This window comes from Pyxicephalus adspersus, chromosome Z, assembly GCF_032062135.1.
Source record: "Pyxicephalus adspersus chromosome Z, UCB_Pads_2.0, whole genome shotgun sequence".
NCBI lineage: Eukaryota > Metazoa > Chordata > Amphibia > Anura > Pyxicephalidae > Pyxicephalus > Pyxicephalus adspersus.
Genome location: NC_092871.1, coordinates 14,334,670 through 14,438,735, shown reverse-complemented (window position 1 = coordinate 14,438,735; position 104,066 = coordinate 14,334,670). Strand labels below are relative to the sequence as shown.

At 40.0% G+C, this 104,066-nt stretch overlaps 2 protein-coding genes and 1 pseudogene across 3 annotated transcripts; all 3 read left to right on the top strand.

Annotated features, from left to right (window-relative positions):
- The first annotated feature begins 10,542 nt into the window (after window positions 1-10,542).
- LOC140343377 (cytochrome P450 2G1-like) lies at window positions 10,543-26,197 on the top strand. The gene is made up of 9 exons (XM_072430034.1): window positions 10,543-10,722; window positions 12,907-13,066; window positions 13,461-13,610; window positions 15,103-15,263; window positions 17,504-17,680; window positions 18,414-18,555; window positions 19,168-19,355; window positions 25,336-25,477; window positions 26,002-26,197. Exons 1-9 carry the CDS (start codon window positions 10,543-10,545, stop codon window positions 26,181-26,183), a joined length of 1,482 nt encoding a protein of 493 aa, XP_072286135.1. The 3' UTR covers window positions 26,184-26,197.
- A 3,089-nt stretch (window positions 26,198-29,286) lies between these two features.
- LOC140343528 (cytochrome P450 2G1-like) lies at window positions 29,287-43,430 on the top strand (annotated as a pseudogene).
- Window positions 43,431-46,088: 2,658 nt separating this feature from the next.
- On the top strand, window positions 46,089-85,709 carry LOC140343387 (cytochrome P450 2F2-like). Of its 2 annotated transcripts, XM_072430044.1 has the most exons (9): window positions 75,906-76,077; window positions 77,338-77,497; window positions 78,785-78,934; window positions 79,712-79,872; window positions 82,050-82,226; window positions 82,567-82,708; window positions 83,788-83,975; window positions 84,677-84,818; window positions 85,258-85,709. In XM_072430044.1, the coding sequence occupies exons 3-9, from the start codon at window positions 78,874-78,876 to the stop codon at window positions 85,437-85,439; spliced, it is 1,053 nt and encodes a 350-aa protein (XP_072286145.1). In that variant the 5' UTR covers window positions 75,906-76,077; window positions 77,338-77,497; window positions 78,785-78,873; the 3' UTR covers window positions 85,440-85,709. The 2 variants fall into 2 exon arrangements, with proteins under 2 accessions (XP_072286144.1, XP_072286145.1); XM_072430043.1 differs by lacking the exons at window positions 75,906-76,077; window positions 77,338-77,497 and adding an exon at window positions 46,089-46,263.
- The last annotated feature ends 18,357 nt before the right edge of the window (window positions 85,710-104,066 follow it).

Below are 104,066 nucleotides of genomic sequence, written 5' to 3'. Positions count from 1 at the left end.
AACGCTCAAAAACGTGCCTGAAGGAAACGTCCTGGTGTAGATTAGCCCATGGGAATGCATGGGGACTTCAAACATGGGCTTTAAAAAGTCGTTATCGTTATCGTTAGTTATCGTTAGAAACGACCGACGAATGACCGATGAACAACCGATTGGCCAAAAAAAGTGACCAAGGAAGCCGACGAACGAGGATTGTCATTGGAAATGAACGACCGCCACAGTCGATCTGATTGACCGACGATCTTTCACTATCTATCGTGTACGGTTGTTCAGTGATCGTGCATGTTTCTGGGGTACACTTTCTCCTTTACATGTCCCTCCCTGCATCATTCAAACGATTGTATCTAGCGTGTGGACACTGTTGGTGGATTATATATGAACGATCAAATTGTTACAGCATGTACAAAATTGTGCACAATATGATTGTTCAAGTATAATTGTGTATATTCGTTGATCGGTCGTAATCGTTCATTTTCTAACAAATTATTTTTGGAAGTGTGTACCTAGCTTTAGCCTAATATTGATGTGACAGGTGCTCTTTAATCTTCACGTGAAGTACAGGGGTATGTAATAGGGTTATGTATCTTTTTATAATATTTTTTTTATGTATCCTTTTACAATGCATCTTTTTATGTATCCTTTTATAATGTATCTTTTTACATCTGTTTGGAGGCTGTAGAAGCTCTACACAGTGCTGAAAAAAACCCGAATTTTTCCTCCCATTGACTTTAATGGTGTTTGACTTTGACATTGGACCACCCAAATAATTTTGCTCTATTTGAGCAAATAGCTGCCGAATCAAATAGTGAGCTATTCGACCAACACTACTCAAGACTATTGAACTAACACGCCGCAAGTTCTGGTTGCCTACTTTAAACAAAGACTATACCGAGTGAAGTGAAGGTCAAACAGCGCTACCCATGGGACTTCTGAGACCTGTACCAATACCCGACCAACCGTGGGATAAAATCTCTATGGACTTCATAATAAAACTTCCCCCATCCAAGGGATGTACCACCATCTTAGTGGTGGTTGTTTCACAAAACAGAGTCATTTCATTCCCCTCAAGGGATTGCCCTCAGCTCCTGACCTCGCCAGGATTTTCATCAAGGAGATTTTTCATCTTCATGGCTCCACAGCAGATCGTGTTGGATCGAGGGTCACAATTTACGGCTAAATTCTGGGTTCAACTGTGCAAGAGTCTCCAGATCAATGTGGCATTCTCCTCTGACTTTCATCCTCAATCCAATGGCCAAACAGGGTGCATTATTCAGGTACTGGAGCAGTACCTTCTAACTACTGCTCATCTCTTGAAGATGATTGAGTGAATCTGCTACCTTTAGCTGAATTTGCTCTTAACAATGCAATGCACACATCTACCAAGATGTCTCCCTTCTTCGCCAATTTTGGGTATCACTCAAACATGTTTCTTGACCTAACGCCTAGTCTATCTGTTTCAGCAGTACAAGAGGTAATTTCAGAACTGAAGCATGTTCATCAGGAACTTGAGCAGAACTTAAAACTGGCACAAGAAGGGCACAAGAAGAATGCATACAGACATCGGTGACCTCACCCTAATTTCAAGATCGGGGATAAAGTCTGGCATTCTAGTGCCCACCTTCGGTTACATTGCCCCTCCAAGAAGTCCCAAGTTTGTGGGTCCATTTTCTATCACGAAGCAGATCAACCTAGTGGCCTATCAATTACTCCTTTCACGCACCATGAAAGTGTACCCCATTTTTCATGTCTTTATGTTAAAGCGGGTGATCCCAAGTCCAAACGGCAGAACCTCTACCCATTTTCATGAATGCAGAAGTGGAATTTGAGGTGGGGAGAATACTGGACTCTCGAAGAAGAGGTAAAGGCATACAAAACCTTATCAAATGGAAAGGGTTTACACTAGAGGAAAGCTCATGGGAACCTGTGACATCAGTACATGCCACTCGGACAGCTAATGACTTTCACCGGCAGCATCCAGAGAAACCAAGTCCAGGGGGAGCACTGTCACAAACTTATGTCTTAATGAACCTTATTGTACATGCTCAGTTTGCACTGCACTTCGCACAGGCTTGGTGCATATCCTTACTCTGCACATGCCCAGTGCGAGCGCCAATCAGAGACTGGGACAGCACTATATGAAGGCTCCATGATTTTCTTCCAGGGTGGATTGACTGTGACAACTTCCTGGTTCCTGTTCCTGGTTCCTACTGTTGATTCTTGGTTCTTGGTTCTTGCTCCTGGTTCCTGCTCCTGATTCTTGGTTCCTGCTCCTCGCTACTCATGCATCCTCCTCCGCTCCAAGGTTTGTCTGCAATCTATTATCACCAATGTTATCTGCAAAGTCATTGGACATTTACCAGCACTGTTATCTGCCCAGTCATTGGACATTTGCCTCTACTGTTTATACGCAAGTTCATTGGACATTTACCACTATCTTTTCTGCAAATAAACTAAAAGGGAAATTACCTGTTAACCGATATATGTGTATGTGATCTCCCGGTTAATCATCATCAAGATTCCCTCAAACAGAAATTCTCCTTTCTGAAGGCTGACATGATTCCACTTGCTATCTATCAAAAAAGGCAGAAAAAATTATGTCTTTCTCTGAAAAAACAGAGATCTTTAATTCTGATACCTCTTCCAATATCTCTCCAAAAAATACAGATATTTATTTATGCCTCTTGCAATCTATCAGAAAAGCCAGAAAAATGTATGTATTTATGTATCAAAATATAGATATTTCATTCTGATCCCACTTGCTTTCTATCAAAAAAGGCATACAAATTTTTGTATTTTTGTATTTCTCTCAAAAAAATACAGATCTTTAATTCTGATACCTCTTCTAATATATCACAAAAGCCAGAAAAAGTTCTGTATTTCTCTAAAAAAAATACAAATATTTAATTAGGAATCACAGCTCCGTTACAAGTGATATAGGCCTCAAACTAGAAAGGGGCAGAGGGCCCTGAGGGAGGTACATTGCAAGGTATAGGCCTCAGAGACAGAGCATTGGTAGAGGGCCACGAGGGGGAGGAGTGGAAGGAGATGCTGAAGTCTGTGAACGTGCTCTTCCCATCAAGGTGTCAGCAGGCCGTGCAGCAGTTGCCTGACTAATCAGTTCACTCTGCAGAGGGAGTGTTGAAGTCATTGCCGATCCAAGCCTTATTCATTCTAATAAAAGTGATTCGGTCAACATTTTCTGCAGAGAGGCGAATGCGCTTGTCACTCACTACTCCCCCAGCTGCACTGAGCGCTCTTTCAGATAACACACTTGTGGCTGGGCAGGCAAGGATCTGACTGGCATGTTTTGCCAGCTCCAGCCATTGCTCAAGCTGGTTTTTCAGGTTGCAGTAGTCCCAAGTAGAGCTCAGGTATTGCTGCACCATGACTGAGTAGCGCTGCTGACTGTCATTGGCAATTGATGCATGACTGGCAGCTTGCTTCCCCTGAAAAAAAGCCTGCAAAGTTTGGCTTAGACAACCTCTACTGCTGCTGCAACCCATGCCCCTAAAGGGAGTTGTTTGGCTGCCATGGCTGGTGAAACTGCCATAGGGATCCCTGCTGCTGCTGGCAGACAGAAAGGCTGAGCACAAGTCCCCTACAATCACTTCTTGGTGGTGCTGCATTTTAGGTCCCCTGTATTGGGGCAAGATGAGTTTTTGTATCTCAGGCTTGTAACGTGGATCCAGTAATGTAGCAATCCAATAGTCGTCAGTCTTTGTTTTTATGTGTTGTGTGCACGGATCTATGGCTATGCACTCCGGCATGAAGGCTGTCATGTGGCTCAAACTACCCACAGCTGTACCCACAGGTATTTCTAGACCCACACTTCTGTGAGACAAACAGCAGCACAGGGTTGTCGTCCTCCTCCTCCTGGTCTTGCCATCCATGGAACATGCTGCCTTGTGTTTGGGTGGATGAATGCCATGTACCCTCAGTATCCTCCTCTGCCCCTTTATAATGGACGCCCACCACCAACAGCAGCGCTTCTTGTATTCGGGTCTGCAGTTACAGTGAAACACTCTACCTATCTGAGTACAGTAGATTTCAGGACTGCACCAATACAGTACAATCCAACAATCTATCTGACAAAGCAAGCCAATCAGCACAGAAAGGTTGTGATGCTAGAAAATCTCTGTCAGGAGTGGTAAATGCAGGCACGCCCTGACCCTATATAGGCCAATAACTGCCTGTGTGGCATGCAGTGGCAGACAGCCAATCAGCTGCCTGCCTCAACAAACATGGAGGAAAGCATCCCTGCTGTTTTTAGAGGGCCCTAGGCAATAAGCACTACTTAATTGCACAAGAGAAAGTTTAAGTCTTTTGCCTTGCCAGATTCTGCTGTGTAAATTCCACGATCAGATGAATAGAAGTTTAGCTTGGCGGGTAAGACTTTTCATCTCTATATGTTTCAACTGTTTATTTAGTAATTTTCCTGTGCTTCAGTGCTTAAACAGTTATTTATTATCTCTTTTAACATCATATACATTATATACAAGTAAACAGTTTATACATCAAAGAGAATTGCCAGAAGGTTGTGGCTTAGCCAAAGAAACATTAAATGAATTTAATGTGAAATTTTGTTGAAATAAAAGTCAATTCCATACAATATAGTACATGTTACTCATCTGACTTCTTTAGTTCTTGGTGTAAACTTAAGTTTGAGCTACTGGCTTTCAATAAAACCTCACTGTTTACCTTATTTTACCTTAAACTTATTTTCATTTATAATAAAGAACAGAAAAGATGGGGTTTTCGGCAAAAATATAAGAATTATATTTGGTGATACAAATTGCACACAATAATGCAATTATAAAGAAAATTATAACCTTTTACTTGTATGTCACAATAGTTTCTTGTTATACATACAAGATTTGGTTGTGGCCCATATTTTAGATTCAGTAATATTAGATCAATAATGTTATCACTGAATTTTTCACCATGCTGTCACGCAAATGATTGTTGTTCGGAGGGGCTGGGTATAATAAATAGGGACAAAAAATTGCCAGTAACTAAAGTTCAGTAATTAAAGTTCTTAAGCGGTTAGGGAACACCGTCATCATAAAAATGATAGTAATTCAATTAGGTTCCATTGGAAGTTGTACATATTTTGCTCCACCCTTTTCCATGAAATAAGAGACTTTGCTGTTTTAAACATTTCAGTATTTGTACAACATGGAAGTGAATAGATTGATGGTTGCAGTGCCGATATTTCTCCCTAGCTGCTACTTCATCTTCAACACATGGATGAAAATATACAGGAAACAGGCGTTCCCACCAGGCCCATCTCCTTTGCCCTTCATTGGAAACTTGCTGAACAGAAAGATAGGATCATTACTTAATTCCCACATAAAAGTGAGATGTTCCAAAAATGTCTTAGAAGAAAGGATTAAGAGTTTGATGTTAATCTAGTGCTGAATTTACTGGCTATTTTTTAAATTAATAATGAATCAGTTGACCTGATACTTATATGAGGGGGTGCTGAGAAGTTCCTGGCTTTGCCCCCTTCCAGATGAAATAGAAAAATGAGTATGGGGGCATATGACAGACTAATTTCTTAGTATGTAACTGTGCAAATATCAGGTCTTTGCAATTGTTTCTTTTAGTGAGAAGCTGTGACGGCAGAGGCACAAGCAAGTTTCACGTCATTGGAGTTACAGGCCCTCGTTAAGTTTTCGTTTCTCCAGGGAAAGTCAGTAAAGGACATTCACACTGAGATGTCACAAACACTGGGGGAGAAATGTCCTTCCTACAGCACTGTCAAAACAGTGGAACAAAGACGGTATTCTGTGGACTACCTACCTCAGGGCTCTAGAATCTCCGGACAGTATTATGCTAACCTCCTGGACCAGCTCAATGAGGCAATTAAAATGAAATGCCGTGGAAAGTTGACCAAAGGGATCCTTTTATGTAAGACAGTGCACCTGCGCACACATCCAAGGTTATGGCTGCCAAATTGAACACCCTGGTTTGAACACCCTCCCCTAACCTGGCCCCTTCCGACAATTATCTGTTCCTGAATTTGAAGAAACACTTGAAGGGGCAACGTTTTGAGGAAATTTCTGACATCAAAGATGCTGAGACCTGGTTTGCGGACCAACCAAAGGAATTTTATTTGAACAGTCTAGAAAAGCTGCAAGTACGCTGTACCAAGTGCATCAGTCTCAGGGGGGAATGTGTTAAATAAATGTGTCTTTTCATAACTCTGGCTCTCTTCTTTCTTGGCAAAGCCAGGAACTTCTCAGCACCCCCTCGTAAAGCTGATGTTTTGTTTTCAGTAGTTTCAGTCAAACGCATGTATCAAGTTTGCAGATTGGAACTTGTACAAGATCAATCAAAACCCAGCATGGGCTTGCTCAACCCACATCAAACAGTTCTCAATACAGTCAATAGAAGCTACTTGTTTGGCATGAGATTGCACAAAGAGGCAGAGAGATAAAGGAGGAAAATGAATCAGCAGTGGGAGAGGGAAATGGGCCAGCATACTGCTCTGTTCTCTGAAACAAGCGTGGTAAACTTGCATATAGTGCCCAAGTTGCAAATATCCCATTTCATTTGCTGTTGGTAAATCCTGGTGGAACATTCAGAAGGCAGAAGGTCCTTTGAATAGGTTGAGTGGGGGCTGTATGATTTTTTACACCCAAGCTGATTTATTATTATTATTATTAAACAGGATTTATATAGCGCCAACATATTACGCAGCGTTGTACATTAAATAGGGATTGCAAATGACAGACTAATACAGACAGTGATACAGGAGGAGAGGACCCTGCCCCGAAGAGCTTACAATCTAGTAGGTGGGGGAATTTCACACACAAAGGATGTGAGATATGTAGTGTGGGAAGTAGTGATGGTTTCAAATGACAGAAGAAGCCGGGTAGGCAAGTTTGAAAAAATAGGTTTTGAGTGCTCTTTTAAATGAGCAGAAAGTAGGAGCAAGCCGAATAGGATGAGGAAGACCATTCCAGAGAGTTGGAGCAGCTCTAGAAAAGTCTTGTATTCGTGCGTGTGATGAGATTATGAGTGAAGAAGTCATTAGTAGGTCATTGGAGGAGCGGAGAGAGCGGCAGGGGGAGTATTTTTTAACCATGTCAGAGATGTAAGTGGGACAATAACTGTATAGGGATTTGAAGGCAAAGCACAGGAGCTTAAATTTGATTCTAAGGTGAAAAGGAAGCCAATGGAGAGAACTACAAAGAGATGCAGCGGAAGAGGAGCGGAGCGAAGGATGGATGAGTCTGGCTGCAGCATTCATAATAGATTGTAGAGGAGAGAGTCGGGTTAGTGGAATACCAGCGAGAAGGATGTTACAGTAGTCCAGACGAGAAATGATAATGATTCATACATAATATGAATGAGAAATGATTCATACATAATATCATTTACCACCGCCTTTCCTCTTGGCTGGCCTGGATGTCACAGCTTCTTTCTGCTAACATTTAGACTATTTTTTTAGCCATGGTCTAAACAGGACTACCTGCACACACTGACATATTCTGCTTTACCTCCCTTCAAAAGTCAACCTCCTCTGCATCCTCAGATTAAATTAAGGTTTTGGCATTAGTGCATAAAAAGTCTTTATCCTGTCCTCCAGCAACAGCCCCAAGATGGAATGGTAAAAAAAATTATTCAGTGCTAGTTGTGGATTGTTTTAGTGAGTAGACTGGATGGGGCATGGAAAGAAGTTTATGGAGCCTGTTCATGTTTCAATGAAAATTGACTGATACGTTTTTGGGAGGAAGTGACTTGAGTAGACTAGTGCTGGTTCATCCACTCTGTGACATCAGTGTGCTTTAGTTAAAAGCATTGGCAGCACCACTATAGGGAATGGTCCTTTCCAACCATATACTTCTGCAATTTTTTAAGCCCTTTTACAGCTTGGTAGTGCTAGAGCTAATCAATGAGGCAATTCTACCCATCCTTTAGCACCTCCAAAGTGCACCACTGCCCTGTCCTTTTACTTTGCCATTATCACATTTAGTTGTGGAATCCAAAATATAGGATGTCCAAAACATAGATTGGGCTCCAACAGTCAGCATTGATAATAGTAATGGTACTGTACATATTTTGCTGCTAACCCCAACACTTCCTGAATTTTCCCACCATGCATTGGTCCACATCCTCTAAGGTCTATTGTGAAAATATGCATTACTCTCTAGCATTTGCCATAAACACTAATACCTGGGGGAAAAAAACATCTTTCAAGTTTTTGGCTAAAGCCACCTCCAAATCAGTAAAGCATAATATGTATTACCAAAATTAGATTAATGCTGGAGTATAAGAAGCAGGGAATTTCAGTGGTGACATTTGTAGATGAAATCAGAAATACTTTATTATTACAAAAACATTTTTTAAAAAAAGATTTGTACACTCTTATTCTAACAACTTCATCAAAAAAATACATGTGGTACATACCGTCACGGTCCCTCCCGTGACTGAGGTTAGAAGATCTGAGAGACTGGCTGCACGTGAGGTTATCTGACTGTCTCCTTGCTTTCGCTTGTTACAGTGTTGTTGTTGGTAATGACCACACCTCTGGTCTCACCTGCAGCTTGTTATCATTACTCTTCCTCTATTTAGCCTGGCCTTACTATTCAGGCCATGTGGTTGATATTCTCTGCTTCGAGGAGGAAGGGCTGGTGTGTGGTCCTCTCATGAGGTCCTGTCCATCCATTTTCTAATGAAGATAAGTTTACTGCTCTTTGTATTTTGTTGTTACCCTTTGCTCGTTGTTTACTAGGCCTCAGGGAGACGCTGGTTCGTTCATCTGGGAAATAACCAGTAGTCTCATACCCTGTCACTACTCCTAGGGCATTTCAGGGCTCCTAGGGTCTAGCTTCCGGTGTATGAATCCTCACACCTTCAGGGTCTATTCACACTGACAGGAGTCAGGGCTAGATTTAGGGTTGCAGTAGGTGGTGACCATTTCCCTCTCCCTAGCTTGGAGGTCTAGCCCCTTGTCATTATCTTATTGTTTTGATTCTGGTGTTCCTCCATTTCCCCCTTACCACGTGACACATACATATTATTTAAAAAGAAAACCCATATCAAGGGCCAAACAACATGATGGTTCAGTCAGATATTCATTTGGTCCTGACACGTTTTGCGGAAGAGCCGCTTCTTCAGAGGTGGAGGATTTCATAGACTGATTTTCTATGCCTTGATTGAAGCACAAATATACACTGAGAATCCCGAAGGATAGGTAAAACATTTCAACCTCAAAGGGGTTTGTACGAAACGTGTTAGGACAAAATAAATATCTGACTGAAACATCATGTTGTTTGTCCCTAGATATGGGTTTTCTTTTAAATAATATGCATGTACCACGTGTACTTTTTTTGATGAAGTGGTTGGAAAAGGAGTGTACAAATCTTTTTTTTTTTTAAACTTTTTAACTACAATTGTTATCACTGAAACTTACTGCTTCTGTTTACTCCAACACATGAGGTGCTTAAATGTCCCTTTTTGATGTTATTATCTGTGGGAAGTGGTAAAATCTGGCATTATTATCTTTTAAGGGGGCACTGACCATGCCAACCTTATAATACTATGCTGCCATCAACATTAGAATACTAATATAATTATTTTTGGGATCCTCATCATATTGCAGGAAAGGTTTTTTTTTTCAGCCACCCTAAAAAATACTGAAGTGGATTTCATTGACAGAACCTTTTAGCTAGGCTTCAGATGATTTGAGTCTGCCATTTCTTGGTACAGAACAAATCCTACAAATCTCTAAACACACTCTCCCTAGAGCTAAAGATCCAGCTGACTTATATTACTAGTCCAGTTTGGAAAAAAGTGGTTGGGGATTTAAAGGGTTTGGGAATCCACTTAACCCTGCTTATGTGGATTCCTAGTGAGCCAGACCCAATACCTTGTTTATACAAAACCCTGATAAGATTTTATGTATTTTTTGCCAAGGATGCTAGCCTAACCTTAAGATCCAAACTTGGGAAATTGTGGAGCTACATATCTTTCATCCAATATTTTTTAATGTTACTTTTCCACTATTACTTTTTATTACTAAAACAGACAGTTTTACCAATAACATTATGCCTTGCATTATATACATACCATATCTCCACAACCATGGATCCTTCAATATTCGTTAAACATGAATATTTAGTGAAAAAAAACAGTTTAATTCTTCATGTTCATTGTCCATATGGGGCAAACTCTAAATCTTAATACATATTTTTTTATTGTAATTCATCCACAGAACACATTCATATCCAAAATATGCAATACTTGCATTGCACAATAGGTAGGTTATATAATATTTGTGTTCGTTAGATGTACTCACTTGTTATATCAATGATTATGCATATATAGTTTTATCTACAAAAAAATCAGGACAATGAAGTTCTAATAACCAGTGATGTGCTTTAGGGGGTAGGTGCGCCCTCATCATTAAAGTATTACATTTGAAAAAAAGTACAAGTAAAATCAAGTTCCACTGGATGTTGTCCATCATTTTCTCCACCTTTTTGCACATATAAAGAGACTTTATTGCTCTTTTACAATTGAGTGGTGTGTACTGCCATGGAACTGACAGGATTGTTGGTTGCAGTGCTGATACTTCTCTGCAGCTTTTACTTCATTTTCTGCACATGGAAGACAATGTACAGAAAACAGAGGCTACCACCAGGTTCAACTCCTTTGCCCCTGATAGGAAACTTGCTGAATATAAAGATAGGATCATTAGTGAGTTCACTCATAAAGGTGAGATATTCTAAACATTTTTTATGGAAGGATTCTGAGCTAAATGTTAGATCTAGTGCTGTACCTGTAAATAATTTACTATTTATTATTTTTAATAAAGAAAGAATCTGTTTACTGCATAATAATAATTTAGTTATTATAATAATAATAATAAGTAATTCCATTAACACTGGGGTATATTGGGCATTACATGAGAAATAGAAGATATAGACCTGTGCACACTCTAAGCATACCATCAAGGCAAGACAATACGTGAGATTACAATGTTACTATGTTCCATCTGGAATGATTTCCAATCAGAGAGACTTTTAAATAAAGGATACACTAAAACTAGATTAAAAAAAGCTTTTATTAATGTGGCAAACTCAGAAAGACAACAAATATTATTTAATATAATGGGAGAACCTCTTTGGATCAGGTAAAAGTACACCTAATTAAAACATTTTTAAAATAATTGTCTCAACTCCAAAAAATTCTTATGGAGTATTGGCACATACTAAGGTCAAGATTCCTCACAAATATGTTGATCAAAATCCAGTTATCACGTATGAATAAGCCTCCTCTTTACAAAATAAATGAACTCATAGTCATTTTAAAAGCCACACCAATATAAGGGTTGGAATCAAGAAGAGGTAGATGTGGAAAATGCAAACAATGCCAATAAATTATTTTAGAAATGCCAAATATTTTGAATTTTTCATCCTAAACACAATGATAATTGCAACACAAAGGGGATAATTTACCTCTTGTTGTGTATTTGTGGTGCTTTCTATTTTGGAAAAACATTTTGTCCCTTAAAATGTAATGAAACATTAGAAACTCTAATTTATTGTCTCCAGTAGGAAGACATTTTATAAAATGCCAAAAAACATGCCCTGACAATGTACAGTTTTTAGCCTTAAATCATCCTGATCCACATGGGGGTGATTATGACAAACTTGTAATACAATGTGAATTCAAATTGATCTACTAATTAATAGCCAACGTGTTTCCAAGTTTAAATGAACACATTAGTTTGAAATGCTCTTTGGAATGATTTGATTTCTACAATATAGAAGTGCTGATACATGTTGATATATTTATGACACACTTTGTGGATATATATTAGTTATTTTGGTTCTTGTGTTTGTCTATTTTGTAACATTAAATTCACATTGTTAAGACCCTGCGAGTCTAAACAAAAGGGTGGCATTGCGCATATACATAAAGAACATTTAGTATATCTTTTTAGATGGAAACGCACTTTCATGCCTATTCGCTTCTCAAAATGAACCAGTTATTCTGCTTCAAAAGGTCCTAAATGCAAACTAATCCTAATATAGCCATATGTAAGTTTTCTTTAAGTTCTTTATGGTAATAACCCATTGTTTCTTTAATATGGACCTTTCACTTTGTCTCAAACAGGTTCCAATTGCAAATTAAGTTCAAAATAATCTCATATAAGCCTAATACCGTTTTGTGTGTGTGATTATTTTATTATGTGGTGGGTCAAACACCAGGGATCTAGGAAAAAGACTCCATTGACACAGGGGCCACTGCAGACACAGGGAACACAAGAGACACTGAAAGCAACAGGAGACACACAGACAGAGATGAACACTGAATTACCCAATATGGGTACAGGAACTAGCTCACAGAACTAGGGGCTTGGCAGTAGTATAGACCCGTTGCACAACAACTGAGTGCTGTCTCTGAGCTAGCTGATTGGTCAGCGGATTGGGCGAAACTGATAAAACCTGGAAGAGGCATCACAGGGTCAGAACTGCCAGCCCGCACAGGAGAGAGACGCCTGCGCTTTAGTGAGGAAGAGGTAAGTGTGAAAAGGTGTGTAACACAAGGTGTTTTCTATATCAAATATTTGCATAACTGTAAATTTTCGTTAATAGATCCAAATTAGATCAAAAAATATTGTAACAGCTAATGGGATGTTTTATTGATAATAACAAAATTAAATTTTAATATCTTGGATGAAGACATGGTTTTGAAAATTGTCCTTGTTGTAGGCTATGTCTACATCAACAAGTTCATAACATCCTATTGGCACTCTTTGCTTTGTTTGTTTTGTCTGTAAGAGAAATACTGAAAATGTATGAGTATCCTGGCCCTCAAGGACTGGATGATGTAACCCAAATTTGGATCCATGGCTGATTATATAAAAATGTATTTATTTCCTTTGTACTATAGTTACGTGAGCAGTATGGCTCAGTGTACACCCTGTACTTTGGTTTGGAACCCATCATTGTGATATGTGGTTATGAAGCAGTAAAGGAAGCACTCATTGATCAAAATGATGACTTTGGTGGACGAGGAAAACTACCAACACTTGAATTTACTAAAGGTTATGGTAAGAAATATTTTAAAAAATTTTACTAACACCTGAAATTTTACATTTTGTTAAGTGAATAGGTGTTGAATGTCAAGTGAATAGTGATGATGTGTTAATAATTAACAACATTTGGTGTTTTATGCTCATTTTGTTGTAGAAAGCTTGATATTTACAGAGCTCAATAGCTCAAACTGAAAGTTGCAACCATAAGTAAATGAATCAGAGCATTGAAACACAGTTCCCTGAAAATGGGGTGTTTGATACAAGCCCCATTTTATATTTGTTGTAAGGATTCAACATATATTGCACATATATAATACAATCATATTACAATTTATATTAGATATTTTTTGTTTCAAAAGCTTGGAGTTGGCATTAGTCAAGAACCTAAAAGGTATTTTTTTCTGCCAAGGTATTAGTTTTTCTAATGGTGAATGCTGGAGAATAATACGTAATTTCTCAGTAAAGACCTTAAGGGATTTTGGATTTGGAAAAAGAAGTATGGAGTGGAAAATTCAAGAAGAGTCCCGATGTGTGGTGGAAGAATTTAGAAAGTTGCAAGGTTGGTAGCAATGCATGTACATTGTCCCTACTAACCAATGTAGATGTTATTTTATCAGTTTAAATTAAAGGGTAAATTTTTTATTACACACTCTCTTGTGTGGTCCAATTGGAGAGATTTATAAAGAAGGCCCAGTCTGAAAATTTGTTAAAGTGTCGCTGTTTGGATTCAGACCAATCAAGAAATTAGCCTAAACATTGCAGTCAGTTTTGTTCAGCTACACTTGAGCTACACTGATATTCAGCTACAACATTTGTTTTACAAACAGCTCTGTTATCTCATAACACATCAGGGAAACCAATATTCAGGTTAGTAGAAGCGAGCAATTAAAGAAACTTTGGTTCTGGAAGCCTCTCCCTTTGGTTACCTAAATGTCATGGTGTATGACCCTATAAAAATACATACCATTTTACATACATACATTTTGAATACATTTACATACATGTTAAATACATACCAGCCATTTTAGTTTGATAATTTGCCCTGTTGGGCAGGGCTCTCCACTGCCAGGAGAAGTATAAAGACCAATTGGATTGCTTAAAATATGGGTGTCAAGCAGTCTGTAGATTCTTAGGTGGCTGAGATTCACCCATTCCAGAAGCCTGTAACACCTCCTCCTCCTACACCTCTGCCTTTTCCTCATCCTTCCTCTCTTCCAGGAACAATGCTTCTATATTGTCATCCAAAGAGCTGATAACTGCTTGGCCATAATAAATAATTGCATGCCAGTCCCGGCTTGTAAACCTTCACCCTCAAAAATGAAGATTAAATTGACTACTGGGTGTTCAAGATGGAGACATGACTTAAGCCTGTGAAACATGCCCTAAAGATCTATTCCCTTACCTTTCAGGATGCTGCCCACCTTTGATAGGCTGATTGAAATGATATACCCCACTCACCTAAGCATTGAAATGTTTTTGGCAAAGAAAGATAACCTCTTTTATATAAAGCAAATAAGTGTTTGTTTGCTTTTTTTCCTAAAAAACTTTTTTTCTCTTTGAAAAGGGGGGCGCTCCCCTTCTGTCTTTACCACCACCTTGGTAAAGACTAAATAGGAGCGCAGAGCCTTCTGGGATCCCTACGTCAAATATCCCAGAAGGCTTCAGGCTGCTTCTTCTGTGCATGCTTGATCTTGAGGATGTGCAGGAAGAGCTTTCCTCTGCCAAAAAATGTTCTGATCCTATGCATATGCATTGGTTTTTTTTTACATTTAGATTAGGAAACGTCACCTGATCTTGCACCTGTGCAGTGCGAGAATGGGTGATGTAGGCATAAGAAGGAAGAAGACAGAAGAAGATGGTGGCACTTGCTGCTTCCTCGACAGGACGAAGGAAGAGTCCATGATGGTGCGGGACCTAATCAAGGCCAGCTGTGGAAGGATGAAGGGCTCTGTGGAAGTAAAGGTAAGTGGTATTTTTTATTTTAATGAAAGTCCCATTTTAAATCAATGCAGATAGAGCTGATAATTTAACAAGAAAATTGTTTCTTTCAGGACGCCCAATAAATCCCTTAAAAAAATTTATGCAAGCATTTTCCAATATTATCTGTTCCATCTTGTTTGGAGATCGTTATGACTATAAAGATAAAAAGTTCACAAAACTTCTTTCTATGGTGGAAGAGATATTTCGGCTTACCAGCTCTCCCTGGGGTCAGGTAAAAAGTCAATTACATGGACTATTAAGTAACTTTACATATCTTAATTAATACATCCCTGTCATAATATACAGAAAAAGTAAGGCTTCAAAATAAAACAGTAATAATTGCTATCTCCTATTACTATAAAACAGATATTAATCAATGTTGCCAATATTAAGACAATGTCATCAGTCTGCTTCAGGCATGCAGATGCAGACAGGTGAAAGATAGAAGTGAATGCATTGCAGAAGAAAGTAGACATGGTGTCTGTGAGTGGGCTGAGCCAGGGAAAAAAATAATATATCCTCCACACTCATAAAAAAGATCCCATGAGTTGATAAAAAGTTAGGCCTGTAATGTGCGAGGAAAGGAGCATCGGGAAAGACCGATATGACTAGGCAGACAGGGAGCAGGAAGCATAGGGTTACGTTTTTTGGTCCGAAGTGTTCCAAATAGGGAGGGGGGGAGTAGGGAGGAGGAGACATAGAAGGGGGCAGAAGGTGTTAAAAAGGTCAGGAAGAGGAAGTAAGGGTCTTTTCAAAGAGAGACAGCTTACAGGGAAAGTTTTTCCCACCCTCTTTCCCTTTTTTGTTGTTGGTGGCAGTGTTAGGTGGCAGTGTGGGGGGTTGAGGTCCTCAAGGGTGCCGTGCTGGTTGGTAATAATTATGGTTTAAGGAACCCATCTATGGTATGGAGTCCCTGGTTTTGGTAATGGTTGGTAAAATGCTTGGGGGGTCTGCAAAGGAAAGAAAGTATATATTCATTCCAAGGAGTAAGGGCGGCTGGTGCATTGGCTTTTTAAGGTTCAGATGCCAATAAAGTTAATGTGGTGACCTTCAAAGACCAGCAACCAATGAGCAAATAATTCAAGGGAATAAGCATTGTTATGGTATGGTTATTGTTTAATTGGTATTTAATGTTATAATTATAACGTGTATACTAATTTGTTGATATTTGATTGTATTTATGTTATATTTATATTGGTTATTTATAAGCATCATTTATTTGTTGTATTGTTATTTATATTGTTGTTTTGATAACAAAGTTAGTTAATATTTTGTTATTAAAAGGCCTACAGGCCATTTAACCAATACATGGTGTGGTCCTAATTTTGGGGTAGGGGTTAAGAATCAAAGATGTAGATTGGGGTAATAAAGGGGGGGGGGGATTATGGGTTTTTTTTTAGGTGGGGAGGGAATGCAAGTCTGGGTAACTATGTTTTGCCACAGTCATGTTGGATGCCTGCTAAGGCATTGGAGAGGCAAGGGAATCACAAGATGGTCATAGTTCCAGCATATGATACTAAATGCAGCCCCCCCCCCTATATTATTTGTTATTATAAATTAGGCTGTAAGAACCTTGAAGGTCTATTTTAGAGAAGTTTTAAGCTCAAATGGTCAAAAAGTTCTGCAAGTAGGGTAGCAGACAGCAATCAGTTTGCAGCATTGTAAACAGATCTCTAAAGTTCCTCCTTTCTTTTTAACAAAAAGGAATCCTGCAGGGGAAGAGGATTTGCAAATAAAAAGTCTATGCTATGACTTGTAGCAGTCTAAGTGTATAGAAAAGAATGATGCAGTCTGGGACCACATAAAATTTACTAGGAGGACTATTTAGCAGGCACAGTTCTTGATAAGGAAAGTGGTAACATTGAGCTAGTTGTGATACATCTGCACCAGTATTGTAGAACAAAGGAAAAAGGGGAGAATGGGAAGGAATAGCATGGTCTCCTTATTCATTGTTTGAGCAAACTTTAATGCACATGGATCTTAATCTTGAGCAAGCAGGCTCATCCAAGTAGCTAACTGTAGGTTACAGGTACAGAGTGTACAAAAACAAGCAGTGTGCACCAGAGCAACCCAGATAAGATTATGGACTTTTCAGCAGACAGCTCTTATGTTGTGGTCCCTGAAAACACCAGTGTTGTTGGCCATAAAGTAATGTACTGCAGAAACAAACTCAGAAATAATCCTAAGGTCAGGGAGGTAAGCAAACAGATGTAGTCAGAAATAATCAAGAAATGGTAAGCAGATAATCAGGAAATTGAATAAATTGGTTTAGACATAATATTCAAATGTCAAGCAACCCACTGTTAAGCCTTTAGGTGCTTGGGCCAATCAGGAGAGGTGGAAGTGCCAGCAGCAAACAGCAAAGGAAGGATCTGAGGCTACCACATTCATGCACACTTTAGAAATACTCTTATTAACCTATGCATTTGAGGTAGGGACCCTTCTGAAATACATTTTTTCATTATCATGCAGGCCCATAGCATGCTACCAGTGCTAATGAACTGCATTCCTGGACCTCACCACAAGACAGTCAAAATTTCAGAAGAATTGATTGAATTTGTTGCTGAAATAGTGAAATCCTTTCAGAAGACTTTGGATCCCAGTAAGCCAAGACATTTTGTAGACTGCTTCCTAATCAAGATGGAAAAGGTATATCTACATGTCTAATATTTAGCATGTTACTATAATGGCTAATAGATACTTACTTTGTTTTAAACAGAATTAGTATTGGATTTGATCTTTTTCTTAAAGTAAAAAAAAAATTGAAAAATAAAAGGGTATCTGGATATATAATTTAGCAAACCATCCCCAGCCTTGTAGTAAACTAAACTTGATCTTTATACTCCAAACCTCAAATGCAGACATACCATATGGCAAAGTGACATTGTCTCCTCAAACCTTTCTAAAAAAGAATAGTTACTGATCCACACTCCTTTACTGCCTTCCTACTCCATCATGTAATATAGCAGAACGTCTGCTCAGACTGGCTAGGGGGGAATGTTGTTTAGTTCAAGCTGCTGTGGAGAAAAACAGAGCAACTAAAAAAACTTCCTATATCCTGACAGGGATTTAACAACCCTTCCTGCGCTTTCCTCTTGGTTTATCCTATACAGAGCGACATCCTGAGTTACTTTCATATGGTGCAGCTGGGTGCACAGTCTACCTCCAACCACTGCCCCCAACAAATATACCTCCATCTGGACTATTATACTGTATCCATTCTAGAGTATGGATTAACCATTTAATTTATTTGGTTAATTCCTTATGAAGATATTATTTCTATGGTCTCTCCATTACCCCTGAAGAAGCCCTAGGAGGCGAAACGTGTCAGGTGGTTACCTGATACATAGGTTGATTTGTATCAACACTTTTGTCTTTATAGGAGAAGGATGACCCTAATACTGAGTTTACTATGAAAAATCTCCTATGTACAATCCACAATCTGTTAATAGCAGCAATTGAGTCTATGAGTGGCACCCTGCGGCATGCACTGCTCATCTTCTTAAAGTATCCAGAAGTAGAAGGTAAGTAATGTAGTGAAAAGATTTAAAGGTTAAAAACATAAAATACAGCTGTATCCGTCCACTTCATATGAGAATTCAGTTTTGTGCAAATGCTGAATGGTAAACCACCTGACAGTTTCTTAATTCTCTCAGAGTTTGCACAGAGTCTCATCGCTTTGGTCAATTTGAGAGGTTACCATCTTCCCATAAAATGAATGACAATTCCCATTGTGGGTTGTGATTTTAATTTTTGGTTTAAATATACTTTACCTTACTTTTAAATATACTTTACCTTATATTCTTTGTTTGCTCCGCGATACTTATTTCATCTGTTAGTAGCAAGGAAAGAAGGCCTTGGATCAGCTCCAAGTTGGTTCATTGGATAAGTACTGTCTCCTCGTCTTCTAATGGCAGTGATGGGCTCGGGCCTCATCACAGTTACATGGGAGAAGAACAATGATTCACATGCTCTTTTGTTGTCAGATGTGCTAAGTATTTTTCTTTTTCCCAGGAACACTTCCAAGACGAATCCGATTCTGCTTCTGTGTGTAAATATTTATAGCTGTCTAAAATAATAACAATAATATTTATATTTTTATTTTCTTTTTATTTTGTGTGTATTTTTTCTACCAGCTAAACTTCATGAAGAAATTGATCGAGTGATTGGACGAGACAGAATGCCAAACATGGATGATATGCCAAATATGCCATACACACAGGCTGTAATCCAAGAGGTACATAGGTTTAGTGACATCGCTCCATTCAGTGTGCCACATATGGTGACAAAAGACACAGAATTTAGGGGATATCATATCCCCAAGGTAAGAAACATATTACTATGTTCTCATAATAGAATAGGCCTGTTGTTAGAGCTTGCTTTAGTTAACTTGTGTTTAGTAGGCAGTAAGAGATGAAAGATTTGAATGTGTGTGCAATACCAACAGGCTTGTGAGGCTTGCAACCACTTTAAATAAGCTATATGCCTGTCCTCAAGGTATTTTTATTGACAAGTCACAGAACGCTGCCACCGCCAGTAGGAATGGTCATCACTGTATATCTTGACAATGGACTTATAGCCCACTGTTTAATATGCTGATCATTCTTTATGGATGGTTGTATCAGCCGTTGTCCAGATATGATGACCATTAGCGAATAAATATGCTTATTGCTCATAATTTCCATTCCCATATTTTGCAATGGTTACAAGCAGTTGTGAGCTAATTTACAGAGCAGACAGTAGTTGCGTGAGCTACTGTGAGCTACAGCTAATGAAATCTCTTTGGGAGGTGTAAAAGTAATTAAAGATACAAGCCTGATTATTCTGCATCAAGTACCTCCATCCATATTCCTTCACATTTGTCCCAGGAGTAGATAGTGGCCATCTACATAGTTACATAGTAGGTAGAGATTAGTGTTGGTCGAATAGCTCACTATTCGGCAGCTATTCGCTCGAATAGAGCAAAAATATTCGGGTGGTCGAATGTCAAAGTGGAACACCATTAAAGTCAATGGGAGGAAATATTTGGGTTTTTTCAGCACTGTGTAGAGCTTCTACAGCCTCCAAACAGATGTAAAAAGATACATTATAAAAGGATACATAAAAAGATACATTGTAAAAGGATACATAAAAAGATACATAACACTATTACATACCCCTGTACTTCACATGAATAATAAAGAGCACCTGTCACATCAATATCAGGCTAAAGCTAGGTACACACTTCCAATAATTATGTTAGAAAACGAACGATTACGACTGATCAACGATTATGCACGATTATACTTGAACAATCATATTGTGCACAATTCTGTACATGCTGTAACAATATGATCGTTCAAATATAATCCACCAACAGTGTCCACACGCTAGATACAATCGTTTGAACTATGCAGGGAGGGACATGTAAAGGAGAAAGTGTACCGCAGAAACACGCACAATCACTGAACGACACGATACTGTACACAAGATAGATAGTGAAAGATCGTCAGCCAATCAGATCCACCGTGGTGGTTGTCCATTTCCAACGACAATCCTCGTTCGTCGGCGTCCTTGGTCACTTTTTTTGGCCAATCAGTCATTTGACGGTCTTTTCTAACAATAATTATTGGACATGTGTATGCAGCTTTAGTCTACACGGACTGTTTCCCCAGCGTATAACCTGAAGCTTTTAAAGCCCATGTTTGAAGTCCTTATGCATTCCAATGAGCTAATCTACAGGAGTGATCAGGGGAGTGGAGCTGTCAGCATAGTAATGCTCTGCTGACTGCTCTGCTCCCTGAATGGCTGAGGAGAGGGAAATACTGATGATGCTTGAGCTGTCATCAGAATTTCCCTTTTCTCAGCCAATCAGGGAATCAGAGCAGTCAGCGGAGCTTTACTATGCTGACAGCTCCTCTCCCCTGATCACTCCTGCAGCCCTAGAGGAGCTGTGACATGTTTTACATATATAGAACACATGTCACAGCTTCTCTAGGGCTGTGGGAGTAATCAGGGGAGCAGAGCTGTCGGCATAGCAGAGCTCCGCTGACTGCTCTGCCCCCTGATTGGCTGAGGAAAGGGAAATCCTTATGATGCTTGAGCTGTCATAAGGGTTTCCTGTTTCTCAGCCAATCACAGAGCAGTAGAGGTGATGAATGGAGATACATATCTCCATTCAACCTCTATTGCCCTGGTATTGCCTGTGGGTACAGCTAACTGAAGGCACGTGCTTCCAACTACCTGTAACCGCAATGTTCCCACGGTCCGGGAATCCCACAATGACATTATGATTCATAATGTCATGGTCAAATAACCTGTAAAAAATAAAAAAAACAAGTTAAAATAAAAACACACAAATTAAATTAATTTAGGATTAATTGGTATTTTTTTTTTAAACGTTTTTTTCCCGAATTTTTGCAGCCGAATCCAGTGTTTTTCGGGTCGGGTCTATCCGAATTTGAACAGCCATATTCGGGTCGAATATAAGGACAACCCAAATTCGAACACCAACACTAGTAGAGATGAGCGAATCGATGCTGACTAAGTGGAATTTGATTCTAATTTCAGGAAAAATTTGATTCGATCCGAACCCGAATTTCCTTGCGATTTGTGGTAACGAATCACAATTTTTCCTGAAAAGGCGGCTACACGCCTAAGGATTCGAGATTCACGTCTTTCGAGATTCCACTACGATCTTTGGGCACTACAGGGGATGAATGGGGACTTGTTTCCCACGTGACGTCACAGTGGCAAAACTGAACTGCAGATGACCTCTGCAGTTCTACTACGATCTCTGGGCACTACAAGGCATGAATGGGGACTTGTCCCCATTTATCGCCTGTAGTGCCCTGTATTCTTAGATAGTGAAACTCTATCTAAGAATACATAGTAAAATCACAGCACGGCAAGAGCGATTGCTGCTGCAGCGCTGTTCTATGTATTCTTAGATAGATTTTCACTATCTTGGAATACAGATCACTACAGGTGATAAATGGGGACAAGTCCCTATTCATCACCTGTAATTCCTGGACATTGTAGTGGAACTGCAAGGACTGCAGTTCAGTTTCCCACGTGACGTCACAGTGGCAAAACTGAACTGTAGATGATCTCTGGGCACTACAAGGGATGAATGGGGACTTGTCCCCATTCATCCCCTTTAGTGCCCTGAATTCTTAGATAGAGAAACTCTATCGAAGAATACATAGTAGAAGTACTGCACGGCAACCGCGAAATAGCAGAAATAACCGGAAATAGCGTTTTTTAACGCGATTCACCGTAAATAAATTTGGATCGATGCTAATCTTTTCGGGAAAATTCAGCGAACCGACCGAATCGAATTTTCAAGAAATTCGCTTGTCTCTAATAGTAGGTTAGGTTGAAAAAAGTCCATCAAGTTCAACCACTAGGGAAATAAACATATCCCAGATATATAACCCTAAAAGACATTGTTGTTCCAGAGGAATGCAAAAACTCCTCGTACAATTTGCTTTCACAGGGGAAAAAATTGCTTCATGATTCCATGAGGCAATCGGATGTTCCCTGGATCAACAGTCATTGTTACTTTTACTTTAAAGCCTTAATATCCAGTTATATTCTGTGCTTCTAGAAAAGCATTCAGCTTTTTCTTAAAGTAACCTATATTATTTCCTGAAACTACTTCCTGAGGGAGCTGATTCCACATTTTCACAGACTTTACCCTTCCGTATCCGGAGCTTAAACTTATTTTCCTCCAGACGCAAAGAGTGCCCGCTTATTTTTTGTAATGATCTCAAAGTGAATAATGGGGGAGAGAGTTCTCTATATGGACCGTTTATAAATTTATACAGGGTGATCCTCCCCCCCCCCCTTAAACATCTCTTCCCAAGGGAGAGTCAGTTCAGCTAATCTCTCCTCATATCTGAGCTCCTCCATTCCTTTTATTATTTAGTTGCCCTTCTCTGCACTTTCTCCAATTCAACAATGTCCTTTTTGAGAACTGGTGCCCAAAACTGGACTCCATATTCCAGATGTGGTCTGACCAATGCTTTGTACAGGGGCAGGATTATGTCTGCAGTCTATTCCTCTTTTAATACAAGAAAGTACTTTACTAGCTTTAGATATTGCAGCTTAGCATTGCATGCTGTTATTAAGTCTATGATCTACCAGAACCCCCAGATCCTTTTCCATTTCTGACTCCTCAAATGTATTCCCCTAGACAGTATGAAGCATTCATGTTGTTAGCGCCCAAGTGCATAACTTTACATTTATCTATATTAAATGTCATTTGACACTTGGCTGCCCAATCAAACAGTACATCCAGGTCTGCTTGTAGATTATAAACATCCTGTATGAATTACAATACATAGTTTGGTGGCATCTGCAAACACAGAAATGGTACTTTTAATCCCAAACTCTATATCATTTTAAATATGTTAAACAGTAAAGGTCCCAACACTGAAACCTGGGGTACACCACTAAAAACCTTACACCATTCAGAGTATGAGTCATTAATTACAACTTTAAGCCAGTTCTCTTTCTATTTACAGACTGACTTTTCTAAACCAATTGACCCTAACTTGCATAATACCCATCTGTGGGGTACAGTGTCAAATGCTCTAGCAAAGTTTAAGTACACTATATCAACTGCTATTCCACTGTCTACCTGTTTACTTACTTCCTCATAAAAAGAAAGTAAATTTGTTTGACAACTTCTGTCTTTCTTTAAGCCATGCTGACTATCGCATACCATATTTTTTTCAAGCAGAAACTTCTCTATGTGGTTCTTTATGAAACTCTCTAAGACCTTTCCAACTATGGACCTTAAATTAACTGGTCTGTAGTTGCCTGGTAATTACTTTGCTCCCTTTTTGAAGAAAGCAACCACATTCGCCTTATGTCAATCCATCGGTACCTTGCCAGTGACTAAAGAGTCCCTAAAAATTAGAAATAATGGCTTTGAAATTACCGAGCTCAGCTCTTTGAGGACACGTGGGTGTAATCCATCAGGTCCTGGTGCTTTGTCAATCTTAATTTTTCAGGCAGTGACATTGCTATTATGAATTCGGACTTGAGCTCTACCATTTTTCTTTGTGAGCTAAAAAAAAGTGTTTAGTAAATCTGCCTTGTCTTTATCCCCAGTTACCAACCCAGCGACATACTTTAAGGGGCCTACATGCTCGAATCTAATCTTTTTGCTATTAATACATTTTTAAAAAAATTGTGGGTTTTCTTTACTTTCCTTTGCAATCTGTCTTTCATTTTGAAGTTTTGCACATTTTATCCTCTTTTTACATCTTTTGTTATAATATTTATAGTTTTTAAATGATGAAGGTGATCCTTCATTTTTATATTTTTGGAATGCCCTTTTCTTGTTCCTTATGGCTTTTTTAACATCAGCTGTAAGCCACATAGGTTTTAATTTTAGCCTCTTAAACTTATTACCCATTGGATCTTTTAGTGTGCTTTTGTTAGAACAGACTTGAAACATTCCCATTTCTGTTCTGTGTTCTTTGAGGACAATATTGTCTCCCAGTCCAAGTCACAGAGAGCCACCCTTAATAATGGAAAATTTGGTCACTGCCACCCAGATTCTCTTTTATATGCACATTTGTTATGAGCTCTGCATTGTTAGAAAGAACTAAGTCTAGGGGAGTATCATTTCTAGTTGGGGCTTCTATAAACTGTACCATATAATTATCTTATTATCTATTAAATTCACAAATTTACCCGCTTTTGCTGTTCCTGTGGTGCCATTACTCCAGTCAGTGTCAGGGTAGTTGAAATCTCTCATGATTAAAACACTTCCACTTTTTGCTGCTTTTTCTATCTGTGCTAGTAGTTGATTTTCTATTTCTTCCTTAGCGCTGGGGGGCCTATAGCAGACTCCAATAAATATTTGTGTATTGTGCATCCCCACATTCAACTCCACCCATAATGCCTCAATCCCATTGCTTGTTCCATATGCAAATTCTTCTTTCACATTCACTTTTAGATCACTTCTCACATACAGACAGACACCACCTCCCTTTCGTTTGACTCTGTCTTTACCTAGGCAGCGGTTTAAGTATAGCAAAGCACCTTTTTCCTTGGACACTGTAGTACACCATAGAGAGTTTTTTAGGTGCAAATGAGGTTGTGGTTGAGGGTAGAGTAGCAAAAAATATAGATGTAGAAGGAGGATGAGAAAGAGGTAGTACATGTGTTCAAGGTGGAATAATCCTGTAAAATTATTGTTATTATTGTTGCTTATGCTAACTTCATCACCTGTCCATGATCAGGTGCACTCCACCACTGACAGCATGCTGAAATGACCTTTAATTTATATTGTAATGTATTTACTATAGGGTACTGATGTCTACTTTCTGCTCTGCACTGTCCACCGTGACCCCACACAGTTCGCCACTCCATACAAGTTCAATCCCAACCATTTTCTTGATGACAAAGGCAATTTCAAAAAGATTGATGCCAACATGCCTTTCTCTGCAGGTGGGTATATTTATAAGTAATTGTTTGTTGTGATTTATTATTGTATGAGTAACCATACTCATAAACAGGCTAATAGCAGCCAGAGATGTTTCTAATTCAATCATCTTTTGCAATCAGCTGGTTGCATATCCATTACATCGGTGTTTTCAATGGTTGGATTTTCTAATTGTCACACTGGGAGATAAAATGAATATGTGGAGTTGAGTTTGGACAAAAAAAAATCTTTCTTCCAAATGCGCTTTCTAAATGCAATGGATCTTGCTACAGGTGTGTGATGGAGAAACATAATTGTTTCATAAGTGAATTGAATTAAAAAAAAATATTGCCCCTTATGTGTAGAATTTTAGTTTGTTCATGAACAAAAATAGACTCTCATGGTGCATAACTCATGACCATACAAATGTGAAACCGGTAGGATGAAAACTTCACCAGTGACATAACTAGGTCTGCCTATATACAGTGCCTGGGAATTTAATAGTCATATCCTAGTCCTTTAAAATACAGAAACTGAAATATCTTTGCAGGGAAAAGAATGTGCCCTGGAGACGGTGTGGCCCGAATGGAAATGTTTATCTTTCTCACCACCATCCTGCAGAACTTCACATTGTCTTGTAATATGGAAATCTTTGATGCTGACTTGGCTCCTAAGTTGTCAGGGTTTTTAAATACCCCCATACAGTATGAGCTATCATTCATCCCTCGCTGAATCTATTGGACTATGACCACCTGAATAAAGTATTTTTCAATTACATCTGTGTCAAATGATTATTTCTTTCCTGCTTTTGTAGTCCAATTTTAGGTATTAGAATTAGTTTTATTTTTAGAAAAAATATTACAGATTTGCTGGATCTCCCAGGTTCTGCCATGATAATCTATCTTCTCCAGTCCGTGCTGATAGTTGTGTCTATTCTTTTTGCTGGACAAACTTTGATTGTTCCTCCTGGTATACATTAGTTACAGTATATGAAGGCTAAGTGTTACTTAACTGCGACAAAGGAAATTTGAAGCAGAATTAAACTGAAAAATAAAAAAATCACACTTACCTTTAATCAGGAAGATCCCTTGATCGCATTGGAGCTTTCCTCAATTGTGTCCCATGCCGTCCAGTTTATCTTCGTCCAAGGAGGAAAAGTCAGGTTTCACCATTTTTGGCCATTTTCTTTTTTTTATTCTGGCTACGTCACCCTAACTTGCACTGTGCAGGCGCAAGATCAGGTGATGTGGCCCGAGTAAACGGGGAAACAAACAGTGCCGATCTCACAACCCATATGTGAGATCAGCATCTCTTTCCCCACAGTGAATGAATATGCCCCTTTTCACATGCCTTAGATTGGACATACACAGAATGAGCAGCCAAGAGCCTCCCAGAATGTGTGACATAGGTATCCCGGCAGGCTCTGCCTTTCCCATTTTGTCTTGATTGCTGCAGTGATCGAGACATAATGGGAGGTGATTCTTAAAGCTTAGCTAACGTTATGGTAAATGAAACTAACCTGCTTTAGGTGGCCTATGTAAAAATGAAACTCTGACAGAGCAATATAGAGTAGGACACGTTGAGTAGGACCAGTTTTATTTAGGCAATTAAACTTGTTAAAAAAATCCTATAGCTCCAATGGCTCAAAAGAAGAATACAAAATAAATAATAGTTATCTGACAGTGTTTTTTTATTACAAAACAATAAAAATAGAAAAGGGTATACAAGTAATTAAAAACAAGTCAATTCATCTTGTAGCACTGTTTACCATTCTGTTTGCTGGATCTACATCAAATTAAAGCTTTATGTTTGCTTACATTATCTTTCTTGGTCATCCTTTACCCTTATTTTCAATCTGAGCGGGAGCTTAGACATTTACATATTAACGCAATGACCATGTGCGGCCTGTAGGCACTAAACCCTGTCAACCTGTAGGCCCAAAGCTGACATACAAAAAACAACATAAGTGCAGGGGCTACATGGCTGGCTGCTAAAGGGAGGTAGTCAGGAAGGGGTGAATGAAGGAAGAGAGTCAAGACCTGGCTGCTACTTTCTGAAAATATATGCAACTTTTCTGTTCCACTCTGATGATGTCCCTCTCAGTAGTACTATAGTAGTACTATTGCTACTTACTGCTTGTCTTACATGACTTAAGCTACGTACACACTTCCAATAATTTGGTTGGAAACAAACGACGAACGACTGACGAACGACCGATTGGCCAAAAATCGTTCAAAAAAAGTGAACAACGGCGCCGACGAACGAGGATAGTCGTTGGAAATGAATGACTGGCACGGCGAATCTGATTGGACGCTCTGTACAGGTGCTTCACTGTATTGTGTTCATGTGTGTGTGTATATAAATATCTATCTATATAAATCTTCATACATAAATATATAAATCTATCTCTCTATATATATGTTTATATTTCTCCTTATATCTATCTCTCTCTCCATATACATATGCACGTCACTTCCTGTATCGTTCAAACGATCGCATCTATCGTATACTATATTGTTGAACGGTCGTGTCATTATCTGCATGTACAGGATCGGTGCTATACGTTCAAAGATATCATGCATGATCGTTGGTCGTTCATTTACCAACGATAATATTTCGGAAGGGTGTGCGTAGCTTTAGTCTCCTACTGCCCCCTCCTTTCAACCTGCCCATGCTGGCCCTAATTGGGTAATACAAAATATAGGTCATTCGAAATAAAGAATGTCCTCCTGCAGACACTGTTGGTAACTAATAATGGTTTACAAAATTATTGCTAACCTTGGCACTTCTGAATTTTTTCACCATGTACCTGGGCACTTCCTCTAGTCTTGATAGTGAAAATGTACATTATTATGCAGCATTTGCCATAAACAAAACAAATACCTTGAGAGGAAAAAAAACATCTTTTATACTTTAAATGAGTGAGATAAGATTGAAATGAAAACATGATTCCATAATGTAAGTATACTATCTATACAACAAAGCCTACAAATAAATTACACTGTGTATTTCAACCAAAAAATGCTATGTCGTCATCAGTAGAGTAACTGTATTTGGGATCATCATTGTGCAAGAAAGAAGGTATTATTTAGGCTGTCCCACTCCCCCCCTCCAAAAAAAAAACAACTAAAAACATTAGAGTTGCTTGTGTGCTCTAAAGAGAGGTCCATACTTGCTTTTCTGACCTTTGCCTAGGATTTGGACAAAGTAGAATAAAACGGAAGTGAGAAAAAAAACTCACTCATGCAAATACAGACAAAATATATGTAGGGCTTTGCCACTTCAGATTGAAGAAGAGTGCATATAATTCTTACCAAATTTAGTTTCAGAAACTGGGATCCTAAACATTTATGTTGACAATACAGAAAAACAATATAAAAACACATGGTTTCCTTTGATGGGAATCAGTAACAGCACAGTCCAATAAAGCAACACAAAAGTCAGCCTCCTGTCTAGTTTTTTGATTATTTGAGTCTGCCTTTTCTTAGCTTATTACATCACCAAACCTGCAAACACACACTCTTCCCAGAGCTGAAGGTCCAGCTGATCTAAATTAGTTAGGAGAAAATATGGTCCACTGGATTGGGAATCCACACAAGCCTGCTCATGTGGATTCCTAGTGAACCCCAGTACTTCGGATAATTCAACATATATAGATCTATCTACAAAAACATTGTTGATTAGTAGTCCGCTTAAGTGGTACGCAAACCTTTATCATTAAAGTAATACAAAAAAACAAATTGAGTTCCACTGGGATTTTTCCATAATTTGCTCTGCCCTTCTGCATGAACCTAGATAATTTATTGCTGTTTTGTAGTTCAGTCTTTGTGATGCCATGGAACTGACCAGATTGTTGGTTGCAGTGCTGATACTTCTCTGCATTGGTTTCTTCATCTTCTCTACATGGAAGACGATGTACAGGAAACAGGGGCTCCCACCAGGTCCAACTCCCTTGCCCCTGATAGGAAACTTGCTGAATATAAAGATAGGATCATTAGTGAGTTCACTTATGAAGGTGAGATATTTTAAACCTTAGAAGTAAAGAATTCTGAGCCTAATATTTGATATAGTGCTAAATTTATCATTTTTTAAACAATTATCAGCACATGAACAGGTTATTACCCTGCCATTTGGACCTAACTGGACAAATGCAAGGTGATCCACACAGCTAGTGTTATTTCCTTTATAACCCATATACTCTGGGAACTTGTGTGGCCAGGTGGCTAAAGGTCATTTTGGAGATGAGCCCCACTGATTGTCGCCTGGGGCATCCTATAGTGCTTGATAATTTAAAGACTCAAGTCTTTGAAAACACTCCATCTGTGGATCAGAGGTATAGCAATCTCTTTGTGTGGATCATAACATTTACTGACTACTTCATGTCTGTACTAGCACATGAACAGGTTAATCCACTTCTCTTCCTACTCTCTAGACCTTGCTAGACAAATCCAAGGGTGGTCCACATAGCTAATGTTACTATATTTTCCTCCTGTATACTCTGAGAACTGATGTGGCAACTTACCTGGCTGGAGCAAATCTCTGGCTAATCAATGTCCAGGTGAAGTCCCCCTGTATTGTTTCTAAACATCACCTTTTTGGAGAGTCACCTGTTGGTGCCTTGTAGTATCTTATAGTGCTTAATAAATTCAAGCCTCAAGTCTTTGTCACCCCATCTGTTTCTCAGCTCTATGGTAATCTCTGTGTTGATTATAACATGAATCCTGGAATCCTCCTAATGGGTATGCTGTTGAGACGCCTCAATGAAAGCTTTTATCTATGCTATAAGGAGTCTTGTCACAGGGGCCACCAACACAATGTATGGGTTAATACTTTATCCTTTAAAAAATAAATTAAAAATGGAGGAGCACTGTGTGCAAATATTCTTGGGCATGTGTTCAGGTGCATCTAGCTTTGCAGTCAGCAGTCTCAGGTTCTGTGATTGATGCAAATCCCACAACTGAAGAAGGATCTGAATGATGCAAGCCGATTATTCAACATAGTGTTATGTACAATGCTGGTAGTGACAATATTTTTCTCTTAACTGCTACAAATCCAAATTGAATTAATTGCAGAAACAGGCTACCATTACAAATGGGTGCAGCTCACTAGCAAGTCTTGTGGCTCTGTAGGTAAAAGGCACATCTTGGAAAAACATGAGCTCTTGAATCTATTGTTCAGTTTGCAACATTAAAGAGATTTTTTTTTTGCACTGCAATGAAAGTGGAGGCTCTGGTATGAGTGCACCTTAATATTGTGCTCTGACATTGCCATCTTTTTACTGTGAATTGGATAAATACAACACTCCAATGCTGTGCCAGGCACTGTATTCGCTAAGCACTGACAGCTTAAGTTAGGTCTGTCAACCAGAATAGAAATTTATCAAATGTGCTTTTACTCCCAGTGACTCTCCATAACCAAGAACTAAAAATCATGTGCAAAAAGAGAATTAAAGTGCAAAATAAACATGACTGCACTTTGTAACTTTCCCTAAATGGGAGATACTGTTAGAGTGAATGATCTGCAACAGTTTAACGGTTAAAAATCTTAAAAGTGGCAATGCTCAATTTGTGTGAAATGTGTGTAACTCCAAGGGTAAGGGATAACAGTCCTTAAGGGTGACTTCTTGGTAATTGTACGATTACTGCATGGAATCTACAATATTTCAATGCTAGCGTGACAAAATACAGAAGAGTCCTTTCTCCTCTGCTGTATATACTGCAATGGTATCTCTTACCTGGTGAACCTGTCCTTGTACAAACACCTGTTATAATTTAACCAGGCCATGTTTTGTTTTGTTATGTGCACTCCTGCATTTTCATTCTGGCACTCAGACTTCCATCACAGACTATAAGTGAGCAATTCAAACCAATTACATATGTGCAAGGATATATACAAGAAATAAAAAAAATCTCCAGTATGGATGGCCTGGAGCCATTCCCTAACAAAGATCAGCCTAGTCAAGGAAAGTAAGTTGCAACCCATAGCTTTTTATGTTTCACACTGTATACAGCAGTGTTTCCCAACCTTTGCAACATTCAGGGACCCCTTGAAATAACTTTCAGGTCTTCATGGAACCCCTATCATAATTGCTATATCCAGTACATTGATGTGGTGGTCAGAAGAAAGAGTACATTCTACATTGCTGGCCAGTGGGAAAAATGTCATCTTTACAGAGGGCCAAAAGACCATTGGTATCTGGTAAACTAACCAAACTGCTCATTGTTAAAAACTGTTGTGGCTTGTAAACTTGCCGTTGCACCAATTTACAGCCTTGGAGCCCTTTTAAAGTATGGTGAGATAGTATTGGATCAGCAGTTTCCACCAATCCCAAAAGAGATATTAAATTAAACAATTGGGGATGAGTTGTTTATTTGCTTAGTGAGATCTTCAATTAATTTATTCTGATCTGTTCCAGAATTATGTTCTAGGCAGTTACAGGCAAAAAACTCTTAGCGCTATGAATGGCAGACCCTATCACCAAGCGAGGAAGGTGCAACGTTTCTTCTCCTTGATGATAAACTGGATTATGTTGTTGCCAGAATGACTGGTGGGAAGTAGGGATTCATACTCAAGGACATACTCTTCACGATACAAGAAGTGGCCAATTTAGGAGACCTGCTCTTGATAGAGAAAAGAAAAAGCATGCAAGGACCCTGGTTATCCTTGTACCTTAAAAACGATGGATAGTGACTTCCAGTTTCTGGATGTGCTGGATGCTTCCCTGTTTGCTCCTAAACTGCCTAAGGAATTTCGTAAAATAATGCAGCCATACTGGTTCTCGCATATCTGACAGGCAGGGGACCTTTTCTACCCACATACATAGCTCTAGATGGTGAAATTTCTCAGCAGGGACAGCTCGAACACCCACATCAAGGACAAGTTTCAGAAGTACAGGCGGTGCGGTACCTGTGGTGCAAATTGAGTCTTGGGTTTCCCTTCCCACCTCCAGAGTTAGTTTCTATGGACCCCTATGTACTCAGTGGCTAAACGCATAAATGTAACATATTATTGCTAGGCACGATAGGGATCAGTCCAGCACCTGAATTGTTGAATCTACTATACCTGTCAAAACCCTCATGGCAGTCATCATCCAGCGAGCAGAATGGCTAAGTGGTACTATGTGTCATTGATGTATACTGCAGCTCATTAAAAAATAATTATTCAATCTCTATGCTTCATATATACTTTATTAAATCAGCTTCATTGTGTTGTCATATATTTAAATAGAATGTGTCAGCAAGTGGAAGGTGGAAAAAGACTGTCCCACTTTCCCAGCTCTCATGAAGGCCTTGGTGGTTAGACATCTATGTGTCCCTATGTATGTAATAATACAGCCACCTTTTGTGAATTCTCCATAATATGAAATACAGTAACAGACACTTCCACAGTAGGGGCAGTGCAGACCTGGAGACTTTCCGCTCAAAGATCTTTACTATAAGAGGATGTGTACATTGCTTCTCATTACCTTTGTATTAGTAATGACATCACAATGATTTTCTTCCCCAGAGCTGGAATGACTAAATCCAATGCCATTTACAGGTTTCAGATATTTAATTAACCCCATTATGGACATGTCTATTAAGGCTGTCAATAATAAATTCATCTGTACCTGTAAACCCTTATAGCCCAATTAGGTCAATGCATGATTATGACTGTTCCTATAGATCACAACCTGGAATACCATTCCCAAGATTTTGTATTCCTTTTTACTTTCACTTCCTGACAAAGTTTTCCTTTACTTTTACTATCCTTATTGTCACTTTCACCTAACATTTAGTGTTAATATAAAAAGAGGAAAACCAAAAACCCCAGCAAATAATAATTTACATCAGGATTTTCAAATGCACAGGGACATTTTCTGACTATGCAAAGTACACCTTACCAAATTGATGGCTGTCTGTAGGAGAAACATTGAAAATATGTGAATAACCTGGCGCTAGATGACTGATGTAACCAAGTGTTGACTAAATGTGAATTTGTGGCCAAGTTTACAAAAAGTAATGTATTTAATTTGTGATACAGCTACATGAACAGTATGGCTCCGTGTACACCCTGTACTTTGGTTCGGAACCTGTTATTGTGATCTGTGGCTATAAAGCTGTAAAAGAAGCACTGATTGACCAAAATGAAGACTTTGGAGCTCGAGGAAAACTCCCAACAATTGACTTCACTAAAGGTTATGGTAAGAAATTAAAAAAAAAAAAAAAAAAAAACTACAAGAGAATAATACTTTTTTTTTTTTTTTTGTATATACTGTACTTTAGGTATTTGTAATGGTTAGCACCATTAATTGACTTGTCAAGTAAAAGGGAATTGCTGCATTTTGATGATCTATAATAATGATCCATCAGCATTAAGAATTTCATATTCCTAATTGTTTTGTTATAAAAAGTTTTTTTTCAGAACCTGATATTGTTTATAGCATTTAATAGCTCAGACTAAAAATTACAACAGAAATGAATAAATCAGTGCAGTTGCTCATCACCCTTTATTCCTCTCCCAACTCAAACATTTCTGGTTGTTGAAATAATACTTCTGGTACACAAGTTACAACATATGTAGCACAGTACTATCCCACACCTGACAACCAGTGTTGAAGAATGAATGGTAGAAGAGCAGTCAAAAATTGACCTTACAGGACATGTCTTATTTAGTGTATTAACATTATGAGCAATCGGTAAAAAGAATACCAAGCGATGAAAATTACGTTTCTTCATATGGTTACTGGGCTTACTATTTGCACTGTTAAAAAAGATAAAGCAAATTTTGTAACTGTACAAGTTTAAGGAGGACTTAAGGAGTAGGCTCTAGGAGAATTTGTCAGGAATGTTTTTGTTAAATGGCACACCAAATTGTGAATACCCTACTTTTATTATGTAGGGACAAATCCATATAAATTTAATTGAAGACCAAAGGTTTGCTGTTAAAGTAAGGGAGAAGACACTAGCAAACTCTCACTTGACAGAAATTTGTTTATTTTTTTATATTTACTATAATGAAATTAAACCCTGTTATACTCACCTGTACCCATTCCATCACTGGCAGCTCAAATCTTCGTCCCCTTCTTCCTAGTCTTGATTGACCCAACTTAAATGCCTTTTATCTCCCACACAAGCACATGGGAGTTCATTTAGCGGAGTATCCTGCTAACCAATACTAAGTTGCACATGAGCAGCTCAGTGATTGAGAGCTCCATGGAGCAATCAGGCAGGTAAGACGGCTTATTGCAGAATGGACATTGCCTGCCCTTTCTGCAAAAATCCAGGCCCAATCACATATTTGTTTATATGGAACTTAGTAAATCAGTGGGGTGGATACAAACTGTTGAAACTGGTAAGACAAGCACCAAATTTTGACAATCGGCAAGAAATTTAGTATGGCTGCATTTTTGTGCCAATCCCACAAAACATTTACATAAACCAAATGCCTAGTTAGTGGAGAGAAGGATTCTCACAATAAATGTGTAAAACAGAATAAGGGGAGGCCATGCATGATTGTACATAGTATTTCTCCCCTTAGTTTTAGCTTTCACAAGGCCATTCAATTTTTCATTGTATTATGGGGCTCATTACTTGGACTATGGCTGCAATGTACATTTTCTATATTCTTCTCCACATTAGAGTTTTTTTTTCCCCATTAAAACTTGCGTATACCAGTATAAACATAAAACATTAATATGAAGATTACACGTGTGTGTGGGTATAAATATTCAACAGATTTCTCTGCCTCTAACCATTTGTGTAGACATTTCTTTGAGTTATGTAACGTGAATTAAATCTTCCTAATATTCATCATTAATCAAATGATTTAATAGGTATGGTTGGTATTTATATTCCACTGGTTTGGAGTTTGCATTAGACAAGAACCTAAAAAGAATTTTTTCTGCCCAGGTATTAGTTTTTGTAATGGTGAACGCTGGAGAATAATGCGTAGTTTCTCAATGAAGACCTTAAAGAATTTTGGATTTGGAAAAAGAAGTATGGAGTGGAAGATTCAGGAAGAGGCCCAATATGTGGTGGAAGAATTCAGAAAGTTTCAAGGTTGGTATTAAAGCATGTACACTGCCCCTTCTAACTAATTTAGATGTTATTTTTCCAGAGGAAAAGGGGTAAATAGGTTTGTGTGACAGATGTGGTGCGAGTGTGCATTTATGAATTGGAAAATATGATATAGGAAATATTTGAAAATGTGCCAAAGCTAAGAATTGTTAATTAGTGTTGCTGTTTGGATTCCAACCAATCAAGAAATCTGCCCCAACATTGCATGTTTGGTTTAGTTCAACTATAAAAATTTGGCCACTAAATTTGGTTTACAAGGAGGGGCTACATAGTACCCTAGGACACTAGTGAGGAGCAAAAAGTTGAATAAATTATGCTTTGTGCTGGCAGCCTGTCCTTCTGGATACCTAAATCTCATGGTATATGCCCTCCCAGATCCAGTAAGACATAGGAGTGTTAGGGATGCAGTTTTTACTGTTGTGCAAGCTGGAAGTTGGAATGGGGCTGGTGATATTTTGCTATATGCTATCTCCCAGTACAGCATGTCTAGCAATCACTAGTGATGAGCGAGCGAGTTTAAAAAAAAAACCCCAATCTCGTGGCGAATTTGGCCGTTCTCGCTTACCAAATTTTAAGTGGGATTGGCTGGTGTAAATTTGTAGATCGAGGTCAAATTTGTGAAAAAAAAAAAAAAATTTTAAGTGTGCGAGATTAACCTCTAGTGCCCCGGGGATCGCAAGCAGAAGGATTCCCTACGAATCCTCCTATTAAAATTTCCTAGATCCTTCCGATGGTTTTGCGAAATCGGTTCACCGAAATTTTGCAAGACCATGTGAAGTTCAAGGAAATTTTCACAAGAATGCTGAAAGGCATTCTCACTCATTCCGGTCAATCACTATTTATTTATTTATTTATTTATTTATTTATTTTTTTTCAATCAACCGAATGAAATTTAAGAAAAAAGTACACTTACAGAAGAAGTGGAAACGGGAGGTTTAATCCCTTGGGCCCCCTCCTAGATTGCATGCTAGATTACATTCCAGCTGAGGAGTGGAAAGCCAAGTGTTTGTATAAGGAAATAGTTTTAGATTGCTTATGGTCTTATCCATTCTTAAATAGTTACAGCTTTGTTTTGCTAGTGGAGAATTTTTTACAAAAACAAGTACAAATATTACAAATTTACTGTCACGGTCCCTTCCGTGACTGAGGTTAGAAGATCAATGAGACAAGGTACACGTGAGGTTATCTGACGGTCTTTGTTTTTAGTTGTTTCTGTGTTGTTGTTGTTTGTAATGACCACACCTCTTGTATCAGCTGCAGCTGGTGGTCATTACTGCTCCCCCATTTAGTTTGGCCTCACACTTCATGCTATGCAGTTGATATTCACTTCTGGGATGTGAAGAGCTGGTGTGTTGTCCTCTTTAGGGTTCCTGCTCCTCTATTTGCTATTTAAGATAAGTTGAACTACTTTTGGTGTTTTGTTGTTCTATTGTTACTAGGCCTCAGGGAGACGCTGGTTCTTTCATCCGGGAAGGAACCAGTAGTCTCAAGCCAAGTCACTACTCCTAGGGCAATTCAGGGCTACTAGGGCCTATGTTCCAGTGTATGAATATTCCCACCATCAGGGGCTATTCATACTGTCAGGAGTCAGGGGTAGGTTAGGATGTCTGTAGGGGGGACCGTTTCCTTCTTCCTAGCCTTTGAAGGCCTAGTCCTTTGTATTTATCCTTCTGTTTTCCTCCCCTCCCCATTATCCGTGACATTTACCTTGTCAATTTTACAGGTTTGTTTCAAAGCCCCTGAGAAGGGGGGGGGGGGGAGGTCATGGGAACATGTCTTGAATGAAAATTGATTGCTAATAAAATTATCCCTGCTTTGTTCTATCCTAGGATATTTAAAGCTGATAATTTAATATTTTTTTTTCTTCACGACACCAGCTAAACCCTTCAAAACATATTATGCAAGCGTTTTGCAATATTGTATGTTCCATCTTATTTGGAGATCGATATGACTATAAAGATAAGAAATTCACAAAACTACTTTATATTGTGAATGAGGTATTCCGGCTTACCAGCTCTCCCTGGGGTCAGGTAAATAGTGAGTTATACAGTATAAGCAGGGCTCTGTTATCTTCTACAGTTGGCTGTTGTTTCCTTGGGGTCTAAACAGGGGCCTTTTTGGAAACTATCATAGACACCTGTGGGAGTTCAAAAAGGCACTTTAAGTTTGGCATACAAGACATTCTCAGGAAGCCATTGCAGGAGTGGGCAGATCAGGAAAACAATGTCCTCCACATATATATGAACACTCGGAGAAGATCCCAAGAGACATAGTTGACAAAATGATGAATACTGCTACAGAATTGGAGACGCTTAAAGGCATCACAGTGCCAGCCTCAGATTTTAAATCATTTTAAGGTCTAGGAACAATCAAAAGAAATCTGCAATTAAGGTAGTGGACAGCAATCAGATTTACAGTTCTGGAAAGATTCCTCTTTTTTAGGAAATGAGAATTGAGAGGAGGATTGAGACCCACAAGAATTTACTTGAGATTCTAAGCAATTTATTTTGAAATGTCTTCATTCCCAGGGAGACTAAGAAAATACAGCTGTCCAAATTAGGCTGTTCGTACCATCATAAAGGTTATGTGAAATCACTTCATTACACTTGGAGAAAAAAAAATGATCCAATTCCTTTAAATACAGGTAGTCCCCGGGTTAAGGACATTCGACATACGGACGACGTAGATACGAATGGGCTTCCCTGCTCGCTGTGTGCAGAATGGAGGCTTGCGGGGTGGTTTTCATGACTTGCAGAAGAAATCTTTTGCTAAACACAGCTGAGGTTGTTGGTGACCTTAGGGGGTTGAGCTCTTTCTGCAGCCTCTATAACTCTTTAATGATCAAGACAAACTCTGCAGTTAATTCTTTTTGCATATCAAAGCACAGCTTGCTCCACAAGTTAATTAATGTCAAGGCTCCATAAAGATTTATGTTTTGCTTTGTTTTTGATTAACTCACACCATACTACCTAATAATATGTTGTCAGTGAGGACTGACACCATACTACCTAATAATATGTTGTCAGTGAGGACTGACACCATACTACCTAATAATATGTTGTCAGTGAGGACTGACACCATACTACCTAATAATATGTTGAAACAAACATCTGTCCTAATCGCATTGATTAAAATAATGTACCTGTTCCGACTTGCATACAAATTGAATACAAATGTAAGCACAAATCTACAGTCCCTATCTCGTATGTAACCCGGGGACCACCTGTATAGATTTTATTCTCCCACAGTCATACACATGCTCCCTTTAGGACTAATCTGGGTGGAGTGAAAAGAATCCTATGTATTTGAAGTGGTTACTAATATTTAAATACATATTTTTGATCATGCAGGCCCATAGCATACTCCCAACACTAATGAGCTGCATTCCTGGACCGCATCACAAGACGGTCAGAATGACAGAAGAATTTATTGAATTTGTTGCTGAAATAGTGAACTCCTGCCAGCAGACATTGGATCCCAGCAACCCAAGACATTTTGTTGACTGCTTTCTAATCAAGATAGAAAAGGTATTTATTATATAGGTCTAACTTAGTAATCAGGATGTTGCTGCTATGGCTAATAGATGTTACCTTTTTAAATAGAATATTGTCTTTCGGATTTTGGGTAAAGAACTCCACAAACCATCCTCTGACGCTTGACTTCTACATTTCAAAACTACAAAGCAATCCATGTTTCCTAAAAGCCTTTTCAGATTTGTAAAGTCACTGATAAATGTTCCTTGCTACCTTCCTACCCCATCTAATAGGGAGAATAGAACAAAACTTTTTTTATTAGACAATCTTCAGGCCCAAACACTCATGTGGGAAGAGCTGGGGCATCATCCACCTAGTTAAGCTAGTTAAGTGTCCCAGTGAGCCCAATTTAATGGTTTATCCTCCAATTGTCTAAGGTGTCACTGTTGTCATTCTAGGGGAAGGATGACCCCAACACTGAGTTCACTATGAAAAATCTCCTGTGTACACTCCACAACCTGTTTTTGGCAGCAACTGAGACCGTGACCAGCACAGTGCGGCATGCACTGCTCATCTTCCTAAAGCATCCAGACGTACAAGGTAAATTTAGCTAGAGGATATAAAGGTGAAAACAATTGAGGCCGCTGTATCTCCAAACAGATATTTAGGTTTTTTTGCATATGCTGAACTAGAAATTGTCTGGTCAATCTCTCATAGACTATATTGTTGAGCTCTCCCCTCTTCAGTTTCTGTGTCTGCACACCTGCTTTTTCTTACTTTAAAAATGCACCATGAGTAAAAGGAACCCTGTTTAGGGTACAATGCTGTGTAATATATTGGCGCTATATAAATACTGTTTTATTAACACCTAGAGATATGCAAGGACATCATTAAACTGGATGAAGCCAATTCTGCTTCTGTATGTAAAATGTATAGCTCTTGTTAATGAACATTGTATTGTATTTTTATTTTCTTTTTATCTTGTGTGTATTCCTACCAGCTAAACTTCATGAGGAAATTGATTGAGTGATTGGACGAGACAGAATGCCAAACATGGATGACAAGCTAAATATGCCATACACACAGGCTGTAATCGAAGAAGTGCAGAGATTTAGTGACATTGGTCCAATCAATGTGCCACATATGGTGACAAAAGATAGAGAATTTAGAGGATATCATATACCCAAGGTAGAAAACATTAATAATATATGTGTGTGTGTTTTTTCAGCATTTACAACGTGCAGAAACATCCAATGTTCAATTCTGATAAAACTGAAAAGGTCTACTCAAGCTAGTTTCTAGTAGAGCCCTGATCCACCCCTGATGAACATTAGCCTATGATCATGCTCACCAATCACATATACTGTTCCAATGTTTTGGTAGAAGCAGCTTCAAGCCAGTTTTTAATTCGCACAGCAGACAACAGCTGCCTGTTACAGCTAATATTAATAGAAATACAAGCCTGGTTATTCAGTTTCAAGAACGTCCTCTCATTTCTCTTCCTCCACCCATGTTTTAGGAGTAGATATATGACCAAGAGGAAGCCTCCCTTTTTCGACTGAAGCCACTCCACCTGCATTGGGCACTGCACAGCTGGTGTTCCTTTTAGGAGAATGGCAGGTCTTCTTTCTTCTCATTCTTCTTCTATTTTTCCTCATCTGGTGACTGTAGCACTCTGAACCCTAAGATTTGTCTGTTCCAGCATGCAGACAACTGGAATAGTGTTCCTCCACATAGCTTCTACAGCTCCTTTGCTGTGTTTGTGGTCACCTAGGCAGAGTAGTATAAACATAGCGTGGAACCATATTCCTTGGGCATTGCAGTATGCTCTGTGGGGCTTTTAAGGTGCAAAGGAGGTTGTTGTTTACTATGTAGAGGGATTGTCCAAATAAAAGGTGGACAATAAGCAAGAAGTGTAAATGTAGGGGGAGGATGAAGGTGGTACAGATGTTCAAGTAGACAAATCCCAATAAACTATTGGTGGTACCACAAGTGGAGATGTACCACGTGTGCCTTGCTGCTAAGCTACCGTTGGCTTGACCCAAGAGGCAAAAGGGGAGGGCAATGAAAGATGAGATTGGGGAGAGAGGGATAGAAGAAATATAGGATAGAGAAGGGGGGAAGGAAAAGGTGGCGAGAGGAATAATCTATAAAGATGGCGAAAGAGAAGAGAATGGATAGGGGAGAGAGATAAAGTCTAAGGAGGAAAGAGGGATAGACGGGGGGGGGGGGGAGAGAGAAGGTGTAAAGAGGTAGAACCAAAAGAGAAGTTATAGCTTTAATACACATGTCACTCTGCACTGTATGTGATCTTAGTATGATGAATAATCACTTTCACGTCTTGATTCCTGTTTCTGTAGCGCTTGTTGGCCACCAAAGGCATGTTGCAGTTCCATATAGAAATGCTGTAGTGTCGATGCTAGTAGTCATGGCACTTCAAGCCACAGCCTTGGGGGCCATGATGGACAGTAGCCTTTAAAACTGAGAAAAATAAAGGTGAAATTCACCACCCATTAAATGGATTTTATGCAAACCGCAAATTTAACTTTTTAGTTCCTAGTAGACACGGTGCTGTCACATAATGACAAGTAGAAATTCCACAGGCTTGTAAGCCTGGTAAAAGCTTTCACATCTTAGGGCTTTGGTTTCAACGTGCCCTTTTATACAAACCATAGGTTCTTATTAAAGCACATAGACACTTTCAACAAATAAAAAACCTTCTCAAACTGTTTTTACTTTATAATAAAATCCCCCATCTGGGACCTTTTAATTGTATTTACTTTTTTTTTTTTTCTTTTTTTTTTTGTTAATGTGCTTTCTGTAGGGCACAGATGTCTACCTTCTGCTCTGCACTGTTCACCGTGATCCCACACAGTTTGCTACCCCATACAAGTTTAATCCCAACCATTTCCTGGATGACCACGGTAAATTCAAAAGAAATGATGCCAACATGCCTTTCTCTGCAGGTGAGTGTATCCATACATATCCAGTTGTTGTGATTTCATCATAGAATGATAGGAGAACCGGGAGTCATAAACGGGCCAATTGCAACCAGAGGTACATTTATTTTAATCTTCTCATGCAATAATCAGCTGGTTGATTATATCTAAAGTGAGTTTTTCTAAGTGTCAGTTGTTCTGTTACACTAGGAGAGTTGACTGTGCAACAACCTAGTGGGTCTCTCAGCCAGAGATTTCTTTGGACATGCAACAAATCTTTGTACAGGTGTGCAATAAAATGTTTTCAAAATGGGGGGGGGGGGGATGCTGCTTATCTGTAGAGCTTTTACAAACCTTAGAAACTGAAATACATTTATTTTGCAGGAAAAAGAATGTGCCCTGGAGAAGGTATGGCCCAGATGGAACTGTTCATCTTTCTCACCACCATTCTGCAAAACTTCACATTGTTTTGTAATATGGAAATCTCTGATGCTGACTTGGCTCCTAAATTGTCAGGGTTCCTAAATGCCCCCATACAGTATGAGCTGTCATTTATCCCTCGCTAGATGTATTGGACCCCTTATTTAAAATATTTCTGTCAATGACATCTATATCAAATAATTAATTTTTTTTTGTAGTTAACTCTAGTTATTAGAATTAATGTTGATTTGCATTAACCTTTTCAATTCAAAGAAGTACTCAATGGGGAAATTATTGGTGGCCACCAACATATTGCTGTGAGTTTGAGGTGGAAGTTTTTTGGGGAAAAAAATCATAACATTCTCTCTCTGCATTTGTAATCTATTATATGCATTATTACCACAACACTCTTTGGCAGCCATATTAAATTTTGTTTACCTGTTAGATCTGATAGTATAACATTTAAATGTTCCCCTGCCAGAATAATTGAGTCAAGGTTCTCCGAATTACCATTAGTTAAATTTCAATTCACTTATTTTTGCAATTGAGTGCCAGGATCATCAACAACCATATCATTATGTACAACTGATTTGTAGAAGTTCTTCTTCACTTAAGCCCTTTAGGTTCAAATACTAAAATAAATAGGACAGGAGAAGGTAAAGCAAAATTCAATGTATTGACTTAAAGCCCCAAAATATCTTCAAAGATCCCTCCCACATATACTCACAAGTGTTCTTGGAGATATTTGTACACTTAGAGCCACCCCTCAAGGGATACCAAAGAAAATCCAGGTATGTATTGGCTACAAGAATATGAAAGCAACCTGGAGAATGTATCCATGTGACAAATTTTGAAAAAGGTGGCTTTTGTCCCCTGAAATCTTGTTGTTGGCTTAGCCCTCTATCCTCGGGATATCTGTGGATTGGGATTGTTTGACTGGTGTGTGTGTGTATGCACAAACATGTTCTGTGTTGACAATTACTTGCTATGTATATCCTATGTGTAGGATTAGATAGACGGAAATCTAGTTAAAAAAAAAACACTGTTTTACCACCTGTGTATTTATTTGGTGTTTTGAATTAAAGCAATGTTTTTAACCTTTTTACTGTATGTTTAAATAAACAATTGATAGATGCAAAAATAATTTCCAGAGAAATTATTTTGGAACTCGGGAATTCCAGCCCAGCCAATCAAGATGGCTATAGGAAAAGGATTATGTAAATGGTGGCCCTCTGCAAAGGAATAGGGAAAGGTAAGTATATTGGGTTTAGTTCTGCTTTAAAATTGTTGAAAGCATTCTAAATGCTTGCTCAAAAAACATTTAAAATAAATAATCTGACAATGTGTTGTAATTGGGGGGCGGGGGGGGCGGTATAATCGATTACAAATCGGGTAAATTTGATTTTGTAGCAGCTTGTTTGGCATATGGTTTGCTTTATGAATCACATGTATATTTTATTATATTATGCCTGTCTTAGTTTTTCCTTACCCTTTTATAAACACTCTAATGACATGTTTCAATATACCCTGCCTATTTATATAGATCTCCTAGTGTCTGTCATCCAATTGTCTTTAGCGGTAATGCAAAACTTCATCAGTTTGAACTTTTACTTTTCTTTGTAATGTTCTTGTGTTTTCTATTTTCCTGTGTGAGTCTCCACCAGCCATTTTCATTCTTTCACATTAGATATGCACCTATTTGTGGATGGAGGTTTCTTGTTATAATAATATATTTTTACTGTAGATGTTACCTTTGTGTCTGGGTGGAGTGTATTGTATAAATTATCTCCTTTGCCCTTCTAGTTTTTGCTCTATTAGCTCCAGATCCTACCTTTTCTCTATATTCCCATATTATATATTCACTAATACAAATGTTTTTCTTTTTGTCAGCACTTCTTCACTACCCACATAGCACTGTGATTTTGACTATCTCTGTCTACCTTGAATTCCCACAAAACTTTTACCTTCTGTTGTGCTATGGTCAGTTTATCATGTTATCCTCCTTTACCAGTAGTCATTGCTTTCAAATGTTGTTAACATTAGGGATGAGCGAGCACGTTTTTAAAACTCGATCTCGTGACAAATTCGGCCGTTCTCACTTCTGAAATTGTCAGCGAGAATGGCCGATGTAAATTCGCTGAGCTCTAATTTGAATGAAAAAAAAAAATCGAAGTGGAACTGTAGAAGAACTCTCAATGAAGTTTCTCTATTGAGAGTTCTTCTGCAGTTCCACTGCAATCCCTGGGCACTAAAGGTTAATTAACCTCTAGTGCTGGGGATCTTCTGAATTAATGCAGCCGTAGCAATAGTTACCCTTTCGCTTGGTCTGATCACACACCTATCACCCATGATGCTTGTATTTCCCCCACTACTAACATAATTTGCAACTAGAGCTTGAATGGCTTCTTCCAGAAATGGGATGCCCTTAAATCTCAATTTTCTGTTGCTTTTAGACAAAATCTTAAAGACAAAGGAGGGGGTCAGAATCTCATATCTCTACTTTTTGGGAAGCCCATCAATCAGTCATCAGATACACTGCATTACTTACCAAAGTCCATTCTGATTTTAAACGTCCCACCCTCACACAGACATTGTGGACCCTTGAGACATTTTTGTTGGCATGTCTCTCTTTAAAACTTCAAGACTACTTCTATATGAGAAAACTTTATTAAACAAAGAAGAATGGAGAGGGGTTTTAAAACTTAGGGACTTACATTCTGTCTTGCATACAAAAACATAGAAATCACCAGGGAAGAAATTGTAATAGTATCTAATGGTTTTAAGACAGTTGTTACAGCAGGACAATGCACCAAGTGTCTTGTATTGATTTGATGCTGGTTCATCTAGTCTGTAACATCTTAAACATGCTTTGGTTGGAAAGCATGGGCAGCTCTACTTTGAAGAAGCCTTTTCACAGCTTGGTTGTGTTGGAGCATATTGATGGGACAACACATCCTAAACTCCAACTTGCACAACTACAGCTTCCTTTCACTCTGTTTCGGATTTTTCTGTGAGTACTGAGATGCTTCTTCTAAGCTCCTAAAAGATAGTTGTCCTTACTTGCTTTCCTGCTTTTTGCCTTTAATCTGGAGGGGAAGCAGATTGCAAAAATCTTCTGCATGTGGATACAGGGAACATTAACCATTTACCCATTTGTCCCTTCAGATTAAAAAAATTACAATTTATCATATTTAGCCACAGAAACCTGATTGAAATCCCAAAACTTTTTTTATTACAACACAAACAATAAAAAGCACATGGTTCCATTAAAGGTGATCAGTACGAGTACAGTCCAATAAAACAACACAAAAGTCTGCCTTTTCCTGGTTTATTACATCACAAAACCTGCACACACACACTCTTCCCAGAGCTGAAGGTCCAACTGCCTTAATTCGACCAGTTGGGAAAATATATGGTCCACTGAATTACTGAATTGGAAATCCACCCAACCGTGCTCATGTAGATTTCTTTTAAAACCAACCCCAATACATGGCTTTTTTTTTTTTTGCAAAACTCAATAGTGAAGATATTTGAGCTTATGTTAGATGTACTGAAGTCTCATGATAAATGTGCACGTACAAAAAGCATTATCGGCTAATTTGGCTAATGGTTTGCCTTGAGGGGTAGGCACACCCTTATCATTGAAGTGGAAAAAACCCAAGAAAAAAAAATGGGTTTCACGGGAAGTTATCCATACTTTTCTCCACCCTTTCAAATGAACCAAGAGACATAATTGCTGATCTGCCATAGAACTGATAGGATTGTTGGTTGCAGTGCTGATACTTCTGCAGCTATTACTTCATCTTCTCCACATGGAAGACAATGTACAGAAAACAGGGGCTCCCACCAGGTCCAACTCCTTCGTTGGATTGGAAACTTGCTGAACATAAAGATAGGATCATTAGTGACTTCACTCGTAAAGGTGAGATATTTTAAACATTTAAAGGGAAGAATTCTGAGCCTAATGTTAGATCTAGTGCTAAATATACTATCTATCTATACATTTACTATTTATTTATTTTTGAATGAATAAGTCTGATTTACTGACTGCTTCATGTCAGCAACAGCACATGAACTGTTTTTTCCCCTTTGCTTCCCACTCATTGGACCTAACTAGACAAATTCATGGTGGTCCACCTACCTGAGCACTGGTGTGGCAACTTATCTAGCTGGAGAAAGTCTCTGGCTGTTCACATGAAGCCCCAATTATGGTTTCTAAAGGTCAAATAGGAGGGGAGCCCCACTACTTGTCGTTTGGGGCATCTTATAGTAATTGATATTTTAATGTCTTTGGAAACACTCTATCTGTGGCTAAGAGGTATGCCAATCTCTATTTGTTTAGGTCATACCATAAATTCTGGAATCCTCCTAATGGGTTTGCTGGTGAGACAACTCAGTAAAAGCTTTCTATCCTTTATGCATGCCATAAGGAATCTTGTCACTGGGACCACAGGCAGAATGTGTGGTTAAATACTTTTTCCTTAAAGGAGAAGGCTTGCTGCAGAACATTGTGTGCAGATATACATTTAGGTACATCTAGTATTGCAGACCAAAGTGCACAGAGTTTGTCAGGTTCTGTGTTTGCTGCAAATCTCACAAATGGGGCAGGATCTTAATGATAACAAGTAGATCTATTTATGTTCTGATGTTAGAGCCATCGTTCAACCGTGCTTTTTACAATGCTGGAATTGACAATGTTTCTTTATGCTGAATGCTAGAAACCAAAATTTAACTCACATGGGGTAAAGAACCAGGCCATGTGGAAATGACCATTACAGGTGGGTGCAGCTCTCTACCCAGTCTTGTGGCTCTGTGGGTAAAAGGCACCACTTCGGAAAACAAAAGGTCTTGAGTTTAATTTCCTTGTTTGATTTTGCATTATTGAAGAAGCTATTTTGTTGAGTTTAGTAATGTAAGGGTGGAGGCTTTTTGGTGAGTGCATCACAATATTGTACTCGACATCCCCACATGTAATTTGAATAATTATACCATTCCAGTGCTGTACCAGGCACTGTATTGGCTAAGCACTGACAGCTTAAGATGGGTTTCTTGGCCAGTATGGATAAATATCAAAATTTGCTATTATTTCCTGTGATTGTCCAATAACAAAGAGCTAAAAATCATGCACAAAGAGATTAAAAGGACTGAAATTTGTACATTTCCCTAAATGGGAGATACTGGTTGGGTAAAAGACTTGCAAGAGTTTAGGGGTTTAAAGCCTTTAAAGTGACAATGCTCCATCATTATGATATGTAGGCAACTGCAATAGTAGAGGGATAACAGTCCTAAAAGGTGTCCTTTTGGTAATTTTATGGTTTCTTCATTAAATTTTCAATCATTTTTAATGTTAACATTTTCAGTAAAGTATTTTTCCAAAAAGCTGATAAAGCCAATGGTCTGTCTTCTCTCCTCAGGTGTATACAATGCAGTGGTGTCTCTTACCTAATGATCCTTCCATGTTCTTGTACAAGCACTTCCTGGTATTAGGTACCATGTTCTAACTCGCAGTTACAGGCAAAGAGCACTTAGAATAAAGTGGCAGTTAAAGTAGAGTGCCTTAAGGGAGACCAGAGCTTTTTCAGTGATAAACATGATTATGCTGTATTCAGATTGAACAATGGAAAGTAGGGATTCATACCTGAGGACAGAATTATTATGATATCAGAAGTGGCTAATTGAGGGAAACCTGCTTGCTACTGCATTGAACCGGCATCCTTGCTGAATTGCTGAACCCTACTATACTTGATTATTTATAGGTATGGTAGGGTTCTGCCTGTCCCTCCAAGAAATTGTAATAGCAATCATTGAGCAATTGTAATGGCTGAGTAGTACTGTATCGGTCATTGATTCAGCTTACCTATATGTTTGACTTATGCTGCAGAATAAAAAAAACAAGCAGTCTTTACAAGTCAGTAAGTCACCTTGGTATGTAAGCAGCCAAAGCATTTTCCCATTGTGGTGTTTTCAAATGGATAATGTATCCACATTGGGGAATGCGGAAGGGGGCTGTGTCTCTATTACTATTCTGGGTATAAAATTTTCTTGAAGGCTCTGGTAGTTAAACATCACTGTAATTCTATTTTCTGTGTTCCTATGTTTGTGATACAACCACCTTTTCTGTACTTTCCATAATTTGAAATACCCATTATCTCTTGTTAGTGTATTCTTCATTTGTACTGTAGGAGATGTACAGACGTGGGGATTTTAGCTGAAAGATCATTATTATGGAAGTAAGAGAGGCCCGTAGCCATAAGAAATTAGGTGCAGGGCCTACATGACAGGATGCTAGGCCTAGCCCAGGGGTGTTAAGGATTAATAAAATGAAGTAAAGCTAGGAGGGGCTGTGCTAGTGTGGAGAGTGAGGTAGGAGATTATTAGACATAGGACTAGTTAAAAGGGGCAGGAAAGAAGTGAGAGGCCCTCTTTTGGAAGAAAAAGGTTTCTGTTAGGATGCTGGTAGGGAGAGAGAAGGCTTAGGGCCGCTTAGCTTAAGGGGCAGCAGCTTGACGTGTGAAGCCTGGGTGCAAGCTAAAGTAGCTGGGGTGTCGGGGGGATTTTGTGACCCCCCCCCCCCTTGGTTAAGTTAGCAGGGCTGCGGCCTCGGAGGCACAGGCCTCTTGGGTGCCTGGAGAGGGGGGGCTGATCAGAAAGCTCAGGGATTACATAGGAGTCTCTTGAGGGACCCTTCCAGCTAGCCAGTTGGGTTGCGGGGGTCTTAGGTAGGGAGCAGTACAGGGAGGAATCCCAATCCATGGCAGAGCGAACGGGAAAGGGCTGCAGTGGTCAGGATGGCCTCTTTCAGCAGGGGCTGCTTCATATTGTGGGGTGCCTCTGGCTAGCTGGGTTGCGCGGGGGGTCTGTGGCCGACAGGGAGTTTGAAGCAGGGGTCTTCGAGAAAATGGGGGAGAGCAAGGGGTTCAGGGGCGGGCGAAACAGCTACTTCTAAGGCAAGTAGTTTTGGGGGGTGTGTGAGTGGACATTTTGCTCTATTACAGTTAGAGCTTTTATTTTGTTAGTTCAGGGACAGCTTTGTGAGAGGGGGGATCGGCGGTCAGCAGGCAGATAGATCGCCTACTGTGTGAAAGTTAGGGGTTTGTTAATTTGGAGGAGGGTTTAGGTTCAGGTAGAAGGGCTCGGAAGTGGTGGGGCAGATGGGCATGTAGTTTGGAAGTAAGGTGGTGGGGGAGGAGATGAACCTGAGAAACGGGAGATGGCACTAGGAAGGCGAGGCCTTGGTGTCAATTCTGGGGGAAGATATGCTTTATTTCTTTCTGGCAGCCATCCTGAGGATGGTATATTTTAGTGCTCCCTGTTGTCAGTGCTGTGGGATGGTATACACTGGTTCTCCCAGGTATAAGTGAGGCGGAATGGAGCTTGCAATTACTCCCTCCTGTAAGTACCGTGGGATGGTTTACACTTTCACCTGGGTGTCAGTACAATGGGATAATGTTTTCTATTGTTCTGTGGGATGTTATTTGCTATTACTCCTTGGTTTCAGTACTGTGGGATGGTATTTGCTATTACTCCCTGGTGTCAGTGCTTTGGAATTGTATTTGGTATTATTCCCTAGTCTCCATGCTGTAGGATGGTATTTTGTATTACCCCCTGGGGTCAGTGCTGTGGGATGTTATTTGCTATTATGCCCTGGTGTCAGTACTGGGAGAGTGTGTATGCTATTGCTCCCTGGTGTTGGGGCTGGGGGATGGTTTACACTATTTATCCCAGGTGTCAGTATGGTGGGGATGGTATTTGCTATTACTTCTTAGCGTCAGGACGGTGGAATGGTATTTTATATTGCACCCTAGGGTCGGTATGGTGGGTTGGTATTTGCTATCACTCCCTGGTGTCAGTACTGGGGGAGAGTAGGGGACATGAAGGTAGACTCTAGTACTCCCAGGGTTCATTGCTGTGGGATGGTATTTGCTATTACTCACAGGTGTTGATACGGCAGGATGGTATTTGCTATTACTTCCTGATACTCTGTTATTCCATGGTGTCAATACGGTGAGTTGGTTTATGCTATGTCTCACAAGGTTAGTACAGTGGGAAGGTATATTTTATTGCTCTGTGGTGTATGTACTGAGAGATAGTATACTCAAATATTAATCTTTGGGGGTCAGTTATGTTATGTACATGCTCTTTTACTCCCTTGTGTCGGTTATGTTCCTCCCTAATTTTCAGTGGTATTGGAGGGTATACTCTTTTACTTTCCAGGGCCAGTGGTGTTGAAGGTGTACGTTATTGCTTCTTAGGTCAGTTCTGTGGGTTGGCTGAGTCGGGTCCTTCCTAACATCAGGGTTTGGATAGTATAATAAATTACTTGTTAGTGTCCGTACGGGGGTGGGGGGCGGTTGTTTAGTCTCTATGGTGTCAGTGGGTGGGAGGGTATACGCTATTACTGCTTGGTTTCAGTACTGTGGAATTGATTTTGTACTAGTTTCTCCCCAATGTCAGTACTGGGCAGGGTATACGCTATTGCTTCTGAGGGAATTGTGAGGGTGATTTACTCTACTTCTCCCCTCTGGCTATTATGGCAATGTGTTGAAATACTGGTGCATTTAGATTTTTACTTTTTTGCTTAGTACCTTGTGTGTGTGTGTGTGGGGGGGGGGGGGGGTACAACATGGTTGCTACAAATTGTCTTGTTTCAGTGGACTAGGTTTTTTTTCTAGTGACTAGTTTTCTTATATTAGGGGGTTGTGGGGGGGCGTGTGCTGTGGCCAGCCTCTTTCTGGGGTGTGTTGTGAGAGGAGGGTGAAGTTGCGGGACGGGGTCTGGGAGGGTAGGTCCATGGTGGTTGTTGTTGTTCTTTGGTTGTTGATTTAGTTAGCAGGTGCTTCTGTGGTTGGTGGGGTATGAGGAGGCAGTTAGCAGAGAGAGGGCATGTGAGTAGCCCCTGGCATGGTAAGGTTCATCCCGGGGGAGAGGGGGCAGTTTAAAGGTGTCGGCTTAGGGTGCCTGGGTGTGTTATGGTCTGGTTGGAGATGGTGGCCAGGACCAGTTGGACTGGCGCCCGCTTGAGGGCAAGGTTCAACACCCAGAATGAGGTAAATACTGTGGTGGGCCGAGAATGGGGGTAGCGTAGTGCTACATCATGTGTTGGCAAGTTCGTGGCAGGTGAGCGGCTCCTTGGCAAGGTCTCCATGCTAGGGTGGGCTATGATTTGGGTAATGTTTCAAGTGGGACATATTTGGTGCTGCTAACCCCCCTAGAAGTAATCCTGAGTGTGATTCGGGGTGGATTTTACATGCAAAAAGCGGTAATCCCCAGTCACACTCGGGGTTACTTTAGAAGCCCTCTTACCTTTGCCTCGCATTCCAGCGGTGATCCAATGGTCCCGATGTGATGCCGGTCCATCGGGGGCCGTGGCCGGGTGGGAAATTTAAAGGCAGATTATAGAGTAATCTGCTTTTAAATACCACCCAGGTTCGGCCATGCCGCTGCGAGGTGATGTATTGGGGGGTGTGTCCGGGCTGGAAATTTAAAAGCAGATTACAATGTAATCTGCTTTTAAATAGTTTTTACAGTAAAAAACACCACACAACATGAAATAAAAATAAGTAAATTTTTAATTGTATATTTTATTTTAAGATTACATTGTTGTCTAATATTTCATTATAATTTTTTAAATTATTTATAATTATGTATTATATTATATTTTGTGATTATAATAAATTAAATATAATTATCATACCCGGGAGTTAATCCTAAGAATTACAGGCCCACAATATAAACAAAAATTTCTGTGCAAAAAAATTATCATCACTTTTTGCATCAAAAAACTGACAGAATTAGAATGCTAGGGCGGTTAAGCTAGTTTTCGAAGTAGCGGCTGGAGTGAATTGGTGTTTCAGTTTGGTCAGTTACAGTGGCCTGGACCATTTTGGGTAGCGCTACATCATGTGTTGCCAAGTTTGTGGGGGGTGAGTGGCCCCTTGGTATGGTAGGGCTTCATGCCAGGGTGGGCTATGTTTTGGGTAATGTTCCAAGTAGGACTTAATTTGTGCTGTTAGACTGGTTTTCGAGGTGGCGGCAGGAGTGACTTGGTGTTGCGGTCTGGTTGGTTACGGTGGCCAGGATCATTTTGGACGGGCGCTGGCCTAATAGAACGATTCAACACAGCTTGGAGTATGGTGAATATTGCCACAGCTGCAATCATTGAGAAGATGCCCAGCACAGGAGAACCTCCTGACATTGTAATATAAGATCTCTTACAAATGATACATTTGTATCTGAAACAAATGTATAATTTGTAAGAAATACTTATTTTACAAGGTTAGGAGGTTCTCCTTTGCCAGGCATGTTCTCAAAGACTGCAGCTGTGGCTGCATTCATTGAGAAGAGTGTACGATCCCCGGGGCACTGGAGGTTAATTACCTCTAGTGCCCAGGGATTGCACGAACAGGAGGATTCCCAGAGCTGCATTTAGCCCTGGAAATCCTCCCTAATATTTTAATAAGGTAATTAAGGTAATTTAACCTCTATTGCCCCGGGGATCGCAAATAGGATGATTCCCAGGGCCGAATGCAGTTCTGGGAATCCTCCTGTTTAAATTTCCTTTTCTGATGTTTTCGCAAAATTGTTTAGAGAAAATTTTTGCGAGAATGCTGGAGGCATTCTCTCTCATCCCTACCTTGCAATAGATGTGAATTATACAAAAATGAATAAGTCATCTGTGCTACAGTTATGTGCACATCATAGCTCAGCACTCATTGATCAAAATGATAACTTTGAAGCTCGAGGAAATCTGCCAACACTTGAATTCACTAAAGGATATGGTAAGAAATTAAAACAAATTAAAGTATTTACTATGGTTGGGACAGGTATAAAATTGCCTTTTTTGTCAGATAAATAGGAAATACTGCATATTGATGCTGATCTATAATAATGATTAACCAGCATTAGGATATTCCTACTTAAAATACAAAAAGCGTTTTTTCAGAGCCCAATATTGTTTAAAGACTCATTAGCTTAAGCTGAAATCTACAAACATAAGTGAATGAATCATGACAGTTACTCATTCCCTGTCTTTTGGTGTTTTATACTGATTCCATTGTAAAAAGCCTAATGTTTACAGAGCTCAACAGTTCAAGCTGAAATTTACCAACACAAATGAATTAAAAAGGAGCAGTTACTCCCCCTTCCCCCTAAACAGTTCTGATCATTAGAATAAACTATAATTTAATAAATCTATAATTCTTTATAAAAAAAAAAAAACAAAAATGAAAACTAAAAAACTAGTACTAAAGAATGGAAAGCAGAATAGCCGCCAAACACTACAACCTTACAGACCATGTCTCATTTAATGTACATTTAACAAGGACTTAAATTTAACAAGGACTTAGTAGGCTCTGGGAAAGGAGGTTTAAAACTTTGTCAGGAATGTTACTGTTAAAAGGTACACAAAATTGTTGGTACTCCACTCTAATCTGTATGGACAAATCTAAATAAATTTAAAGGTGGATTAAAGGTTTTTGTTGTCAAAAGTAAGGGAGGGGACAATGACAGCGTAAGGTACTTATTTACTTATGTACTTTTAAACCAAGTCACACTTGCCTCTCCTCTTCTCTTCAGTCGCTGGGCACCATTATTTTCTTCATTCTCTTCCAAGTTGCAATGTTCTGCCATCTTAATTTGCTCAGCAACTGTTCTATTAAATAAAGCTGCCCATGAAATAAATCCGGTGGATGTGTACAAATTGGTGTGTAAAATTCCAAGGGGTGTGCACAACCAGGCGTTTACAATGATGTCACACCTGTGCTTGTGTGTGACTACTGCATGTCATGTTCTGCAGCCTTACATTTCTCAGTATATAGTATAAATCTTATATCAGTATAAATCTTCTAAACAGCAGAAACACAGGAACCCTCATAGCTAGCAGTATCCCAAATTTCATCTCCCCACCTTTAACAAGATTCAAAATATGGGGGTCTTGATTTCAAAAACTAAGGGTTGCTGTTTTAAAAGTGGCTCTTTTCTAATGTACGTCTAGAAGCCCAAAATTAAACATACAAATTATGGACCCCTGGGCCCACTTACATAGCAAGGGCAAGAGCGACACCTAAATTTATACCTACCTGTCACAAAACTAGAACTGGTAAACTATACTACCCTGTCCACTTCCTTACACATAGAACCCCAATTTCTCTGTAACAGGGCAATGTAAAAAAAAACAAAAATGTAGGTAGAAGTGGGGGACCTATGACCAACACCCCCTAAAATTTAATTGCCATGGCTTTGTCAGAACATAAATTCTGCCCTTCAAAACGTGCTGCCCTGTTAAACATAGCTGGTTGCTTCTATCACCCGAACCCCAATTTTTCTGGAATAGTGGGGTCCAGGTAAACAAAATTAGAGGTGAAATAGGGGGCATCTGTGGCTAACACAATCTAAAATGTTGTCAATAAGGCATCATCAGAACATAAAAATAAACTCTGCCCATCAAAATTAACTTACACATTGCTGGAGGCTTCTAATGCCTGAACCCCAATTTCTCTGAACTGACCTGTTACACAACTATTTCTCTCATTAATTAAAGATATAACTTTACAGAAGGGCTGACACCCATACAGTAATATTCATTTATGAAATATTTTTACTATTGTAAGTTTTCTAATGTTGAATTTTTCTAATAACCCCATAACATTGTGCAAAATTTCTTGTTTTTTTGTAAAAGCAATAGGGTTCTTCCATACCACATATGGGAAATAAATGATCAGTAACAAACCAGCTTAATGTTGCTTATAGTTTAGTATTCAGACAGACAAACTACTAATTCCACTGTTTGATAGTTTGCATTAGCCACAGCTTTTTTTTTCCTGCCCAGGTATTATTTTTTGTAATGGGGAGTGCTGGAGAATAGTACATAGATTTTCAGTGAAGACCTTAAGGGATTTTGGATTTGGAAAAAGAAGTATGGCATGGAAGAAGATTTAGGAGGAGGCCTGATATGTGGTGGAAAAATTCAAAAAGTTTCAGGGTTGGTATAAAAGCATGCACATTGCCCCTACTAAATAGTTTAGATGTTATTTTAGAGCAAATAAAAGGGGGTAAATAGGTTTGTGTGACACATGGGGTTGTCGTGTGGTGTTGGGGTTTATTTATAACTTGTAGACATGGGAAACATTGAGAAAATGTGTCCAGTCTGAAAATGTGTTATTGTGTTGTTTTGAATTATAGTGTTTATGTGGTTTACAAGGAGAGCTATACCAATAATAGCCTAGGGCTCTAATGAGGAGCAACAAATGGAAAAAAACTGCTAGGTTTTTGGATACCTAAATATCATGGTCTTTGCCCCACTCAGACCTTGTAAAAGAAATATGCAAGCTCCAGCCATCCTATGTACTGATTTGTTAGGTGGGGCTCTGCTGCGTGTAAATAGAAAACACTGGGGGTTGGGGCTGCAGGTTTTACTGTTGTGCAAGCTAGAAGTCGTGTTATGCAAGTATATGGCATTGGCTATCGCCCAGTACAAGCATGTCTAGCCATCACTGTTCTTTACAAAAACTTTTCTCTCACTACATGAACAAGAACATGTCCCTGTCACGGGAGGAGGGGAAACAAAGTCCAGTCATTCTCTCAGTCACGACCACCTGAGTGGTGCAGTTGAAGTATGTGATTAATGCGGTTCCTCGATCTTTCATTTCCCCATCAACAGAAAAAAAAGTAAGTAAGGTGAGTGAGGAAAGACGTTCTGAACAGAAGAAGTTCAAGTACAGAAGGAGAAGAGGAAATGGGCAGGTCAATTCCTTGGACCATACACCCCTTCATTAAATTGAAATGCCAGAATATATTCAAGCAGAGAAAAGGAAAGGCAAGTGTCTGTATCAGGAAGTACTTTTAGGTTGCTTATGCAAATCCTTTCTTTTTGGCCACAAGAATTTATCTGTCGATTATGGGGTGCCCAAGATTGAAATGGGGCCAGAGCTTGTTTACCCCATTCAACTGGGGTATGATTTATTTTTTTTGTCCACACCATAACCAGAGAAATGTTGATCAAAAATTACTGGTATGAAGCTGAACTCTAGATGAACAGTTAACCCCCCCAGCGTTCTAATTCTGTTCGTATTTCCTTGCAACAAGTTTTACTTTTTTTGCATGGAAATTTTGTTTTACATTGTAGGCCTATAGGTCTGAGGCATAACTCACCGAAATATGTCCAATATGTAATAAATTTAATAATAAACTTTGAATAAAAAACACAATCTGTTAAAAAAATAAATAAATTGTGAAACCTGTAATATAACTGTGCAGTAGCATGTATAATTTATATATATATATATTTATATAAAGATTTCCTTGTATTGGACTTAATACAGCTATTTTGTATTGAATCCAATAAAAAGTTATTTGAATTTCCTGCCCGCACTAACGCAAGCACCAACGTCACCGGGAAACCCCGGAGACCGTCCCTGCAGTCACTGGCTGAAGATCGAAGAAAGAAAGCGTGTCCCAAGGAGCTGCAAGAACCAGCAGGATGCCGGGGGATGACAACGGAACAAGGTAAGTGTGTTTTTTTTTAATGTTTTTAGTGACCCCGAGTGTGACTCGGGATTACCGCTTTTTGCATGGTAAAATCCATCCTGAGTCACACTTGGGAATACCGCTATGGGGGGTTAAACACATCAATGAACTACATAATGTAAATAGAAGATGTTCATCAGTAAGAATATGCAGAAACTTTTGACTAGTGGAGACATTTTTACAAAATATTTCATGAAAACCCCCTGAATGTTTTCACCAAAATTAGTTGTTGGCAGGGGTTTGGGGTCATAAGAACGTGTCCCCAACGTGTCCCCCACTATTAAAATACACAAACACCAGTTTTGGACCTAAATTGACTGACAAGTAGCCGTTAATTATTATTAACCATAAAATATAAATAAACGATTCAAGTAAATAACAAATACATTTCCAATAACAAGTAAATGACAAAATAACTCAGTTTTACACTTTATATGCAAACATAAATTGATATAACATAACAGCCATTAAATATAACCCAATCATCTAACAACCTAATTCCCCCCTTTTAATAATACATAACCATAAACAACAATATCCCCAATGTTATCAAACTCCAACCTACTGGTTAAAAATCCAAACGGCACCGCCTCAGGAGCCATATTTGTCCATTCACCATGAAGGGGGGGACCCCACCAAAGAGAATCCCCCCTGCCAAAATTCACCACTTTAACATGCGCTGGATTCTTGCCTTCCAAGACCCCAACCACCCATACTTTCCAAATTATAAGGATAACAAAGAGGGGTAGGTGGGCGGAAAACTTTTTCCTATTAAAAGAGGGCCTCCAACTTCCGGTTTCCCCCTTTTAACTCTCCCTGTGCCTAATCCCCTCCTACCTCACACTCCAAGCTAGCCCACCCCCTCCCAACCATTACTACATTTCTGTTAGCCCTTAACACCCCTGGGCTAGGCCTCTCTAGGCCTCTCTTTGGAAACAGGCTTATTTAAATAGTGGAAATTCACCGAGGCGATCAAGACATCACGCATCCCGGGAGGCTCTGGGTGCTCCTTCTGCGCATGCCCTAATTTTGGACATGCACAGAAGGGGCATTTTTTCTATTAAGGGAAAGAGATGCCGATCTCGCTGCACCCGGCTTTCTTTTTATTTTCTTCTTTTCAGCGGGTACGACACCCGATCTCACACCTGTGCAGTGTGAGATTGGGTGAGGTTCCAAGAAGACAGAGGAAAAAGATGGAAGTGAAGAATGAAAATGGCGGTGCCTGCCACTTCTTGAGTACTGGGATAAAGAGCAATTCCAGTACTATGTGGGACCGGATCTCTGTAAGGCGCAGCACCATCGAGGGACCTGCAGGGGTAAAGGCAAGTGTGATTTTTTTTTTTTTTTTATTCCAGTTTAGTTCCTCTTTAAGTGCTAAAGTTGTCCTTGAGAAATTTTTAAATTCAGAGTTTGTTAAACCTAATAAAGTGGCCATAAACAGGGCAAGAAAAATGGCGTAGGATCAAACTGGGTTAATCTTGGCAGAGAATGTATAATAACCTAATTAACTTGGGGCACACTTACTGAAAGGAAACTTAACATAAAAAATTGTGTTAGCAAGCTATGTATGAGGATAGGCAAACCACTTGTGTTGGAGGTTAGATTACCAAAACTGTTCAAGATCTCTAGCCAAATTATCCTGCATGGCACTGTCCTACAATATCCATTTGCATGACACAAAGTGTGGAAATCTCCCAGGAGTTTAGTTTTAGAATAGGAACCAATGAACGCTTGTTGTCGAACTAAAAATGAATGAGGTGTTGGCAAACAAAAACTACCCAAAACAAAAAAAATACTTACCTTCTAACCTTAAATTACTCAAACAAACAAAATGTTTACCTTACATAATAGGGTTGTCTACCCTTTTATGTTAAGTGAAAATTCTAAGTTATTGCATTGCAGGCAGACTCTATGGCTCTAAAATTCCTCCATGGACTAATTGACCACTTTGTGACATATGTATGTCCTATATTTGTATGGGTAAACCAGAAAGAGAAGACTTACAAGGAAATATCCAGAGACAAATGCTTTACCACTAATAAGCCACTTAATTCCTTGGTATTTAAAATGGTTGAAAAGTGGTTGATGGGTATGAAAGTTTGTTTAAAGTGGAACTAAACCTGGTCTATACTCAGCTGTCACCATTCAATCATGGATGCTGCCATCTTCTTTTTTTTTTTTTTTTTTTCCTCATTTTTTGACCATCTTGATTGGCTGGGCCAGGATGACTGTGCTGTTTCACAATACCTCTTTATGCATTGACATACCTCCTAGACCCAGTCTTAGCAGATGATATGACCACATGCTGAGTAGGTACCATCATCTGCCAGTTTATCTGGCTGGAGGTGGTACAGAAGACAGATCCAACGCAATTTTGCTTCCAAGAAGTGCAGTACATTAGATATAATACAGTCTTTTAAGTATAATCTAACAAATAAGCAAATGAAAACCAGGCTGCTGTGGCAGAACAATGACGTAACCCGCACGCGGGGGTACACTCAGTCCCAGAACCTGCAGGGTTTGCTGTAATGTGCTGGAAATCTTTGTAACCAACACTGAGCTTTGTATGTGCAGCTTAGCAAATGTTAACAGTTAAGAAGGTGATCAATCAGGAAAAATTCTAATTGGAAAAGGGACATTGTCTGTCTATTTCTGCAATAAAATCCTGCCTGATGCCAAATTTAACAAGTGAAATTTTAGTTCCACTTTAAACGTGTAAGAAACAATGACTGTTGTGTTACAGTGATTGGGACCATAAGGACAAGGTCATTAAGAACTGCTGTTAGTAATTGGTAATCCCTGAAAAAGTGCCATATAGAGAAGATCCCAGGAGACATAGCTGATAAATTGTTAAAGACTGCTAAAGAAATAGAGAGGCTGATGAAAGACTGCACAAACTTTCCACTCATTAAAAAGTTATAAGGAACTTCAAGATCTAATTTGAAGATGTTTTGAAGATGATCAAAAACTTTTCAGTTAGGGTATTGAACAGCAATCAGATTCACAGGACTGTAGAGATTGCCCTTTCTTTTCAAGTGATGAGAATTCTGTCTCAGAAGGAGACGGGGACCTACATTTCACTAGATTCATAGGGATAAATACTGAAATGTCTTCCATCTCTGGGAGACTGCGGGGATACACCTGTCCTTTAAGAGGAAAAGAACCCCAATTAGGCTGTTAGCATTATGATGTTGCCATCATAAAGGTCATGTTAAGTCACTGGTCTGCATTGCAATGAATTCTCTTTATTTTGTCATATAAATGCTTCCTTTAAGACTAGTTTGGTGGAAAGCAATCAACGTATGCATTAGAAGTGGTTACTATGATTATTTATATATTTTATGATCATGCAGGTCCATAGCATACTCCCAACACTTATGAACTAACTGCATTCTTGGACCTCACCACAGGGCCGTCAGAATGGCAGAAGAATTGGTTGAATTTTTGCTGAAATAGTAAAATCCTGCCAGCAGACTTTGGATCCCAGCAATTCAACACATTTTGTAGACTGCTTCCTAATCAAGATGGGAAAAGGTATTAATTATCTACGTTAATTTAGTAATTGGCATATTACTGTAATGGACAATACTACTACATATATTATGATGATAATAAAAATAAAATTATTATAGTACAGTGTTCAACACAGAAAATTTTCCAACCTGGGTGGCAGGAAATTGTAGGTAGGCGACGGCCCCTGTGTTGTGACCCAACTTATCAGTAACCACCAAAAAGCAGCCAGGTGGTCACTGAAAAGCTGGGGAGAACACTGTAGTACTAATGCCCACAAGTACTTTATCTCTTAAACACTATTTGCTTTTCGGTTTGCGTTTGGTTAACTTTTTCTTACAATATTTATCTATATAGAAATCAGCAAACCACCCCAGCCATGTAGAGTATACTTGACTTCTACATTCAAAACTTCAAATGCAGAAATGACGTGGGGCAAAGTCACATTGTCTCTTAAAGCAGATCTAAACTAAAAATTTTACTTTACGTAAAAGAGTAGACAGCCCATTTAAGTAATGTAAAAAATTACCTTTTGTGGGGCGGAGAGGGGTTAAAAAAAAAGTTAAAGCCCCTCTCATTTTTCATGGGAGCACAGAGTCTCCTGGGATACAAATGTCATGCATCCTAGGAGGGTTCTGGCTGCTCTTTCCCGATCCCGGGCATTTCCAATCTAAGGCATGCGCAGAAGAAGCTTATACTTCTATGGGGCAAAAGAAAATTCTGGCAGTCTTTTTACTCCCCAGCCCCCCACCCCCAACAAAGAGAAACTACTGTGAGATCTGGTGACCTAAGTGGAAAAAGGGCAAAGAAGATGGCTACACCTGGCATTTCTGCTTTGCCAGGACGGACGCAGGACCGGATCCAGAAAACCTTGGGGAATCGACAGATCTGTTTAGTTCCACTTTAAAAGCATCACTGAAATATGCTACTTACTGGCTTCCTACTCTATCTAATTGGGATTTAGAATTTCTTTGTATTCACTTCTTCATAGAAAATCTTCAGTCCCAATCACTTATGTGGGAGGAGCGATTACTTCCTCCAGCTGCTCCATAAGCTCCAATGCTATCCAACATGGTACCCTACGCAGGGTAGAATCCAGAAGATAAAATGTTTTGCCCTCCTCATTGTCCAAAATGATTTGACAGATGGTTAACGTGTTTCCCAATTACTACACTGTTTCTGTATATGTGTTTAATGTATACAACGGAGAGAAGATAAAACTAGGAAAAATAGTGCAAAATCAGTGCAATATACAGAACCAAAATACATAAATGTACATACAGAAAAAGTTATATGTACAGTCAATATGTAACAACATACCGTTCCCCGAGTACTAAACAGATGAAACTACTACCACATCATTACAAACATTACAGTCAAAATGTGCCAATACTAGAAAATACCCTTCTTACTATAACAAGATGGTTTAATGCGCAACATTAACGTACCAACGATGATTGGATAGGCTTGAATAGAACAGGGATGGATGTGGATGCATAAGCAAGAGTACAGATGTGTTTTTTTTTACAACACTGCCTACTTCCTCTAAACTCTAGGATATGACATAACACTGGGGAACAATTTTGAAAAAAATTTTTGTTGACTTCAATTTTTAAGTTTATTTACACTAAAATAGGTATGCTGATTCTGAAAGTGCAGTTAGTTTTATTCAATCATGTCAACCGCATATATTAATGCGATTACTGTAGCGTGGATTTGTAAAGGCTATTAATTTACACGCAAGACAGTATGGTCAGAGGTTGTGCGCTGCTCTACGCAGTGAATATTTATTTATTTACACACATATTTCCTTTCTTTTAGATCATGTCTGGCTCTGCTGTTTCTCATCGTAAGTGCCTAAACAACTCTGATTCAATTTTTTAAATCTGTGGCAGTTGCACCATTCCCAGTCAAAAGGCGAACATCAACACATTTGTAGAGCAAGCCTATTTGGCAAATTTCAAAGTTAAACTTGGTGATCAAGAGTCTTGGCCCCCTCATAAGGTGTGCAAACAGTGTGTCAAGGGTTTACAGATGTGGACAAATGCAGCACGTTATAAGATGACGTTTTGGTATACCTATGGTTTGGCGAGAGGCAGGAGATCATTTCAGTGACTGTTATTTTTGTATACTGAAAACTTCAGGATATAACAAGAAAAATAAATGTAACATAAAGAGTATCCTAGTCTACCATCGGTTATACGCCCAGTGGCTCATTCAGATGAAATCCCAGTACTGGTTTTCATTACACTACACTCTCTTTAAGAACATGATTATGGTGATGAACTAGGTGACAACAATGATAAAGAGTTCGAAATTGAGGAGGATTCTGTTTGTAAGGGATTTGAGTTGAGTGATTTGGGACTATCGAAGAAGGCTTCAGAACTCCTAGCATCAAGACTGCATGAGAAAAACTTACTTGAAAACAGAACAAAGGTATCGTACTTTGGAACCAGAGAAATTGCAATTCTGCAGTACTTTAGAACTGACAGTGGCTTTGTGTATTGCCATTAGGGATGAGCGAGAATGCCTCTGGCATTCTCGAGAAAATTTCCTTGAACTTACAATGGTTCCGCAAAATTTCAGCAAACCGATTTCGCAAAACCATTGGAAGATTGAGGAAATTATAACATTATAAAGCTTTTCCACATTTCGGCCATGCTAACCCTCCCTTCTGAGGTACTGGTGGTGCCGAAGCTGCGTTGGCGACTTCTTTCCCCTCCTCCGCCTTCGCCTTGTGCTTCCACTTATCCCCCTTCTGTTAGGTGGGAATGCCATCAGCAGCACGTCTACCAGTACTCGCGCATCTTCCGATCACGCTCCAGTGACGGAATTGAGGATGACATGTTGTCCTTGTAGAGGGGATCCAGCAGGGTGGCCACACAGTAATCAGCACTGGTTAGAATGTGGGCAACTCGGTGGTCGTTGTGCAGGCACTGCAGCATGTAGTCGCTCATGTGTGCCATGTGTGACAAGCTGTCCTCTATGGGAGACGTATCGTCTGTGTCCTCTGTATCCCCTCAGCCACGCTCCACTGACGCACATGAGCTGCTTTGGGTGCCATCCTGCTTTGAACACGGTTTCTCCTCCTCATCATCCTCCTCATCCTCCAGAACTGTGCCCTGGCTGGACAGTTGTGTACCTGGCCTCTGTTGGTGCAGGAACCCACCCTCTGAGCCACTTGTGAATGACTGGTCTGACAACTGTGGAAATGATCCCTCTTCCTCCTCCTCATCCTCCTGTGCCACATCCTCTTCCATCATCACCCGAAGTGTTTTTTCAAGGAGACATAGAAGTGGGATAGCAACACTGAGGACGGCGTCATCAGCACTGGCCATGTTGGTAGAGTACTCGAAACAACGCAACACGGCACACACATCCCGCATGGAGGCCCACTCGTTGGTGGTGAAGTGGTGCTGTTCCACAGAACAACTCACCCATGCATGCTGCAGCTTAAACTCCAATATCGCCTGCTGCTGCTTGCACAGTCTCTCCAGCATGTGCAAGGTGGAGTTCGGTGGAGCCGGTGAGCAGGAAAGGCCGAAGTTATGCTGCAGCGCAGACAGGCGAGTAGCAACAGAGTGAGAATGCCTAAAGCGCACACAGATGGCCTGCACTTTTTGCAGCAACTCTGACATATCAGGGTAATTTTTCAGGACCCTCTGCACCACCAAATTCAGCATATGGCTAGGCAAGGGATGTGCGTTAAACTGGCTAGGCCCAGAGCTGCTACGAGATTTCGCCTGTTATCACACAACACCAGGCCTGGCTTGAGGCTCAGTGGCACCAACCACTCATCGGTAAGTTCCATGCCCGTCCACAGCTCCTCCGCCCTGTGGGGTTTTTCTCCCTAAACAGATGAGTTTCAAAACAGCCTGCTGTCATTTCCCCCTGGCTGTGCTGAAGTTGGTGATGAAGGTGTTACACTGACTGGATTAGAAGGTGGTAGAGGAAGTGGAGTAGGAGGAGGAGGCAACAGGAGGCAAAGAGAAACGTCCTTCAATCCTCGGTGGCGGAAGGACATGCCCCAAACTGCTATCTGCCTCAGGCCCAGCCACCACAGCATTTACCCAGTGTGCAGTTAAGGAGATATAAAGTCCCTGCCCGTGCCTACTGGTCCACGTATTGGTGGTTATGTGGACCTTGCCACAGATGGCATTGCGCAATGCACACCTAATTTTGTTCGCCACTTGGTTGTGCAGGGCAGGGATGGCTAGCCTGGAAAAGTAGTGGTGGCTGGGAACCATGTACTGTGGGACACCCACCGCCATAAGGTTTTTGAAAGTCCCCGTCTCTACCAGACAGAATGACAGCATTTCAAAGGCCAGGAAATTTGAATTGCTGGCATTCAGGGCCAGGGATCGCGGGTAGGTAGGGGGGTACGTCCTCTTTCTCTCCAGTGTTTGGGAGATGGACAGCTGACGCTTCCATGGGACAGAGTGGAGATGCTTTGTGACGGAGGTGGTGGCATTGCTGCCACATCCTCTGTTTGCAGAGTGGCTGGTTCCACTGTCACTCCAGAGGGGGAGGAAGAGGCCGAGACTGCAGCAGAAGAGTGAGCAGGAGGAGCCTGAGATCTTTCCTGGTTTTTGAGGTGTTTACTCCACTGAAGGTCGAGCTGCAGATGCTTGGTCATGCAGGTGGTGCTCCGGTTTAGAACATTTATGCCTCGCTTCAGGCTCTGATTGCACAGCGTGCAAACCTCTTGGGTCTTGTCGCCAGCACATTGTCTGTGGAACTGCCATACCAGGGAACTCCACGCTAGATACAATTGATTGAACGATGCAGGGAGGGACATGTAAAGGAGAAAGTGTACCGCAGAAACATGCACAATCACTGAACGACACGATACTGTACACACGATAGATAGTGAAAGATCGTCGGCCAATCAGATCCACCGTGGCGGTCGTTCATTTCCAACGACAATCCTCGTTCGTCGGCGTCCTTGGTCACTTTTTTTTGGCCAATTGGTTGTTCATCAGTCTTTCGTCAGTCGTTTCTAACGATAATTTTTGAACGTGTGCATGCAGCTTTAGTGTACACGGACTGTTTCCCCAGCGTTTAACCTGAGGCTTTTTAAAGCCCATGTTTGAAGTCCCCATGCATTCCCATGGGCTAATCTACACTAGGACATTTCCTTCAGGCACGTTTTTGAGCGTTATCTTAAACGTTGCTTGCAACATTTAAAAAATTAAAACGCTGGATAAACACGGGAAAATGCTTCTATTGAACTCAATGGAGGCTTTTTCAAGCGTTTTTAAGCTTTTATGAAAGCTTCCACTGAAAACAATGGGGGCTTTTATAAACATTTTTAGCAGGACTTTGGAATCTGGAAGCCCCCTTTAATAAGGAGACTCCCAGATCTCCACCACCCCACCCTGGGGAATGAGTACAGGGGTACATAAATCCCCTTACTCATTCCCTGAAAGGGTTAAAATATAAGTTAAAAAATAGGACAAGGCTTTAATGTTAAATTATTTTATTAACCCATTCACCCCTAGTGCTCTGGCTGAGGTTTTACATTTCTCAGCCATTCAGCACTAGAGATGAATGGGGAGACTTGTGCCCATTCATCCCTAGTGCTCTGTGATTGGCTGAGAAATAGGAAATCCTGATGACAGCTCAAGCATCATCAGGATTTCTCTTTCCTCAGCCATTCAGGGAGCAGAGCAATCAGCAGAACTTTACTATGCTGACAGCTCTGCTCCCCTGATCACTCCCGCAGCCCTAGAGGAGCTGTGACATGTATTACTCATACAGAATACATGATGCTTGAGCTGTCATCAGGGTTTCCTATTTCTCAGCCAATCACAGAGCAGTAGAGGTAATGAATTGAGATAGTATCTCCATTTAACCTCTATTGCCGTCGTATTGCCTGCGGTTACAGCTAATTGAAGGCACCTGCTTTCAATTAGCTGTGACCGCAAAGCTCCCACGGTCCAGGAATCCCACAATGACATTATGATTCATAATGTCATTGTCGGATAACCTGTAAAAAATTAAAAAAAGAATAAGTTAAAATAAAAACACATACAAATAAATAATTTAGGAAAAAATTTTTTTTTTTTTTAAACTTTTTTTTTTTTCCTGAATTTTTGCTGTCAAATCCCGATTTTTTTTCTGTGTTTTTCGGGTCTATCCGAATTCGAACAGCCATATTCGGGTCGGATATAGGGACAACCCGAATTCAAACATCAACACTAGTGACCACCACCTCTTCCTCCGAACTGCACACGTCACTCGCATGAACTTGATTCCTCATCATCCTCCAAATCATCTTCCACCCACTCTTCACCCCTGCCCTCCCTGCCAGTCTGCACACTGCAGAAAGCAGCAGCAGTTGGCACCTGTGTTTCGTCATCATCAGAGACGTGCTGCGGTGGTCCTCCCATGTCCACATCCTGAAACATAAGTGGTTGGGCATCGGTGCACTCAATCTCTTCCACTTCTGGAGCAGGGCTATGTGGACCGTCCATGGAAACTCTGCCAGCAGAGTCATCAAAAAGCAAAGGAAACTGCTGCATGACTTGGGGCTCAGACTGCTTGGCTGATTTGCAAGGGGGTGAGGTGAAAGACAGATGCCCATGGGCTGCCGGTGCCAACTCTGCGCTTTCAGCAGGGGACCAGGTGGGTGAGAATGTGAAGGAACTGGAGGCACTGTCAGCCACCAAATCTACTACCACCTCCACTTGTTCTGGCCTCACCATTCGTACACCGGTATTCGGGCCTACAAAATATTGCTGAACCTTCTGTCCCCTACGTGCACCTGAGGAAGGTGTTTCATTTGGGCGTGTAGCTGGCACAGATCGACCACGTCCTCTCCTTGCAACAGGAGCTCCACCAACACCAGCAGCACCACGACCAGGGCCACGTCCCTTATTTGATGCTCTCATTCTTTGAGATCACCCACCGAACTAACAGACGGATTAACTATGTTTATTAACCTGTCAGGTATGCAGTGCAGGTGTACCTCACAACAAGAATGGGTATATGTCACCAACCAATCTAACAGACTGATTAACTATATTAATTTCCCTGTCACGTATGCAATGCAGGTGTACCTCACACAAAATTGGGTATATGTCACCCACTGAACTAACAGACAGATTAACTATTATATTTGTGTCAGGGGCACAAAGAGTGTGCATTGCACCCACAAAAGATGATATAGGTCACACACAGAATTAACAGCCAGATTAATTATTATATTTCTTTGACAGGGGTGTAAAGCTGGTGTATAGCACCCACAAAAATTCACTTTAGGTCACCAACAGAACAAATAGCCAGATGAGATTTCTAACACTGTCCCTCACTTCAGCTGCCTGCTTCCTGTCCATGCACTATTCAGAGCTGATGGGTGGTGCTACACGTGATCCAGCTTTTATAGAGGCTGGGTCACATGATGCACCGGCCAGTAACAGCCATGCCATTACTAGGCATGGCTGTGATGGCTTCTAAGTGCCCTGCAGCCTTTCAACAAGCTTTAATAAATGCCCTAACTCAAACCTGAACTTTTCTGGCAAAGTTCGGGTCCGGGTACCCAAAATCGTAAAGTTCGGTACTGACCCGAACTTTACAGTTCGGGTTCGCTCAACACTAATGGTGAACACTGGAGAACAATTCGTACTTTCACATTCAAGACCTTAGGGAAAAGAAGCATGGAGTGGAAGATTCAGGAACAGTCCCGATGTGTGGTGGAAGAATTCAGAAAGTTTGAGGTTTGTGTTAAAGCATGTACATTGCCCCTTTTCACCATTTTAGATGGTTTGGTGGAACGGAGTAAATAGGTTTGTGTGATGCAAATGTGGTGATCTGGGAAGACATTTAAAAAATGTGCCCAGGTTGAAAATGTGATAATGGGTGCAAGCTGTATTGGGATGGGGTGGGTGACTTTGGTATGTGCTATCCCCCAGTACAACACCTTGCCACTACTTGTTATGGTCCCTTTCTGGCAGGTAACTAGGGATCACCTAGGTTATGGAGTTTAGGAGGCACCCGATCTTCACCAGAGAACCCCACCCTGGGGTCTTTGTTGCTCTGTGCCACCTGGTCGTGGCCCCCAACAAAGGATGGATCAGCATGACCCATTCCTAATTATCTGTTTTTTTTTTTTCAGGACAACATTGTATGACAATCGGATTACAACTGAAAAAAATACTTTGTCTCCTCTGGAGACATCCGCTTTTATTAAATGGATTAAATTTTGGACATATTTTGGTGAGTTATGCCTAAGAATTATGGCCTACAATCTAAAATAAATTTTCATGCAAAAAGCGTTATATTTTTTGCATGGAAGTAAAGAAAGAATTAGAACACTCGGCGTTCACGTATGCGTCCCTCTGCGATTTCTGATGACGGTGCATGCGGGAAATTCAAATATTTTGTATTCGATTCAATACAAACTCCTGTATCCGATCCAATGCAAAATAATACAAAATTTATTTATGTGGTTTGGTCTAAAGGGATGTGACTTTTTAAAATTTACCACACTAGGGAGGTGTTTTAGAAAAATATACTACTATACAGTATACTGAATTATTGCATTTTCAGTATTTTTGGTTTATTTATGCATACTTGTTTAAGCTGATTTTTGTGTTTATTTAATTTTATTATTAAAGTAATTTTTTTTTTTACATGATTGTGTATTTCAAACCTTATTATATTCAGGATATCTACTAGACCCTTGTTTGGCCATATTTCTGTAAGTTACAGGTGTACAATTTAAAGAAAAGAATTTCATGAAAAACAGTGTACCGCTTTTGGTACAGAAATCCAAAGATCAATGAAATGCCTAGGAGGTTAACAATATTATTATGAATAAACAGATCTTAATCTCCAGACAAGTGACTTTGCCTAAATTAATTAGTTTGTGCAGGTGTAGAATCTGTGGAACAGCACAGTGTTCACCAGAACACCCTGCAAGTGCCTTGCCACCAAATAAGATCCTTGTTGTAAAGCAAGGCAGATCTAGAATTTTTTTCACCAGAGGGTCAATAAATTCTATAGAGGGACCCAAGATTGCTCTTCAGCACTTAGGTAATGGAACAGCTTCAACCCTGAAGTTTTTCCTGAAAAACCTTGCAATTCAGAATTTGTTGAGCATTATATTCCTGTAATGATTTGGGTAAAAAGTGGTCAGAAATGAAGAGCAAGAAACAGTCAGATGGAACAAACTGATTGGAACAAACTGTAATAATCTTGGCAGAGAATGTATAAGGCCTGAATTTACTTGGGGCAAACTTCTAGTAAGGAATGTTAACATAAATACTCGTGGTAGCAAGCCAGACATGTGTATTTGCAAACCTCTTGTGTTGGAGGGCAGATTACCAAAAAAGAGTACAATGTCTGAAGCCAAATTGTTTTGAATAAATGTTGCCACTCTGCCCACAGATCATCTGTCCAGCAGCCTGCAGTATCCTCAGCTTTCCTTTAGCTGTGCAAAAATGTTCCTTTTTTAGCATACTTGCACTTTTTCTGAGGCTGTGATCAGCTAAAGGTTATTTCAGGAAATGCAAGCAGCCAATGAACGAAGTAGTTTCTGGTTCCAACCTTGTACTGCTATTGGCTGCTAGCTGTATTTTTACCTCCCTGATTCCAGGCTGATTGGATTATAAATAATCCAATGATTTAATAATTTATAATTCATAAAACATGGCTAAAAACATCACAAAAATTCCAGAAGTTGGTACATATTAAATCCAGAGTTTTGTACATAATGAAAAGGGTAATGATAACATCAACTCATTTCTCAGAACAAAGTGCGCTTCATCAGGAGTTCATGAGCCTATTGAATACAGATATTTACATATTCATTATAACAACTCAGCATTATCTTTATGCAAACATTGTTTTGACATGTGGAGCACATAGATGTCTATTTTCTGGATAAATGAGTCACAGGACCTATATTAGGTTGGTACAGGCTTCAGATTAAAATGAAAGAGGCTAATTAAATTTAACAGCTTACTTTGATTGCATTTTCACACCTTAGTGACAAGCCAAACAAGTGAGGATTTTGAAACCCTTCATTACCACACTTCTATCTGTGAGTGTGCATCAGACACTATCAAAAAACTAGTTAATCTGTGTGAATCTGTAGATTCCATGCATAGCTTGTTTTTGCATCACAGGCTGCCCAGATTTTTATTCTGTATTTTCCTGGCTTTACTGGGCATTACCATTTGCCAGAAAGGGGCATTTTCCACAGAAAGGGACAAAATGTTCATCTACTGTCACCTGAGACCCAGGGTGAAACATTAGTGGAAGGAGCTGCATCCATCTCTCCCAGACAACCTTGATGGGAGCAAGTTTATCAGCTTTTGCTCTAGAATCTCTGTTGTCAAATCTGAGGACTCTTGATATCATGCAAAAGGTCAGAAATGACATTGTTGACCGGAAATTTGTTCTGCCTGATGATGTGTCCCAGAGACTGAGTGGCCTCATTACAGGTTCTGTACACTGTAGCATGAAGAAGAACACCAATATAAGCATCCAGGCATTCCTCATCAATGTCATTCACATGTCCACATGGACATTTTTTCCTTCGAGGTTTGTCATTGAAATAATTACTTTTTTTTAGTGACAATGGCATGAATAACTCAAAACATGTCTTGATGTCACTTACTCTAGTCACAGCAAACCTTGTGATCCCAGGGGTCATTTTGATGACATTTCAGCAGCTCGTCTGTCATGTACATCGGGAGGTACTGAACTCCAACAGATGTTACCACTTTTGGGTTTGAATGTTTTAGCAGGAATGGAATCAGTTTTAGCAGTGGTGGCATCCTCATCAGACTCATCAAATCTGTCTGTGAATTCTGGTTGATACTCTACTTCATTTTCCATCTCACAAATTTGTTCATTTGTATCACTATGTTTCAAGATATAATCCATAATTTCACTTTTTGTATATTCTTACCATATTTATGTGTTACTTATATTCATTTAAAAAATGAAAATGGGTCGTAAATGACCCTAAGTTTGTAGGAAGGAAAAATCTAGTTACAATCCACAACCTGTTTCTGAGAGCAACTGAGACTTTAAGTAGCACCTTTTGGCATGCACTCTTTATCTTCTTAAAGTATCTATTTTTCAAATGCTTAACCAAAAAGTCAATCAGCCTCCTAATATACAGTTAGGTCCATAAATATTTGGACAGTTGAACTGCAGACTTTTTGCTTTAATTCAGTGGGATGAACAAAAAGATTGCATAAAAATGTGAGGAACTAAAGCCTTTTTTTTTTTTTTTTTTTACACAATCACTTCATTTCAGGGGCTCAAAAGTAATTGGACTAAATAAAAAAATAATGAATGAAAATAAAATGTTAATTTCTCATACTTGGAAAATCCTTTGCTGGCAATGAAAGACTGTAGTATTGAACTCATGGACATCACCAAATGCTGGGTTTCCTCCTTTTTAATGCTCTGCCAGGCTTTTACTGCAGAGGCTTTCAGTTGCTGTTTGTTTGTCAGTCTTTCCGTCCGAAGTTTAGTCTTCAACAAGTGAAATGCATGCTAAATTGGGTTGAGATCAGGTGAAGATGTGGCCCGAATGGAACTGTTTATCTTTTTTACCACCATCCTGCAGAACTTCACACTGATTATATCATTACATACCGTACTATGGAAATCTGTGATGTTGACTTGGCTCCTATGTTGGCATGGTTCTGAAACACTCCCATAAAGTATGAGCTGTCATTCATCCCTTGCTAGATCTATTGAACTACCTGATTAAAGTATTATTGACAGCTATGATAAAACTTTCCTGTGTTTGCAGTTCAATTCTAGTTATTCAAATCATTGATCATTTGCATTTACCTTTTCAAAAAAGAAATCTGGCTATTGTAGGAAGCATAGGAAAAAATCCTAAATTTCTATTACTGTCTGCATCCTTGATTACCTCTTGCTGCTGTGATGTAGTGGCAAGGAATGTTTTTTATTTCTCGCTGGCAAAGTTTAGGAGCACTGATACAACTATTTCTGATGTATATACTGTGTGACACCAAGGCAGGATTGGAGGTTGGAGAGAGATTTATTTGCCCAGGATTCGTCTTGTATGTGAAGTAATTTGCCCAAGATTCCTGTGTGAAGTAGCAGGTGGAAGACTCTCACCTGTAAGATAATTAATGAAGAAGCACTGAGGGTGGGGATATAACATAAAGCCAGGAGCTCAGTAAGTAGCTTGGCTTGGAGAGACACAGACAGGGGTTTGTGTCAGTGCAGCTCTATTTGGAGAGACACAGACGGGTCTGTGTGAGTTCAGCTGTTTGGAGAAACAGCCAGGTGGACTGTGTGAGAGAGCTCTGTTTGGAGACCCAGACAGGTGGACTGTGTGAGTGAAACACAGACCCCGTCCGTCTGTGAGGGAGCTCGGCTGAGAGACTCAGAAAGTCAGTCTGGGTGAGCTCAAAAGTGAGTAAAAGGTTGCTGAAAGTTTGGTTTTGAGCTGACAGAGAGAAGCCCTCCAGCTGATAGACAGGGATGCCTGATGTATAGTAAGTGCCGGACAGGCAAGGATTTCTTTTGCTGTTTTGTTATTTTATCCGCAACCTTCAATAAACCTGGCTGCAAGCCAGCTTAAGACTGATACCTTGGTGTGTGATCTGAGTTGGATGAACCGGACAAGTGTCCTTTGACCCCAGCAAAGGCGAACCTGAGCGTAACTCCTCACAACTGGTATAGCTGGTGTTGTGGTGAATAGGGACAGCTTGTGACCTGCTGGTTTATCATTTTCCCACATTCATTTAGTATAACTGAATTTACACCATATGTGGGCCATTGTTCCCCTGTGTGATTGAAATCACCAACAGGTACTGGATAAGGAACCGATAAACAACAAATTAAGACCGTGAATTTTGCTTCAGTGCTAATTGCTGAAAATGTACATGCTGAAGGTAGAGAGAGCAGGGTCTTCACTGTCGAGTCAAAGGTTGTCAGATGAGGGATGTTACCTAACTGAAGAAAAGCAATTTATGGTCCCCTGCCATGCCAATTCCATTGTTAGTGGACAGAAAAAGATAAGGAAAAAAATGCTATGCATTTTATCTGTTTAGCTTTTAAAATTTACTTTTTTAATATTTTTACTACGTATATAATAAACAATTATTCTATGCTAAAGATTTTCCAAAGGCTCGTGTTTAAGGTAATGAAACAGTAAATGAGACTATCTACTTTAAGTTGCCTTTTGTCTAAATGAATACAGAGTAGGACCTGTTGGTTCTCTGACTTGTTTACTTTTGACTGTAAATTTCATTTTGAGTTATAGAAGTCTAAAAGCAGGGTTTAATTGCCAGGAAAGGCAAAAAAAACTTGGTAAATCTAAAGGAGAATACAAAATAAATTAAATTTACCTGACATTGTTACATCTATTTATATCTGACCTAGATAACAGATACCAAATACCAATACATATATATCCATTTTCCTATTTTCTGGTGCCATTTTCTTGATTGATTGTTAATGGGTTTATTATACCACAATTATAGAATAGATATATAGATAAATATAGATGGAAGCAGGCATCTTAATCCTTGACAACTGAACTTATGATTCTGCTTCTTTAGTAATGTCTGACACTCCAAACAGGGATGTATAAGAAATCACAATGTTTATATTAGTGTTTTTGAGTTTGCAAGTTACACTATTTCTACTTAGATGATTCATAACTTCAGCTTATACTTTTTATAGTTTTCAGTAAAAACATAACAAAACACAGTGCATAAACAGGTACAGAAATATAAAGACTAATCAAAGAACAATAGCAACAGTGTAAAATGAAAGGGAAAACTGTGAAATAATACTTAGGTGAAAATTGGTTTGCCTTGGTCCAGAAAGTTCAAGTTATTAGTCCGAAACACTGGGCTCCCTGCAGTGCTCAATCTGTCAATGCCATTGTCCTGAGCAACAAAATGATATCAGTGAGAGCTTCCTCTGCTAGACTTTCATGGCTTTTTCTATGCCAACACAGAGGTGGAACTAATGGGACCATCCAATGACAGCAGGGTGGGGGCTATCTGAGAGGCTGTGTCCACATGGATCATGATGCTCTTATTTTATCAAAATTCAAAATTCCACAGGTTCAGATTTTATGAACTGCCGACTGGCTAAATATGGTTTCAAGGCTTTTAGAAAAATGTATTTTCATACTCTTTTAATATTTTTAAGGCACGCATCTTCAGTTCTGAAGCGATGAAGTTCTAAGTGATGTTAAGGGGATGTGGCAAAGCTATCTTTGGGTACCTTCTTTTTAATGGTTTTAGGGCTTTCCTTAGGTCTAGGAGACTAGTTGGTCTCAAAATGCTCTCCATAACCAGCTATGACTCAGCCAACTATGACTTTGAAGAGAAGTGTGTAGTGGAAATAAATGTGTTCAAAAATCCTGTCCGCTAGTCACTGCTTAGTCTAAATCATGTCATCCCCTAAGAGCTGTCCCTTTTACCCCAGAAAACGAAAATATTCTGCAGAACTGCTTCATTTGCTGGCAGAAGTGTGAACACCACCTGAGCTCCCTCTGCTCAAGCACTCCCTCTGTTGGTGGGTTCTCCTACTTGTTGGTCATGTGATTACCATTTGCCACATGACCTCCCTTATAAAAAGGAAGCAACTGGCAACAGGAAGTTGCCTGAACAAGGAGTGTCTTCTTGGCATTGTTACCAGGTTTCGGTTGTCCTGGTCTGTGTTTGCTGCTGCTGATTCTCCTGTGTACCTGTCTCATGTTCCTGTACCATGCTTTACTCTTATCTGTCAGCAGTCACCAGCTTCTGCAAGCACGGGGGCCGCAACCTGGCAACTGCTCGCAGTGTAACATCCTCTTCTCTAGAGGCTCTGGAGAAGACCAAGCGGTTGCTTAGACTCTGCACCCCGTGCATGTCTCTGCCACCTAGGCTGGTGACTCGGAGGGTCCACCATATTGACCTGTCTTGACAGACATCTGATAAGAGGAATTATATAATCCTTGTTTGTTGTTAAACAAAGGCCCTAATGAGGGACTCTAGCCTCCACTTCTTTACATTTAGGTGAATAATATTGCTATCCCCAATATCACAAACATGATTTTTACCAAGATGTTACAATAAATGCACGCCATATCTCCACTACCACTGACCCATCATTGTTCACAAAATAGGAATATTTTGTGAAATAACACAGATTAGTTCTTTGATTATGTCAGTGCCCATATGGGGCAAAATCTAAATCTTATTTTGTATGGTTTATTATAGATTGTACAGAACACATTACCATGTAATATGGAAAATATGCAATACTTGCATTGCACAATAGGTAGATTATGAAACATAGGAGTGAATATGCACATATAATTTTATCTACAAAAATAATCCGGACATAAAAAGACGATTGACTAATAGTCTGCTTTAAGGATTAATCGCACTTTCAACATTAAAGTAATATATTAAAAATAATCTAAAAAAGATTGGTTCCACTGGAATTTGTCCAAATTTTGCTCCACCCTTTTGAACGAACCAAGAGAGTTTATTGCTGTTTTGCATTTTAGTCTTTGTGCTGCCATGGAACTGACAGGATTGTTGGCTGCAGTGCTGATACTTCTCTGCACATGTTATTTCATCTTTTCCACATGGAAGACAATGTATAAGAAGAAAGGTCTCCCACCAGGTCCAACTCCTTTGCCCCGATTGGAAACTTGCTAAACATAAAGATAGGATCATTAGTGAGTTCACTTATAAAGGTGAGATATTCTAAACATTTTTAGCAAAGAATTATTTGCCTAATGTTAGATCTAGTGCTGAATTTACCATCTATTTTTATTTTTTTATTTTTTATTTTTTTTTTTTTATAATTTTGAATAGGATTTTTCATTTTTATTTTTTTGGAAGATGCAAGTTTAAATAGCCCAAGGCTTGTTAGACTGTGCTAAATATATCTTAAAAAACATTTGGTGTTATAATGATAACAAACCCTTCTTCACAATCCGTGATGGCTGGATAGTTACAATCTTTGATCAGAGCATTTCTAACATCTGACTGGAGAGTGGAATTTGAGCGATGAGTTGAGATCTGATATATACCTGTCAATGACAAATATAGTATAGCTCGGCCAACCTGACAGCTGTTATTGTCGGGTAGCTGGAGTAGCTAAGCCCTGCTATATCTATCATTGGTGTTCTGCCAATCTTGCCACCAAACTATGATAGCTGGCTTGACATCACTGTTATGGTTCTATTACCTTTGTTAACTGTGTTCTTATGTCTGTTATATTATGACCAACATTAGGAATTTTCCTGTTTGGAATCATCCAACAGTACAAAATAGGAATTCTTCATTTAAACTGTACGGGAACTGTAAGAGTATGTATGCATTGCCTCTCAAAAACATTATAACTAAACAGACACCACAATGATTTTCTTCCTCCATGACTAAAATACTAAATCCAATGCCATTCTCATATTTTCAGATGCTTTCTGTAATGCCACTGTGATTATACCTATTAAGGCTGTTTATAAAAAATTAATCAGTACCTCTAAACCCTTATACCACAGTTCATTTAATATATGCATAGGAATATGCTTACATATCATCCCTCTGCATGCCTCTCCTAACAATGTACATTCCCTTTTTTTTCTGTTCCTGGAACGGTATTCATGTTCTACTACTTTTGTCTACATGACCTTGCCATTTCCTTCACATCGTTTTACTGTCAAAACATTTTGTGATTTCGCAAAGAGGAAAACAAAAAACCCTAAAGCACTGCAATGCTTTAGATCAGGACCATATAAAGATCATTATATTCACATACATGGGGACATTTTCTGACTCTTTGCAACTTGACGACTGTCCGAGATACTAAATGTGTAAAGATCTTTTCCCTCAAAGAATGAGAATGAAAATGAGTTGAAATGCCCTGCATTAGATAATGATCCTGAGTGTTATCTAAATGTGAATTTGTGTTTGATTTATATAAAAATTAATGTTTGTCATTTGTGCTACAGTTACATGAACAGTAAGGCCCAGTGTACACCCTATACTTTGGTTCAGACCCCGTCATTGTGATCTGTGGCTATGAGGCTGTAAAGAAAGCACTTATTGATCAAAATGATAACTTTGGAGCTCGAGGAAATCTGCCAACACTTGAATTCACTAAAGATTATGGTAAAAAAAAAAATCATAGGGATTGCATGGATTTATTTTTTATATATATTCTGTATTTTGGGTATTTACTTTATCCTGTTCTAATTAGCAGTTTTGTCAAACTATTGGAAATACTGCAAATTTATTATCTATAATTAGAACTATCAGCCTTCATTATGACTTTTATGTTCTGTTTGTTATACAAAATGCTTGATGTCACAGAGTTTATTAGTTTAAGCTGAAATTTACTCCCTAATCAGCCACGTAAGTACGTTTCATTTTAGAAGGAACATTGCCTGTCCCTTTCTGCAACAAAGACCTGCATGATTTTAGATTTGTAAAGCCAAACATTAGTTTGCATACACGGTACAATTTTTCTACAAACAACTGTAATTCAGTAGAGCGAATTCAAATTTAATGACATGTACAGTCAAGCACAAAATAAATGAATATCAGCAAGTTAGCATGGCTGCATTTTGTGCCAATCCCACAAAAATAAAATGTACATACCAAAAGGGTTCTAACAATAAATGTGCAAAAATTAACAACAAGGGGGTTACTTGCATATTGAAGAATATAGACATGGTATTTCAACCATAAATTATGGCTTTCAAAAACAATCAGGAAATTGTGCATAATGTTACGAGGCTATTAACATAGCATGTTTTGGACCCTGACTGCAATGAATTTTCATTTTTTTACCTATTGCAAAACTTTTTTCTTTATTCTTGGGTGGTATCCAATTATCCAAATGTGGGTTTTGCTTGGTTCAACCAACTGCTTAGCTTCTATCTATGTATCATTTTTGGGGGGATTATGTGTTTGAAGATGCAGACATTGTATATGTAAAAATGCATTACACATTTTTCTTTATCATGTACGTTATATTTTAATTTCAAAATGGTATTAGCCAATGGGTAAAATGTACCATTTTTAAAAGCAGTTAAAGGGCTCTTTTTTTAGGGTAATAAATGTTTAGAAAATGCCCCAATGCCTATAGTTTAGAATTCCAAAATGCCATACAAACTTTTTTTTTTTTAGAAATGTTCAGTATACCAGTACATTCATACAATGCAGTATATATTAACACAAAGATTACACAGCTTGTTTAAATATTGTGCAGAGTCCTCGGCCTCCAACTATTTGTGCAGATACAAATTTCTTTTGTACACATTTGTTGGACATGAATAAAATCTCCTAATAGTATCTCATTTAATGAATATCTTTTTTTTCAAGGGTATGATTGGTATTTATATCTCCCTGGTTGCAATTAGATAAGAGCCTAAAATGCATTTTATTCCGGCCCAGGTATTAGTTTTTCCAATGGTGAACGCTGGAAAATATTACGCAGTTTCTCAGTAAAGACCTTAAGAGATTTTGGATTTGGAAAAAGAAGTATGGAGTGGAAGATTCAGGAAGAGGCCCGGTGCGTGGTAAAGGATTTTAAAAAGTTGCAAGGTTGGTAGTAATCTCTGTTCATTGCCTACTTACCAGTTTAAATGTTATTTTACTTGAAGAAAAGGGGTAAATAGGTTTTTGTGACACAAATTTGGTGTCTGTCCCTAAATTTTAGATATGGAAGATAAACTAAAAATGTGATAATAGTGTTGCTGTTTGGACACATGCAAGCACCAGCGGGCTGAGAAGGGCCATCATGGGGCAAAGTTAACCAATCTGTTAACCTTCGGCAAATGCACATTCAAAGATAGTCTGCTTCCTGCTTAGACATTTTTTAGACTGTTTAGGTTTTTTTAGCCACATTTCAATGCTTGTGGTGGCAATAGGAAGATGTCCCAAATAATGTTAAAAAAAAAAAAATCTATGTACCATAATTAGTAAAAGGATATGACTTGAGGAAAGATTATTAGTTTTATCTTTGCAATGTTGGTGACGGGTTTATGTTTCAGGGTTTTATAAAGAAGTCTATTTCTAAATATTTTCAACAAACATGTACAGAATAGATTAAATTAGAAAATGTTTGAGTCATCTCCTACTCATAATTTTTGCATTTTTCTAGTTTAATCTATAGTGTAATATGTGTACATTTTGGGTTAAGGTTTGGGGAATCTTGAGTGGAAACTTTAATATAAATTATAACCCCAAAAAGCAAAAAGTCTGTGACTGAGAATACATTTCTCCGCTTTACCTATCCCTGTCTATTAGTCTTCTGTTCTAACTTAAAACCAAAATGTCTTTTTGGGGCTGATAATTTAACAAGTAACATGTTTCTTTCAGGACGCCCATCAAACCCTTCCAAAAGTTTTATGCAAGCATTTTCCAATATTCTCTGTTCCATTATGTTTGGAGATCGTTATGACTATACAGATAAGAGGTTCACAAAACTTCTTTATATTGTGGAAGAGATATTCCAGCTAACCAGCTCTCCCTGGGGTCAGGTAAACAGTCTGCTACATGGACCATTGACTAACTTTACATATCTTTATGAATATGTTTGTCATGTCAAAACATATAAGAACATTTTAACATTAAAAAACACACACATAGAGAAATAATCGAGCAATAGGTAATAGGTACTAGACTGTAAGCTCTTCTACTAGATTTTAAGCACTTCAGGCAGGGTTCTCTCCTCCTGTATCACTGTCTGTATTAGTCTGTCATTTGCAATCCCTATTTGATGTACAGCGCTGCATAATATGTTGGCGCTATATAAATCCTGTTTATTAATAATAATAATAATAATAATAATAAAAGTAATACTAGGGATAGTTGATCGTAATCCAGGATGAGTAATTATGGAATCCTTTTAATTCGGTTTAAAATAAAAAAAAATGTATTCGTTTAAAGGCTTGTTCAGAAAGTGGAAACTGTATTCTTGAGAAATGTAAGCCTTGAAATGAGGTGCAGAGTCTGAGGAACCATACAATGTTCACCAGAGCACCCCACAAGGGATGATGGACTCTATAGCTATAGAGTAAACACAGTCAGAAAACACCAGAGCATATAGTGAAAAAGCAAGAGTTGGTAACAGGACAATTAACAGCTAAAAAAATTGGAATGCAAAAACATAGGAATTTGAGCACGCAAAACAACACTGAAATATATGAAGTCACAGGAAGCATAATGTTTTTAGGAGGTTTACAGAAGGCACTAAGTTTGCAGAATGTTGCAGCAGTGGACCTGGATCTATTTAGGAAATGCATTACTTGAACATTGAACAATGTGCTTCTACAGGTGTTTGAAATATATTCCTGTATTTGTTGCTGGGGATAGATGGCTGACAACTACCAGTAAAGCTTGGACTACTGTTAAAAAGTCTTCCATTTTACTTCCAAATGCAGGAGATGTATTGAACCCCATGGTCGGAAACAATGTTAGCATGCTGTGCAAACTAACCACAAATTATTGTACAATCTCTGAAAGATGAATAATTATTAATAAATAAGGCCCATGGAGGAGAGAACTCACAAAGGAATGTGTAAAACAGTAGCACTGGCACAGACATAACAAGCCTTTACATAGCCTTCCACATCATTTTGAAGACTTGACCATCAATATTATTGGGAGTAGGATATGTGAGAGTTTTTTGGAAATAACTGAAAGGTTTTAAGTTATAAGCCCAATTTAGGATTTTAGTCATAGTTATGGAATATTGAAGTCTTGCCTAGGAACCTAGTGGATTCCTTAAATAAAGTTAGAGTTAAAGTTAGTCATTAGTTGTTGATGGAGTTGCACTTGAAGGTCAAATCAGGAAAAATAAATATTAAGACCAATTAATGACACTATGAATTGAAACCTCTAAGAGTTAGGACAGCAAGCAGTTTTCATTTCTAGAGTCTAGTTCTTCTCTGCTCAAGAGAACTTCCTAGAAAACAATCTCCAGGGACACCTAGCTTATCTGGGGGCTGAAAATAATGGCACATACTCACTTTAAGGAGATGTTGATATCAAAGAAAATAGGCTTTGTGATATGCAGTCTCATAAGTCTGGACCAGCAAAGAAATCCAATTTCAAAACATCGAAGAATTTTTTTAACATCAGTAGGTCAACATATTTTCAAGCTAGAGCAGTGATAGGGGTCACACGGATGGAGTAATTAGCAAACAATTACTTTGCTGTGTAGTCTTATGATCTCTGGGGAAGGTATATTTGGAAATGGCTGTTAAATTCTTGGGATTCAGATAGAGCCCCCTTAGCAAATTATGTGTAATAGACACCTGAGGGAGTTCAAAAGGACCCTTTTTTGAGTTTTACACATTCTCAGGAAGCCATTGCAGAGGAAAGACTAAGAAAAAACAAAAATGTTCTAAACACAGACATGAACACAGAAGACATAGTTGACAGAATGCTGCCAGAATTCTCAAGTACTGAGGTTGAGAGGTGTCACAAGATAGTCCTAGTGTGATAGTCCTCTGGTTTTAAATGCAATCTTCCACTCATATCATTCTTTGATATGAATTAGGTTTTGTAAGAGCCTCAAAGGTTTAATTTTAAGAAAATTCAAGCTCAATGGAAAGTCATATACATGCACACTTTAGGAGTAATTTGGGTGAAAGACAATTAACCTATGCATTTGAAGTTATGATTATTAAAAAAGGATTTTTTGATTATGCAGGCCCATAGTATGCTCCCATCACTAATGAACTACATTCCTGGACCACATCACAAGACAGTCAGAATGGCGAAAGAATTGATTGAATTTGTTGCTGAAATAGTGAACTCCTGCCAGCAGACTTTTGATCCCAGCAATCTAAGACATTTTGTAGACTGCTTCCTAATGAAGATGGAAAAGGTACTGGTTGTATTGGCAAATAGATATGTTCATTACCTTAAATAGAAGGAATAGTCAATGATCCATGATCTCTTACTGCCTTCCCAAAAATTTATTTCTTTACAATTTGGCAATCTTGACTGGTAATTTTATGCAGAGGTTTTATTTGGAAAGCTCAATGGAAAGTCTTATACATGCACACTTTAAAATCACCAAAGCCTGTTGTATATATAAAGAAATACCAATATTCTTTAGCATTTTGTTGTTGATTAAATCACTTGTAGGCTTTAAAAATTCTAATGATTAACCCTGATTTAATAATTCCTCCTCCATTAATTTAAGGTGTCTCTTGTTCATATAGGAGAAGGATGACCCCAACACTGAGTTCACTATGAAAAATCTCCTGTTTACAATCCACAATTTGATTCTAGCAGCAACTGAGACTTTAAGCAGCACCCTACGGCATGCATTGCTTATCCTCCTAAAGTATCCAGAAGTGCAAGGTAAGTGTAGTTAGAAGATAACAAGGTTAAAAATATTTAGGACAGCTGTATCAGTGCTATATAAAAAACAGCCCAACTTTTTCAGTGTTTTACAAATGCTGAATCAGTTAGTCACTTTTCATATTCTTAAGGCTCTCATGGGCTCTGTTGTTGAGATTTCTTCTTTTGAGTTTTGTGCACACCTGATTTGGCCATTATTAGAGGTTCCCATCCTCCTTCTGGATTTTTTTAAATTTTATGCTATTGAAAATGCAACAGGATGAACAGAAACACCTAGAGATATGCAAGAAAATCCCAAAGCCCAAGGTGGTATAATTCATATACCTTACTAGAAAATTTCCTAATCTAAAAACAGCAAAGCAATGATATATTTACAGACTATCTGACCTAGAGGCTGTGGCATGCACATGTGTGGAATCAGCGGTTTTTTTATTTCAGTTTCATGAACACCCCTTCTGATTATGCCTCAGGGATCCCATTGGGATGGGCACTTTCTTTTTACATTTAGAGAAAATTGCATCACCCGATCTGCACAGTGCTAGATCGGGTAACGTCACGAGAAGAAGAATGGCGGTGCCCAGTGTCCAGCCCAAAAAAAGAAGAAAGACAGCACAACGTGGGACCACTTGGACCAGGATCTAGGCAGGATCTACATCTATCCAGCTGGATAGATAAGTCTCATTTTTTTTTTTTAATGTTAGTTCTTCTTTAAGTCGACAATGCTGCCTCTAGATACATAGAGTATAGTAAATGAGTGTTCTCACCGTAGGGAAGTAGGCATGTAAGTGACTGTATCACATGACACTAATAAATGTGGAAAACAAAAGAAATATAGCCACGCTATCTAAGTATAGGTGAGATGCATTTTATCACATTTCTGTTTAAATATATTTCTCATATCCAGCAAAAAATATTAATTCTTTGTTTGCTCCCATGATACTTCTTTAAGCTGTTAAAAAAAAGTGTGCGTAAAACGTTATAGCTGTCTTTAATCTACATCCTAAATAATAACAATGATACAACACATTTTATTTCTATTTTTAATTCTTTTTTTATCTTTTGTGAATTTTTCCTACCAGCTAAACTTCATGAAGAAATTGATCGAGTGATTGGACGGGACAGAATACCAAACATGGACGACAAGCCAAATATGCCATACACAGAGGCTGTAATCCAAGAGGTTCAAAGGTTTAGTGACATTGCTCCATTCAACGTGCCACATATGGTGACAAAAGACATAGAATTTGGAGGATATCATATCCCAAAGGTAGGAAACATATAACTATATAAATGTGTATTATTAAGTTACTATTCATATTTTGTATGTTTTTCAAGCTAGCTTTAGTCAATTATTTTTTATTGAACAGTGGGGATTTTCTTCTCAATTTTAATTACCAATGTAAACAATAATCTACATGCCTGTTGTCAAGGTATGAGGCGGTGTTCATTCTTACCAACAGGTGGTCATTGGGGAACAGGATCACCCCTGATAATCACCAGTGGTAAGAATGCTTACCACTGTATTCTTTAACAATGGATTTATAGCCCATTGTTTATAATGAGGAGCAATGTTTTTGGCTGGCTGGGCCAAGGTTGACCCATCTGTTGGTGGAACCACGAGTAGAGGTGTACCTCATATTGCTGTCAAGTTACAACTTGCTGTCAAGTTACATATTCCGTTGCACCATACCACCAACAGAATACTAAAATGAAAGGGACATTTTCTTAGTCATAGTCATGAAAGAGGGCAGTTTTTATTTGTGAAAAACAGTGACAAGCTGGGCTTGTTGCACTGGGGGATATCATGCCAAGAAACCTACTGGCCTGTTAACCAGTATATTTAACAGCTGTTGCAAAGCCAGTAGCTATGCAATACATTTACCAGAGGCTCTTTTTTTTAACTTTTTGAATATAATACACAAAACCCAGGTAGGACCTTTAATTTGTATTGTAATGTGTTTCCTATAGGGTACTGATGTCTACTTACTGCTTTGCACTGTCCATCGTGACCCCACACAGTTCGCCACACCATACAAGTTCAATCCAAACCATTTTCTAGATGATAATGGAAAATTCAAAAAGAATGATGCCAACATGCCTTTCTCTGCAGGTGGGTCTCTCTATAAATACCCAGATGTTGTGATTAATATTGTATGATCTGGGTAACCAAGTCATAAACAGCCCAAGAGCAGCCAGAGATACTTCTGATTTGATCATCACTTGCAATAATCAGATGGTTTCTAAAATCTTATATGGGTATCTCCGTTGGTCAGTTGCTCTAACTGTCAAACTGGGAGGCTTGATTGAGCAACAACCTAATAAGTGTCTCTAATGTGCTTCCTAAATGCAATTAATTGTGCTGTAGGGGTCCCAGGAAGAGGAATGATATATATTTTATCACTTTTCTGCAGAATGTGAAACTGACTCTCATGGTTAGTCAGTGATGCAGCAGTGACCAGGTCTACTCATAAACCTACGTTTGATGGAGCTTACTATTGATAGAGCATAGCCCTTAAAATACTCAGAAATTAAAGTAAAATATTTTGCAGGAAAAAGAATGTGCCCTGGAGAAGGTGTGGCTCGGATGGAACTGTTTATCTTTCTCACCACCATCCTGCAGAACTTCACATTGTCTAGTAATATGGAAATCTCTGATGCTGACGTGGCTCCTAAGTTGACAGGGTTCTTAAACACCCCCATACAGTATGAGTTGTCATTCATCCCTCGCTAGATCTTTTGGACTCTGACCACCTGCTTAAAGTAATGTTGTGAATACCAATGTCTATAGAAAATGATAATATTAACTTTCCTATGTTTCTAATTCAATTATAATTATTAGAATTATTGGTAATTTTCATTAACATCTTTTTAAAAAAAAAAACTTATGAAGGGAAAGCATAAGAATCACTTTCAGGTTTCTAATATTGTCTGCATCTTTTATGGGGCGAAAACCTTTTGATCTGGTGACCACTAATGCACTGCTGTTTAAAATAAAATAAACTTTGAGGAAAATAAATCATACCATTGTCTATCTACATCTAAAATCTATCACCTATTTTAAAATAATTTTTGGCACCCACATGTAATATTTTTATTACCTGGTAAATCTGATAGTAAGAAATATAAGAGAACAAAGCAAGCCATCATTTATATTCTGACCTTTCATTGTCAAGTTAAATGTTATTAAATATATACAGGCCTTTTTTACATAAACATATAAAAACATCAGAACAAAGTACATATATTATGAATTATTGAGTAAAATAAAACCTTAAAAATGGTCATAGAAAGGTTGGTTATACCTGCTATCAGGATAGAGAATAAAAAAGGAAAAAGGCATGACTAGGGTAGCTCGGACCTTTGCCCCTTCCACTTCCCCCCACACTTACCTCCTCTTTTTCTTGCCCTCGCCAGCCCCCCCTCCTCCAAAAAACACTCCACACCTGTTGCATTTAAAGTGGCTGGCAAGCTGCCGTTTATTAAACCATAAATAAACTTCAACAATTTCAATAAATTAACTTTGCATATATGAATATTATAACACGTATAAGCAAAACAGCAACAAACAAACAACAAATAAATAACAACAAATAAATTTCATTTAACCACCTAGCCGGTAAGCCCGACCTTCGTACGGGCAAAAAAAAGTGGCTAGGATGGTTAAGCCCGTATTTTTGTCACAGCCTTACCTCCATGGTCCTGCTGTGCACATCCAGCGTCGTTTTCCTATTCCAGCGTCGTTTTCCTATTCCAGCGTCGTCCTCCGTCCATCGTCGTCTGTCGATCTCCCTCTCCAGCGTCGGGTGCCAGCGGGACCGGTAAGATACCGGCCGGCGGAACACAAGATACCGGCCAGCATCTTACCTGGTCCCGCTGATCGTCCCACGTCCTTCTCGTTCCAGCGCCGGATGATCTCTGAAGGGAGAAGCCGTCCGGCTGAGAAAAAAAAAACGGAACGGCTCCTCCCTGCGTGCGTGATGACGTCGGCGCGTGTGCGGGCGAAATTCAAATAGAAACTCATTCATTCATTTTGTATTGGATTCAATACAAACTCCTGTATTCAATCCAATACAAAATAATTCAAATAAATACAAAGTTTGTATTTGGTAAATTCAAACTGTCATTTTGTATTGGATTGAATACAATCTCCCGTATCCAATACAATACAAAAAATAAAAAAAAATAAAATAAAAGTAAATAACTTGGAAATTCAAATTTATATTTTGTATTTGATTGGATACAAACTTGCGTATCCAATCCAATACAAAATAATATAAAATTAATACAAAGTACATAACTGGTAAATTCAAACGCTCATTTTGTATTGGATTGAATACAAACTCCAGTATCCAATCCAATACAAAAAAATAAAAAAAAAATAAAATAAAAGTAAATAACTTGCAAATTCAAATTCTTATTTTGTATTGGATTGGATACAAACTCCCGTATCCAATCAAATACAAAATAATTCAAAACAAACCCAATAAATACAGAATCAAAGTTTTAAAAATTGCCAGTTATTCCCTGGATGGCTAGTGTGTAACACTGTGTCTTATCTTACCTTTGCTGATCTTCGCCTAATTTCCTTTAATTTTATTAAAAGTATTTTTTTTTTTTTACATGATTGTGTGTTTCAAACATTTTTTATATTCATAATATCTACTAGAACCCTTGTTCGGACATATTTCTGTAAGAGACAGGTCTACAATTTAAAAAAAAATTTCATGAAAAACAGTGGATCACTTTTGGTACAGAAATCTAGACCTCAGTGTAACGCTCAGGTGGTTAAATAACAACAACAATAATTAAACCCTTAAATAACCACTAATAAATAACCACTAATAAACTATAGCTTAACCCTTAGTTTACTAAAACCAATTCCTACTATCACCAAACAATTGCACCCAAAACAACTAGGTTGCAGGTCCGGAAAGTAAAGTCCGCCACACCACCAAATCACAATAACAACCCAAACTGCCATACCATTCTGGCCCCTAGCCGCACTACCCTCTCAGGGGCCTCCACCGTTCACCACTTAAAGGGGGAGTTCACCACCACCTTGGGTGCCCCCCAACCATAATTAAACCCAACTCTTACCTTCCACCAAACCTCAACTGCCACAGAGCAGGGACGGGAAACCTCACACCCGTGCACCCCTCCACACCTGAATCGCTCTTTGCACACCATCCTGTAAACCAAGGCACCAGAAATCCGTCCCCGCATTTTCCGTTCCGCAAAAAACACCAAGTATCTTCTTCCAATTCCCTATGCCGAACTACCAGGCCTCCATTCCGAGCCACAAACCGGCCCACTTCCTTGTTAACTTTAATTTTAGCCTTATTTATCCTATCTACAGACCTCACTCCCCTCCAAACCGCCCTAACCACCATGTCCGACCATACGAACACCGTCCCTGGAAACTCCCCTCTCAACCGCAAAAAAATCCAACCTCCCATCTCTCACTAAACCCTTAATTGCCCTGCGCCCCATATCATTACTCCCAGCATGCATCACCAACACGTCCGGCGGTCTATCCAGCGCTGCACACCTCCGTATTTCCGGGACCATCCTACTCCACAACATGCCTCACACTCCGATTCACCGCACCATCACCTCTTCCCAAGCGAAACCCAATTGGCGACCTTCCGGCCGGATGTCCGCCCTTCTCGCACCCCACCACACGTATGAGTGCCCGACAATCCAGACCAAACACCGCTGATCACCTACAAAATAAACAAAGTAATCACAACTGTTATCCCCCCTTTCCCAAACCACTTTAGCCATAACAACCCCACCCCAGGGTACCCCAAACCCCATTATCACATCAAACAAGATTAGGCCTAACGTACAATTGGAACCTTCTAGGTTCCCACCACCCTATCGGCCTAATGGCCTCGTCCCCTAAGCCCCAGTGAGCCGCCTCCGTAGCCACCCCAATCTGAAATGAATGCGAAGAAAAAGTGTCCACATCCACTCCCAGCAAACCCAAACATTTTTTAAAGACTGCAATAAATTGAAAACGAGACAAGAAAGTCCCGTCCTCATGCCTCAATTGGGGACCCGCCCCACTCTCCCTAACTACCAACAATGTCTCAACCGCTTCCACCGGGCAAACTGGTGACCCACCGCCCAACCGAAACACCCTCACCATCAGGCCCCTGCCACCCTGATCCGTTTTTGAGCGCCTGATCTGCATACTCACCTCGTCACCCACACAAGCCACATCCTCCCACAATATGCCCCCCGGACAAGTCTTCGTAGGACAAATCAATTCCCCATCATGCATTCCCCCAAAAAATGCTAAACAAAACTCTGCCGTAAACAAAACCTGCTCATACCTACCCGCACACACCTCCCCCAATCTCCCCACCAACCTCTGTAACAATTCAAAAGACACCGGCCTCCTCCTATCTGGCACCCTGCACCCTTTTCTGTACCCCTTAAGTGCCTGCCGCACTATAATGTCCTTTGTCACATCCCTCCACCCCTGCCACGTAAACCAGAAAGCCATACCTGCCAACAACCTGTTCACCACCGCGACTGACACGCCCTTCGTAAATTCCCTTACCAACCAATACAACAACACATGAACCACGTCAGCCCTTCCCCCTAACCCTGTCAGCTGCTCCTGCAAACTATCCCATTCCCCATTCGAGTATGCAACCCAAGTTCGCTCACTCACCGACTGCCGAATCAAACCTCTTATGATCCCAGTGCAATCTCCCACAAACCCTCCGGGCATGGGTAGCCGCGTTGCTCCGCCTTAGGTGCCAACACGCGAAACCTGTCCCACTGCAAACGAGACAAAGCATCAGCGAGACAATATCATTAAACACCCCCGGAATGTGCCGTGCAAAAACAAAAAATGTTATGTTGCATACACCGCAAAACCAACTGCCGCATCAATCTCACCGCCGGCACCGAATGCACCGAAAACTTGTTCACCGCTTGCACCACCCCCAAATTATCGCAGTGAAACCTAACCTTCTTATTGGCCAACTCATCCCCCCACAACTCCACCGCTAGAACTATCAGAAATAACTCCAACAAAATCAAATCCTTAACCAAACCGCCTTCCACCCACTTCGCCAGCCAAGCCCCTGCACTCCATTTTCCCCCAAAATATGCCCCATAGCCAGTAGCCTCAGCTGCATTGGTGAACAACTCTAAGTCCACTGCTTCAACCGGCCCGTCTAACCACAACGCCCGTCCATTAAAGGACTCCAAAAAACCTTGCCACACTGCCAGGTCTGCCCTCACCTCCCTTGACAACTGAACAAAATGCGCCGACACCTTCACCCCCGCCGTAGCTGCCGCTAATCGCCTGCAAAAAATTTTGCCCATCCTGATCACCCTGCACGCAAAATTAAGTTTTACCAACAAAGATTGCACCTCCCGCAAATGCATCTTACGTCTCCCACTGGCCATTCTCGCCTCCGACTTTAATGCTGACAGCTTATCCTGTGGCAACCGATTCTCCTTGGCCACCGTGTCCAGTTCTATTCCCAAAAATGTCAACACCGTCATCGGTCCCTCCGTCTTCTCTTCCGCCAGCGGCACCCGAAACCTCTCTGCAACGTCGCTAGCAACACTCTGCACACCGAGCTCTCTGCCGGACCAATCAACAAAAAGTCATCCAAATAAAGGATGACTGAGTCCACCTCCGCCACCGTCCGCACCACCCACTCCAAGAAGGCACTACATTTTTCAAACAGTGCACATGATATGGAAGACCCCATAGGCAAACTGCGGTCAACAAAATATTCCCCTCCCCACTTGCAACCCAACAACCTTATGCACTGAGGATGAACAGGTAGCAAGCGAAAGGCGGCCTCAATGTCCGCCTTTGCCAACAATGCTCCCTGTCCATATTTCCGCACCCACACAATAGCTGCATCAATTGACGTATACGCGACCGTGCACTCCTCTGGCTGAATGCCGTCATTCACCGATCCCCCTGGCGGGAAGGACAAATGATGGATCAACCGAAACTTACCTGGCTCCTTCTTTGGCACCAAACCCAACGGCAACACTACCAAGCCTGCCAGCGGCGGCGACGCAAACGGCCCACTCATCCACCCCAGACTTACCTCTTTTGCCAACTTCTCCTCCACCACCGCCTCATGCCTCAGTGCAGATTTCAGATTTCTAGATTCCTTATGCCCTTCCCCAACTTCACTAGGAATCCAGAAACCCTCAGAAAACCCCGCCTCCAGAACCCTTGCTGCCTCCTTGTCCGGGTACTTACCTAAAAAGGGGCGCATCCTTTCTACTCTCACCGGCGTCACCCCCTTTTCCACCGCCATCTCCCCTTTACTGGCCCCAGCCTTGAAACACCTCGAGAGGGCATGGTTGCCTCCACATCCGGAGCACTCGTGATGGAACCTACAGCTACTCCCGAACTTACACCCTCCTTCATTAAAGAGCCAACAAAGCCCCTTTTTTCTACCGGCCGACAGCCCAGGTGCCTGTTGACCGCCGGCCCCTCCTGGAAAAAACTGCGACCCACCAATCCTCGGACCCGTCATCAATTTCATCCACAGCCCTATATCTTTATTGTCCCACCTCAGCCATGGCCGTACAGCCTTCCTTTGTCGAAGCTGCTCGTCATACCTCAGCCAGGCAATCCCGCCAAACATTCTATGTGCTTCCCGAATTGTATCCAAATAACAAAAAAGGGGTGCGCATAATTCAGGCTGCTTTTCCCCAATGACGCAAGCCATGATGCTAAACGCCTGCATCCAATTTAAAAACGTCCGTGGTATCAACCTATGCCGACGCAATTCACTGTCCTCTTTTTGGCAACCCCCCCAACATGCCTTTCCAAGTTAAACCTTTCCAATGGCAGCAGCGTAAAAATATCAACATACTCACCTTTCACAAGCCGCTCCTTTACCTTCTCTTTCAAGTGCGCCCCCAACGGACCCTCAAAACACACATAAACCTCCCCTTCCCCGCGTTCCCAATCCCCCCCTGGTCCTCAAGCAACCCACCTCCGCTCGCTGCTTGACCACGCCCCCACAGAACCCTCAACAACTACCCCAGCACCCCCTCCCCTACTGGTCTCCTGCCGTCACTCCAGCATCTCCTCATTCCCTCGCCACCCGTCACCCCCTCTGTCCAATCTCCTAACCATTTCTTTTAAACCCTCTAGGACCTCCTGAACCCCCCGGACTAGCCTGCTATTCCCTCCCTTTTCAGGTTCCCCACATCCCTGCCCACCACCCCTTTTAATGCCATCCTTAATGTGGCCGCCCCCCTTGCTCCCCCCACTGCTCAGCGGCCCCCCGCACCCCACTCACACTTGCTATCCTCATCCATTCATCCCCAGCACCCCCTTTAGAACTCCCCCACCCCCAATCCCCAGTACAGTGTCCCCATGCCAAACCTCCCTCTCCCCCCACCCTCCCACCGATCTGGGGACTTTCGGGTCTTCGTCCGCGTCACTTCCGGGCCATCCTGGCAAAACTGCTCCTAGAAAACGCGGGGCCGCCGCCATCTTCTCTGCCACGTGGCCCGCATCTCCAGGCCTGTTAGGACGATAGGCCCGCGAACCGCCAATGACTCTCCGGCTGCGTCCTCGGATGGACCAGCTGCGGCATCCCTCCACCGGGGCCCCGCACTACACGAGGCCCTGGCTTCAGGTAAGGCCTGCTTTGCCCATCGCACGCACCCTGAGAGAGGGGGGGCTGCGTTCCCTGTCAGCCGCAGCCCCCCTCTTGGAAGCCGACCTTCTGTGTCCCCCAGGACGGAGGACTAAAGCACGGGATGGGGTCCCCGCAGCCAGGACCCCTCCTGCCGCAAACAGGGGCTGTGCCCCCTGTCAGCCACATCCCCCCTTTCTCTGGGTTTTTGCCTCACCCCCGCCGAACGCGGGGGCACAGTAGCAGGTGAGGCCTCCCCTCCCAAGGCCTCACCTGAATCTGCAAGGGGGCTACGCTCCCTGGCAGCCGCAGCTCCCCCTTCAGAGCTCCGTCGGCGGCGGGGATTCCTCCCTAGGCAAGGCCCAGACCGTGGCAAGCGGCGCCCGGCTGACCTGCTAGGAGGGTCCCTATTGGGGCTCCCAGTGTGGCGCTGAGCTCTGACAAATGGTTCTGGGCTCAGGCACACCGGAGCCCTAACTCTCCGAGGCCGCAGCCCCTCTAACCTATCTACCTGGTGTTCCCTCGGGGTCCCCCCAACTGCCTCCGCTACTCTATCCTGCAGCCAAACCTCACCTGGTGAGGCTGCCACAGCCCTAAGTTGCTGCATTAATGCGTCAATAGACTCCATAATGCCTACCTGCATCCAGCCCCAATTTCTTCTCTGAAAAAACTGTCCTGAACTTCCGTTGCACTCTCCTTTTACCCTCTCCTATCTCCTCCCCTTAAACTTCTGACCCAACCCTCTCACTCCCCCCTCCTCTCTCTGTAATTCCACCTTAACCCTTCTCCCCCCCCCCCCCCCCCCCCACATTCCTTGTGCAGTCCGAGCACGCCTGTCATGCAGGCCCTCGCACATTTCCCTGCTACGGGCCTCTCTTTCTTAGGGGTTAAAATGAGTTATGCCCTCATACAATATGAAGACATAGTGGAGAAAAGTAGAGTTTAGGATGTTCAAGTACTGGTCTTTTTATACTGGTAAAATTGTAAACTATATCTAAAGTAAGAAGGGATGAGAAAAAAAGTGGTGGAACAGAGGAAAAAATAAAAAGGAAAGGAGGGAGGGTTAAGGAACTTTGATAAAGAAAGGGGAAGGAAGTGAAGGACGGCTGACCTCTGCCATTGCTAGACAGGTAGAGTTTAGGTTAAGACATTACCAGAGCTAGGTGTGTAGCTTAAATGCTTTCCATGCTGCTGAAGTGTTTTCTTGTGTTGGTGATGTGCCTAGATTGTAATGGTGTCCTGGGCGGGGTGTCACCAACCCACTTGGCAGAGACATGTAAAGGGTGCAGAGTCTAAAACACCAGCCTCTGGCTTCACCAGCACACCCCACAAGTGGTGATGTACTTTAGGAGGGTGTGTCTTGTAGCTACTCACTGGAGAGGACCAAAGCGCAGTAAGGCAGAGTAGTCTAAGGCAGAGGTCAGGGCAGGCGTCAATAAGGAGTATTCAGACAGAGCCAGGGTCAGTATGCTAAAGAATCAGAAAAAGAATCAGGAAATGCAGACATGAACCTGGTAGCAAAGCCTGACAGAACTTTTTTGTTCAGGCAACTTCCTTTTGCCACTGGCTTCCTTATGTATATGATAAGGGGATACCATTTGACGCACTGGTATCCAAACCCACCACCAAAGGGAGTGCTGGAGAAGAGGCAGTTCACATCTCCCTAATAGGTGAAGAAAGTGGAGCTTGTCTGTGGAATATTCTAGTTCTCTGAGGCAAAATGGAAGCTGTCAGAAAATCCCATAAACCTATATCGTGAAGTGATTGGAGAATGGGATTCCTGTGAAGAGTGTGTAGGTGTGTAGCTGTGTTCCTGTGCAGAGTTGCTGGTGGCAGCAGGGGAGTGCAAGGTGGGAGAGAGGGGATTTGTGACATAGATCTTTTCTTCTTTTGTTTATTTTATATATATCCCATAACGGCCAGGAACTTTAGGGCTCTGGAGCCAGCCAAGACAATGAAACGGTTTACACGTGAGAGGAACTTACTTGTTTTGTGATCTAAAGACTGCCTTGTATTGGTTTTGCTTTAAACTACATTACTGTTAGTCAGAGAGGGACCATCTCAGTAATAGTACGTAATTGCTCAGCCGAGCCATTTCTTTTGTTTCTTAAAGTGCTAATAAATAGACAGGCAAGAGCCTGTTTTAACTGCAACTTTGAAGTCTGCTGTCTGATTTACTGCTGCCCTCTGATCCCGTTGCTATGAGAGATCTCACTAAATATATATATATATATATATATATATATATATATAGTTGGATGTGTCTGTATTAAGAGCTGGAAGAAACAGAATTATTTAGTAACCATATCAAGCTGAAAAACTAGCTGAAATTAGGATCTTAGCATTGTGAGTTAGGTCTTTGAATTAAGTTTACTTTACCCTGAGACATCTCTTTCAAAACAGGCCTAATTAAGAAGAGATAATTGGGGTTGGATTGTAAAATTCCATAAGAATTCAGTAGGAAGAAAGTCAATGCACACAAACATAAGTGTAATTCTGTTAATTCTCAAGATAACTCATGAAAAAGTTTAATCTTCAGAATATTTACATACATGAGATAAAAATATTTTGGGGGTATACCAAAGATTCTCTAACCAAGGTTCCTCCCGAGGTTGCTAGCGGTTCTTTGAGCAATGAGAAGTTTGGACCTTCCAGGTCTTTTTTGCTCTGTAAGGGGGACATTATTATCCATTATTTATATACTGCCAAATAGCTTTATAAAATCCATTGCCATATCAACTGTGGCTCACAATTTAATGTCATAGTCATATGTCATTAATGTAATTTAGGGACAATTTGTGAGGAAAAGCCAATTAACCTAATTAATGTTAATTTGGGATGTGCGAGGAAACCATGAAGGCACAGAGAGAACATACAAACTCTTAGCAGATAGAGTCCTGGCCGGGATTCAAACCTGTGATCTGGTGCTGGAAAATGGGTGATAACCACTAAGCCAGTTGTGCTGACTATCATCTTGATAACAAACAATGTAAGAGACCTTCTTACCACTGATAACCATACTAATAAACTGTATGCTGTGGATATATTAATTATAGCAGGAGTTCCCTGAAAGGTTATTTCAAGGGTTTCCCAATATTCAAATGATTGAGAAACACTTTGTTAGGTTGTTCATATTGTTTTGAATCCCCACTGAATTTTCAGCCCTAGATTGGCCTGCTTTGCTCCTACAGCTTAATTGGCAATATTTACTGACTCAATCATTTCTCCCCAATATCAAAAACATGTACATGAGAAAAAAGTTAGTTAAAATATTTACCTATAGTATCTCAGATCTGACACTACAGTACCATTTAGGTTACAGAGCATTCACTGAGATATTGCCCAGAGTAGACTGTCACCATCCTAACTTGAATAACCTTGAGTATATTAAATAACTTTTTCTCTGTATGTTGAAGAGAAAAAAACGCAATTAAAAACTGCATATAAAAATGTGGACAAATTATATAATAGCTAGAGATCAGCTTTGTGACTTGTGCTCATTAGAATGGATTTTGTGGTTTTACCCTAATGCTTGATAATTGATAACCACAAGTGAAATTCTAGATTGTCTATTGTGGTCCCCTAGGTAGATCACTAAACAACTGACTTGAGAAGACCATTTCTTATGCTAAAGGGATAGGGTGCCTCCTGTTTGTCTTCACCCGTCCTTCTCCATAGAACTGAACAGCACTATATATAAAACAAAAAAATGTGAGGATGTGAAAACAGCTGTAAAACAAAAAGTGTGCAAATAACAGGAAAATTGAAAATAATTCAAACTGTGTTTTTGTCACAGATCCCTGTAGGGCCAGGGGATCTGTGCCTCAGTCAGTGCCACCCATATTTCACTCTTCTGCTGCCAGCACCAGCTCTGGTAAGGCATCATCTCCTCAGCTCACTTCCTGGTCTAGGTCATGTGACTCCCAGTCAGCTGCTCCACTACCTCAGAGGACTAGAGTGTTTCACAGACGCGCTCCCCCTGTGGATGGAGATGTGAACACCACCAACCTCTAGTCTCCTGGACCCTTCTGGTAGTAGGATAGGATGCAGCAGGTCACATGGCTCCACTCATCACAGGCCCTGCCCTTGAAGGGAAGTGAAGGGCAACAGGAAGTTGCCTGAACAAGGAGTTCCTTTGGCTCTGCTTCCAGGTTCCTGTTTGTTCATTGTCTTGCTCCTGATTCTGTGTACTGACCTCGCTTTGACCCTGACTACTCCTGATCGCTGCCTGCCCTGACCTCTGGCTTGCCTGACTACTCTATGCTCCTCGCTCTGGTACCATGTCCTGTTTCTGCCTGTTGGCAGTCACCTGCCTCGGCATGCACAGGGGCCACAACCTAGCAGTTGGCCACAGCACAACATCCTCACCTCTAGAGGCTCTGGTGAAGACCGTGCAGCTGCTTAGACTCTGCACCCTGTGCATGTCTCTGCCAACTGAGCTGGTGACCAGCCAAGATAAATTTAATATAATTCAAGATGGGAACAGCCAAAGGAAAAAAACAATAATTATTGTTGGCATGGGTAGATAATTTTTTGCAAATACAGAGCTGTTCTTTAAAAAAACTGTGTGCTATAGTTAAAAAAAAATATGAACCAAAATTTCGTATTGTTTAAATTTTACACTTTTTAGTAACAATAAAACTTGTTGGGGAATTAAATCCTTAAAAACTTCTTTGTCAGCTAAAAAAGGTAATTTTAAAAAGAGAAATTTTACTTTGAGTAAAAGGCATTAGGAATAGCCCACACACATTTTGTGAAACTTAGCCAAAGAACTATTTAAAGTAGCTGACAGGCTGATTTCCCATTAATAAGGTACCAAGCCATCTTAAGTTTAACAAGTGAGACCATAGGCAAAGATAAACTCCATGCCCTAGCAAGCACTTACCTAACAGCACTAAAAGTGAATTAGTGAGAACGAAACTGAGGAAAGATACAGTGCTTAGACCTAACATTCAAGAGAGCGACCTTAAAATCTTTGGGGATACCCAGTTTGGAACAGAGGCATATGATCTCAGACACTGAAGGGACAACATATCATAAACCTTATGCAAATTATGCATTCTCCACCAATGAAAACCTGCATAATTCAAATGACCTGGAGGAAAGGAATGGTTGTGGAAGAGAAACATAAGAAGCACGGGGTGACATCAGGACGTCTGAAAAGGTGTATCTATCCCACACTTGCATAGTATGTCTAATATCTGTATTAACATGTTTATGTGAGAAAGGACCTGGAGTAACCTATCTATAGGTAGAGGAGATTCTTCAGCTGCCTCAATTGATACCCACAAGGTTGTACCGACTGCGCCATGATATGCTGAAAGCTGTGCTGTTTGGCCTGCAACATAGTAGTTAGAGACCCCCTGCTTTCCTAAGTTGGAGAAGGGTGCCCTTAGGGATACGTGGTTTGCTACCACCCCAGATAAAATTAGGAATTAATCTTTGCAGTATTTGAAGATAATGCAGTGGATCAGAGATGGGGAGTCCGCGAAATTGGTTTAATAATTTAGACAGAAAAGTAATTTTAACTGCCACTATTTGTCCCACTTCCAAGTCTCTTTCAATGGTAACTCTTCTTCTCCCACTTTCCCTCATATTGGCATTTTCCAGGAGCCAGTCCTCGGACCAATTTTTTGGTCATATCTTCCTTTGACTTACAATACCATCTGTTTGCAGATGACACAGAAATCTACCTGTGCACGCCTCAGTCCTATATAAAAGTTTAATGCCATCTGTCGGACATCTCATCATGAATAGCTGACAAGTCTCTTGAAATCAGACATTGTTTATCACCTGCCCAATAGTAATGAAATAATTAAGCATGGTGGTGGCAGCGTCATGTTGCAGGATTTTTTTTTCATCAACAGGGACTTGGAGACTTGACAGGGTTGAGGCAAAGCTGCTTGTCGCAAAGTACAGAGGTTGCCTGAAGGAAAAGCTGTTACATAGTGCTTAGTACCTCAGACTGAGCCAAAAGTTAACTTTCCAACATGACAATGACCCAAAGCATACAGAGAGTGTCTCTGTAAATATCTTAAAGTGGGACTTATGGTTCTGGAGCCCAATGTAGTTGGCAGTGACGAGCAGCAGCTTCGGCTCCTTCTTGTTCACTTGCCTCAGTGACTTCACCCTATGGTCCTGGGATTCAACCAGCTGATCGGGCAAGTTTCAGAGACGGGATGGATCGCTTTGTTACAGCTCCCCAGGCATCCAGACGTATGCAGCGGAAGATGATGGGGAGGACGCAGTTCTATCAAAAATGGCCAAAACGTCTGCAGAGCATGTGGACCAGCAAACAAGCCCAGGTAGGGCAGACTCTCTGCATATCAATGCCCAGTGATATTATTGCAAAATGCTAGCTTTGGAAGTCTCACAGCATCTTCAGCCTAGCTTAGCACCAAACCTCAAGGATACTTAAACACAGCATCTGCAGTCCATCACCGAAGTAGTGAACAAGTGTGGGGAGGATCTGCATGAGTTGCAACAAAGAGTGAGTGATTTGGAGGATAAGCTTCAAACTACCCATACACAACAACAATTCGGTGAGCAGTACAACTTGGTGAATGAGAAAATAATTGATATGGAAATAGGGCATGTCACAACAACATTAGAATTATTTTGATGCCTGAAATGTACAAAGCATGTGAGTTACACAAGCTTTGCTCCATTACACTTCCTAGAATCCTGGGATTTAAAGTGGATTCTACCAGGAATAGACTCCCACCACCACCAAAACAAGGTACAACAATATCAAATTCATGTCGTTTCTCTCAGCTACCAACCTGGTTGACTCTTGGAGACATCTGCACCCTCCGGAGAGGGCGTATACACGTGTCAGCAGCCCACTCTACATTGTCACGGATTGATTCCATATTGATCACGAATGACCTAATTCTCAACATGGACACTACAGATATCCATCCCATAGTGATCTCTGATCATGCGGCAGATATTATCACCCTATCTGATGGCAAGTTATATAATCCTGACTTTGTAGGGTGGTTTATTTCTTTCCTGGCAAAGGATTTGTCGTTTCAACACTTGAATTATTGGTGGCAGGACTATAAATACCGTACCACAACGCACCCCACAAATCCAACTCAAAACTATATTTAGACACAGGAAAGGGGGTTCTGAAAGGTCAAATTATGGCCCACGTTGCCGCTACAAAGAAACTGTTCACAAATATATGGATGCCAGTGCATAGGCGAGACAAGCCTATGTGACCTACAAGAACTCTCTTTCCCTGGCTGATAGAGACTCTTGGCTGCAAGCAAAAAGGTCCTGTGACTTCTGGATTAGCCACGATAAGAACCTACCATGCAATAGAAATTTTTTCTGCTATTGCAGTAAATCTGGAAGGCTGCTGGCTAAACTAGATAAAGAGTTCAGAGTACCCCCATGTATACCAGCTATTAGAGATTCACAAAGTAAGGTACATAAATCACCAAGAGACATTGTCTCTATTTTCGCATCCTTTTTTAATTCTTTGTACACCACTAAGTTCAGTTGTGTCTCCCAGAGTCAGTCCTTTCTCAAAAAGTTACCTCTTCCTAGGCTCATTAAGGAGGAGCTAGAGGAAGTAATGTTGGCCATAAAGTGATCTGCCAATACAAAAGCACCAGGACCAGATGGCTTACCTTCTGAGTTCTCTAAAATTTTAGTTGACAAGGTATCCTCCCACTAACAGCGTTATACAATGATATGTTTCCTCAACCACATATCTGGAACTAGGTCAATTGGCATACATTAAAGTACTAACCAAAAAACAAAAAGAGCCACTTGAACCTGGTTCTTATCACTCTATCGTTTGTCTGGATCCTTCTCTGCATCATTGGCCCTAATGGCCCTCGATGCAGAGAAGGCATTTGATAGCATTTGAGTGGCCTTGGCTGCAACTTGTGCTGGGCAAATTTGGATTCCACAGGCAGATAGCAAATTTTCTGGGTGCCATGTACTCTAGGCCTATGGCCCAAATTCAAGTAGCAGAAGTGCTCTCCCAGGTATTCCTCTAGGGTAGAGGGACTTATCAGGGGTGTCTTTTGCCCCCACTTCTGTTCAATATAGCCATAGAACCCCTGGCAAGATCATTCCACGATTTTAAACTGTTTGAGGGGATTGGTATGTAAGATAAACAGGTAAGACTGGCAATGTTTGCAGATGACATCATGCTTTTCCTCAGAGAACCATCTAGGGATTTACCAGGTATCATTAAACATATACAATGTTTTAATTCAATTTTGTGATTTAGAAAAAATTTCAATAAGAGTGAAATATTGTGCCTCCAGTCAACCCCTCCTTTAGAGATGTTAACAGTGATACACAGGCTAGGCTCAAAATTGGCTAAGCACCACCTTACCTATTTGGGGATACAGGTATCACGCAATGCCCCGGACATGTACAGAATTATGGCCCACCTATAGCAAAAATTGTAACAGAATTGAATAACTGGAAAATCTACATCTATCTTTAATGGGTCGCAGTCATCTTATAAAAATGATTACTATGTGAGGTTGCTATAGCCGATGCAAACCCTATCTTTCCTTTAATGGCACTCAGATGTGCAAAGGCAGCATTCAGCTTTTGTTATGTTTTTGTGGCAAGGCAAGACTCCTCGTATTGCTGGATATAAGCTGTCATGTTCGAAGCAGAGATGGGGCATAAACTTCCTTGATCTGCCTAAATTTAACCTTGCTTGTTTGTTACGCTATGTCAAGGACTGGTGGCACGGAACATCTTATTATACTGTGGTTAAACTTGCTTGTGAAGTTGTGAATTGGTGAGAACGAAACTGAGGAAAGATACAGTACTTAGACCTAACATTCAAGAGAGCGTCCTTAAAATCTTTGGGGATACCCAGTTTGGAACAGAGGCATATGATCTCAGACACTGAAGGGACAACATATCATAAACCTTATGCAAATTATGCATTCTCCACCAATGAAAACCTGCATAATTCAAATGACCTGGAGGAAAGGAATGGTTGTGGAAGAGAAACATAAGAAGCACGGGGTGACATCAGGACATCTGAAAAGGTGTATCTATCCCTGGTGGCATGGAACATCTTATTATACTGTGGTTAAACTTGAATCATTGTTGGTACAACCCTGGTCTCTTTTAGAGCTGGGAGGGAGACTAAAAAATTTTACCAATGCCGGACTGGAATTACCACGGCGGCCTCTATACGTTCTACTCCCTGTTTTTGCCAAAGGATCTATGTACAAGGCATATGGCTTGTGGGAAGAAAGGGGTATTAAAATTCTGGGCCAGTCATAAAGGTTTCAAAGTTTAGAGGATATATATGTTGAAGTATTTAGGGCAACATTCCAGGTAGCTAGGACAAATGGTCCTGAATATAAATAAACAATGTTAAACATTTAAATCCAAAATAATGATTCTAATATGTCATAAAACGCCATTATAAAGTACACATACCTGACATTTCACCAAGTTCAACCAAGCAACTTCCAACAAGGTAGAATAAAAAAGAATTCCATGGATATAAAGCACTGCTTCTTTACAAAGCAGTCAAAGCTAGCAGTTTAAACAAGTACTCACCTGCCTTCAATATGCTTATAATCCTCCCAGGATCACCAGGGGGACCCACCTGTCAGTTTAATGCTACCCTCCTGGAGACCGCCGAAACCGGTAGTGCCATCACTTCCGGGTAAGGTGGAAGTAAACATCAGCTGACACAGCTGCACAATTCGAGCGGTGATTGCTCATTGTGCAGCTGGAGACCAGATTTTATGATATTATCATGGTCTATTTTTGCAAATTTATATGTTCCATTAGATATTTTAATAATTTTTTTAAATAAATTTTAGTAAAATAAAAATTAGCTTTTTTAATCAAGAGTTTGGTACCTTGAAAATCCCTGTTTACAATAAAGGTAGTCCTGCTTTGCGTCTCTTCTAAACAGAACTAATGAATATTTACCCTTTACAGATAAATATTAGTTATATAATTTATGATTTCTTACAGGTTGAATGTCCCACTAATAAGCTGGAATTTTTTGTTGTACACATCTATTTTATTTTTGTGTATACTTGGTAGATGTATTATTTATGACTTGGATTTGGTTGCTTAATTAATGTTATGATAGATTTGATAAGTGTCCTAATCTGCTTGAACAGCCAAATCTTCCCAACAGTCTGCTGTGTGGTTTTTGGTTCCCCCCACCTTTGGCCATAGATGTAAATGTATTACTTTTTGTGAACAATGTATGATCTTGTATGTTATCTATGTATGTTATTGTTATTCAATGAATGATAAATATATGTGTGCTTTTGTTTTTTACATACAAAATGTATTGTGATAATTAGGTAGTTGATGATATTGTAGGTTCCTGGTTCCTGATGAAGCGGACCTTGTTCCACGAAACGTGTAGAACATATGCACGAGACTACACTTAACATGGCTTTGTAATGTGATTCTATATTTGTTTTAATTTGATTTTCATTTACACAAATAAAAAGCTTTCTGTTTTTAAAAAGTATAAATTATGTGTAAGTTTTGTGTGACTAGTAATGTTTTTAAAGTCCCAATATCTATTTTTTCCTTTTCCAAATTTAGGGATGTGGCATCGGATAATTGCTGATCAAGGGAAGAGGTAAAATTGAGTGGTAGGTTAAACAACTAATTTATATGTTTTTTACCTGTATATATTAAGCTGTTTTCAATAAACTATAAATAAGACTCTGTCTACTATAGGTTGCATTTTGTCTAAATGAAACTGTGAAAAATTCATACAGAGTAGGAGATGTTGCTTCTCTGACTCTGATGTAGTTTTGGGTGCAAATTTCAGCTTGAGTTTTAGAGGTCTAAAATTGGGGTTTTTTTATCGGTCAGACAAAAAACAGGTAAGCTTGGTAATAGAAACCTAAAGCTCAACTTGCTGGATCCAAAGAATGAATACAATGAATTCTAGCAGCTTACCGTCCTTAGCTGCCTTGTACCAATCCCAAACGTTTTGCCTACCTATTACTCCACATAAACTATTTGATGCCTGAAGGATTGATCATCTTTCTGATTGATAGTTCCCTTTTTTTTCTTACCTACATCAAACACATACCTGATTTGATCATTTTTTTTAATCTCCCCACACCTTATAATTGCTCTGTTATTTATTCTCTCACTTGGACTCACACATATTACACTTGGCGATTGCATTTCTTCCACTACTAAGATAGTATGGCAGTGGTGCTTGAATGGTTTCCTGCTAAATCAGGGTAAAACACTAAATCTCTGCTTTCTTTTGTGAATTTGCAGGCAATGAGGGGTCTTTATCTCATACCTCTACTATAGGGGAAGCTCATAAATCAGTCATTCGAAGCCACTGCATTGCATTATCTACTGAACCCAAAAGAGATGTAATTTATCCAATCACCCACCCTATTACACCTGACGTCTGTATCATCCCACTACTAACATAGTTAGCCACTGGCGCCTAAATGGTTTCCTGATAAAACAGGATATTAGTAAATCTCAGCTTTACACTGTGCATCAAAATATTTTGCACACAATGGCCCAAATTCATCAAGCAGAATCGGACGCTCGCTGGCGCATTCGTATTCGCGATCCGAAATCGTACGCCGTCGCGCAATTCAGCAACTGAATAAGCTCGCGGCCGAAGCCGCGCATCTCCGGCAGCTTTACACTGGCGAGCCTGCATTAAAAGTCACTGTTCCCCTAAAAAATCATTCTTTCTAATG

What these genes read in the sequence shown, in the direction of transcription:
- LOC140343377 (XM_072430034.1), top strand. Translation starts at nt 10,543, where the DNA reads ATGGAACTGACAGGATTGTTGGTTGCAGTGCTGATACTTCTCTGCAGC. An exon ending in AGAATTTAGAAAGTTGCAAG is followed by an intron (nt 13,611 to 15,102) that starts GTTGGTAGCAAT and finishes TGTTTCTTTCAG; the next exon opens with GACGCCCAATAAATCCCTTA. An exon ending in GGGGATATCATATCCCCAAG is followed by an intron (nt 19,356 to 25,335) that starts GTAAGAAACATA and finishes TATTTACTATAG; the next exon opens with GGTACTGATGTCTACTTTCT.
- LOC140343387 (XM_072430043.1), top strand. Translation starts at nt 46,164, where the DNA reads ATGTACAGAAAACAGGGGCTCCCACCAGGTCCAACTCCTTCGTTGGAT. An exon ending in TAGTGACTTCACTCGTAAAG is followed by an intron (nt 46,264 to 78,784) that starts GTGAGATATTTT and finishes ATTCCGGCCCAG; the next exon opens with GTATTAGTTTTTCCAATGGT. An exon ending in GAGGATATCATATCCCAAAG is followed by an intron (nt 83,976 to 84,676) that starts GTAGGAAACATA and finishes TGTTTCCTATAG; the next exon opens with GGTACTGATGTCTACTTACT.